This window comes from Thalia democratica, chromosome 6 (genome assembly GCF_965202585.1).
Source record: "Thalia democratica chromosome 6, ktThaDemo2.hap1.1, whole genome shotgun sequence".
Lineage (NCBI taxonomy): Eukaryota > Metazoa > Chordata > Thaliacea > Salpida > Salpidae > Thalia > Thalia democratica.
Genome location: NC_139170.1, coordinates 49,282,247 through 49,426,425, shown reverse-complemented (window position 1 = coordinate 49,426,425; position 144,179 = coordinate 49,282,247). Strand labels below are relative to the sequence as shown.

At 26.0% G+C, this 144,179-nt stretch overlaps 5 protein-coding genes and 7 non-coding genes across 12 annotated transcripts; 6 read left to right on the top strand and 6 right to left on the bottom strand.

Moving 5' to 3' along the window:
- Nucleotides 1–25,544: 25,544 nt before the first annotated feature.
- On the bottom strand, nt 25,545–62,868 carry LOC145839538 (putative phospholipid-transporting ATPase IM). Its single transcript, XM_082947137.1, has 31 exons — nt 62,690–62,868; nt 61,948–62,009; nt 61,553–61,666; nt 59,326–59,424; nt 58,054–58,130; nt 56,553–56,625; nt 55,591–55,661; nt 52,007–52,089; nt 49,809–50,000; nt 47,099–47,157; nt 46,231–46,305; nt 44,372–44,599; nt 40,777–40,926; nt 39,842–40,007; nt 38,124–38,249; nt 37,368–37,454; nt 36,975–37,087; nt 36,028–36,097; nt 33,595–33,725; nt 33,051–33,215; nt 32,152–32,223; nt 31,637–31,762; nt 30,664–30,847; nt 30,298–30,379; nt 29,372–29,513; nt 28,768–28,943; nt 28,309–28,465; nt 27,736–27,874; nt 27,075–27,205; nt 26,388–26,589; nt 25,545–26,063 (listed from the first exon to the last, which is right to left on the bottom strand). The coding sequence occupies exons 1-31, from the start codon at nt 62,799–62,801 to the stop codon at nt 25,852–25,854; spliced, it is 3,876 nt and encodes a 1,291-aa protein (XP_082803263.1). The 5' UTR covers nt 62,802–62,868; the 3' UTR covers nt 25,545–25,851.
- A 25-nt stretch (nt 62,869–62,893) lies between these two features.
- Nucleotides 62,894–66,175, bottom strand: LOC145839537 (BTB/POZ domain-containing protein 9-like). Its single transcript, XM_082947136.1, has one exon. The coding sequence runs from the start codon at nt 66,135–66,137 to the stop codon at nt 64,257–64,259; it is 1,881 nt and encodes a 626-aa protein (XP_082803262.1). The 5' UTR covers nt 66,138–66,175; the 3' UTR covers nt 62,894–64,256.
- A 15,588-nt stretch (nt 66,176–81,763) lies between these two features.
- Nucleotides 81,764–100,109, top strand: LOC145837753 (phospholipid-transporting ATPase ID-like). The gene is made up of 31 exons (XM_082945190.1): nt 81,764–81,881; nt 82,127–82,185; nt 82,607–82,720; nt 83,566–83,664; nt 84,264–84,325; nt 84,563–84,635; nt 84,937–85,007; nt 85,363–85,445; nt 85,762–85,950; nt 86,823–86,881; nt 87,299–87,373; nt 87,629–87,750; nt 88,158–88,266; nt 88,660–88,800; nt 89,173–89,341; nt 89,632–89,748; nt 90,021–90,211; nt 90,452–90,521; nt 90,795–90,925; nt 91,444–91,605; nt 91,895–91,981; nt 93,384–93,476; nt 94,390–94,570; nt 95,198–95,279; nt 95,594–95,735; nt 95,978–96,061; nt 96,452–96,543; nt 97,093–97,246; nt 97,352–97,490; nt 97,871–98,001; nt 99,523–100,109. Exons 1-31 carry the CDS (start codon nt 81,839–81,841, stop codon nt 99,625–99,627), a joined length of 3,429 nt encoding a protein of 1,142 aa, XP_082801316.1. The 5' UTR covers nt 81,764–81,838; the 3' UTR covers nt 99,628–100,109.
- A 2,829-nt stretch (nt 100,110–102,938) lies between these two features.
- On the bottom strand, nt 102,939–104,759 carry LOC145837754 (uncharacterized). Its single transcript, XM_082945191.1, has 3 exons — nt 104,570–104,759; nt 103,914–104,060; nt 102,939–103,613 (listed from the first exon to the last, which is right to left on the bottom strand). Exons 1-3 carry the CDS (start codon nt 104,732–104,734, stop codon nt 103,266–103,268), a joined length of 660 nt encoding a protein of 219 aa, XP_082801317.1. The 5' UTR covers nt 104,735–104,759; the 3' UTR covers nt 102,939–103,265.
- Nucleotides 104,760–113,014: 8,255 nt separating this feature from the next.
- Nucleotides 113,015–113,086, top strand: Trnac-gca (transfer RNA cysteine (anticodon GCA)). Its single transcript has one exon. It is a non-coding gene; the product is annotated as a tRNA-Cys (tRNA).
- Nucleotides 113,087–118,690: 5,604 nt separating this feature from the next.
- LOC145839204 (RING finger protein 145-like) lies at nt 118,691–119,313 on the top strand. Its single transcript, XM_082946811.1, has 2 exons — nt 118,691–118,772; nt 118,946–119,313. The coding sequence occupies exons 1-2, from the start codon at nt 118,691–118,693 to the stop codon at nt 119,311–119,313; spliced, it is 450 nt and encodes a 149-aa protein (XP_082802937.1).
- Nucleotides 119,314–122,973: 3,660 nt separating this feature from the next.
- Nucleotides 122,974–123,045, top strand: Trnac-gca (transfer RNA cysteine (anticodon GCA)). The gene has a single exon. It is a non-coding gene; the product is annotated as a tRNA-Cys (tRNA).
- Nucleotides 123,046–123,774: 729 nt separating this feature from the next.
- On the top strand, nt 123,775–123,847 carry Trnak-cuu (transfer RNA lysine (anticodon CUU)). The gene has a single exon. It is a non-coding gene; the product is annotated as a tRNA-Lys (tRNA).
- Nucleotides 123,848–124,484: 637 nt separating this feature from the next.
- Trnag-gcc (transfer RNA glycine (anticodon GCC)) lies at nt 124,485–124,555 on the bottom strand. The gene has a single exon. It is a non-coding gene; the product is annotated as a tRNA-Gly (tRNA).
- A 2,981-nt stretch (nt 124,556–127,536) lies between these two features.
- On the top strand, nt 127,537–127,607 carry Trnag-gcc (transfer RNA glycine (anticodon GCC)). The gene has a single exon. It is a non-coding gene; the product is annotated as a tRNA-Gly (tRNA).
- A 637-nt stretch (nt 127,608–128,244) lies between these two features.
- Trnak-cuu (transfer RNA lysine (anticodon CUU)) lies at nt 128,245–128,317 on the bottom strand. Its single transcript has one exon. It is a non-coding gene; the product is annotated as a tRNA-Lys (tRNA).
- A 730-nt stretch (nt 128,318–129,047) lies between these two features.
- On the bottom strand, nt 129,048–129,119 carry Trnac-gca (transfer RNA cysteine (anticodon GCA)). Its single transcript has one exon. It is a non-coding gene; the product is annotated as a tRNA-Cys (tRNA).
- Between the last annotated feature and the right edge of the window lie 15,060 nt (nt 129,120–144,179).

Here is a 144,179-nt window from a genome sequence, read left to right as displayed (position 1 = left end):
AAAAATAATCTAAATTTAATTTGAATATATGCAAGTTTTTACAAAAATCAACAGTCTTATTACTTTGATATGACGAATTTACATAACAAATTTAAACAAAAATTATTAATCTGTACAATGTAAAGTAATTTAATTTTAAAAGATGACTTTTCCTACGCGATTTTTTTTTAAATAAGACAATTAGATTCGATCATTAAACAATAAACATTGTTATGTTTTTAGATTCTTATATATATCAATACAGTTGCCTTATAGGCTAAAGTTTTATTCAAGTATTTTTCATTGTCCGAGCTTATTGCAAAAAACAAAAGTTTGTTCCCATGTTTGGCTTATCAAGGTATTTATTGCATTATATAACAACTACTTAAACAAATTTAAACTCAATAAAAGAAAAACATTTTATTAGTATTTTTTAACTGTTTCCACTTAATAAGTTTAACAAATAAAGCTTGTTTTGATTATGCTTGTACGATCAAACACTATAACGTCTTTGAACAAAATTATGTAGGTTTAAAACAATTAAATATGTTTTTTTTTTCAAACTTTCTCTTAAGTTTACTACTTTTTTAAACTATATTTCTTTGATCAATAAAAAATCTAAAGATGTTTAAGCATTAAAAATACTTTGTTAAATACTCAAAATTAAGTATTTTAGGTCAAATTCAATTAACTAATCTTTTCTGAAAGATTGCAAAATTATATTTTTTATTCAAAAATATTAAATATAAACTTAAATTAAAAGTTAGTAATTACTATTGTATTGTTTTAAATTTGATTTATATTTATAAGTAAGAAAAGCAATATCAATGTATGTGAGAGTTTATTACTAAAAGAATAGCACTTTGTTTAAAGAAGGTAATAAACATATCAAAAGAATTTAGTTTTAAAAAAATTTTTTTCTTTAAACTTATACAGTACGCAAAGATTAAATAACTAAATTCATTAATTACATATACACGGTATAAAGGTAGTTATAAGCAAGCAACATAAGTTGTTTTAGTTATTTTATTCTAAATTAAATGTTTACTTTAAATACATTAACAAAAATATGTTTCATACTTTTAGTTATTAAGTAGTTTTTAATTTTCGATTACGACTATTTAGTACAATAAATTTTTACAAATTTGCTAACTTTTTGTTCTTGATCTAACAAGCTTTTTTTCGAGAATCTTGTTTAATCTACCAACAAAATGAATAATTTGGAGTGTGCGCGGTATATAATTAGTTAAGTAAACTAGCTAAAGGTTAATGCAAGTTGATAAAAGTTTAAACTACAGTAAAAATGTTTTATTGTAACAAGCAGATTGATTATGTTAGAGATAAAAAAATTTAATAAATTTTCTTCATATAATTTGAGATACATGTTTAATTGTTAAAAAGATTTAAGCCGAATTTTTGAACTTGACACTCTTCAGCTGCTTCTTGTCTGAGTAAAACTGGAAAGCTTTGAGCCATTCGTTAGCTTCTGATGCAGATTTGAATTTAAACCTGAAATTAATTTTAGTTTTAAAAGTTTGCATAAGTAAGACTGTTTTAGAAACACATTTTATGTATTAGGGTATTTATTTTATTCATAAGTTTTTATCAGTACATACAATCTTTTTTTTTCTTAAAATTTTAGGCTTCTATCTAGTGTTAAATTTTATAAATATCAATTTCGTGTAGAAAATAAGATTTTATAGAGTTCTTGAAGGTATTAGTATTAACAGTTTGCTACATATTTGTAAGTTTATTTAGAATTTATGTAACTATAAGTTTCATTAGTTTAAATTATAAATCTTTGAAACGAGTCTGAATTTTAATCTAAAACGTTTTCACCTTACATGTTGATAAAATGATACTTAAGTTAACATTATTAACTCAGAAAACATTACTATAATAAAAAGCAATGAGTATTTAATGTAATTAAGATATTAAAATATTAAATAAACATTTTGTTTTTAAAAACGCTCACTTTAATACACTAATTAGTGTACTGGTTTAAGTAGTTTAAGAAGCATTACATTTTTAACTTTTTTACTTTATACATAATTTTAAGTAATAAAATAAAAATGCTAAGTTTAAAAAGATTTGGTTTTGTATATATACTTTAAATCTTTGAAGTTTAAATATACAGAATCTGTAAACTAATTAAATACATTTACCTTTTGATTGTATATAAGCGTCTAATATTCAAAAAATATATAATTTCCGACTTTTTAAGTATTTTTTCAAGTGGAGTATAAAGGTTTAGTGTGAATTTCAATAAAATTTCCGCCAAGTAGCACGTCAAACAAAACAATATATATTTAATTAAAACTTTGAGTATAAAAAGCATTAAAATATATTCATATAAATGCATTTATTGGTATCAAGCTGCTATTTCAACGTTGTAAAATGAATATTTCACTCTAACTTACGTAGCCTGTGTTTTAAGATGATGTGAAATCGCGCCTTATTTAAAAAACTTATTTTGTTATTTTAGTTAGTGTTCTTTTTAAGATTTTGCCTAGCACAGACACAGCTACATAACACATGTTACTTTAACCTAACTAACAAACAGGCAATAAACACAAACTTGTAATTTTTCTTGCCAGCTGCAATTGTGACCACTTTTGGCGCATCGGAGTCAATGTGCGACTTGGTTCCCCTGACTTGAATGCAACCTTCGGCTAAAATGGTGGACTCGGCTTCGAAATGGTCAGCGAACCAATCCAGCGAGCTATTGGTTTTCAAGCGGAGGAAATATCTTTTGTATTTTCCCTTGCTGTGCAGAAATTTTTCAACGTATCCTGAAAAAAAACACTTGTCAAAATCCTTTTTTGTTAAAGCTCAAAGAAAACTTGAAAGTTTTTTAAAGAATTTGTATGTTCAGTTGATAGTTTATAAGACATTTACCATTTATTGTTTCAGTAACTGTTGATAAATATACACATGCTTAAGTTAATACGTCGCTCAAGTTCGTATTACGTTTAGTTATAAAATACTATATAAATTAATGGTTACTTTTGAAATAAATAAAACAGTATTTGTATCTTGTATCCAGTATACAACTCTGTAATTTTTCTAACTTTTTTATAAGTTTGTTTTCATTTTGTTAATTTAAATTTGGTTCTACACGTGTAGATTATTCTTCTTTGTTTGATTGTTCCAGAGTAAAAGTAAATTGTTTTCGACGTAAAACTATGGCAATTCGTAAGATATTAAATCATGCTTTTTTTTATCAATTTAATACACCAGTTGTTACCAAACAGCTTATATGTATTTGCTAGTCGCATTTTTAACCTGAAGGCTATGTTTTTTTACAAATTCAATTTCGATCAAACATGTTTAGCTAGCAAGCTATTATTGTGCTTTCAAGTATCAAAATACTCAACAAAATAGTTTTTTTAATAATAAAAAATTATATCTTTCTTATTATACTAAAATTGTTATTTTGTTAATAAATTGTTTTTATTTATTTATGAGCCAACTATACTTGCACAAGTGTTTTAGCAATAAAATTGATTTTTGGTGTTAATATATAAAATTTGTTTAGTGTCACATGGTTTTATGACACCATTAGCAGTTAGATCATATGACAACTTGCTTTGTCAATTTTTTTTTACAACAACAGTCATAAAATATTTTAGTCGAAAAAATGCTAAATATACTTCAATACTTCTGTTTAGGAACAGTTAAAATTTTTTAAGTAGTTATACAAAACAGATGACTAATAGAAACAGTATAAAACAAACCGCTCATAGCTGGGCCAGCAGTTGCATAATCACTCAAGACATGCAACCATTTTTCACATAGAAGCTCGCTTTTTGGTTTTAAAATATGCAAAATTTCTGAAAAGCAAATATAAGAACAGCTAAATTTTGAAATATAGAAACACGGAGTAATAAAGCGTCTTTAAAACTGGATAACCTTGTTTTTTATTCAAGGAACCGAAGTTTTTTTGCAATCAATTATAATAACATATGAAAGTTTTATACTTTATTCACGCTAAAATATCTAAAATTCTTAATTTGTATCTAATAATATAATTTCAAAGCTACAAAACAAATAATTTACCTTTATATTGTAGACACACGTACTTCTTATTTTGCACACAAACATACCAATCTTTGTCAATTTTCAAAAAACTTTCTGGTATTATCTCTTCAGTATCTTTACAATAAGTGGACAGTTTCAATTTACCATCGTGGCATAACTCAACAAAGTAGTTGAACCAAGAACCACAATCTCCAGCCATGGCAGTATAAGCTGTTGAAAATTGAAGTTTGAAAAGTAATACAAAATCTCTTTTTTGAGGTTTTAGTGGTTTAAATTTGGACTGTATTTGCTTTATTTTTTTAGAAATTATTGAAAAAAAGTAAATTTTTTGTGTAAAAATTGTTGAAGAGTATAAATAACTTGATAAGTAATTATTTGGGCATTTGGTGATCTATAGTTAAATTATAAGTGCTTTATTTGTCTTAATATTTGTCTTCAATTATTTTAACTATTTGTAAAAATTACAAACTTTTAAATTAAAAATATGTCTTAACTAACATTTTCCATATTCAACCTGTCCAGACTTCAAAGACTTATATGTAACTTCTGGCTTCTGAAAAGGTTTATATTTTGTTATTTAGCAGCTTTATATAGCTTTTTTATAAGGATTATACTTAAAATATTTTATATTGAAACAATATGCATTTTTTTAAATCTACTAAATTTATCTAAGCGCAGCTTTCGTTTTGAACCAAATATTAAATTTAAATTTTTACAGATAAATGTTTCATCGAATAAAACTCATATTGAAAAAAACTTAATCTGTTACTGCGTTAAATACTAAAAAAAATTACATTCTCTTTCTTTGTCTTTTTGGCCTTATTCGTTTTCTTTGATTTCTCCGTTTCTTTCTTTTCAGAAACTTCCAGGTTTTGCATCTCAGGCGTCAATTTACCCTTCGCCTGACCCGAAGACTGGGAGAGAGAGTTCTGACGGGGTGGTACAGCTGGTGGTTGCGTGTTTGGGAAATACCCTGGTTGTTGCGGGTAAGGAAAGTTGGGCTGGTGAGGCGGTTGCTGGGGGTAGGGAGCATTTTGTTGCGGGTGAGGCTGTTGTTGGTAGGGAAAGTTTTGTTGCTGTTGTTGGGGAGGCTGTTGGTATGTCAACTGTTGCTGAGGAGGGCTAGCTGGGTACAGAGGTGCTTGGTATTGGTTTTGGGGAACCACCGGGTTTTGCTGGGGGTATGGCGGCGCTTGATAGTTGGGGTGTGGAGGGATAGTCGGGTAGATGTTCGGAGGGGCTGAGGGGTTCATTCTGAAATAATTTTTTCAATATCATGAGAAAAAAGTTTATAAGTTGTTAAGATTTATCAAATTAAGTTTTTGTCTCTTAATTTTTTATAACAGTTATTGTCTGTAACTCACTAGCTATGTTTAAAAAAAGTTTAAACAAAGTTTTTATACTATGTATGATACATTGATTTAAAAAACACATTTGCTTTCTTTGGACTTGAAATTTATGGTAAAGTTTTGCGTTTGCTTTATTGATTTAAATAGATTTGTTAAATATATGTACTCAGTTTACTTTGTTTTAAAATTACTTTATTTTAAACTCCATAAACATCAACGTAGAATTTTTTAAATAGTATTATAAAAAAAAAAGAATTTTTTATCTTGCGTCAGCTTTAGTTTAGTTTTAAAAACTTGTTTTAATATAAAATAAATAAAACTAAGTGTTTACAAATAGTGTTTGATTATAAAAATTTTCTTACCAGATAAAAGGCTCTTTTTCAGCTTCAATGAATATTATAAAATGCTGAAAAAAGAGGTCAATTGTTTATTTACAAAATTTTTATGCACATACAAAGGATTTAAGAAATTAAATTTCTTTTTATAAAGCAGAATAAGCAGCTATACTAAGCTTTATTTTTAAATCCAAGATAAAAAAAATTAAAACAAACTTTTAATACCACTGAAAAATTAGTTGTAGTTTTTGTATATTAAAAACTCTAATTATAATCACATGAATGAGTACCAGAAATGTTTTGATGGCCATGCGGTGTAAGTTTGTTAGTTTATAAACTATTTAGTTGCACATATACCTTAAGATACATATACTCTAAAACAAGAATCTAAACTATACAAAAAAAAAAACATGTATCGCAACTTTTAAAGTTTAATACCAATGTTAACTAAAAGCTTTCAACAGAGCTAGTAAAAACTTTAATCATTACTTTATGAATGTGTTTTTTTATAAAAGTATTTGTTTTGAAAACAGTCATTTGAAGATTTTTTTGTTAACTTTTATTATTATAAAATTAAGTTTGCGTTTAAAACTGTAGCAGTAAAGGCAAACAGAAAAACTTTCTTCAAAATTATTAATTTAAGCTAAACATTACATCAATTATTATAAGCAAGTTTAGTTTTCTTTTGTATCAAAGTTTTTGTTTATTATAAAACATATTTCTAGTCACTTTTTAATTATTTTAAAGAAAATTATATATACTAAAAAGAATAATTTTAACTTATTTTTAACCAAAAAAAAAAAAGCTGTCATTTGTTAATTAAAAACAAAATTTATGTGCAATTGTATAACAGCTTTGTTTGATCATTAATAGTAGTAACTCTTACACTTTAATAATTTAGTTTCAAGTTCTTCATTAAAATTAAAATTAAACGTCATAACTTATACGTTTATGAGCAAGCACAATAATACTTATTTTTTAGCCAGCAAATATTTTTGATAAAACAATTGTAAAAAATTAAATCTATCCTATAAGTCAATTAAGAATAACGTCAGTTGAATTATAGCTTAAACAAATATAATTTAGAATTAATAATTAATTATTTAGTCTTCTTACAAACACATACCTCAAAGTACTTTGTCTGACTGAGTGTATTATTATTTTTCTTTTTGTTAAATATAACTTTTTTATTGCATCACACGAGAAAAAGGTCGTTAAACAGCTGTAAAATATGTTTAAAAATAATTTGTGAAGTACTTTCTTAGAATTAAAGATAAAATTACTTCAATACCTTATGACTGATGCATACAAATTAGTTTTCTCATGATAAGAGGTTTCATTTTGGCAGCGTTAAGTATTTTGTTTAAACAATTTTCAAAAAAATACAAAAAAATAATAGTATGATTAATTATTAAAAACATAGCTGGTTTGTATGTTGTAGTTACTCTTTTACTTGTAATACAGTTTAAATCAAGCTCAGCACAAAAACTTTGTTGACTATCTTATGTTTATAGGAAACTTTTTCAATTTGAAAAGTGTGTGAATAAATTGCAATAAAACAATATAAAGTCATTTTTGTTTTACGATAAGAAAACAACTGTCGTTTATTTGTTAACACAAGTTAAAAAGGAACGGAAGTAATAATTAAAGTTTAACTAAATGCTGTGTTTTTCATTTAGGTACGATGCTTTTAAACATTAGCTCATTACTTAATAATTACTCGTTACAAAGACCCTCTTAAACTAATTACAAGTTTACTGTTAAAGCTATTATTCATACTTTTTTTATTATTATAATATAACTAAGGATTTTGAAATTTAATTACTAGTTTTAAAACGCCGGAACGCCATAATTTTTGATGTACACAATTAAGTGCGAAAACATACCTTTATACTTTATCACTAACAAAACAAATAGATCTAAAAATAGCTATTACAAGAATGACTAACAGTAAAAAAGCAATTATTGTTAAAAAACAAATACTTGTTGTTGTAAAAAGTGAAAATGTATTTTTTTCTGCAACGAGAGAATGGAAAACTACCAAACGAATTTATAAACTTCTGTAAAATTACAGTAAAATTACAAAACCATCAAAATTAAATAGTACATTTTTTAATAGAAATACGACTAACATATTTATTATAACAAGAGATACATAACGTATATATTGTATATTCACATGAATATCACATGTTAAAATCTTAACAAAACACAACAGCAAATCAGAAAAAGAAAATATAAACAATAAAATGTTAACATATGAATTTAAAAACTTTAAAACAAAACAGAACAATTTTTATTTAGATTATGATGCTCTTTAGTAAAATTGGTTTTAGTAAAGTTTTAACTAAACTTGTGGTTTTAATTTTCATTTTAAAACTTATTTAAATAACACTCATTAAAAGTTTTAAACATATATCAATATTAAATACGATTAACTTTAGAAAACATTTTTTTAAGGTAGTCATTTGTTCGTATTAATATAATTAATAATTATGTTTATACCTTGATAAGATAACTTGTACTGGTAACTCCTGTACTAAACTAAATATTTGTAAACACTAAAATAAAAATATACTAAAATTCATCTCATCTTAAACTTTCGTTAAAACTTTAATAAATATAATAAATATAAGTAACTAGGGTAATTAATTATTAATCCTACAAACACTCAGCTTACAGTACTCTGTCTGAATATTTTTTTATTTTTTTTCAAAAGTTTTTCTGCTGATACTTTTCTAATTACATCTCATGCGAAAAAAGATTGTTAAATAGCTGCTATTGTCGTTATAAAGCAATTAGGTATGTGTTTTCTTAGAAGTCAATGATAAGCTTACTAGAACTTCGTGTGACTGACGTATATGAAAAAATTTATACGAGATAAGAAACTTTATTTTTACAGTGTTTAGTTTTTTACATTATAATATTTTCAATACAGCAGCAAAAAAGTACATAGAGTAAGTTAAAGTATTTACGTTTTTCACCAAAAAAAAGTAACTTGTTTTCGGGTCGACTAAAATATAAACGGTCTTATAAACGTTTTACTTAATAAATTTTAAACAAAATAACTATTTTTATATTTTTCTAGAAGGAGTTATATAATTTTTTAGAAAACAAACGCTTTTCAACAAATCATGATAAGCTTCTATGAAGCGTTTTAAAATTAAAATATGTTTGTCGTAAAATAAAGGCTTTTAGATTAAATAAGTAGTTAGAAATTATATTGTTTTTTAATTCGTTGAGGCAACAACAAAAAGTCTTTAGCTAGATTATTTATCTTATTACTAACTTATTGATAACTCTTGTTCGTAATATTATTTGTTGTGTTTTAGATAGTTTTGTCTACTTGATGCTTATAAGATATAACATATTTTACGAGTTGTACTCTACTTACATAATTAAATCTATAGTTTAATTTTAAGAATTGTATTCTTATACTTATTTTTTCTATATATAAGTATAATTCGCTTATAAATTTTGGTACTTTTTTCAAGGTATTGTTTTTAAAGTTATACTTAATACAGGTTTTACTATCTGTAACTAATGTTTTTAAGCTCTAAATGTTTTTAAAAGTAAGGGAATAGCCTTTAGTTAGAAAATACAAACATATTAGCTAAAGAAGTATCTTAGTAACAAAATTAAATTTATGTTACTTTTGTAACTTAGAAAAAAAGTGTTTATCGAAAACCTCAACTGATAAAAACATACAAACCTTTTTGCCAGCAAATTACTTTTGTATGCTTTATTATAACCTACGATTTACTAAGTTTTAAGCTTATCAAAACTTTTATGTAAAACAGTTGGTTTATTTTTGATGATTAAAATTTATAAATACAAAAGTAAGAACACTACAACACCTCAATAATCTTCGTTAAAATCTGAAAAAACAGAGTGTTTTCCATAGTTTTTTTTAATGAATTTTGTCTAAGCATTAACACGTCTTGATATTTTAATTTAAAAACATTTTTTACAACACTTTACTGTAACTGTCGTTTAAATAAATTACATACTCAAAAAAATCCCGAATCAAAACAAGTCATACATTTTCTTACATAATTAACTAATTTGATCATCTTTTTTTAACTTATGGTCTTTTTGTATTATTTTTTTATGCTTATATCGGTCCAAGGTACTTTGAAATATTTAAAAATAACTTACAATAAAACAATTACAGTTACATATAGTTTTAGCTATTTAAAATACTTAAAACCTAATTCCAAAAATCTTTTATCATTACTTAATCATTTTCTGTTTCATGTAACTTTTAAATTTAGCGTTTTTCAAAGTTTTGTTAAAGTAAACAAATATAATAAGATTGTTCTAATGTAAAACAGCATAGTTTATTGAAATGTACAAAAAAATATTTTTTTTCAACCTTTTATAATACCAAAATACTAGCAAATAAAAAAGTATATGAAATAAGAAAATTAGAAAAGTTCAAAGACAGTTATAGGGTATAAAAGTATTTTTTAAAGCAAGAATATATAGTAAACAAACTTTTATTTTATTCTAAGATAAGCATCTGCTGCAAAAAAAAAACATGTTCCTTATTTTAATTACTTATTCAGGTCGTTTCTTATATTTCTCTACGTTTATCTTCTATTACAAAATGTTTTACGATCATGTTTAATATAATTTTAAGTTTTTAAGTTCATGTATAGTTTATATATAAATTCATGTAAATTGAAATATATTAACATTATTTTTACTATACCAACAAGCTTACTAGTGTTTAGGGTAAAACTTTAGTTAAAGTTCATTAACTATAGAAAATATAAAGACATAGATCAGCTTGTAACTTAAGTAAAACTGTATTATTATGCTAAAAAAAGTTAAGATTTATTGGATTTTATAATTTATCTTCATTCAATTTAAAAATTAAATAAAGGTTTTTTAAATAATTTTGAGTCGTATTAGAAATGAAAAACATTTTAGTTATTTTTGTTATATTATATTATATATTAAAGTTTTATATTTCAACATTTTTTTACTACATCAATAAAATCACTACTATGTACAGAAAAACTTTAATTAAAAAAAATTAATATCGATAAATTAAAGTCGTAGAACATTTTTTAAATTGAGTAAAAAATTATGATTATGCTAAAAAAATTAAAGATTGATTGGCATTTATGACTTATTTTCATTTAACTTTAAATGAACTAAAGATTTTAAAAATGATTTCGAGTCGTTTCAGAAATGAAAAATAGTTTAGGTATTTTTGAGTTTGCTTTTCTTCAATTGCCTTTTGTCAGAGTAAAATTGGAAAGCTTGGAGCCAGGCATTGGCTTCAGATGCATCTCTGAATTTGAACCTGAAATTATTGTTTTAAGTTACGTAATTTTTTGAATTTGATCTTTAAAAAAATATTTCTTACAATATTAACATAATTAAGAATATTATTATAATATATTATAATATTATATATTAAGAAATATTTTTTTAAATAACTTAGTAATTAAAAATAACTAGTTAATTATACCTATTTGTTACCAAAAAAAAAAAAATTTAAACAGCTGACTAGCTAAAACATTTAAACAGTTTAAAAATCATTATAATTTTAATATTTAGGTTTATTTATAATTTAAATTAACAGTAACTACGCAAAGTTAAGATTTAACAACTTTCGCATACAAACTTTGAAACATTAATGTTTAAAAGAATGCATGCTTGTAAACTAAGCAAAAAATTGCACATATACTTGTTTAGTTTAAAACGAACCTTAAAACCTTAAATTTCAATTGTTATAGTGTTTTAGTAAGTTTGAATATATAAGTTTCGTGCAAATGCTAAAAAACATAAAAATGCTTTTATTAAAAAATATTTTATTATGTACACCAATGTACTACATTAGTAATAGAAAGTTTTTTTATTAGGATCTTGCTGTATTAGCGCATTCTAGTTAAGAAATGTCTTTTACCCTAGCTTACATAGACTACGTATCAAAAATGTTCGGATCTGTTTTAATTTTCCTTAATATCGTTTTGTTCATAAAAATGTTGAAGATGCGGTATCTCAAAAAAAAAATCATTACTGTTAAAAATCTTTTATAACCTTATTAATTTTCTACAAACGCGTTGTTTTGAAATTTTTTTGATGTTTTTTAAGATAAGGGTAAGCTAAGTTTTAAAACCTAGTAATTTTAAGTAATTTTGAAAATTCTCTTTTTTTATTTTTTTTTTCTTCAATTCTTTTACTATCATAATCTTAATAACTATACCTACCAAAGAGTTTTTTGGTTTTTAAAATACATTACTTTTTGAGATATGGCCTCTAAAACTTTTTTCAAGACTTTGAGTTGTCTAAACTTGAATTGCCATGTAACCATTTATATAATATCTTTTACCTAGATTAACCGTGAACAAACAAACTTGAAACTACTTTTGCAATCTTCTATCGTCACCACTTGTGGCTCTTCGGAGTAAATTTTTGATGTGGTTCCCCTAACTTGAATGCAACCAGCGTATAAAACTTGGAAATGGTCATCGAACCAATCAAGTGAACCGTTTGTCTTCAGACGGAGAAAATATTTGTGGTACGCACATTTGCTGTCTCTGAATTTGTCACAGTAGCCTGAAGAAACTGATTCGTGTTAATCCTTGTTTTATGTTAAATGTTTTTTTTAACTTAGTTGATTAGGAGTAGTTTACTAACGCTCAACATTATAACGTTTTTTATCATTAACTATAAAGTTCTAAGTTTACGTATTTTAAATAGCTGTGCTAGTCGAATTCGTAACACATTTTAATACAAATATTTTAAATATTTTAAAGTTTGTGACGCCTAGCTGTTAGAGAAAAGTAATATTTTTCTTGTAGAAGTAATAAGTAAATAATTTGGAAGTTTTTATTTTAATCTTTTTAAATTTATACTTCTTTTATAAAATTTAATTATTTAGTTCTTATAACTGACGTGTTGTTTTAAAACTTTGTTTGATTGCTTTAAAATAAAAAGAAACTGATTTAGACATGCTAAAATAATGCAAAGTTAGTTACAATCAAAATAATATTTTGAACAAGTTTTTAGCAAAAAATTCTGCATCTTCCGTAGTTATATTACATATTCAAAGTTTTAATGTATTAAGAAAAAAAAATCAATGGCACTACTTTTTTTTAGAAAACAGATATTAGATACTAAAAAGTTTTAAATGTTTTTTCAAAGCAAAAGAAGTAATTGTTTATTGTTATTCAAAATTAGTCATAAAGTTGGTTTAGTTTTAAGGTTACGGTAAACAAAAACTAATTAATGATATTTTTTGTTATCTATGACAACAACTATCCGTGCTACAAAATTTTAGAAATGTAAAAAAAAATATGTGCAAAAGTTATTTTTTCGTCACATGGTGTTATGACGTAATAAAGCAATATATTTTGTGTTAAGTAAGCTTTTCCAAACTTTGTCACAATTTAATATTTTAAAAAATCAAACATAAACTACTCGACACTTTTGGTAGAAAATAACTTGAACCTCTTTTTTATTCTTTAACTTATTTAACGGTTTTTATCTATGTAAAACGTTTTGTTTGAAATAAGAGACACGTCTAACTTAAATTAGTTAATGACTCATCAATTCTGTAAGCGAATAACAAAGTTGATAAACAATAGAAACAGTATAAAACAAACCGCTCATAGTAGGTCCGGCAGTTGCATGGTCACTAAGAGCGTAGAGCCATTTCTCACATAAAAGTTCGCTTTTCGGTTTTAATACATGCAAAATATCTAAATAGCAAATATTAGTAAAAATTAATGTCCAAAGAAGTAGATTTACAAGAACACAAAAACATTAAACACTCTGCTAAAATGCATTAAATAGGAAAAAAAAACTTTAGTTTAAAACTGTCTTAACAGTTAGTTATGTTCTATTTTTTTTGTTTTTATTGAAAAATGTAATCAGTTACAGTATCAAATAACTGCACGTGAAAAGCTTTAGATTTTTACTACACTATAATCGTTTAAAAGCTCATAAAATCTGAAAAAAAGATTAAAAAAAAACTCTTGTTTAACCTTTATATTGTAGACAAACGTATTTCTTCTTTTGTATGCAAACATACCAATCTTTGTCAATATTTAAAGTTTCCTCTAACTTAAATGCTACAGTACCTTTGTAAAAAGTGGACAGCTGTAGCTGACCATCGTGGCAAATTTCAGCAAAATAGTTGAACCATGATTTGCATCCTGAAGCCATTGCAGTATAAGCTGTTTAAAAAAAGTAAACATTTTTTTTTTGTGAATTTAGCTTGAACTGTGTTTGCCTAGTTAATATAAAAAAAATCAATCAAATTATTTTTTGTAGTTGTAAATTGAAGTAACAGCTGCTTTAATTTATATTTAGAACTTTTAAGATTTAAACTTTGATTATGCTTGTCTGATCTACTCCAAAAAATACTACAAAACCTTTTTTAACTAATTAAAAACTGCTAATTTCTTCTTTGTTATTTACAACTAACTTATTCCATATTCAACCGGACCAGACTTTGAAGACTTGTGTTTAGGTTTTTGCTTCTGAAAATTTTATAATTTTAAATTAAAACATGTTTGGCTTATTAATATTGTGCAGCCATATATGATTCTAGTTTATTTATAAGTACAATCATAGAGTGTTTTTAAATAAAAATATAACCATTTCTAAATATGACTACGTCTATATAATCTTTTAAAAACAGTAAGTCAAATCTATACGGCGATTTTAATATGTAAAATAAAACAAACGGTATTAATGTTTGACCAAAACTCATATCTGTATTAGAATAAACATTAACCAAAAAGAAGTCTATATTTTTAAAATCAAGCTTACATTTTCAAAGACAAACTTTTACCGTATATAAAACTTTGTTTTATTTTGATGAGAAAAATAATCAGTAATTACGTTAAAAGTTATCAAAAACTTACTTGCTATAGTTTTTGGTTACTCAAACTTTCTAAGATTTTTTGTATAATGAAGTAAAAAAAGTCATTATTACTTGAGCATAAATTCTAAAGGCAAACTTTTAAAAATAAAAAGTGGTGCATGTAGCCCGGTTGAGGGGGGATCGTTGGGTTTTGGTACTCATTCGGGGGAATAACCGGGTTTCGGTACAGTGGAAAGTGAGTGTTTTGGATATTTGAGAAACTACCCGGATGTACATAGGAAGTGCTTGGGGAAATACCCGGATAAGGAGGCGCTGAAGGTTCCATTCTAATTGAATGAGCTGTTGATGTGATGCAGGATAGTACTTGTAGTTTTTAGATACTCGGTTGTAAACGTTAATACTCAGTTAAATTCATACCTAAAAAGGTTTAATCGAAAACCAACTAAAAAACTTTAAATCACAACTTATAAAGTATTATACATATAAAAACTAATAAAAAGGTTTAAGATAAAAAACACATAAACATAACTTAAATCCCTTTGATTTTTCGTTTTATAAAATTTATTTTATCTAAAACCTTTTTAAGTAAAAACATTTTGTTGGTAACTTTATTTATAAATTATGGAAAAAAAAAGTAATCAGTAACTAAAAGCTACCCTAACGATAATTAAAACTTATTTTTTAATTTTAATAGCTAGTCATAAATAATATTTATAGTCAACTTTTATCTAGCAAATCATTTTGAAAATCATAAAAACTAAATTCAACTTGTAAATCAATTAAAATCAACGTTAAATAAAGGTATTACTTTAACAAATACTACATATACAGTAGACTAAAGTTAATTTGTAGCTTTTCTAAAAACCTTTAGCTTAAAGTACTTTTTCAGTGAGATTTTCTTACTTTATATTTTATAACTGTATTACATAAAAAAAAGTTGTTTAAAGCTGTTAATATCATTGAAAATGATTTGATAAGTATTTTCTTAGAATGTTAAGATAAAATTCTTATAATATCATGTGTCTGACGTCTATATAAGTTATTTATGAGATAAGAAAGTTTTTTTTTTTTTCAATGTTCTATTTTTATATATTATAATCTTTTCAATAGTTCATTGTATTCATTTTATTTATTTAATTTTGTTATTACATAAGTTTTTTTTTTATAAAATTACATATTTAAAAAGATATATAGCTATCTGTATATATAAAATTTTAGTATGTTTGTTGCTTCATTTAAATAGCTACAAAAAAATCACCTTTCAACACATCATGATTAGGTTTATCGAAGTATGCTAAAGTTGAAATTCATAATTCTCCAATTCAACGATTTCCGATTTAATAAATTGCTAAAATATAATAATATTAGATTAAAAATACAAAATACTCAGAAAGCTTCACAAAAAACTTCAATAAAAAACTATGTTACTAGTTGAAAACAGAAAAACATAAGCCTGTTTAATAAAGATAAAACTGTAAAAGTTGTTGTATTCCAAAAGCTTGTTTTGTTTGGATATAATTCATCAAACATCTTAGCAATCTAACATTTTTTAGCCTTTGAAATGTTTTATCAGTTTTGTTTTTAATTTATGCTTTTTTTTTTTAATCGTATAAACGAAGTCAGTATAGTAGTTATGACTAATTGTAACTTTTTTGACGTAATGTTTTCTCTGTTGTAGTTAATAACAACTTTATCTTTTGTAGCTAAATATTTAGTTTTTAAAATAACTTAAAACTAATGAAATGGTTTTTAACTATATGTTACATATGTTAAGCATGCATCTTATTTTAAAACTTTTAGGCTAGGCTACTCTTATAACTTAGAACAGGGTTTCCCAAAGTGGGCGATATCGCCCCCCTGGGGGCGATTTTAGTAATTCGGGGGGCGATAATTTGTAAGGGGGCGAAAGGGTGGGCGATAACTAGTAAGGGGGCGAAAAGGGGGCGATTTTAAAATTTTGGGTTGTCATAAAGTTTTACTTAATATCTTGCTATTTTACTAATTTTAAATTGCTATTAAATGTTTGACCCTGAGGTAAAACTTAAACAAAAAAGTTTATTGTGTTTATGTAAAATATAGAGAAAAAATCAAGTACTTATGGCTCCTACTTTCATGTTAATTACATATATTTTCTTATTTAACAATTACATAGATTATAGACGATCGGAATTCCTCTCCCTATTTTTTAACCTGAAATATATGTTATTTAGGATCATAAATGGTTTGTAAAAATATATGTTTTCTATATTAACTAAACCTCATGATACTTCCAATTGTTTTTTGAAAAGTCATTAAGTTAGACTAAGAAATAAAAATATACAGGGTTGCCAATTTACCTAGAAACCTGGAATTTGACAATTTAAGCAAAAAAAAAAATTAAAAAATCTGGAATTTTTAACAATTTCAACATATTAAGTAGTAAAATTTCGATTTGACACAAAAAAGCTATCATGTAGATAAAAATATAGATCCTTTTCGTGGCAGATCTTTTTGAAGTAAACGACTCACAGGAAACCTTCTCAGACTTACAAACTGGCCTTGAACTTAAAGTAATTTTTTCCAAAGAACGATATGAAAGCTTTTGGACTCAACAAAAACTAAGGCAAAAGTATCCAATCATTTGAGAGGAATTTAGATTGTTGTGAATAGTTTTTCCTTCTAGCTATGTTGTTGAGAAAGCTTTTAGTTTAGTTATCAACGTCTTGAGAAAAATATCTAATCTAGATATTTGTAAAGGAGGTGACTTGAGGCTTTATTTGACTGATTTAGAATCAGATTAGAAAAATTTGCAAGCATTCATGAACCTCATCATTCGCATTATATTAGAATTCAGTAGCAGACATTATTTTATGAAAGTTTTATTTATTTATTTGATCTTTTAAAATACTTCTTATTTAACCTAGTTTGTATTGTATTTAAGTAGTCTTTTTATATTAAAAATTATTCTAAGTTATTTATTCTATAACAGGTTTGCATAATTCCTAATAAATATTAATTACGGTAGACTTCCTCTTGAGTTCGCACTTTTTAACCAAAAAAAAAGTGCAAATTTATATTTTCTTAAATTTAACTTAAATAAAGTCTATTACTAACTAAGTATTACTAAAACAAAAAATACACAATATTTAATAGCTTATATAGATCATTTTTTATGAATGTTTGTTTTATGTTTTAGTTGATTTCATGTTTATTCATAACGTTATTGCATATAACATATTTAAATTTATCATTTTGTATAAAAAATGGTAACAATTTTTGAGTTTAAACTTTTTGATTTTGTTCAAAGTGCGAACTGAAGAGGAAGTCTACTGTATTTATAAAATGGTTTATGTTTTAAATATGTTAATAGCTTTGTTTTGACCTGGTTAATTTTGTAGTTTATATTTGTCGATTTACATTACACTAAAATTTTTATAGTATAGTGGTTAAAGTATTTGTTTGAAAGAAATTTATTTGACATATTTTGTCATTACTTCTTTAATCTGTATAAAAAAAAATTGATAACCATAAAAGTTTTTATTTCAAAAATTATTTTTTGGTTTCAAAAGAGTATAGATTTGATGTCTCTATTTGAAATGACTTCAAATTTTTTATTTAAAAGATTGTTAAACTCAAATTTATTTTCTAACCTGATTTATTATTGTTAGAAAATCTATATATTAAATAATTTTAAACTATTAATACAACTTTTTTTGTTTTATCTTATTTTTTAGTATATTAGCAATTAGAATATGTTGTTTAATTTAATATTTCAACAATAGCTTTTAGCTTTTCACTATTTTCTTCTGGTAAACTATTATAGGCTAATAACTAAAGAAAAAATAAAATTAAACAGTTTTAAATAAGTCATCAAAAAGACTGCTACAGTTACAAAACAAAGTTTTAACATAATTAAAAGATTTTTTTAGTTGATTACTTTCTGTTCCCAGAACTAACTGTAAAACATTTGATTTTTTTGAATTTAAATTAAGAAAAAAATTGTTAAAATTTAGGTTTAGTTTCCTAAAGGTTATTCAAAGTCAAATACTATTTAATGGTATTCTACTACAAAAAATATAGTTTAAAATGTTTAAAATTAAATTTTTAATTTTACAACTAACTTGCTTATAACATATCTTAGCATTGAAATTAATAATTTTACTGCATTAATAGAAGCTATTGATAAAACCACTTTTCATAAGATAATAAGCCAGTCGGTCAAATTTCCTAAAACTAGATCAGCAATGGTGTTTTAATATTTATTTTACTATGTGTAAAATAATCTGTTCATTCTTTTATAGTTTTTTAATCTCTGGTATTTAATTTTAGAACATGCCTATTTATAAAATAATTTAAGTATTTTGTGCGGCTTAAATTAGTTACTTAGTATTCACTTCTAAATGTCCGAAATTCGCTAAATGAGAGATAGTTATAATGTCAGGTTTTAGTTAAGATTTCAGATGGGTAGCGTACGGTCCAGATCCAATCGAATTTCGACCCGCTAAGTAACTTGAAAACTACTTGTGCAAAATAAACAAAATTTAGTTTTTTGATGCTTATGATTTTGAAATACACTTTCAATTTGGTTTTCAGTTACTTTAGTATTTCCTAGATCACAATAATAGTAAATCATTTTATTACAATTATGCTCGAGCTTTTTAATTTTCTCTATGTTGTTTTTTTAAATTATGCAGCCTGCAATTACATTTTTTTAACGAGTTGAAACGAGAAAAGATTTTTTAGTAAACATGAAATGCTGACTACAAAAGTTGTCCACCACAACCCTAAAAGTTTCATTAGTTTCAAAACAGTTCATATTTAATCAGGATTGATTACTGATTAAACAAGGCTTTTTAAAATTTAAGTAATTTAACACACTTTACTGGGCTTATAAGGAAACAACTGTAACTTAATATCCCAAGCCCTTTAAACTACTTTAAACACAGCCCAAAAGTGCGTGCATAAGAAATACCAGACTAAATTACATATCGAACACAAATTTTTAGGCTCAAAAGTTTGTACTCAAGAGAAAAACTACTTTTTAAAATCGTGGGGGGCGATTATTTTTCAAATTTCTGAAAAGGGGGCGATATAGTAATTGAGCTTGGGAAACCCTGACTTAGAATTACGAAAACAGCTGGAAAAATAACTGATAGTTTCATATAACCTTTGTTTGGAAAATTATTTAATTATGTTATGTACATGTACTTTGGATCTGTATTTTATTTAGTTCTGTGCTTACCAAAGCTCAAATCTATAAATGAAAAAAGAAAACACTACATTACCTAAATATTCAATCAAAAAAAAATTTTATATCGAAGTTTCGAATTTTTTAAAAAACTTGATCAGAAGAAATAACACTTTTTTATGTTTAGTTTTGTTTTAATAATATTTTAAATACTCTTGAAATTTCAAATGTGTGTCGTTACTGTAAAAATAAGATAATTTAAAAAATTTAATTGAAACAATATAAAAATAATTAGTGCTATTTAAATTTAAAAAAAAAGATTTTTTAAGTTCAAAAAGTGCTTGGTTTTTAATTATTGATTTACAACTTTTTTTAAAATACTTACAACCTAAAATAAAGAACTTTAACAACTCTATTATTTTTTTTTGTTTTAAGAACTAAAAGCAACTAAAAGATTTTCAGACATTGTATCTTAAAAAACCCTTAAAAATACTTTTGTGCTAAAAAACAGCTTTTGTTAATATATAGGAAATTATTAAAAAACTAAAAATAGCACCCATACAATTTTTTTTTGATTGGATTCACTTTTAAATATATATAAAATTGTAGAAGTTATTTTATTTTACCACTGTTAAACTTTTTTTTACATTTCCCTAAAAATCTGTTTGAATATATTCTATTTTTTTAAATCAAGCAAATTTTGTTATTGGTTTTAACTTTTGATCTTTATTTTTGCAGTACTTTTGAAGACTATTATGCCTAGATAACACCTTCTTATTATAGATTACAAGTAAATAAATAAGAACATTTTGAAATAATCTGAAAACATTTAATTTATAATTAAAGATTTTATTGAATTAGATGAAAATTAAAATTTAATTTTAAAAACAAAGTTTTTTAAATACCTTGAAGTCTTAAACTTACATACCTAAAACTTTTATGCTTAGTTAATTTCAAACAGTTTAATCAAGTTTCTGATAACTAGATTAAATGTAAAACAAAACAAAAAAAAATGTTTTTCAAGCTTAAAAGAAACAAAAAAGCCTTAAAAGTTAGGATTTACATGAATATAAAAGTTATTGTACTAAAGATTTATATATAAATATTGGCTGGGTACTCGATTATAGAAAAGACAAAAAAATCCTTCAACTTTTAATACTAAAGATTTTTATTTTTCCTTTGTTTTGTTTAATACTGAAACTCCTTTGTTTATTTTGTTATAAACTTCAAAGTTAAATAGTTATATTGTACTTAAAAACCTATTAAGGTTAATTTATTTTGGTGCAAATAATTTTCAATGAAAAAAAATATATTTTACAAATATAAGTTTTTCATACTTTTATGACTTTTTTTTTTATAAAACAAAGATTAGTAACTTTCTTGAAGCTCTTTAATTATCTACCTTATTGTATTGACAAATTACGGAATTAAAACTGTCAATGTATAAGTTGGTTTATAAAAAGTACGTTTTAGCTATTACTGACTTTCAAACAGTATATAGTTTGTATGAATTATTAATTTTATTCAATGATGTAACCTCAGCTTATATCTTTAGAAAAACTAACTAGTATGAATTTTGTTAAGAACTAGCAATGACGCTTGTTTGTATGTTATAGACAATCATATAACCTTGTAAAGCAGTAAAACAGTTAAAGCTAAATTTGTCACATAAACTCAGTTAACTGTATGAAATATAAAATTGCATGTTTTTCTATAGTGTATCTTTTTCTTTATAGTAAAACTAAATTTAAAGAATTTTTAGCCTTGTCATAAGTAAGAAAAGAATCTTCTATAAAAATTACGGAAAACCGAAAAACTGATTGCAGTAACACAGGACTACTTCATCTGACACAAATCCACAAAATGAAACATCATCTCAACTACTGAAAAGAAACTTTCTGAAATTGAAAAAGTCCTTCACTCTTCTGAGTTAGATGCCAAAAGCAAAGTTTTCCAAATTTAAAAGATTTTTGCAACTTTGAACCCAGGTGTACTAGATGAAACAGCTAACACAGGTTCAATTCAAAGTAAAAGTCCTGCAAACTCTTCATTATCGAATACTGTCAATGTCGCTAATAGTAGCAGTATAAGTTTGCTCAAAAAATTGATTAACAGTATTTTTCACTACTTACTTGATAAATTAATTGGTTTTATCAAAAGATACATTATTAAGAAGTTCATTGTTTGTAAAACTCCAGTAGAACAAGCGAAAAATGCCAAAGTATGTCTTGTAATTAATTTAAACATAATAATTATAGTTGTTTTGTAAGTTGTTTATGTAAAATGGGCGTCTGTTGATTTTGATAAATTTTCTTAAAATGACCTGCATTTTGTTATTTATCATCTTTTTATTCAACCACTTTCTAAAACGACCGATTGATTTTTTAGCTATTTAATTTGCAAGTGTAGCGTCCGCAAAATATTAATTTTTGCCAAATTAAATACGGTGATTTTATTCTATCTTAGACTTCGAAATGGTATATTTTAAAAAATGTTCAATAAATTTTAAGAATGTTTTACTGTTGTTGTTGATTTAAAAGTGTTCTATCAAAAGTGCTTGGTTTATATCAAGGCAAAAATTTTTAAAAATTTGAAGTAGAATGTTAATGCAATGTTTACATAAACTTTCCATGGATACTATGTTCATTCGAGTACAAAGAACAGTAACTACTGAAAAAGTACACTAATCCGATAAACGCTTAGCAAACTATGTAATATATTCTGTAATATTATTACACACAAGAGTTTTTAGATTTAAAAATATAGTAAAATAACTGTGAAAGTTCAGATAATGCAAACACACTATGGTTGATGTCTTTTTGAAGATATACTAACTTGTTGGATTGTTACCAAGTGAAAATAATGTTTTGCTTTCTAAATAGTACGTTGTTAGTATATAAATTTATATTTTTCTAAATATCTTCAATTTTATAAAACAACTAATATAATTAAGCAGTTTGTGAAAAGTACAGATTTAGTGATAACTATTTAAAGCAACGAGCGACTAGTTAAAAAGTTAGTTTTATGAGGAGAACTTCTATGTAAAATACATTAAAGTAATAATGTTAAATTACAGAAACAAATTTGTATTCCTAAAATACTTTACAAGTTTTCAAAATTTTTTACAAAGCGATAAGTAAGATAGTTATTAAAAAAATTGTAATGTTTCTCATAAAATGTACATAAGTTTTCTGTGTTTAAGGTTTTATTGTTGCTTGAATAACTTCCTATTTATTAATTGTAATGTATAAATTTAAAGTACTAAAATCCAAAAGTCTTTTTTCTTTGTATTATTACTAATTTACTGCAGTTTCAAAAGTCTATCGACTGGTAAACAGTATAGCTAACATTTAATGACGAGCATAAAGTTAATTTTATAGGCAAATTTATAAATTTTTCAAAAAACAAAACATTAATGTCAATTATTTTCCTTATCTTAAAAGCTATCTAAAATTTTTCTTTTTATATTAGAGAACGCACCTTTGTCTTTAATTTAAGAAAAAAAAATTTGGTTTGGGGTTTGAATTATTTCATGGGGTCTCTCCAAAAATAAAGTTTTTTTTTTGTTTTTTCTATTGAAATTGCTTAATAACCATAAATAATTTTTTTTTTTGATTTCCCTTAGTTTGCATGTTATTAAAACTCTTAAATAGTTATTTTATAAATAATGTTAATATCTTTTACGATTTGGCCCCAAAACAAAATGATGTATATTACACTATCATTTGCCTTGGCCATTTCCTAGACAAAAAATTGATATAAGGAAAAAAACAATTAATAAGAATGTAAATTACAATAAATTTAATTAAACTATAATAATTTAAGTATTTAAGATAAGGAAAATAATTGACATTAAAGTTTTATGTTTTTTGAAAAATTTATAAGTTTGCCTATAAAATTAACTTTATGCTCGTCATTTAATGATATAGTTGAATGTTTTTTGACAAGCTGAACAATTTTTTTATTGAAGACTAATTCTGAGAATTGTCAGTAATAAAACGAACGAAGCATTTTAATTTAAGCCAAAACGAACAATACTAGTAGCCAAAGAAACTTGTTTAGCTTTTTTTTTAACTAAACTACATACTTACAAGAAAATTTCTTATTTTAAGTAAATTTATCTATCTTTCATATTACTTTTTGAGTTGAGACCCTTTAAACATTTTCTATGAATTTGAAAGGCTCAAAATGAAGTGTAAGAAAAACTAAGGAAAAATGTTTTAAATTAAACTAAATTGTTTATTCTAATCAAGAGCATATTTTATTAGATTTCTTTTAATTTAACTTCAAGTTATAATGAGTTACTTATGACCAGGTTTCTTTGCTACAGACTTTAACAATTATTTCAACTTAAAAAAAATAATTGATCGAACAAATTCGTGTCAATGCTAATCTAAGGAAAACTTTAATTTATATATTTCAGCTTGTTTTAAGTTTTATAGAAACAAAAGGAATTATATAAACAAAGTTTTCTCTTTTGAAAACTAAAATTAAGTAATTATTGTTATACTAAAACAGTTCACTAGATTAAAATTATCAACAAAACAGTCGTTTAAGTTAAGAACTCGAATCTATTAGTAGGTCTAACTAGTAATTTGTAAAAATATATTTGTACAAATAATATTCGTTAGAGCAGGGGTCGGCAAATTACGGCCTGCAGCCCTCAAAGTCGAAAACAAAGGCCCGCGAGCTCCTTTTCAGCCAAAAATATACATTTAAAAGACAACAAAAATTATATTTTTGTAATAAAAACTTACAGTTAGGCTCTTAATTCAATAAATTCTCGTTAATAGTGCTCTAATATTGCTTAATTTATTGTATTTTTAATCTTAAATAATATTTTTCTACTGATTACTTCAAGTTTTTTTGAATAAATGCGGCCCTCAAAGGTTTTTATCTAAATAATACGGCCGGCGAGCAATTTTTTCTAAGGAAATTACATTAGGCTGCCGACCCCTGGTTTAGAGCTTACAGCCATAAACATTTAATATCTTGATAACAAGTTATAAAACTGTTTCTATATTTATATAAGCTTTATGCACAAATTACAACTTCATATTTTAATAATTTTTATTACAAAGTTTAAAAAATTTTCGGAAAGGAAATAAATAAAGAAGTATTATATTAAATATAAAAAATATTAAGATTTAACTAAGATATCAAATGCATAAAAACAGATCATTAAGAAAGGCACATAATTAAGTTTACCAAATTTTAGTTTCACATTATCAAAAAAAAAAATCAAAACACAATGCAAAGTCATTATTTTGTCTTCGAAAGAAAATAAAAAAGAATAGTGCTTGCCTACGACATCAAAAGAGTACAATATAAACATAGAAAGCAGTGTATCATGATGTCATAACAAGGAGTATTATGATGTCATACTGAAGCGTTGGACGGCAAGACGACAACCAATCAAAAAGCTCCAAAATAAAAATGAAGCACTCTGGTTGGTTGAAAGTTAAGTCACGTGTGTACGAGAAAAAACTGTTAATTTTTCATTTTTCAATTGTTTGTGTAATGTTTTATGAAATTGTGTATTACTTGTCAGGACGTTTTACTCATTTGCACATTTATACTTAATAAAAATAAAATAAAATCTATCTAAAATCAAAAACTATTTTTTGGTTTTGTGTAAAATTCAAGCAATATATTTCGATTTAGACGGTCGAATGCAATGTGCTCAAACTTGAAATTGATGTAAAAAAAGCCATGTTAAAATAACTCATTGAAACCTAATTTGTAGAAAAAAAAAACATAATTGAAACAAAGAGAAGAAGGCAAAACAAAAAGAAGACAATTCCAAGAAAACTTTGCATATTTCGGAGGGGGAAAACGTACCTCAACAATGTGTAGGCACAATAGTGCAAAATCTACGTGAAAGCTGGTTTTTCTGTGTTAATCATCAAGTTGTTATATAAGCGCAAACATGTTATTGGTAAATTAATTTAGATTTTTTTTGTGTAATTCAACGGTGATAAAAACGAGGCAAAACTTGTGGACTGTTTCGTGTGCAAGAGATAAAAAATATAAAAAAATAACTTAAAATCTTAATCACTCTCAACCCTCAAATATTTTACCCTAAAAACCCCCGCGAACAAAACTTGCAACTTTTTCAACTTTCTCCTCACATCACAGATCGTCGTTCGAGGGGAATTCCCTCAGTTGGTCTTCCCTCGATGACGCCACCACGGTGGCGACGGGGAGGCACCGCTGGAGGGCCGTGGTGGTGGTCGTCATGGAAACGGGAACGACCTTCAGATCAGATTCGCCCCCTAAGACTTCCTGAACCGGGGAATTTTTAGGGGATTTTTTCTGCTTCCGCCTACCGCTTCTCATCCTCCCTGAAAAATTAAATTGAATTTTTATATACTTTTTTTAAATAGACAATTTTATTAGAACAATTTTGTTTTTAAGTTTCTACATTTATGTACTTTTTTAAATATTATTTTTATATATAAATGTATTTGCTTTCAATTAAACGTTTTATTTCAATCTCATGTTTTTCTAAAGTTTCAATGTTTTTTTTTTATTAAATTTTTGTTTTAAATTCAAAGAAATCTCTTGAGCCAGCTTTAAAATGACTAGGATTTTTTTTTTCTTTGATAAAACTCTGCCTTACAAGTACCAATACCAACAAACATATATTTACAATATTTAAAACGAACCTGACAGTATGAGGTTACCGAATCCCGATTCGTGGCTGAACGCGTACCCGGTTGATTTGAAGGTGGGCGGCTTGAAGTTCAGCCTCAGTTTGGGTCGCTGCTGCAGGTAGATGTGGTGGATCCTGCTTGTCACCTTCTGCACGAAGTTCTTGTTGCGAGCTTGCTTCCTGTGCTTCCTCTCACATAGCTGGATGACTAACACCTGAGATTTTTTAGTATTATTTTTGAGTGATGATATAAGGTATGAATTTACAATTAAATGCTATATTGCTTAATGTGCAATAGCCTCTCACATAATTGGATGACTAACACCTGAGATTGATATGTTTATATGCTTAAAGAATAATGTTGATGTTTCTTTTGATCACATTAATAAATTGCTCAAAGTTCGATGAATTACATCTGAATTGTTTAAGCAATAATAAAATATCATTGATAACTTTAGTGTAATTAAAAAAACTATTATCTCTAACGTTTTATTTAAGCTTATCAAAAACTGCTCTTTAAAAGGTAACAACGACATACCATTAAAAGTAGTGTTATTTCAAAATTAATTTTTACACACTACATGTTTTAAATATTCTACATAATGTTCTGATGTAACGTGTTAAACGTTGAAACTTTAGTGAACAATACGAACATTACTTGTTTCTTGTATTAAAAATATATAACAACTATCAAACAAACTTCATCGGCGTAGGAGGGTCTGTATATTTTCTGCAGGTAGTTGGTGAGTATTGAGGGAAGAAGGCACACAACAACGGTGCAGAATATACACAACCACAAGGTTGGGAAAGTGTAACTCGACTCAGCAGTCCCTGTTTATTATATTATGTGTTTGTATTATTGTTTGAAGGTTATTATACATAACGTAGAACTAGTTTAAATAAAACATTGTATTAAATTAGAGATATTTTTAGATACAACGTTTACACAGATTTATCTTATATATAAAATAAAGCCAAGTTTGTCAATTTATTGAAGTATATTATATTATAATTCTAAATAAGAAAATAGGTAAAAACCTGGCTACATTTTTAACCTGAAAACTATTTTAAGGAAACTTTAATTTTTCTTAAGAAGTTATAAAGATCCACTTATAATAATTCATAATATCTACAACAAACAATAAATAATGTTTTTCCAAACTTATTTACATAATCACCTATTCAGCATATATTTAAAAATAATTACACCCCATTTCAGATATTATTCCTTTACTAAATAGCAACACATTATTTTACCCCTTTACTAGCTATTACAACCTGATAGCCAAAGTCTTTAATAAGAGTCAATATCGTTCTCTTTAAGAAACACTGCAACAAGCAAATGTAACGGACATACTAACCAACGAAACCGAATGAGGATGGACTGAAGAGAAACAAGCCGGGACTGTAGAAAGCATAAGAGAATATGAAGAACACTCCGATGCTTCCGAAGGTGAAGAACGCGTTCAAAAACGTCCAGAACCCCGTCTCTAGCGCCACCTAGTGCATAATTGTACAATTTTCAAAATTCTTTTAAATAAAAAGAATGCATACATATAGTTAATTTATTTATGATAACAAGTTTTCGAATCCCATAAAATAAAAGAGTTGTAAGTGTTTATGTTAACAACAGTTTATTAATTTTAGAGTAATATTAAGGTAGATAAATAATACACAATGTTTTAGCTTTTAGCATAACAAATTCAAGAAACTAAGTTATACTGTTAAAGTAACTAACTAAGTAACATATAGCTAATGTAGCATATGATAATTTCAAAATTTCAAACATTATTAGCTGATTTATTTAATTGCATAACAGATATATAAAACACTCTCCCGAGTTTTTCTGTGATAGTTTAAAACTTGGGAGAGTGTTTTACAATCTGTTATGTATTTAAATTTCAAAATTATCAATGTTTATCAACTATACTCACTTGCAAGTTGACGATGATGATCAGACTGGCAGCTAGTGTTTGCGCCAAAGTCTGATAGTCCATTCTGTCCAGACCATCGTAAGTTACCGCGCCAGTGTGGTAAAACCCGTATGTGATGAAGAATATTGTGAACGAGGTTGCCACTCCACGTAGTAAGCTGTACAGTGAATGTTATTAATATTAACGAAAGTATGTAATGAAAAACATTAATATTTATAGAAGTATAACATGAAAAATCGCAATATTAACAAAAGTATGATAAAAAAATATTAATATTATTAAAGGTATGTTATGAAGCTTAAACAATATGTTTACCAAAACATTTTATGTACATATTTAGAATCAACTTATGAGTAGTTAATACATTAACAACATCAAAAAAACAACTTAACCTCCGGAGATACAGAGCTTACAAATAACACATTAAATCATGCCAACTTCTAAATCAAAACTACTCACTCCCACAGAAATATTTTGGTGTTGAACAGCTTGTCTATCTGTCCGACGTGGTACAGCTTGGGAAACCTGACGCAGAACTCAGGATTCAGGTCTTGCTCCAAAACTGCCAGCCACAATATGGGTTGCGAAGTGTAGAATATGTTGTAGCAAGTTACGAACCACGAATCGTATGCTGACTGTTTGAAATATTTAATTATTAATTATTATCAATTTAACTATAAAATATTGCTGACTGTTATTAATGTTATCTTTTTTTATTGATAATTTATTTATTCTATATTAGTTTAGAATATGTTGTAGCAAGTTACAAACCACGAATCGTATGCTGACTGTTTAGAATCAATACTTGATAATTATTTTTTGTTATTTTTTTATATGTATCAATTTAGAACACTTTGTAGCAAGTCAATATGCTGGCGGCTGAATAATTATTTTATCATTTTTTAACTCTTAAACTTTTTTCTAAAAAATTGCTATAATATGCTGTAGCATGTCAAAAACTATGAATTGTATGCAGAGTGTTCGTAAGAAACTTAATTTTTACAGTAAAATTTAATTATTTTTAAACAAAATGATATATCTACATGTATAAAACAGTTCAAACCTGAGCAGTGAATCCACAGAAGAACCCGTACCACAGGTGAATGAGTGTGAACGCGAAGTTCTTGTAGAAGAAGTAGTGCAGGAATTTGCATATTCTCATGTATGACCATCTACCGTGCACTAACAACAACCTCTCCAAGTATCTGTTTGTAATATGATGGTTAAAACATAAATGTTTCTACTTAATGAAGTAGAGGGAATTGAAAAATAAGAAACATACAGCTAGTATTTAAAATTATGAGAGAAATTCACTATTTGTGATTTGTAGAGGAAGTTGTTAATTTTGTTGTTTTCCTAATTGAGTCAATTTAAGAAACCTGAACTGGTTCATAATTTTTAGTAAACATAAAGGCTATCAAAGTTGAAATATCTCATTTAAGGTTACAACTATATAGCAGTAATATATAACTATATACAGGGTTGCCACTCGTTTTTTCCAAGGTTTTTCCGGGTTTTCCAAATTTCTACCAGGTTTTTAAAAGTACCCATTTTTGGGTCTACTTTTAGTTTAAAGTTTAGTTTAAGGTAAGAAACTGTGTTAAATAGTATAAAAACATTGAAAGGATACTGTATAACTAATTTAAATTTGTTTTTTAATAAAATAATTTTTGATGATGACAAAAATTTTTTATTTATATGATAGAAGTTTTGAACCAAATCGAAATTTTACTACTAAACATGTGAATGTTGTTAAAATTCCAAGTTTTTTAGTGATTTTTGTTCAAAATTTCAGGTTTTACAGGATTCCAGGTAAAGTGGCAACACTGTATATAGTCTGTTATAAAATTTTTTTTTGAAGCTTATTCAACTTAAACATAAATGTATGAACAATCTGTATTATATAATAAAAATTAACTATACAGCTTTATGTTAAAAGTACAAACTTAAGAGAGTAATGTATAAAGTAATCATTATATTTTTACACACCTGAACTGTCCAAAAGAATAGTCAGAAGATAGAACAGCTTGGGTTCCCTCTTCACCACTTATTCCTACTCCTATATGTGCAGCTAAAATAATAATAAATATCAAGAGTATCAAAAAATAATTCAAACTCCTATACGTGCACTTAAAATAATAAAGTACTAAAAATAATAATAAAGTATTAGTAATTAATGTCACTCTTATGTGTGCAGCTAAAATAAATAACAAAAACAATAAAAATTTATTCGTCCTCCTATGCGTGCGGCTAAAATAAAAAATAAAGAAATAATTCCAACTCATCTTCCTATTATGCTTTAAATTATTTTTTACAACTCAACTATAAAATTAAGTACAAAAAACACTTAAAAACCTTTAATCATGGAAACATCGTTAGCGCCATCCCCGATAGCCAGTGTTATCGCGTTCCTCTTATTTTTGACCAACGTGACAACTTTAGCTTTCTGCAGGGGAGTCACTCTGCAGCATATTATTCCCTTGCACTGAGTCGCAAGTTCCAGGAATTTGTCGTTTAAAGTATCGTCCAATGCGTATTCCTGATTGTTTTAATTATCTACTTTAAAAAAATTTATAAGTTGTATAAGACTGAAAAAAAAGAAAGTAAGGAATATAAAGTTTTATTCCTCTTGTACTGGTTAGAAAATATTTTAACTACTTTTAATTTAATTTGTAAAATTTTTCAATTAAATAAAGTTCCGTTGTAAAAAATGGGAATGGGTTTGTTTTGCACGAACAGTCACTTTTACACAGATTAACATTTTTGTACAAGTAGTCAATTATGCACGCAGTAACTTTTGCACAAGGTTAGAGTCAAGTTTAGAATCAATCTTACAGTTAGAGTCAGGGCTAAGGTCAGTGTTTAGAAAGAAAAGAGTTAGCTCGAATTAGCTGAAACAAATTTTATACCCGTGCAAAACTGTCAATTCGTGAAAAAATGACCCTTCATGCAAAAGTGTCCCATCAAAAGTGTAAATGTGACTCCGACCCGTAAAAAAAGAAGAATAGCATCAAATGCTTATAAAAACAAACTATTGAGCAATTAGGTAAAAAAAAATTACATTTTTCAAAGAATAAAAAAGAACATTTTCTAAAATATAAATCTATAAAGCTATATAAAGATCGAAATAATTTTCAAACATTATTTTTTTGTTTTTTTTAGTAACTCCAACAAACTTGTAAGTATTAATTAAAAACCAACCAAACTGTTCCGTTGATGACAAGCCAAACAAACTATTGAGTAATAAGATCAAAAAAATAACATTTTACAAAGAATTATGTAGTAATTATAATGGTAATTAATAATGTAGATACTGAATAAAACCAACCAAACTGTTCCCATTGATGACAAGCCCGTATCTTTCACCGGAGTCGTCTTGCTCCGAGTTGGTGAAGTTGGAAGTTGAGGGATCCGAATCGCTCCTCGATTGCTGAGATTTCGTTGACACGCAGTGCTGTTATTGAAGTTTATTTTAAATTTATAAATTTATTATGTAAAACAAAGGCTGATTTACACACATCTGTTGACACACATTTCTAAGAGGTATTGAATGATGAAGTTTTATTTAAAAACATTGTTTTTGAGCTCTATTGTTGGTTAAGCCATAAATAAAAGACATAGAAATTAATTTTTTAAACATTAACAAAACTAAAGCTTAACATATAAAACATACTTATATAAAAGAAACATTGATTCAGATACCTTCTTAGAATATTTCAATTTTTTTTATTAAAACTTCATAAAGTGTAAAACAACTTAACCAAATTTTACAAAACATAAAATAATAAGATACTTTCAAGTTGCCAATATTATAAAGTTATAAACAACAAAACTTGCACCAACCACACTTTCAAGATTGTTTCCGTTGGTAACTTGTTTGATCGTTCTGATTGCATCGTCCAATTCACCTTCAACCTATCAAATAAGTTTAATTAAATTTTTAAACACTCTGTTGTTTGACTTCAACATATGTGTGATTTTTTTATAAAACTGAAATATTTACAAAACTAGTTTATCGTTTTTTATCCAACTTCAAGTATGAAAACTTTAAAAAAGCCTTATAAACGTTAATAGAAAAATTAGTAAAAGCTCATAACTAGTTTGAAAAACTTAAGAAGTTTGGAGCATAAGCAAAAGTTAAAAGGACAGCTTTTTTAATTTATACAAAGTTAAAACTATGAGAAATTGAACCAAAAATAAATTTACAATTAATTAAATTACGGTTTCGTTTGGACAGAGTTAAACACAACTAAGTTTAAAACTTATTTCAAAACTGAACTTTGTTATAATAAAGGTTAATAAGGATTATAATATATTCATTAATTAACTTTTGTGAAATTATGACACTTATTATTTAATGCTTAAACTAAAAGAAGTGTTGAAATGTTTAGTTATCAATTAGCTCCTAATTACCTATTTGAATGTATATTACATTACAAGCTATTTAATAAAATTTTAATTGAGTAGTTTGATGTATAATAATTCGAGAAATATTCTCTTAAAAAGGTAGTTTAAATACTTATTAACTACAATAAAAACAATCCATTATAACTTATAAATAAACAATATTAGCACCTTAAAAAAATCACCAACGAAAACACTTTTAAACTAGAAAAATTATTACAATAAACAAACAACTACCCGATCGATGGAATCACCGGATATAAGGAACACGTATTTCATAAAAATATATTATATAAATTAAATAAATAACATATAACAATAATGTTTATCAAATTAACCTGTTCAATGGAATCGCCGGAAATAAGGAACACGTGTTTCATGTCTTCGGTAAGCATGTTACAAGAATAACCAATATTAATGGCTGTTTCCTGTTTGTCCCCCGTCAACACCCAAATCTTTATATTCGCTTTCGTTAAATTCTTTATCGTCTCCGGTACGCCATCCTGCGGATAAAAAATGTTTTGTTATAAAAAGGCGCCAAAAATGAACTAGTACTGCAGTTTAGTGTTGGATGTTTTAAAATGCACTTTCCTCTGAAAGTAAATGAGAAAGTTAAAATTACGTGTAGATCAAAAGTCGTTTGTGTGTAATAGAACGAGTTTTAACGACATTACTTCAATTTTTGAAAGTTTTACTGTTAACTGTAAAAAACAAAAATAAATTTGGTAATTGTTTACCAAATAGGCAAGTAAAAATTAAAGTATATAATTACCCAGTCTGTTAAAATTTTAGCAGAAAGCTTATACTTTATACTGGAAGTGTACAAAAAAATCAAAAGCGATTTAAATGTTTTTTTTTACAATTAAAACATCAACAACTCACCTGAAGTTTATCCTCAATGGCGGTGGCACCGATCAACTGCAGATCTTTCTCAATTTCTTCGTAAACATCGGCAACTTTTTCTTCCCTGTTTGCCAGCGACGCGTTCGCCTCATCCAGCGACTTCTTCCATGCTGTACGGTTAAATATAATCTTAATTATTATTTTAATAATTCTAGTGTGAAAATACAGCTTTTTATATAGTTTTTATGAATTACCAATACTATACATGTTGATCTTATTTTTATAATAAAATGCTGTGTGGTGAAATATATTCTTAATAAGCATATTTTGATTTTTTTGAAACGATTTGTATTTGCATGTGTAAATCAATATTGATACGTAAACAACTAAAAATTGACATGAACAATACTTGTGTAAAAGTTTGAAAATGCTGTGGTGAAACATGCTTATAAAATAAAACTGCTAGTAAATGTAGCTTATGCAAAGAGTTTTTTAATTAGTTTTAATGGTGTCTTCGAGTGTCATATTTGAATGAAAAATAATAAAAAAACTATTTGTTTTTAAATATTAAATGTTTTCTGTTAACTGATTTTGGAAAATTATTCTTTATATCTATAAATTTAGTTTAAATGTTTAACTTGGTATCAAAACGAGCATTTTTATTTAAACATAATTTATGCACAAATCATCCAAATAACATAACAAATATAATTAATCACTATGGGTCATCGAAAACTACATTTTATATAACAAACAAATAAAAGACATTAAAATTTTATTAAACGAAACTATATTTAACTTTTTTATAAACTTGTGTGTTGCTTTTATTATACACAAGTTTACTTCTAAATGTAAAACTTGGTATTCAAACAACATGTTTGAGCCGTTTCCAAATTAAAACAAATATAAATAATAAATCAGTATTGACAAAAGTTTTGTATCTCTTGAGAGTAAATCAAATACTCACGAATGAAAGACCGCTATTTCGTTACTACACTAACGAGAATATGTTTCATATAATACAAAAAGTTAAATTTTATTATTAGCTCACAGTGTAACGTATTAAAACAGCTAGTTAAAAGCTTATAAATAACTTCGAATTTATTTTTTTTTAATTAGCTAACTAATAAGTGTCACTATTTGACAAAAGTTAATCAATGTATATACTATAATCTTCGTTAACCTTTATTCAAGCAAAGTTCACTATCGAGATAATTATTTAATCAGATTATCTCTGTGCAAAAATAATACAATTATTCATAATTGTATTTTTTAGCTAAGTAAGTCATACTGTAAAAGTTTCAACTTTGTACAGACTCATAAATATAATGATTTTATTGTACCATAATATCAATCATTTATGATAATAAATAAGATATAAGCCAAAAAAAATATAATTTGCATGCATTTCTTTTCATAATACCCTTTAAAGGAACTTTATACATACATCATAAAAATACTAAAACAGAATATATACAGTGAAACTGCTAAAGGAACAAACTTTAATACAACTTATGTTTCCTTTTGTTAGTATAATAAAACATATATCAAACATAATATGATATATATAAAAAAAATATCAAGACTTTGTTCCTGTATTTTTTACAGATTTAATTCTATAAAATAATAATCTATTTAATTTAAGAGAAAAAACTTTAAGTTACCAAAGGCATAACCATAAAACCAGTAATAACTTTGCAGGCATATTTTAGTGAGTAGTAACAATAAAAATAGTTTATAACTGCTGATGCAAATCTTATTAATATCGGCACCCAATAAAAAATTGGCTCAATCAATAACATCTTCAATAGAGACATTTCAATAGAAGCTATTTTAAAGTTCATTTAACACATCTGATATCATATATGTTTCGTATTACAGTGCTCGATAAATCATAAAAAAGCTAACTATGTATAAAATAAAGTCGATCACTGTTTTACTTATGCTTCTAGTAATTTATAATTGAATTTAAGTCATTAAACTTAAAATATTATTTCTTACATACTTATTTTTATAGTTTAACTTTAAAAAAATTATTTGAAAACTATTCTTGTATTTCAAAAGTTACTTTGAGTTATTTTTATTTTTAAGTATTAATATAATAAATAAGTATTGACTTAAGAGAAAAGCTTTTGTTACACAGACGTAGTAATAAAAAAGCATGACTATTCATTCATCAGTATTTGATTTGTTCTCTAGAGATTTGAAATTTCATGTTCTTATATTAAATTGGAAAAAAAATACATTTATAACTCAACCTTTCGCATAACTATTTTATTATAATATAAGCAAACATCTTACATCGCCTAACCTACATTTAATACAAAGTTTGAAATTGTTGTATATTGACAAAGCTGTCTTCAAATTTTACTGAATTACATTTTTTGAAATTTGTAAAAAACTACTTCAAAAATTTCTACAGATATATGAATCAAAATATTATATCATACTGAATTATTAATTAAAACAAACTTGTAAATTCTTCTCTAGTGAGCGGTTTCTTAGCAACCACCAGTGTTCTCAACCCTTCTCGTGCGAAAGCCTGAAAAATAATAAAAATAATTATGATGTTAGGTATAAGTTTATTTTTAAACACTTAGCTTTGGTGTGGTCAAATTTAAAAACACATACTTTTAAATGTTTAAAAAAATAAAATTCATCAAAATAAAAAGTCAATATTATAACTTAGCTTTGTTTTTCAGAAAAAACTTTAAACTCTTTGTTACAAATGTTAAAATACATAAAGACAATATTTTACTGATTAACCAGATAAACAAGCTCAATTAAATGACAATTTCTAAATTAATAATAAAACGAACATCTTAATGTTGACTCGTGTTGCTTCTAACATGTTTTTTATGATCATTTCAAGTAACATATTCATAAATATAATAAACTGACTATTAAATAACTTTGTCAAAATAATTGCTTAAATCAAATGGTTTTAAACTACAGAATTTATAAATAAAATAAAAAACATCGAGATACATAACAACATAATAAACAAAATTGAGTAAACAACTACTAAACAACCTTGACTAACTTTTAGCACACATAAAATTGTTTTAAAACTACTTATACAAAAATTTAAACTTTGATTAGTGCTGTTCCTAACGTGAACAAATTAACTAAAACATATTAATTTATTATAAAATAACAAACATCTAAATGTTGAGTGGGTTTCTGAAGTGTTTTAAGATATATAACAACATAATAAACAAAATTAAGTAAACAACTACTAAACAACCTTATCTAACTTTTAGCATAAATAAAATGGTTTTAAAACTACTTTTTGTTTTAATTTAATAAAACAAACACTTAAATTTGAGTAGTGCTGTCCCTAACTTGTTTTCCTGTAAACTAATATATTTTATTTAAAATACTTAATAGGCTTCAACTTAATATTTAACAAAACAAACATCTAAATGTTGAGTTGTTGAGTTTCTGACATAACTTTCATGATCATTCTCATCCGACTTCAATCTTTCATATATCATTGAATCTGCTCCTTTGCAGTACAATGTTATTTCACCTGTTATGATAAATAATGTAATTTAACCTTTTATGGTATAATATGTTTTTATTTCACCTATAAACCTGTATTTTTGTATTATCATTATAAAAAAAACTATTGAATAACAACTTAAATACGTGTGTTTCTAAAATTTATTAAAAATTTACTTATCTTTAGAGTAAATAAATCCAGTTCTATAATATAGAATGCTCAATTAAATTAAACTTATAAAATTATTCATGTAACAAATTTAAATCATAGATAAAGTTAAACATTTTAAATATAAAAATATTATCACCTTCTTCGTTTTCGACTATGACACTCATCCTTTTACGAACATTGTCAAAATCAAGAATGTGAAGAACCTTGTATTTGCATTTTAGACCTACAAAGTTGATATAATTTAGCTAAATAATACTTTTATGTTGTTATTGCCGAACACTAACAAGTGTTCATTTCAAACCAGCTTTTATTTTAAGCTCTAAACCTGTATTTATCTAAATTTAGTTGTATTTAGTTGTTTTATAATTTTTTTTTATAACTAATCATTTATTAGTTTAAACGTAAAGTTCACATTCGAGTGATATTTTATGCTTGAAATAACACGAAATTAAAATGCTTAAAAACACAGTGGTAATGTAATAAATGTAGCAATAATGAAATAGGTTTGTATTATAGAATTGTTTTAAGAAAATACAAGGTTGTAACTAGCTTACAGACCGTGCGAAAGTTGTAAAGTAATTAGTTGTAGTTACACTAAGTGAAAACTAATAGACTGGAAACAGTTAAAATGTTATTACCTTGGCAGATTACTACTTTATGAACTTACCATTATAGTAAGAAAATGTTAAACTAAATATCTAACTATTTTTTGTTTTTCTTCTTAAAGCTAAATCAAAATTATGATGACATAATACTGCAGTTCTCTATAACATTATTAGAAAGTGGTTAACGAAAATAGAAGTTTTAAATTAATATTTTTACATACATACTAACTTTTGACCAAAAACCTAAGAAACCTTCATGAAATATAATTGTATAACTCTAAACGAACCGTTCTCAATGACGGTAATGTACAGATGGTCTTTCATCTGCCTGTCTTTGAACACAAAACAGAAGTTTCTAGCTGCCGACACTAGAGCTGCTTCGTCGGGCGATTGCGCTTGGTATACTAGGTTACCTGTGATAAATATTTAGTTATCATTTTGTTTTATCAAATATTCAAATATATAAAACAAAAGATACATTATAATACATTGTGCTTGTGAGAAATTATACTTTGTTCAGTAAAAAAATATTAAAAAGCAAACTATGTCTAAATGATTGTAGTTTTGTGCATGTTAAAACAATAAGATAGACATTTTTTTAATAAAACAACTTTATAATCATCTAATTTTAAACTTAAGATTACTTGAAAAAAATCATTAAGAAACATAAGTTTACAAAATTGACTAAATTTACAAAATTCTATAAATAATACTATATCAACTCTACAAGCGTTACGAAATCTGATGTTACTGGTTAAAATAACTAGTTTACCTGTGAGGAATATAATACTTGGTGAATAAAAAACTTGCTATTTTTCAAAAAAAAAACACTGTGATAAAACACAGACTTGCTAAAATAAAACTCATGGTAAGTTCTAGCACCAATAATGAAAAATTAAATTTTAATAAACATAGGTTAATAAGGGTTTAATACTAGGTTGAAAGTTAAAATAAAATTTAAGGTTTTGTAAAAGAGGTGCTTTAAAAATCTGAACAAGAAATTAAGCTGAGGTTATAACTTAATGCAACAAAAATTATATTTAGTTCTACGCGGCTTTCTAGAAAACCAATTTTTTACAGGGAAAAACTTTAATTTTATATGAATTCAAGACATTATAAGCTTAAATAAATGTAAAAACTTTATATTAAATCCAATATCTTTTATCCTAAAGTATTCTTGAAAACTTCTTAAAACGTTTTTAGGTTAGAGTTACAGTAGTAACTTGTTAGATTCAAAGGGTGTACAAAAAAACTTAAGAGTATTAAACTTCTTATACTTATTATTTTAAATACTTTCCTTCGCAAAGTTTAGGTTTAAAAAAGTTCTTTGTTAAACCGTACTTTTTCTCAAATATGTTCATACGAAAGCCGAATTTAACTGATGCTTATGTCAGTAGCTTTGTTATCAATATAAACATCTTTATGAAATATCGCTCACAAAAAAGAGAAATTACGAAACACATGGGGAGAATACATATAACAGGAAGTTGAAACTTCTTTCATGTTTATTTGATAACTACTGACGTTATCATAAATTACAGAAATAAATATTAAAATTTTCAAACTTTCACACAAATTATGCTAGTTTTTTAAACTAAAAATTTGAAGCAAGTAATTTAACTTGTTATCAACTTATCAAAAAAAAAAACAAGTTATATTTATTTTGTGTTTTTATTACTGTTTTAGGTTATACTTAAATAATTTTAATTTTTTCATGTATTCTGTATAAAATTTTTCAATTACTAATTAAGCTTATAAAAACGCTTAAATTTGTTAGTTTATTTTATAAGAAAGTTATGCATACTCAAAAAACAGTTAACTATTAAGTACCTAAGCTAATTATTTGTGCAATTTAATTAAAATCCAAATATAAAATACTTAGTTAAATACCAACTGTATATTTATTATATTTAAACAATTCTTATTAAATAGTCTAATACACTATTATATATCTTAATTTATATGTAATTAAATTTAAAAATTTACAAAAAATAAAAAAACTGACCACTGTCGTCTTCATCGGGCATGACGGTGTGGCAGAGGGCGAGCAACCTGAAAAATTCCGCCACCTTGTGGTTGCCCCTATTAGCCTCCCTCAGCAGCCGGTTGTCATAGAAACTGAAGTTGGGCTCGTGGAAGCAGTTGCCGCTGAAATCGACCTCAACCGCGTTCTGCCATTGGTTGAAATAAATTAAATAAGTAAAAGCGATTGGTTGAAATAAATAAGTGAAAGTGATTGGTAGACAAAAAGTTTTAAAGTTTGTGATTGGTTAATACAAATTGGTTGGTAAACTTGTATCTAATTAACGCTGAAATGAAGAAATAAAATATAATTATTTTGTCGGTTTTTATTTATGATTGTTTAGAAAATTTACAACCATTATAATATAATAACATACTTAAAACATTTTAAAAGTCATTACAAAGCACAGTAAAAGTTATTTTTAAGTTAAAATTATTAAATTAAATACAGAAATAATTTTTTTCCTCCTTCCGCAATTACTTTTGCACGTGTCAGTTATAAGAATTGACAATTATAGTTTAAATACAAGAAAAATTTTAGTTTTCAGGTCTTAAAATAAAAAATATATTTATTATAGCAAAATTCTAAACAATGACAAATTAAATTATAAATTCCAAAGGGTAAAAAAAATTAAACTTACTTAAAAACTTTTAAAAATATCTACACATAAATTATAATTGAATAAACTTGTCCTTGAAATACTAATGAAACATTTTGTTAAGAAAATAAAAATTTTAAGGCTGTTGAAACAATAGTCATTTCAAAAATATAATATATCAAATATATATAATATAAATAGTTGAATATTAAATACCTTAATATTCAACTTATTTTATACCTTAACATCTTCCTATGGTGCTAATTTTTCGTCAACATCCTAAATGAAAAAAAATATTAAAAAAAAAACAATAAAATACCTCAACTTCTTCTTGGGGAACTAGTTGTTCGTGAACATCGTAAGGGTCTCCGTAAGGAACACCGTCGATCGAACACCTGAGGAACACCATTATGTTCTGAGTCAACGTTCCTGTCTTGTCGCTGAATACATATTGCACCTGGCCTAGTTCCTGTAAGAATTATTATAATAAATAATATTAATTGCCTAATAACTATTATCACTATTTTCTGGGTGAGTATTTCTTTTTGTAGCTGAACACATACTGAACCTAGCCTAGTTCTTGATGAATGTTTATTTAATAATTAAATTATTGCACAACTACAAATTATATTCTATGTTCTTGTTTTATCACTGTGAACATATTGCTCTTGCCCCAGTTCCAGTGTAAACAGTTTTTCTTAAGTAAATAAATGATTAAATGATAAATAATAACTTATATTATGTTCTGCGTTATATATATGAACTGTGCCTGGCACAGTTCCTGTTTTCAATATTTATCAATTAATCTTCCAACTAGTTTCTGTGATGTATTTAGAAATTTAATTGTTTGTTCTTATGCATATTCAGATGTCGTTTAATCTCAATTTAATTATTAGAATAGTTAGTATAGTTTAGTTAAATATATATTTAAAATTTTGAGAAGTTTAATAACTTTAAGTCTAATTACAGCAAGTATAATTGTATGCATTTACATGGCCTGATTCCTAGAAAAAAATTGATTGTTTTATCGAGGTTTCAATTCAATGAATTAAACTGGGTATATGATGGTCTATCAAAAATAAACATATATATCAACTTGATCAAGAAAATATATAACAAGATATAATATAACAAGAAAAAGTAATATAATAATATGAGAAACTCAAAAAGCAGCTGTAATATTTACAGTTAAATAAATTACTTCCACTAAAACTAGTTTTCTTTTAATATATGGCTCTTTATTGTTAACTTTATAATAAAAATAACATGAAAATAATATTTCAAACAACGCTCATTTTATTTTTCCTTCAAAAACCGCCTTCAGAAGAAAGTAAACTTAACTTGATTAAATAACAATGACAGTAGTTAGTAACAGCATTGTGACATTTATATTTTATTTTCTCTATAGTCGTATAAATTGAAAATGTTAGTTACTAAGAATTAATTATAATTAGCATTAAGCAAGAGTAATAAAATTAATCTTTTTAGTTGCACAAAAGAAAAAAAAAGTAAACTTTTAGTTTGAACAAGTTTAAAAAGTAAGACGATCAAAGTATATAAACCTTAATATCTAATATACAAACTATTTTCATTGTAGCTTCAAATGATATACTACTTTGTAAAATCTCATACACTCTAACCAACAAGATTTAAAATACCTCATTTTAAATTATTAGTCTGATTAAAATGTTACATTAACTCAAAAATGTCGCTTAAAGCAAAACTTTGGCTCACATTAAAAACCAAAATCTTTTTAAACGGCACCAATTTAAATATCCATACTGGGAAAAACGCACTTGTAGTATAAAAAATTCAATTTAAATTCCAGCGGCTCAGATAACTTTTGTAGGCAATTTGAATTCATGTGAGCAATAGAGCCTTCAGCGCTTTGTTGAAAGTGTGTGGGAGAATTTGCGGGAAGTACCGATTGGTTTGCATGCAAAAGTTCACAAAACTATTGTTTGGGTCAAAAATAGTTCAGGCTTAATTACAATGACAGACTTCTTTGAACTGCTTTTTTAAATAAGGAACTTTAGGTTATAATACTGTGATAAATTTGAACATCAAATTACTTAAAACAAGCGTTGTTTTTGTTTTTTTCTTAAACTCAATGCACAAGTTTACTTGTTGTTTGAAAATCTACAAAAGTTTTATAGTTTATTTAATTTAAAACTATTTAAAAAATAATAATTTAATCTAATTCTACTAATGCAGGTCATTTAAAACTAATTTTCACATAACTAAATTCTCTACATTTATTTCACTTTTCTGTGAACTTTTCAATGTCTACAAAATGTATATATAAAACGCTTTTTTTCTCTGGTTATTTTTTAAATTTTTGAGTGAATTCTTGGAGATAATCATGCACTGCATTTAAACCTGTCTGATAATCTGAATAATTAGAAGTTGTTTTCACGACAAGCAGTTGAGACTAATAAGGCGAGAAAACACTTTTGCTTTTGCAAACAAAAGATTTAAATCTGCAGAATAATTTTAACTCTAAACCTTTTAGTGGAACGAAATCAAGTCTGAAGTTCTGTGTTTATTACGTCATAGTAAGTCTGCGTGCACGACAACTAACATAAACCAGTTATCGAAAAGTGTAGCTATAATTAGCAGCAATCTATGTCAAGTGAGTAATACAAACTTTCCACATAGCTATTTTCTGGGTGCTTTTTATGAGCTGCTATCTAATTTTAACTCTATGCTGTAAATTTAAAAAATAGCTTATTTTACTTTTCTTAAACTATGTCTTAATTTTGATGTTCAGCTATCTTTTTACAGGAGATATGACTAACAATAAAGTACACAGTATAATATAAACGGTCGAATAAAAGTTTACCCGTAATAAAGATACACATACTTTTAATTAATTGAAACTGTGTACATTTATTTATAACTTTGACCTTATTCGCAACATTTTATAATAATCTTTTAAAAATTAACAACTTAATTTTTTTTTGTTTATAAAGTAAAAACAAAAACTTTCTTGACACCGGCTTTCAACAACTGCCAATATAATTTTTTTTATTTTCAAGTGTGTTCTATATTCGTAAAATGATCGTAAAAATCAATAAAAAAATAAACAATTATGGTAGTAAAGATAAGAAGTAAGTGAGCAACCAAAATAAATCTAAAAAAACAAAACATTAAAAACAATTGCTAAAACAAGTCGTTTTAGGTTCCCTTATTTTAATCATTAGTCAGTAAAACTAATCTAATAGGATAAACTAATACTAAACTACGAAAGTTAATCAATTAACGTTCTGAATTTCCAGTTTAGTTATTATCTTTAATTATAAAACCCGAAGTATTTGTAAAACTTTTGATTACACAAATATTGAAAAGAGTTTTTATTTGATAGCTTTAATTACTACGATAAAATATTCTGCAAACACCAATTCATTGACTATTAAGGTACATTAAGGCTTCTGGAAATAAGCTTTAACAGGCAAAAGCAAGTTTTTTAAAATAGGAAATGTAGCCCTAACTATCGTTTAATAACAGCCAAAAAGCAACTCTATAAAACTCTCATTCAAAACCAAAGATTACTATTGCCCCCTATCCGTTGTTTAAATGTAGTAAACCTAAATACCCACTAACTAAATGAACCTCATATAAATGTGGTAGTTCTTGTTTCAACAAGTATCTAACTTATTACCAAGTTTACTAAATAATTATGAAACTAATATTTCATAAAATAAACCTCATTCAATGTGGTAGTCCTCGCTTTGGCAGGTATTAAACTTATTACCAAGTTTACTAAATAATAAAAAAACTAACATTTTATTTTACTAAGACTAAACAGACCTCATTCAATGTAGTAGTCCTCGCTTTCGCAGGTATTAAACTTATTACCAAGTTTACTAAATAATAAAAAAACTAACATTTTATTTTACTAAGACTAAACAGACCTCATTCAATGTAGTAGTCCTCGCTTTGGCAGGTATGCCCTTCTTCTCATAGTACATGTGCATGTCCTGGTTGATGAAGTAGGACTGACCCAGCCTGATGAACTCAATGCTGACGTACAGCGATATGGGCACCACCGTGTTGAGGATTATGACGTAAGAGAAGAACATCTTGAACCCCTTCCACAGGGTGGACTCGTCGTTGTCAAGCAGGATGAGTCCTGAGAAAATCTGTTGATAAATTAGACAAGTTTAAATTAGTTAATTATAACTTCATGTTTTGAGTTTTTTATTCTGTTTTTGTTTTATTTTGAGTACTTGTTTTTTTTTTTGTTAGAAAAAACAGTGTGAAAAAATTTTGGAACTGTTTTTAATTTAGTTAAATTTTGTAAGTTAGCAATAAGGAAGATATTTTTATATTTTGATTTGTTTTTTAATCATGAACTTGAGTGTTCTACCATGTTATAACACAAAAATAACTATTTAATTTGACTATTTAACTCAATATAATACAACAAACTTCTAGTTCATAAAGAGCTAAAACATTGATAAAATTTTATTGTTATATAAAAGCATCTTAGAAAAACTTATTTTCGTTCAGATAATACTTTTCTTTTGACAGGATAAACTCAAAATTATGACGGATATATAAATTATTTATATAAAGCGCAAACTAACTTAACTCTATTGACGATTAAAAATTCATTATACAACAAACTTCAAGTATATGATAAAAGTTTTTATTTTTATATAAAAGCATCTTAAAAAAATTATTTTTGTTCATATAATACCTTTCATTTGACAGAATAAACTCAAAATTATGACGAATATATAAATTATTTATATAAAGCGCAAACTGATGTAATCTTTTTTAAATTTATCTACATTTGACGGAACCATTTAAATTAAACCTGTTTGCATGCTTTAAAAATGTAATGACCTAAAAATAGATTTTACCCTTGTTTTTTATGAAAACATTATTTTGTTTACACTTTTTATTTTTTTGACAGAGGTTTTATTGTCTATTGTAAACAGTGTTTGCTTTTACTATTAACTTCAAAGTTTTAAAATTTTAGCAACAAAACAAATGTAACAAGAATATTATCTAAAATGTTAAAGTTTTTGTAAATCAATACGTACACATATTAAACAAAAAGTTAAGATTTTACACGCTAATTCAACCCATGTAGAACTTTAATGTTCTACATGTATTGTTAAATAAAATTTAGCCAGAGGTTTCAATTCAAAGCGTGTAATTAAACACGTCACGGTATGATCTATTAATATACGAGCGCACCTGATAACACACATGTACACCTTGATTTTTAACTTGGAAATAAAAAACATTTAATAAATATCTGTTGTGACTAGTTACTAGTAAAAAAAATAATAATCTATAATAATAACTGATCTGAATCCTAACTTTTTGTTTTAATAGTTTATAATAAAAAGTTTTTTTTTTCAAATAGTTAACGTCTAATATAATGGACCTCATAATACTTTAAAGCCGAATTTAAAAGTTATATATATTACTACTTTTGCGTTTTTGTAATCCGATTATATAAAACAATTTTATACGGAATTGTTAAGGAAAATTCCTTTGAAGTTGAAGCTCAAAACTGAGTAGACAAATAAAAGACAAAAATTTACTTAATATTTCATACTTTTCAAATTCTACTTAAAATACTAAACACTAAAAAAAATTAAACTAAGAACTCTACTAATAGAGTATATAAAATTAATACTAAAAAAGCAAGAATGAAAATAAAAATAATGTAATAGTAAAACTACAAAAATGAAATCAAAAGAAACAATAATAAATTTAGTATTATATAAACAAGAAAATAATAAATAAAACTAACGCTTCCATTCATAGATTCCCAGGTCACGTTTGCGACTGCCGCCACCAACGATAGAATCACCAGCAAAAGAAATATCTGTAATAATATTTTTATATATATACAAGAAACTTAATCAAAGAAAGAGGTAATAAAAAACAAGCATTTAATTTTGATAACTCTTTTAGGTGCAACTGTTTAATGTAATTGATAATTCAAATTTAAAAACTCGTTGTTTATATTTAACTAACGACATGAATCTTTATAAATGCTGAAATCATATTTTGAAAATGGTTAGCTTATTATTAGGAAAGACTATATTCAAATTAAATTATCTGTGATTTAAATGTTTTATGTTTTTTAGTTTTAAACTCAGTATAAAAAGTAAACAAGAAAAGTTTTTTGTCAGGTAAAATTTGCATACTGGTTTGGTTATTTTTATTATTATTTAGTAGTATGCAGATACTACGACGCATATTAAAAATCAATAAGTTTGTGTGTGCGCCCTACGAGAAAGTTAAGTTTATATCTTTAAAATTAATCCCAGTTTCTTTTTCTATGTTTTGTTTTGGGTAAGTTCAAAATTGTTTTAAAAACATGGTATAAAAATGATTAGATTTACATTTTTTAATAACTGTTAGATAATACATCAAAATCAACTTCATTTATTTTTTGGAATTTTTCATAATAAAAAATCGCCAAGAAAAAGTTTAAAGAAAATATGGTTTCATAACTAGTAAATTAAACTTGTTTTCTTATGTATACAAGTCAGAACTACAGGTGTTCGATTTAAGACTTAAAGATTTAGGTCAAAAATAAGTAAACAAAGACATAAAAATAACATCTGTTTTAAATAATCAATTTAGAAAAGAAATATTAAAATCAAACTTACAATCACAACGAAATCGTTCAGAAGCTTGTCAATCTTTGTTCTCTTGACTTTAGTGGCACCTAAAAAAATAAAAATCTGATGAAAAATAACTTCTATACACAACAACCTTTAATTTAACTCAACAATGTGCATGTGTTAAATGCTGAGGTCAAGTTGCCATTGTTAGGAATAAAAACTGAAACTTGCTTAAATGTCAGGTCAATATTGTCAATTACAAGTCAATTGAACGAATGATATGATGTATGTTAAATTTTGTAGAATAAAGTAATGTTTATTGTTGCGTATGGGTCTTTTAAATTTTGCAAAACTTATTTAGCTTCGCTTAAATTACACATATGTAACATACTACTTTAGTTATTTTAATGGAACCACTTATAGATGTTTTGGTAATTGAATTCACAACAACATTGAATTTCTAAAATTGTACATTTTTTTTTATAATACAAAGTATAAATTCTAAAAACAGTGTAAGTTTTGTGCTTCAGGTTTTATGCTTAAAATATGTATTTTTAATGTCAAATAAAAAAAACTTTTAAACGATCATTTTAACTCAAGCGTATTTCTCATTCGAACAAATTTATTTATTGCCAAATTGTTAAATTCACACGCATTTAATTCAACTCAATTAAGAGAAGAAAAACAAGTTTCTGGCAATTAGTTTGCGGGAAACCTATCAGCTTGCAGACTAAACAACTGAAGCAATTGAAACATGTGGAATTTAACACTACTGTGCATTTTCAATATAATTTGAAGCAATTGTCGCGTATGCTACAGTATGTTAGATTAATAAAAATAGCATTTTACATGATTTATATAAAGTATTTATAAGCAAACCTAGTGTTAACTATGTGTATATATTGAAAGACCTAAAAATTTTACAAAAATTTTTCATTGAAAAAAGATTTATACCAACATCACATTAAACAACTGAAGCATATGGAATTTAAATGTTGTTTTCAATTTGATTTAATGCAATTGTCACATATGGTACAGTCTGCAGTCTAATTAAAACAGATTGTTTTGAATTTTATTTTTGCTTTATTTGTGTTTGATGGACATTTTTTTAAACATTGTGTTAACCTTTAAACTAGTGATATTCTAAATGTTTGAATCAGTTAAATTGAGTTTTGGAGAAAATAGTTTTCGTATAATTACTCTTATGCAACTTTTAATTCTAACAGATTGTTTTAAATTTCAAAGTTGTTTTATTGACACATTTTTAAATTATGTCTTAGTTTTTTAGTCTTTGAAACAATTAAATTGGGTTTTGGAGAAACTAATTTTAAGGTAATTACTATCATGCAACTTTTGCTATTTTATTTTTAACTTGACTAATATATAACGAACTATACATGCTGCTTTATTTTAAATTTATCCTTATATTTTGTTAAATTTATACATTACTTTAAAAAAATTACATTAACTTTATACTCACTTACTAAATGTGCTAATTTTTCTTTACTCTTATTACTGTTCAGACAAAATATAGTTAATTGAAAAAAAGCACATGACTTTACAAGTATTTAAAACAAGTGTTTTATTTTGATTAACTAGTATTGTCATGTTTTAGTTTCATTTACTATAAGTATTAATGTTATTTTGTATATAAAGCAGCAATTTTTTTTTTCAAATTGGTACAAGGTATTATGACTGAAAATATTCCTTAAATATCACATATTTTGATGCTAATTTTTTAATGTTTAGTGATTTAGTTTATACAAGAAATAAAAAAATATCGTATAAACTATCAAGCTTCTAATTTAAACTATATAAAAGAGTAAAGAAAAGTGTAAACTAAACATACACAATAAAATTCTACTATTTTAGAATATGAAAAGTTTAAGTTTTCTATGAAATTCCTAACAAAAAAGCAGAGATATTTTTTTTATCAATCAAAACACATACATTAATTGAAATTTATTTCGTAACTAATCAGTAACTTAAGTAGGTTAATAGTTTAAATAACAACTAATGTTAATACTGTGAAAGAATTATTCAATTAAAACTGATAACGAACACTTCTAGATTATAAGCTAGTTAAGTTACAATAGTACTAATTAAATCCGCATGCTTTATTGTAATTTAACTCATATACATATCAGATAACATTTACAACCAAATCAAACAGTTTATTTAAGTAAATTAAAAAAAAATACGTTAAGCTGCCATTAAATAAATAAAAAACTTAAAAATATATTATAAAAACTACTATGAATAATTTAACAACTTAAATTTGTGAGCAGAAAAACTTGAATTATAAGTTTTGAATATTCAAGTATTTTGTGAATATAAAAATGTTGTTCTGTAAATAGTTTTAAAACAACCTAAACCAAAAATAGGCACTACTTTTTTTTTGATATGTATAAAATCAGACAAAATTGTGTTACTCTATTAGACCCCATCAAACAGAAGTGCTTCAATTGAATTTTAAAAAAATGCATGTTGTAATGTCTTTAAAAAAAAGATAAACATATTAAAGTTTAACTTCGATGGATCGATGGTTATATTAACTATTAAAATATTTGTTTTGTTTAATCGAAAAATGTTAAATAAACCAAATAAACTCTAATGGTATCATAAGCTTTTTTATTCAACCTATATAACAAGTTGTAAGATAAGACATACATACTTTAATGTAGTTATAATAAAATTTGTACCATCTCTTTACAAAATTGTTATATATACGTGTTTTAATCAACAAAAAACAAACCAGTGTTCTGCATCAGCTTGGTATCGGGCCCAGCAAATATGACGAGCCCGTACAAGTAATCGACGTTTCTGATGGTGCACCCCCTCAACAACACGTTCTGGTTGTCAACTGGCAAGCTCGCTTGTTCGCTCAAGTGCAGGTTCCCTTGGAACTTGTGCAACACGTTGTTCGGTGCCTCGCACACTACTTTACCTGGAACAAAATAATTTGTATAAAAGTTTTTGCAAGCTAGAGATTATATTATTGTTTGTGTTGACTGTGAAATGTTAGCCAGTTTACTGTTTTGTTAATAGTTTGACAACGTCAGGTTTTTCTAACCGGAAATTGAATAACTAGTAATGTCGTTTGTTTTATTTTTGTATTTTAACTAAATTTTGAAACTTGTGCAAAACATTGTTGGGTGCGTCGCATACTATTTTTCCTGTGAAATATGTTGTTTATTTTATTTTATGTGCAAATACTGTTTTTGAGGGTTAATATAAATATATGAACTTTAGTAAATATTTCAAAGTTCATCGTATTTTATTGGTTTCATTTTAATTTATATCTAATTATATTATATTTGACCATAAACAGAAAAATTTTGTAGAAAAAAAATTTTTAGCTACTGTTAATTCATGAGGAGAAAGTTTGAATTGAAAAATAAAACAATAGACTTTAAAAAAAGTTTAGTTAGTTGATACAATTATTACAATTACACAGAACTCTTCACTTTTAATGAAATACATTTATGTATATTATTTTTATTTTTGTTTAAATAAAATATTTAGTTATACAATTTTATTGTTTTACTAAAACCTAATAAATTTTTATAGATTTTTGAATTTTTAACACAATAAACTATTCTAATCAAAAAAATTACTAAAAAATCAAAATATTAGTTTATCCATATATTTACTATTTTAGAGACAATTACTATCTAACCTAGTTAAACTGGTTTTAATATGTTTTACACCTATGCTTATTTGTTAGCATTTTAAACCTTGATTAGTTATTTTTTTTTAATAATGACACGTTACAAATTAAATAAAGCGTAAAATTTATTTTTTAACATTGAAAAGGTTTAGAAAAAGTTTGTTGTTTTAAACAAGTTAACATTAATTTTCTTGATGAAAAACATAAGGAAAACTAATAACTAAACACATTTAATGCACTGAGTTTTCTACTAAATGTTTGGATAATTATTTAAAAGCTACCAAAATAAACTTCCGTTTTTTTTTAACTTTGTATAACTGTTATCTAATTAACAAATATATCGTGAACAATTAAATGTGTTACTTTTTTATCATTTAAGAAAACAAACGGTTTATAAACACTGACAACTGTGAGAAAAATTGTCTGTGTAAAATAAAAAAAAATAAAACGAAATAACCCGAGTAAAACTTCATCACTTTAATTTATTGCAGAAAGGCTAAAACGCGTGAAAAATTGCTTTAACCGATGAACAATTTATTTTTGAATAATTAATCAACTCTAGTGAATAAAAAAACTTGATGAATAAATTTTTGACATTTGAAAAAGTCGTAAAACACAGCGTGGCATAAATAAAAAAAAATTCAAATTTTTATTTCAGACCGTAAAACATTTAAACAGCTGAGAAATGAGCTTAAAGTTGTTTTTAACGGCAAGTTGTTTTGTATAAAAACCTGCTTGTTAAAAACCTTTTTTAAACCTTACTAACATCGTGAAAAAATTAACTTGCGGAGAAAGGCTTACTTCAAGTTATTTTTAAAAAGTTCGTAAAAATTTGCAATGCGGAAAAAGATCCTTTACAAGTTATTTTTCATGGCGTGTTATTTTTATGCAGAGAATAATTTTAAAAGACTTGAAAAACTGCTTCGTACGAAAAAAACATCAAATTTTTTTATTCTAAATAATTTAACTTTTTCATCACGAAAAAGTTACCCAGCTGAAAAATTTGCTTTTCGTCAAGTTATTTTTCATTTCAAATTATCATGTAAAAAAATAACTTAAATTCTTGCGACAGTAATTTCATCATACGAGCGTCGCTATTCTATTTTAATGTTTTTTTAATGAATTTTTCCGAATTTTTTCATACATGTTCTCACAAGTACGTAATAATATTGATGTTAATTTTTGATTTTTAGCTTGATAATCGTAACACAGTTTGCACACATCATAAAAAAGCTCACTTAAAATGTATAAAAAAACAATTTGAAAAAAACTTGAAATATTACCTTTGAAATCAGCAAAGTTGTTGGTACTGTTCTGCAATTCACCGATGCCCGGCAATGTCTGGCGAACTTTCAAGTTTGTTTCTCTGTTAATTATGCATAAGTTATAATAGCTGAACATAAAAACTAATTTTGGAATAATTCAACTAATTAAGTTTTAAAACGTGTATTTTGTAGTTTGTATTGTAAAATTTAAAAAGATAGTAGTTTTATGTTGAACAAAGTTTAATGAAAATGATTTTTTGCAATTTCCTTCACGTAAAAAAAAATAAAATAAACACATTCCAAAACATATTCTGGTTTTTTCTCAAGATGTCTGTACATTCAAACGCACTTAAATGCAAAAAAAAAGTTTCATATATAAACAATAAACACAAAACACAAAAGTGTAAGAGTACAAATTCAACAATGTATATGTGTCTCTTTCAAAAACTAAGCGCAGACGAAAGTATAAATTTTATTTGGCAGCCAAAGATTGAACCAGATAAAAATTCTCAATAAAAAAAGTAGAAATACCGCAGCGCTATTCGGTACGTGCTTGCATTTTGGAACAACTTGGCTACTAGAGGTCGTTGACCTTTCGTAATTCCAAGGTCGTTGACCTCCGGCGTGTCGCTGCACATAGTGGTGTGATGCCACTTGAAAGAGAGATCAAAGCAGCTTGCCGCCAAGATTTCGGTTTCAAATTGGTCTTGTTATATTGAGAATTGAGTCACGACAGAAATTTAAATTAAAACTTTTGAACTTTTTTTTTATTTATATACATCGGACGTGTTTTACTTGAGAAACTTTAGTAAATTTTCGGATTGAGTTGTAACTAAAATCAAAACCCAACAACTAAAAGTAAAATAAATAAGGTTTAAATACAATTTTTTTTACCAATTAAAGTTTACGCAAACAAAAACAAAATATTTGAATGTAAAGTTGTCAGAAAGCCAAAGTGTCTAGTACTTTGAATAAATTGAAACAGGCTGCACACCAACTTGTTCACTTAATAAGTTCTAGTGTTACAAGAATTTAATCAAACAACAAGCTATTTTATTACAAGTGCCTAGAGAATTTCTTCCGCATAACTTGAATTCACTAATTTGATTATAAAATTGAACAGCAGACAATTTCAATGCACAATTATGTGATTGAACACATGCTGTGTTTGAAACGAAAGCACTCAACTTTTACAATACTACAGTGTTATGAACTACTCACAATATCAAGCTTTTTTTGTTTTATTTAGAACTTATACTTCTTTTTTAAATTAAACTTTTCATTATAACGTATTTATTTTAATGCTGAAACTTATTTACATTTTTTTTTAATGATCTTAATATTATTTTTTATTTATTTCGTTGTAATACATAGTTATAAGATCTGCTTTATTGACTTAATATACTATTACCATTTAAAAACGGAATTCTCTACAACCAATTTGACTATAAATTTATGACCCCAGTTTTCTGAGTTTAAATGAGATTTAAATAATTAACTACAAATTCTAAACTTTTTAACAGGTTTTGCTGGCTCACCTCACTAAATAAAGTATAGTAATTTTAAATTAATATTTTATAGTTACTTTTATTTTAAAAAGCTAAATCGCTGTCTAAAATGATTTTATGTACCGAAATTATACTACTTTAACATTAATTTACTATCAGTCAAAACTATAAACAGTTTTCAATGGGCTTACTTTCACTATTCAAATGCAAGCACACATATGAACATGATTGAAAACACAGAAAATGTGTAAACACTCGAGTTGAAACCACACAACTTATCGTTCAATTTATTATTTGATGTGCACTCAACAACAGTGGTGTGATTGACCACAATTTTACAAATCAAAAATTTTATGCCTTTCATGCAAAATAGCTATTTTTAGATTGCCGTGTTATACAATTTTATGATTAAATAAATTTAAGTTTCAAATTTAATTTTTAATTAAATCATATATGTTTCATAAAATTTTTATACTTGAAACTTCAAGTTCAAGAAACTTAACATCTCTTTTAATAATATAAGTATATGTTACAATGCTATAGCAGTTTATGTAAACTTTCTTTTAAGGTTAAATTTACATTTAATCATCAATCACCAATGTTACTTTTAAAATTTTTATGTATAGCTGCTAAAAGCTTTAACATTTGTTATATTATAGTAACACTATTACAAAATAAATTTAAGTGAAAAAAATAACTAAATAAGTACTTTAAAAATATATTTTAATAGTAACATAACTAAATAATCTCATTTTATTGTTTTCTACAAGCACTTTTATAAAAAACACTCAAACACCCTACAACTTCTTACTAATCTACAATGAAAACATCAAAATGTTAAGTACTTGAAACGCAGCATACAATTAAATCACCGGATAAAGAGAACAATGATGTTAAAGGTTACAATTGTGTTTTAATATTAAACAAAATCTAAAAGTTTGAACTACTATTTAAAACTAATATATTCAATGATCGTTTTAAAAAATATTGTTATGTACACGATTATTTTTACATTTTTTAAAATGCTGTTTACATTTAATCATTTAATTAATGGTTTAACATTAACTTCAAACTTAAAACTTGAGTTGCTGTTAAAAACCAATTTTAAATTATTTTATTTGTTTACTTAACTGTATTTTTTGTAGAAAATTAATTAAAAAACTAAATTGTACCTAATAAAAAAGAAATACAAATAAATTTATTGTGATATCTATTTTATCATAGCAATAAAGAACTGATTGATCAACTGAGTACATATGTATTTATATTCATACAACTAAGATTAACCTTTTTACAACAAATACACAAAGTTTAAACGAGTGCGCAAGTAATGTTTATTGTTTGTTGCAATTATTTTATTTAGTTGTGATAAAGTGTCAATTAAATTAATCATCATAAAACCTTGTAAACTAAATACCTACATTATCACAAGTCAAAATAATTAGACAAATCAAAGGCTAATTAGAATTTACACCTTTTTCAGAAGTTCAAAAGTCACTAGTGTTAATCAGCAATTAAAAACTAATATATTAAGTAATTATTTATTTAAAGAACATATGAATATAGCTGTGAGTTACTGTTTTTTAAATAAATTCTCACCTATAAAGAAGACCATTTAAAAAGTATACAGATGTATGTTTATACCAACAAATTAAACATATTTTTATTAGTATAAAATTAATTGTACAAAGTCCTGAATTAAAAATACGACCGAATAAAAATGTACATATGGTGTTGTGTAGTGTGTGCATGTATACTAATAAATTAGTATAAATATATAATATAAATAATAAATTAAACTTTTATTTATTTAAAGTACATACGTGTATGTACAAAGTTGACAGTTATAATTAATTAAAAATTGTAGTTGTAGTTAATTACAAAAAAACAAACCCGTCAAGTTCGGCAGTTTCCAGATAAACAATTAAAAATTATTATAAAAAAAACAGTAATTAAATAAAAACATATATAAAAAAAAACTATATGAAGTAATATAAAAAGCTTAACTATTAAATATAATTTATTCAACAATTGTCAATTCAAGCTTGCGCCGTTTCACCTAGAAGTAATTAAATAAATACTAATAAAACAAACCCGTCAAGTTCGGCAGTTTCCACATATACAAGTCCGTTTTCATCTGAACTGCTCAACAACAACATGTCGCACTGTGATAATTATACTAAATAAATAAAAAATATTGAAAATATATATATATTTAATATAATCACATATTAAAAAAACATATACTAAATAAAATTATATTTTGAAAAATATATATATACTTAATTAAATCACATATTAATAGAATATAAAACTAAATCACATACTTTAAAAATATACATAATAAACAAAATCAAATTGTAAATTTTATGTGTATATATTAAACGTTTTATTGTACACAGAGTGAATTGTTAAATAAACTTGTTTGTATTGCAATGTACGTTTGTTACCTGCTTAACTTTTGTGTTGCTTTTCAAATGAAGTTTTAATTTAAACTTAGAGTTTTCGAAAACAATGTGACTTATAATACTGTTTTTCTTTACTTTAGCCTTTATAAAAGGAGGAAAAACTGGTAGAACACCATAAAACAATAAAATTAAGTTAAACAGAAACATATTAGAAAAGTGAAGTTGCAAATTACCAGTTCATGCAAACTCATGTCTGGTATTTTTTTATTAATAAAACTTAATTGACTATGCTTTATTAGTAGCTTATGTTCGTCTACTATCTCTAATTTTAAATTTACACAAATATGCTACTTAAAAAAATACCTAATTCTACAAACGCACACACAAAACTAAAATATATTTTATATAAAATATGTTCAACTTACTAAAAAGCTGCAAAAATACCAGTTCATACAAACTCAAATTTCTAAACTATTAACTGTGTATTACTATTAATACTTAATATTTAGTAGCTAATAATGTAAACAGACACAAAAATTCTTCTAAAAGCAAAACATATATGTATAATTTATGTACACATATATGTATAAATCTATTTAATTTTTAAAATCTATTTAATTTAAATGTTTATAAATTAATTAAACTAACTGGAACAGGCTGGTTGTTTTCCACGCACAGAATGTCACCCACTTTCAAATTGGCCCAATTTTCTTCCACGTACCTACATGCACATTAACAATAATCCCATGTGAATTACATTATATTTGGGGTATTTACACTCAGTTGGCTTTAATAGTATACTAAGTAAGTTCTACATGCACCAAAAACATTCATTAATACATACCCTACAATTATTATAATAATTCATTTAATGAGAAAGCCTGTATTTAACATTTTATTTATTTTTTTAATGCAAATTAATAAGCAGTATCCCATGTGAATCAACTAATACTTATTTGCGTATTGGATTTATTAATTCAGTAAAACTAAGTTTTGAGACAACTTTTTATGAATACTTTACAAACATTATAATTTTTTTAACAAGAAAGACTCAATTAATAAAACATTTTTTTCTGTGAACTTGTTAATTTATTTTTATGTTGGATCAATAAACTCAATTGGCCTTTTCTAAATATATATATATTTTTGAAAAAAAATACTCATCTAAAGCGAATTTCTCTTATACGTATGTCATGGCTCATTAATTTGTTAAAATTATGGAAAAAAAGACTTGTTTTTGTTTAAAATTTTTATGGATACTTGTTGTATTTATAAATATATGACTGCATCGCACCATTTAAATATAATTTTGAAAAACATTTTATTTTTTTCTAAAAATACAAATCGGCTGTCATTTGTGCAGATAAACTGAATAACAATTAATAAAAGTTGTTTTACAGGAAAAGTTAACTTTTTAAAGATAACTTAATACTTTATAATGGAGAAATAAATGCAATTTAGTTTTTTAGGAACACTTTTTATAGTCTAAAAGAAAATTTGAGAAGCTGTTTAAAGCAAGTCATAAGTAAAAATACTTTCAAAGTTATTTTAAAACTTTTTAACTAATTAAATTAATTTTCGTCTCTTTGTTTGTGAAAACAGTAAAATGCTTAAGTAATTATTTTTTATTGATCTAATACTGTTCAATCAATTTTAAACCCAAAGGAATAGTGTTGTGTACAATACAATAAGCTACCAATAAATTGTTTGAATACACAAATTAATTTATTAATCCCACGAATCAATCACTAGTGACTTGTTAGCTGAAATTAAATTTACTGATTACTAAAAGTAATGTAATAACTTTTTAACTTCGTCTTATTACAAAATATATTTACAAGGTACATGCTACACAATATCAATATTTGAAATTTATGTTTTGTCAATAATTAGATGGATAAGTATTTTATTTTTTATAAATACATTTTAATATATGTTTTATGCAAATTTTAAAAACAACTTTTTAAAAAGTTGATAATACACACTATGTTTTAAAATTTTGAAACCACAATTAAACAAAGTTCTAATTAAAAGGTTTAAAAAGTATTATATCGAATAAGGTATTATGAATACACAAGTTGTTTAGATTTATCTAAGCTAAATTCTCAAAACGTAAACAACAAGTTAATGAAAAATAACAAAATCTAACTTGTAATTTCCCTGGTCGTCTCTGCGTAGGGTCTTCACTTTTCTACTGTTCACTTGACGGTCGTTTTTGTGGCGGTACTATAGAAAAATTACTTGTTTATATGAGTAATTTAAAAAATTGTTTTATTTAACTAATTATAAAAATAAAAACTCTAGATGTTAAAAAGCTTTTTTTATTAGTAAAGAAATATGTCTAAATTGTAAAAAGCTATATAGTTTTTTTTTGATGCAAACCGTTAAAATAAAACTATGAAGTTATCTACTGAAAACAATTTTTAAAATCTCTTTAATTAAGAGAATTAAGTAAATGTGTAACTTTATATCAAAATTTATTGTTTACAACTACCTGTTATACCTAATTTTATTTATGATCTTTTTTTTTAATTTATCTTACAGAGGACTTTTCTTGCAAGTTGTGACACACTGAGCCCAGATTGTACAAGTCGCAAAAAAACTACTCGGGCTACTTTTCACAGATTAATAATGAATGAAAAACAACAACGACCAAGGTCAAGTGGAAAAACAACAATTGGAAATAACAAAAAAAAAAAAAATAAAATGTTAATGAGCTGGCACGAGTGTTGTATAGTATATATATAGTGGGAAGGTGAATGCATTTGAGTGAATTTTTCATGAAGTTGGTCATTTATGAGCGAGCTCAAAAAGGGAGAAAAATATGATATTCCACAATTGGTGTTAAATAGAAAAACTATTTTCATTGCTTAATACAGTTTAAATTCTTTACTGAAAGTTTTTTTCTAATATTGCGAAAACAATTCCTAGAAAATTTAAATCATTTCCTTCGAAAACGTAGAAAGAGATAGACTTTTAGTGAACTTTAAAATTCAGGAAAACCTATATTCAGCAAAAACTTTCTCCTATATACGTTTGTATCTGAAACTTTTACAAAACTGAATATATCAAAAAGTTGGTTACGTTTTTTCTCCAACATAAGTATTATATAGTATACATTTAAAGCGTTTAATTACAGGTAAAAGTTTGGAAATTACTGAAAACTATCTATATTTAAGTCATCAGAAAATTTTCACTTTTTTTTATAACCTTTATATAGTATGTTTTTTTTTTAATTTTAATATTCAAACAATTATAGTTTTGTCAAGCATTTGTATCACTTAAATGTAATCAAACTTGGTAAAACAAAAAAATAGTATAATAAAACAAACTAACTACATTGACATAATCGTCTTTGACCAATATAATAATGAATAAAATACATAAAACAACTAATTTTTTTATAACAAATCAAACTAACCAAATCGTCATGACCGTCTTTCACCATTGTGATTAATAACACGAATAATACAGGAATAAGGGTAGATGTTGGGTTGAGAGAGGATATTTCAGGAATAAACTGTAAAAATACAAACGTTTTTTTAAATTCTTGTATTTAATTTAAAGCCGTTTTTTTTTTCAAATATTTAGTATATTAAGTACAACCTACTATATTTTTATTTTCAATGTTGATAACTATACAAATTATATTATATACATTATAACTTTGGGTTAAAACATTTTTTTATGAAAATTAATTTACATTTAAAACAATATATATAATAACAAAACTTAAGCTATTACAACACCATACAGAATTTCTACATATAATTCATCAACACAAATTCAATTTCTCATAGAGCGCTTTATACATCATATAACTTAATCTTTTAGATTAGGCATATATTTTCAACATATGATGCATCAAAATAAATTGTGATGCAAATTGTTTATACAAGACAATTTTTAAAACTAACTAATCAGCAACTTACGTATCACTAGAAATTGATTGTATTTTTAGAGTTATACAAAACACAAGCTTTATACCTATTTTATGGTGAAAAACATCATACAATTATGCGTATTAAAAATAAATAGTTTTGAAAAAAAAAGTGATTCTAAGAAACAATTAAACTAATAAAATACATACGTAATGTACCAAAGCTTGAGTAATTACTTGAATAAAGTAAAGACAAGTAGATTTGTTGCATTATTGACAACCAATTAACCATTATACATTCATATTTGCTAGCTTTTTTCATGTAACTTTTTGTAAATTTTTTTTTGTAAATTAACTTACAATTTTAAAACAAATTTAAGGTTAAAAAAGTTATCTTCAATCGCTTAGAATATATTATGCAATTCAGATCATAAAAGTAAGCGGTTATTGTGTAATCATTATAGTTGACAGGATAATTGCAAAACTGTTCATCTTACAGGTGTATTTCAAGGAAAAAATTATTATATATTTAATTTCTTTCAACTTAATGCAAAACGATTTGAACAACCGTAACGAATGGCTTTAATGTCAAAACTTTTACCAAATTAATTATTTAAATACGACAATGGGATAAGAACCCATTGTTTAAGGAGATAAAAAGTATTCGTCGCTTAATTTCAATTCATTTGGTAAGGCAAATTAAATAAAAATAAATTTTGTACATATTTATAGGAGATGATCAAAAGACTTGTTTGAGCTTTACCGTAAAAACATAAAACAAGTCATTCATATTCATTAATTTACAAAAGAAACTTCCAGTACAATTAATTCACACTTTCGAAAAAATTCTAAATGCCAGTAAAATAAACTACTTTCCAAAACTTCACAAAAACAGTCAATTTATTTCAAAATTAATTGATTTTCAGATACTAATTGCTATTCAGTCTGAAAAGCAGCAAATATCTATTTTCCTTAATTAACGGTATATCGACAATGAAGCTAATTATAACACTTTTTAGAAACCAAGTGCACATCTTAAGTGGGCTGGGTGTAATCACATCGATCTGCAAGCAGCGCCTGGATGGCTGCAGCTTGCAATCGTTATTTGAGTTCACCGCAACGAAGCAGTTGAAAATAAAGGTGCCAAAGCAACTTGGCAATCGAAGAAGGAATTGTTTGCAGTAAAATTAGATATAAATGGCAATAAATAAACTCAATCGCATCACTAACTTATACTATAACCTGACACTTGTTTTAAACATGCAAGTGTTTTAAACATGCAAGTTTTAAACATGCAAATATAGCATACATAGCAATGATACAATAACAATTTGTTGATGTATCACAACAACTGAATCAGCGGTTCTTAAAGTTGCACCCGTGTACAATAACGTGCGTAAAACTTATAATATTTTGTTAGAACAGGGGTCGGCAGCCTTATTTAACTCGCAGGCCAATTTTCCTAGAAAAAATTGCTCGTTGGCCGCACTATTTAGAAAAAAAGACCTTCAAGGGCCACATTAATTTTAAAAAAAGTTCTAGTAGTCAATAGAAAAACAGTAATTAGGATCAAAAATATGATAAATTAAGCAATAATTTATTGAATTAAGAGCCTAACTGTAAGTTTTTAATAAAAAATATTTAAATTTTATTGTTTTTAAAATGCACAATTCTTGCTGAAAAGGAGCTCGCAGGCCGCACATTTTGAATTTGAGGGCCGCATTTGACCCGCGGGCCGCAGTTTGCCGACCCCTGTTTTGGAACGCACCTGTAGGATGGTGAGGCCAACAAAGTACAAGTTCACCCTCCTGTGAAACTGTTCGAACAGGTTCTTCAGCAAAAAGTTGTACCACGTGTACTTTGAAGTCTTTATCTTGTTCACCTGGAATAACATTTATTTGATAAATATTTTGTTGTGATTCGAATTTTTTAAATACTGTTACAGAGTCTTACACAATTTTATAAGCAAAGTAAATTATAAGCAATAGTTTTCACTAACCAATCAAATAAATTTTACATTTAAAAAAGCTCAGTTTCTTTGTTAACAACGATAAGTTTAACCTAAAGTGCAATTAAATACATAAGTTTTTAACGAAATTGGACATTTTGCAAAATAAAAGTAAAATAATTACAAAACTAATTAAAATACAAACAAACACTGACAGAGTACTTGAATTGTAAATTATATTCTGCATCATTAGCCACGAGTTCCCTCTGTTGCTCGACTGTAAAAATGTTTTAACTTTTAGATTACATGTAACTTATTCATACTTGTAGTATATTTTTTTTAGTTTTATAACTTCTTTATTATTTATAAAGTGTACAGCTTTGCTTTAAAAAATATTTCAAAACTAATTTTAACTCATTACGTCTTTACAGGGTTGCCAAGTGTTTTTGGCAAATTGTCTTCAGGTTTTCAAAATTTCCTCTGGGTCTTTAAAGGTACACATTTTTGGGTCTATTTTTAGTTTAAAGTTAAGTTTAAGGTAAGAAACTGTGTTAAATAGTATAAAAAAAAATTAAATAATACTTTAAAGCTACTTTAAATGTGTTCTTAATTTAAAAACAATTTGATGATGATAAAATTTTTTGATCTATATGATAGATTTTTGTATCAAATCGAAATTTTATTACTGAACATGTAAAAATTGCTTAAATCCCAGGTTTTTTTTAGTGATTTTTGTTCAAAATTCCAGGTTTTTTAGCCTAAAATGTCAAATTCCAGGTTTTTACAGGTTATTCCAGGTTTTCATGTTTTTTGGCAACCCTGTGTTTAGCTAAAAGTTTTATAGCTAAGTTGTTTTATAAAAATTTTATTAATTTGTTTTTTTGAAACTTCCGTCTGGTAGCTTTACAAATAAAACAAACTATAACTACTAAACTAAATCATATCAATGAAACAAACCGTGCTTTTGTTTTCTGAAGCACGAGAAAAGGTTCGATATGAAACTTTTGCCAGTTTCCTCCACACCATTCGAACCATTTTTCACCGCTTGAACACCATTTCCTGCGCTCATTTCACTATACTTGCTCACTATTGGTCCGTGCGCAAGGGAAATTAGCCAATTAAATTACGTCTATTTAGCCTCTGTTGGGTTTTTAAGTTTGATGTTTTATTAAGCGTTTATAATATGAATTTGTGTTCATATTGAAAAATTGTATTTAGTCTTCGTTTTTGTTTGTTTTAATTTTTTAAAACAATGTTGATAACAAAAACAAAATTTTCTAATAAGTTTGAGTTTTTTATTAAATTACATATAACATTTCATTGACGATTTTTATTAGAGATGTTCAGTTGTTGAAAGCATTTACACTTTTTAGTTTGCTACAAACAACACAAACAGACACTAAAAACTATTTATTCTAAGTGTGTATCAAAAAAACATGGTCAATGTGAACTTAAACATTTACAAGAAAAAATTAAAGAAAAAAAATATCAAAGTCAAATTATTTTCACAAAGTTTACATGTAAACATTTAAAAAAGTAGTTATACACAATAAAGTATCTTTTCTAAACAAAAAACCTTTTGTCTACGGTTATCTTAAAAAAATGATTATTTAGAATTATGTAGTTAAATAAATGACTTGTTATAAGTTTAACTTATGACTTTTTTAATTTTAATCTAAAATGTAAAAATGGTTTATTAAAAAAATAGTTTGTTTAATCTCAATAGTCACTTATTTTTTTACATTAAACCAAGTTATAGGTAAAAATCTTTCTAAATTCAAGAATATAAGCAGAGATATCTAAAACAAAACCTTTGGTCATAATATTTTAAAACAAGATCCTAAACTAGCTGATTAATATTGAATCTGATGCTTGAGAAAAAACACATAAGAACATTAATAAGCAAGTGTGCTACAAACTGCATAATAATGGCTATCTCAAAAAGGTAAAAGTTGAAAATTAAAAAAAAACTTACATTTTTAAATAGTGGGATTTCTTTAACTTAATAACTTTTTAGAGGTATAAAAACACATGTACTTACTTAAGTTTTTTAACTAAGAAGGTCCTAAGCTTGGAACTTTTTAAAAATATTTTATAAAACTTTTTTTGATAGACTTTCTAAACAATGTTTTCTCAAGTTAAAAATTTAAATTAAACCAGAAAAATACTTATTAATTATATTCAAATAAGTATCTTAAAATTTAATTCGAAGCAATTTATACTTGTAGCCTAGTACGCAGATTTAAACACATAACTTAGTTGCACAATAACATATTATAACTGACAAATTATTTAAGGCATGGCATATTTTGAATAAATACATTAAGTGCTTAACTTGAGTATGTTATAAAATACAGTTGTTTCTATTAACTTAAATGTGGAAACGTTTTAGAAACAGTCAAACTTCTACAGAGAAAAAGTACATAAAAAATTGCATATACAACAAAGTCATAAACAGTTTGGTGCCCAATCTCAATATAAGGCAAGATAATTCAAAACTCACAAAGAAACCAACACAGAAAAGCTACACTTGGACGTTCAGACAGTCCTCAAACTGTTCACTTAATTCAGCCTCAATATCTTTGTTTTCAACAGAACTTTCTTCATCATCTTCCAAATCTCCACTGCACTCAAAGTGGACACAGTGGAACACCTCATTGGCCGTGTTGTTGGTCCCCACGATCCTTATGAACACCGCGGGCGTCCGCTCAACCTTCAAATGCTGCCAGGACTGACAGTTCTTGTCACGGTTGTCCACAACGGTTGTCCAATTGCTGTTGTCCAATGAGAACTCGATGTAGTAGCTGTAGGCGCGGTTGTCCAAGTCCCACAGCAACAACTTCATGTTTGATATCAGGTAGGGTTGGGCCAATTGTATGGTGATGAAGCCTGAGTTGAGCTGGTGGCAAGTGTAGCCAGAGTCCCAGTCAAAGTTCTTGTAGTGGCCGTTTATCAGGGCGTTGTGCTCGTGGCTGACTCCATCAATCAAGCAAGCTCCCTTCTCCTCTGTTGCAACGTTGTAGGAAGGGCACAAGTAACCATCTATCACTTCCACTTCTTCGGTGTTGAAGCAGGCTTTCAGTGTGACCAGCTGGAATATTGAGTTGCACACTCCGGTGTTCCTTGTACCTACAACCCTCATGTATCTCACTACCCTCCTGTCAAACCGTATCTCCTGCCAGCCTTTGCACAAAGAAGAAGTGTAATCTGCCACCGTCTGCCAGTCTTTGTCGTTGTTTGAAAGCTGCACTGTGTAGCTGAAAGCCCTGATGTCATGATTAAAAAGAAGCATGTTGATGCAGTTTATGATGGAAGGCAGTCCAAGCTTCACTTTTATTCCTTTTTCATCTTTCAGTACCCCTTCATGTATGTCATGAAAGGTGTAGCGGTGGTCAGCGTCGTAGTCTGTTGTGTGGGTGCTATCAAGCAACACTGACGGATGGTTGCCGTTTATGACGTGGGCATTGTAGTTCATTGTTGCAATGTTTTCATTCAGTCTCAGCATGCCCCTTGATAGTAATGTTCCATCTGTTATCTCAGACTGGAGCCTGACAGTGTCAAGGATAACATCGGCAGAGATAAACCCAGTTGGTCTCACGGTGTCAAATAGATCTTGGAACGATATCAGTGGGAGCCTTATTGTCTCAAGCACTTTCTCCTTCTGTTCTATGTAAGATTCATCACTGGGGTCTAGATTGGCTTCAACCCAGTTTTTGGCACAGTTGAAAATAACTTTCTCAGGTACATAGAAAGAGTCACGCTTGAGTATGCTGTGAAAAGCTCCCAAGGTGAGAGTCAAAAAGCTGGGATGATCAGCTATCTTTGAGCTGTTGCGGTCAATGAAGTCAATGCAGCTGTTGATCAAGCTGTCCTGGCTGTAAAAGAGAGCAACGTCATACAGCCTGCAGCAATTTTCAACAGTCAGTGAGCTTTCAAGGTGAAATGAAAGCGCTTTTTCCAGCAGCTGGTACCCGTATTGATTGGACAGACCCAGTATTTCAATGCAAGTTTCAAGCTTAGCACCGTTGAAATCCAAGCAGCCAGTGTAGGCGTACTGGAGCAGTGCTTCAAAAGCATCCGCGTTGACATTGTCTAGTTTAATTTCAAGATCAGAACTGGTCTCCCTCATGCCATTGAACAGCAACGCTCTGAAATACTCACACCTGCAAGCAAGAACAGCCTTGTGGGCACAGAACCTCCTGCCTTCCACAACAAATGTCACGTCTTGAAACTCGTCCCTGTGGAAGAGGCTGACTATGTCTTTGTAGTGGGCTTCCTTGTGATCCACGTAGCCAGTTTCAGTGCTGGTTTCTGTCTTTTCAGCTGAGTCTTTGATGCTTTCAGCTGTGCCAGCCTTCGAGGATGGACCGGGCTTTTCTTTCTTGTAGATTGATTTGGTTGACATTACGAATTCATGTGACTTTTTAACAAAACAGTTTTTACTATACTGGAATGAAATTAATAAATTAAAAATCACATACATAAATTTTGAAGTTTTATTAAGGTTTTTGCTTACACTTTTACAACATTTTTATCAATACAAATACTTTACTACATAAAATTGTTCAACAACTTAATGGTCTTATTTAATATACTATTTTTTAATAGTAAAGACACCTAAAGTAAAGATGTTTACATGATTGTAAAAACAAAGCTTTAACATTATTAGTGTTTAAATTGTATCAAAAATTTAAGCTAGGATAGTTTTTAAAAATACAATTTCAACAGATAATGAATTAACACTGTAGTATAATCAGTATTTTTTTTACCTCATCAACAAAGTTGAGATGCTTTGCACCATCAAAGTTTGGTAACATATAAGAAAGAATACAATGTATAGGTATCGAGATCTAACTATGGCATTGTTCCACAATTTGTAATCAAGTAAACAAAGTTAATAGGGGAAAGTGGGTAAACATCTTTTCTTTTACATTACTAACTTTGCTATCCAATCAGTTGATTTTTTAAAATTTCAAAGTAACTTTGAGAAAATATCAATCTAAATCGAAAAGTTTAATAGGTTTCTAACAAAAGGTGTAAATTAAAAGAATAAAAAAGAATATAAATAAATATATCTCAGTTGTATAATAGTTGAATATCTATAAAATAATAAACATTAAGTAACTAAAAATAACATAATTTCCACATAAAAATTAAAAACTTTTTTTTTTAATGAAATAACTTTTTGTTCTTTTTTTTCAAACATGACAAAGAATATTTGCTAAACAATTGAGGAAGTTGTTTTAAAAACTTAGGAGGAAATATATTTTTAGTTTTTTTTTTAATTGAATAACTTTTGTTCTAATAAAATTATTTTGGAAAAATTATTGAGTAATACTTCGTTTTATAAAAAGTTTATAATCAAACAGACTACATCTGAGAATTGAATAAAGTTCTAATATTTGGAAAAAAGTATTTTATAGCATACAATTAAATTTTACTTAAGGGCTGGTGTTAGTTGTTTTTGTAAAATAAATTTAACTTCCCATGGCCACTGTTCTAAATATTTAAAAAAATAAAGTTTAAATGTTATGGTAGATAAAAGAAGTAATGTTGTAACTAGTTTTTGGTAAACTTTTTTAATTGAGAACTTAATAATACTAGAATTTATAAAAAAATTAAAATATATATATCTCAGTTATATAACAGTTGAATATATATATATATATAAAACAATAAACATTAAGTCACTAAAAATGACCTATTTTCCCCATAACTATTTTTCAATTATGAAATTATTTTTTGTTCATAATTTTTTTTTTTTACTTTTTTTCAAATATGGCAAGAATGTTTGCTAAACAATTGAGGAAGTTGTTTTAAAAACTTAAAGGGAAATAAATATTTAGTAATTTTTCAAGTTGAATAATGTTTGTTTAAATAAATTAGTTTGGAAAAATTATTCCATAATACTTTGTTTTATTATAAACTTTTTGTAAAACAGACTGTATATCAGAAAATAATAAAACTTTATAATTTGGTAAAAGGTATTTTAAAGCATACACTTTAGTTTTTTTAAAATTTAGTTGTTTTTGTATAAGTTGTTGTTAAATAAAATTGAATTCCCATGGCCACTATAATAAAAAATAAAAAACTAATAAAAGTTTAAATGTTATGGTAGATAAAATAAGTAATGTTATAATTAGTTTTTGGTGAACTTTTTAAAATGAGAACTTAATATATACTGGAAATCATAAAAATCAATCTCAAAATGAAAAGTAGATATACTGGTAAGTGTGAAAGTTAGTTTTCATTACTGTAAGTGATAAAATTTATAAATTAAGTATATTTTTAGGAAATTAATGTAGAGTTAATTTTCTTAACCGAAAAATTTTGCTTATCTTACTGAAATGTATAGAGCTTATTTTATTAAAAATGTGCAAATTAATTATTGATCAGCAACATTGTTAAATGCAGTTTACTATTTTATTATTCTTAAAAGATTGTATTTTTTTGTTTTACCACCGAAACCTGGTAGTAAATAAAATATTCAATTGTTGCAGATTATTATTTAGAAAATTCTATGAACTCTAATTCTACTTCTACAACTAAACAAATTAAGGTTATAGTGGGTACACCTAGTTTTTTAAACTTGGTATTATTTTGTAATTTCTATCTTAGCTAACAGCCTTTTTTTTAACATTTTCATAGCAATGTAAATTTTTTATTAAAAATATATATCCTTTTACCAATTTTTGTCAAAGTTTTCCAGTTTTTTTAAGTTTAAAATTAATATTATATAGGAGAATATCTTTGGTTTTAAAAGAAGGGTTGCCACTACATAATTGCCAAAAAAAAATAATAAATCTTTTCAGGTTTTCTAAATCTCTTCCAGGTTTTTTAAGTATAAGTTTTTTAAGTTCATTTTTAGTATAAAACTAAATTTAAGGAAAAACAATCTTGAATAGTATAACAACATTGAAAAGACATTGTGAGGCTACTTTAAATATGTTTTTAAATTAAAGAATTTTAATGATAAACTTAAACATTTTTTTTAAATGTGATATATTTATTGTATCTAATCAAAACCTCATTACTTTACATGAAATATTCTTTAAAATTCCACCTTTTTTCAAGTTTTTTATTGAATTTGTTTAAAAATCCAAGTTTTTCCAGATTTTTTCCAAATTTCTAAAATTCCAGGCTTTTCCTGGATTTCTCAAGTTCTTAAAAAAAAGTTGTGGCCTTATAATATTCTTTAAGGTATCACAAAAGTTGTCTTGGTTTCTTTTTATTAAAACAATAAGTTTTTTTTACAACCTAAATTCCATTAATTTAAATAGTTTTATTTAAAAGGGTTGCCACTTTTTAACACAAACAAGCCAGACTGATTAAGCAAAAATATCCTGATTTACATCAAACTAGTCTCTATTTGTCTTAGTTTTTTTACAAAATTTAAAAAAACTTACTCTTGAGAAAAAACTTGAAAAAAATATTAGTCAAAAAACATTTTAAAATAACTAAAAAAAAGAAAAGGAATTTTACAAAAATTTCAAAAAGAAGGTTTAAAGTTATAAAAATACATTGAATTCACAAAATAATAAAGCTATCCTATTTTAGTTTGAGCTGTTAGAAAACTAGCAAAGTAGCCTGAGTTTTATTAAAATACCAAAACTAGTTAAAGTTTGTCTGATTTAGCATGAGTTTTTTGAAAAAATCAAACTATTAAAATTATCATGAGTGTGAGGCAAAACCCTATTCCAGGTTTTTCAAAGTTTTTTTTTTCAAAAATTATTAATTTCTTTGGTTTTACAGGTTTTTGTCAAAACTTTAAAAATCCAAGTTATTCTGTTTTTTTTTCTTTTGAATGGCTACCCAATTTTTGACTTTTTGTTTTTTAAAACTTAACACCAAACTGTCAAAAACTGTTCAAGGAATATCGGACTCTGCCAATAAAAAACTGAAAGAGATAAACTTTTAGGGAAATTTTAAGTTTTTGAGTAAACTTACAACAAAAAAAATATTATACAGATATTCTATATTTAAAAAATTGTAAATGCTTCAAGCATTTAAATTAGAGCTAAAGAATTTTTATTTAAGTAAAATAGCAATAATATAAATAATAACAGATTATTAGAAAAAAATTCATTCTCTCATAGTTTAAATCAATTTCCTTACTTGTATGAAACTTTGATAGAAAAAATACTAAACTTAAACTTATAGAAACAGTTGAAACTAGTTATTGGATTTTTTTTTGTATATGTGTTGACCATTGGGTTTTGATCTTGTGACATTCTAATTAAAGATATTTTAAAGCCATTTCCAGGACCCCTACCCCATCAGGCCACATATGTGTAAATCAGGGTTTCCCAATTTTTTTTCAAAAGGCCCCCTTAAAATATTAAAAAGCTATTGTCCCCTAGGACAATATTCCTAGAAAAACTACCTTTAAAAACGCTTAAAACTTTTATATTTTCCCATAATTATCAATTCCTGTATATCTAGCGTAAGTTTCAAATTATAGCCTTGTGGCTCCCAAATTACAGCTTCTGACCTCCTGAATTTTTCCATAATATCTAGTATAGGTTTAAACTACCATTAAAAAAGCCTATGATTTTTTTGCTCTTTATCATCAACTACAGAATATTCAGTAGAATAACTTCAGTACAGAATAAGCTTCATATTATGACCTCATGGCCCTATAAACTTATGTAATGATCCCGAATGGGTTCACTTTCAGTAACTTTGTGTAGATCAATAACAACAGTTACATATTCCAAAAGTATAAAGGTCTCTTTTAAACGACAAAAAAATATTCCCAAAAAGTTTGGTCTAAGGACCTGGTTTACAAAAAACTTTTTGGTTATCAAGTCATACACCAGAACAGTTTATGGTCATGCCCAGGGCCAAAATGTTTACAAAATATTTTACAATATGTTAACTAACTTTTTTTTAAATTAATTCAAGGTTTTCAAAAATACAAGTTTTCTTGTTTTTTTTACAATAAAATTTAACATAAGATAAAAAAAAGGTAATTTCCTAGGATGATGTTGCACCAATATCAAATATAAATTATTTTACACTTTCATTTTTACACTCTGATAAGATAAGTATACTCTATACTTATCTTATTAAAGTGTAATATCGAAAGTGTAAAATATTTTCACTCACTTTCTAATTTTACATTCTGATAGGACAAGTATAGAGTTGAAAAGCTCTAAATCTGAACTATACCTTAATCATTGAGACCTTAAGGTAAATAAAATGAATTTTTGATTAAAAAAGCTACCAATCGATGGTAAGGGTTAGGTGTAACAGTGATAGTGAAGATAAAAATAACTAATAGAAATTATTTTTTAAAATAAAACTGAAAGGTAAACTAATTAAAAATCAAAACAATCTACCAATCAAGAATAAGGGTTAGGGGTAGCAGTGATAGTAAAATAATAAACTAATAAAAAATATTATAAAAAAAATATAAAATAAAATTAAAAAATAAATTAATAAAAAAAAAAAGGTACCAATCACGAGTAAGGGTTAAGGGTAACAGTGATAATAAAAAAAAAACTGATAAAATCTATTAAACAAAACTTTATTGTCCAAATTTGAGTAATCGTGTTCCCTATATTTCAATTTTATACTTGTCTTATCAGAATGTAAAATTAGAAAGTGTAAAATAATTTTGCTTATTGGTGCGAAATATTGGTGCGAAGTCATCTTAGGAAATTACCAAAAAATGTATATACTTCTATATATATACTACATATATATATATATATACTACATATATATATATATATATATATATATATATATATATACTACATATATATATATATATGTATATATATACTATATATATACTACAGCCTGAAATTCTTTCATATGTTAAGTTTTTTTTTATTAAGTTTCAAAAAATAAAAAAGTTTTAAAAATAACTTGTAAACTTGTAGTTTTCATAACTGATTAATGCAATTAATTGTTTTAAAACATCGGTTTCTTTAACTAACAGTAGAATTATAGTTGACTTAATGACAGTGTTGTTAAGTCTTGCTGGATCCTTCTAGCTCTATTTTGAATAATTTACTATGGGCTGAATAACCTAATACACTTACTATTTAGAATGTTCAACATTTATGCACAAAATGAAGCTAGGACGAAAACTATAGACTGAAAACCATAACTGAAGCTATTTCTAAAATTTAGCAAAACATAAAGATAGCCTTCTTTAAGTAATTCTTAAACTTTATTTGAGCTTTTTTTATTTAAGATGTTAGTAAGAAAATTTTTTTTAGATAATACTTATTCAGTTCCTCCACTCGATAATTTTTTAAAGATGTATGACGGTACACTTCTTTCTTAAAATATAAAAACTTATAAAAATTTGGTTTTATTAAACTATATAAAAACTTTAACATTAGAATTAATATTTTTGGGCGTATGTCTTTTTTGTGTTCAATAAACAACTAGATTATAAAATATTGTTTGATTAGTTTTATAGTTTTGTTCAAGACTTTGTAATATATTTAAAATTATAATTGTTTAATATTATAAAAAATGTTTACAAAATAAGGTCTTATTTTGCTCCTAGAAATAAAAAAAATTGAAAATAAGTATTTTAAATGTTTTTAATCATAACTATTTTTACAAAACGTGTTGAATATAGATTAACAAAATAAAAAGCGCTAAAAACAAATAGTTTTTAGACATGATGTACAAAAAAAATCTTTAAATTATCGGTTCTTACTTAACTTGGATACAGATTTAGGTCTTATCGTATCTAGGAACAATTAATAATATTTCTAAAAAATCTTATAAAGGATAAAATAACTAAAATTATTTTATAAATTTAAATTTGTATAAACTTAAATTTTCTTAAGTTTTTTATTAACTTTTGTTTTTTATTATTATTTATTGTGGCTAAGCTTTTGAAACTTTAAATTTATTTTTTAACGTTAAAATACGACTTTACCTATTTAATTAAAGTTGCTTTTGTTTCTAAACAACGATAAATTTATTAAAAGACAATTTTTTTTTTTGTGATGTATTAGATTAGTTTTTATTTTTTAAAAAAACATGTATAATTTAATAAAATTTTTAATAAAAAGTTTTAAATAGTTTTTTTCTTACAATTGTTTCATGCTTTCGCATTAATGATAAGTAAATAAACTATTTAATAATTAACTCTTTAATAATCTACTTTTATAACTATTTTTTTATAATATATAAGTAAGACCAACAAAAAAAAAATTTACGCCGCTCCGATATTTATTAATTTGTTTTATAGAACTTAAACTGTGAGTAGCTTTTCTTTTGAGTTAGAAAAAGTAAGTTATTAAGTTGTTTTAAAACTAAGAATTTAATAATGTTTTCATGGCGTAAACAGAATTTAAATACTATTTATAAAACTTTTTATTTTGTTTCAAATATTGAAAAATAGAACATAACGTGTTTATAATGGTGAAGAAAACTTTACTTTTGTTTGTTGTTTTTAAACAATAAAAGCTTAATTTTGTTTAAAAAAATTACAAACCGTGAAAATAACATAGTAACAAATAGATCTTATAGATTCTTAAAACTTCTTTAAACAGTTGTTTTTATAAACTTTGTGCTAACAAATTTTTCGTTGTCACCATCTGAAGGTAAATGAAGATTTGTTATACGACAAAGAAAACGGCTCGCTTCTAAAAAAAGCTAATGCCGTAACTTTTAACCTAAAGAAGTTATAATAATATAAAAAAATTTTTAACTACTTATAACCAACAAAAAAAAAAGTTATCTGTCATTACGTTTTAATTATAATTTTTCTTTAAGTGTGTTTTATTTAAATTTAACTTAACTGAATATATAAAAATTTAAAATAGGCTATTATACCATTATTAGCGGAAAAAGTGTTTGTATTTTAAATTTTTTCTAATGTAAACAAACTAATACTTATTATGACCGAAGTTAAAGAGAAGTAACAAAAATTAATAAGTCAGAAAACTAGTTTTGTAAATTAATATATACTAAGTGGTAATAAAATTCTTTAAAAGAGTTCAAATACTGTCAAAAATCAAACATACTTTTGTTAAAGGTTTCATGATAGACATTGTGGAGTAATGTATACAATTAAATTTTTAATGAAATTAATTATTTGAATTGTAAAATACTATCTATTAAGAACAAGAATTATTAAAAAGTCAAGACTGTATATTAAAAAAGAGTTTCAAAAACGAACTAATTCATAAAACGATGGAACTTCTACTGGTCAAATAAAAAAAAAGACAGTATTATTACACGTAATATTGTGCCTTATATAATTTTAACTAATTTTGAACTAAAAACACTATTTTCTAAAAAAAAAAACAAAATATTGTTTAAAGCTTTTTATTTTACAGACAACTATGAAGTGTTTAAAGTTAATGACTAAAGTTTTAAAGACAAACGCAGAAACTTATACATTTAAAATTATATACTTTTTTCTAACAAACGCAATATTTGTTTATAACAAAGTATAAATAAAATTTAAAAAAAGGTTTTACCATAAAAAAAGATAAAAAATAAGAAATAAAAAACAGTTTTACTGTAATTTGTGTCATCATAACTATTGTCATAAACACAATTAGTCTTATTCGTGTAATTAAACCGGGTAAGTTACAAAGAAAACTAAAAATTTATAAATAAATTTACACATACAGTTATTTTAACGATGTTTCAGTTATGTTAGTAGTTAAACATTGTAAATAACTAAAACACATAAAATTTTAAGTTTTTTAGTTGGTTTTTCGAAACTTATTAACACTAACAATAACAAAGAGTAAATATTGTTTATATAAGCTTAGTAGCTTAATACTAAACTTTTAGATCCTACTTTTAAAATTAGGTACTGTCAATTTGTTAGCATAGAGAGCAACCTTATTAGTTAAAACTTTAACTAAGATTAATATAATTTTGATTTTTTTTATTGAAAACTTTCTATACTTGATACAAAACAAAAACTTCCATGATTATTTTAAATGATCAAACAAGGTTAAGTGAACTAGTACATACTGAGTGCCAAGTGGTGTTAGTACTCTAAACAGTTTAAATACTGTTAAAAAACAAAATTAACTTTCGTTAAGGATTTTAATGTAGACAATGTGGAGTAACGTTTACAATCTAGTTTTTAAAGAAGTTTGTTATCTAGATTGTTCGAAATACATTACGAAAAGATCAAAAGTCAACTGTATCGAGTCAACAAGTAAAATCCAAAGGTACAGCAAAAGATGAACCAGTTGCAACTTCAACTGAAGACAAAACTACAGATGCTAAACAACGATTGAAGGAGATTAAAGGGCATCCAGATTATTGGTTTGGTGAAGATCACGTTTCTAGAAGTCTTTACTTCAGGAAGCTTTAGAAACTTTTGTAAAGTTTGGTAAAATGATCAAGTTTTACTCTTTAAAAGGGAAAAACTTGGAGTTGAGCAACTTGTTGGTGTATTTAAAACAATTCAAGATGAGTTTGGATTTTACAATGAAAAGCAATCAATAAGAAAAATACCTGATGAAGGTAAATTACTAGGTGAATCGTAAATAATTTCACAACGCCTTTTTATCAGTTTTAAAAATTTGTATGTTTCTTAAATGGTTTCGACAACTCAACTTGAAAGATTCCGCTGTGTTTTCTTATAATGCTGTTTATCAATATAACCCTACAGTGTGTTCTTACTTGAGATGTTGTGATTTTTCTATGTACAAAGTTGATTATTTTATGTCATTGTATTATATTCATTTAATTATATTTTTGTATATTATAAGTTAAAGTATCATGTGTCTTTTTAGAATTTTCTTTTCGTACTGTTACTCCATATATGTACTTTGCTAAAGTGGCTCTGATTAAAATGCCTGAGTCCACAATTGCACGTTAAACCATATATAAAGTTTATTGAGTTTTTACTTATAGTGAATACAAAAAAAAGATTTTTTTTGCTAAAAAAATACTTGATGAAAAAGACATGATGAAAAGCTGTAAAGCAAAAGATCAACATTGTTTTTATTAAAGTCATAGTAGAATTAATTTAAGGGATACTGCTTTAACTTGTTTGTAACACCTAAAAAATATTGTTTCATTTACCTATTTGGGATTGATATAAAAGTTTAGATTATATGTTGTATTGGTACAGTTTTTAAAAACATTACTAATGGTTATCTACTAACAACATTTATTAAGCGAAAGTAAATAAATTAAAAATTCTTCAGAAGGAAAACTTAAGCGATTTTTAGAATGTAACAACGACATCAAAGTTTTATTAGAAAAGTAAATTTTTAATCGTAAATACTTTCCAAACTTCAATAATTTTGAAACTATTCGTGATTTTAAAAAGTTTTTGCTAAAAGAAATAATTAAGAAATAAAAACAACACAATCAGATTTTTTTATGAGCCAATACAATCGGCAGTAACTGTTAATAGTCAAGTTTTAAAACTTTCAAGGTTTATAATAGTACTCTATTAAGTTTACCAAGTTTATTTAAAATAAACACTTTAGTGAAAGTTATTGAATTATTTCTGACCGTTTTAATTGCATTGCTACGAGCCAGGTAAGCGGTTGCGTGTTATTTTTGTTTGGGGGTGCAAACAGTTTAGAAGTATCAATGTCTCTTAGTTTGACTGTTTTTAAACAGTTAAGTAAGATAAAGTTACTGAAAATACATCAAATCGTTTGTAAACAAAAGCTTAGTTGGAAACATTAACTTTAACATTATTTTAGTGTAGTAGTATTTATTTGTGACGGAGCATTAGCTCAAACGCTCCACCCACACGTTACCCCTACAAACATTTATTGTATAGTTCAATACAAAGTGCAATGCAGATCAAGATAAAGCTTATTTCTACAATCAATAGCAAAGATGTAAAACTAAATAAATCAATAGTATTTTATTCTTTGTTTTTTATATTAAAATGAGTTGTTGAAAACTACAAGAATTACAGGTTTATGGGTTACAGGTTCACTGAAAAAAATTGATAAGCATAAAATAATGTTTTTTCGGCTTGTTTAAGTATAAGCATAAAAGCACCAGTATTAAATTTCTTTAGTAATCCTTTGTTGAAGCAATTAGCATGAGTACCAAAAAGATTAAGTGATTTACTAACAAAAATGCCATTCTTGATTTTAAAGTCAATACTTACTATACAGAAAATAAACTATATATATATTATATTCAAGTATATAAAGTTTTGATTTTTTAAGTAAAACTTACTTTATATAGATCAAATTTTCACTTAACATGTTTTATAAACTGTTGCAATATAAAGTTTATCAAATCAATGAACATTGTACAATCGTATAATCTAATAAACACATAATAGTAAATAATAAAACATTTATAATCACTTTATTAAACTAAAAAACGTTTAGAGTTACCGAAGTATAAATTATATTATATTTACTAGTTATATATTTTTGATCAAAATTTAATTTACAGTCTTATAAAATCAAATTTTCCTATATTAATGTAGTTTCTAATGTATATTTTCTAAACTAAACTATAATATAAAACAAAAAACACGTATTTACAACTCTTAACACGTAATGAGTTATGACAAAATTATTTATTTATAGTTATACATATTTACATTTTTGTTCATTTGAAAAAGTTTAAAGTTTACATGCATATTTTTAGTATGTTTGAAAGAATATTAGTTGAATTGAAAAAAATTAGATGTGTTAACATATTTATTTGTTATTTTCTTAATTATTTAAAAAACATTGTAGCATGTGATCGTAGTAAAAAAAAAAATTTATAAATAAACTTAAAGAGTTTAGCTGCAAAATTAAATTCTAAATACGTTTTATTGTTTTATAGAAAAATAAAACACTTTATCAATCTTACTAATTAAACATTTATAAGAGTTAATATTTTCAAAAGTAAATTTTTAATTAAAATAATTTATAAAACTCGCGATAGAACTATGAATTTGTTCACTTTTACTTTTTTAGATTTCCGATTTTTTTTTTAATTTCAACGGCTAAACACTTTTATTGTTATTTTTCAAATTAATTGTCATTTTACACCCTGAGCATGATAAGCCGTAATCTTTTAAATATGTTCAGCTTTCAACGTTTTAAACAAGTAATTTTTTCTATTAACCACTGAAATAATACATTTTAAATGTTAGATTATTTTCAACAAGTAGAATGAAAAAACAAGCAATTTGGTTTGTTTACGCAGTGACACAAGTCAAATATAAAAACCAAACCTATATACAGAACGCTTTGTAAAAGCTTTTAAGTTTATTTACTATTGCAAATTGAAAGTTCTGTCAGAATTGTTTCTTTTTTAATCGATAGTTTTTAAATTTATAGCTTTTAATAAAAAAAATTGTACCATTCTTTCTGCAATGCGTTGTAAAACATAAAATTTAAGTTAAGTTTTACATAACACTATACACTTGTTTGTAAAGTTTGTTCTATTTGCTCAATGACTCAAATCAAGTTTAGCAAAAACATGCTTTTAAAATCTTGTATGTTTCGATTCGAAAACTAAAAGTTTTTTTATAGAGTTTGTCCAACCTTATACTTTAGCTTGACAAACAGTCCCCTGTACCTGTTTTATCACTAATTTATTACTTTACATACTAATTAGATCACATTTCAAGTTCAAGTGCAAACAGGCAACAAAAATTACGCCGTCCCACGTTAATGATTAACCGGGGTAAACAAATTCTTTGGAATGGATTATTTTTAGCATTTTTATTATCTAACAAGCCCTTGTTTAATAAACACGGCTCATTTTTTTATGTGTATGGTTTATTTTAGTTTTTGTTTTACTCTAATTCATTCGACATTTCAGAAAGATTAGCAGAGAGATATTTTTCTTTACACTGATCTTGTCATTCAAAACTGATTTAAGTTATTTAAACAAGTATATTTCAAGAAAAAAGACCCTAGAAGTTTTTATTGCTAAAAAGTTTTTAGTATTATTGATCATTATGTTTGCAGCATTAAGCATTTTGTCTTATTTTGTTTATAGAATTTTGTTTGAAAACGGTATACTTTAAAATGAAAAATTAATCCACAGATTTTACCAGCTCTTTTTTAATGTCAGAAGTCTTTAAAGTTTAGTTACAAACGAAACTCTTTTTTATTTTTTTAAAATGTTTACATCTTTTGTTCAAACTTTTTAGTTATTGAGCTTAACATTTATTTGATGTTTTACTCGAAGTACAAAACTTAGCTAACATCTTTACTAAATCCATAAGGTAATCACAGCTGTTTTTGATAATGTGAAAGTAAGTAAACTTTGAATATTAAATGCTTATCACAGACTAGAACCCAATCAGAAAAAGTCAATCTCACTGCAGTTTTAGTAATCTACCTACAGCAGTTTTTACATTATGATTTTTATTATCATTACAAAGCAAACGGGAACGCACAACTTGTTCAACCGTAAAAAGACTTACAAACAAGGTGCTTTTAAAGTTATATTCCTTTATTTGTTTGTTAGACCCAACATTACTTGAGCTTTTATAAGAAGTATGGTACAAACTATATAGATTACAGAAACTTGTTTTAGCTTAAATAGTTGCTTGATTAAAAACTTTTTTTTAAATTTGATTAAAATACTGCATTCAAATCTTTTTGCAAGTTTTCTTAAAGCTTGGTAAGATCAAAACCTACACTAAATTCTTTGTTTTTAGAATAAAAATAAGGGTGATAGCTATTACTTTTTAATACAAACAAATTTACAGCTTTTATAGTGTGTAACAGCCCATACTGTAGTGCAATTACTTTATGACATAAATTCTTTTGTTCAAAAAGAGGAAGCTAATCGAATTTATTTTTAAAGTTTAAGTGTTCAAGTTTTGAAGTAATTCTTTTTTTAGTGTTTGTTGTTGTAAAATTTCACTACATTTTAATTTTAACTGCTGTATTTGTTTTATAATTTACGGCGCTAGTATTTAATAAGTTTGTATTTAATCGTTTTTTAACTTACCCAAACAAAAACAAACATAGAAAATATACAAAATGACTGTCTTTGATAATTAAAAGCAAATTAATAACTACTATACAGTTTAAACTAGCTAATTTAAAATTATCATAAATTTTAATTATAAAACCGTAAAACTTAACGAATTAGCAAGATTAAAACATTTTTTGATATTTTTTTCATGTGTTTTCTGAGGTTAACCATACAAAATACAGTGTATAGTTTCTATTAGTTAATTCTTTATTTTTTTTTTAAGTATTTAAACTAATCGAAATATTAAAATCAGATAAACAAAAAAAAACATAATTAAGCTTAATTTCATTACTGTATCGCATGAATACTGTCTTTTATACTGCAAAAAGCATGTCACTTTTTCATTCACCGGCTCCTAGTACTAACGTCACGTTGTTCCATTGTTGTTCTTCTTACGCACTTGTACGTTACAATTGTTGAAAAAAAAAAGTGGCACCTACTCACAAATCCTCTCCCACCTATATATAAAAAACATTTGTGTTTGTAGTGATATTCTTGTCTGTTGAGATGATAGTGCAGAAAATATGTATTTTGATAAGTAGTTTTTTGAATTTGATATAAATAGCTAAAAAGACATTAGTTTCGTTATTTTTAGATATTTTTTTAAGTTTTTTTTATAGAAAATTTGTAGTGATACTTTTGCATTTGTCTATGTTAAATATTAGTGCGTAAATTAAGTATTTTTTTGATTGTTTTTAAACAAAAATATCTATTTAAAATTAAATTTGTTTCTTTTTCTTTAAATACTTTTTAGAAATTATAAAACCGATAGTCGAGCTTTCTTAAGAACTTAAAATATTTGTTTTTACTTTAGTTCATACAATTAAGTTGAAATATTGAGTTTTGCAAATATAAGAAACAAAAAAGAAACTAACCATTGAAAACATAAAAAGTTAATAGTTTTTGATATTGTTGAAGAACTGTTTTAAGTATTTTAACAATGTTTCATTTGATACACTTTTTAATTAATATGAAAATTAGTTTTGAAAAGGTTTCAATTTCATTATTTCCGCATAGAATAAGTATTTTTATATAGTCTATGCTAGCTAATTTGTGTTGTAGATTTTTGTTAGAAGTAAAATATTTTTTATTTTGACTTATTTTTCTATGACGTAGTTTTTTTTCTGTATCAATTTTTGTAGACTTATTAAACAAAAGTACGACAAAGCTCATGCGGTTTAAAATGAAACTAGTATAACTATTAAGTTTAAAACATAAACAATTTTTTTTTAGTTTTACTTTTTAACTTTTTAATTAAAAATTACGTAACTTTATTAGCTTAAAATGATGTTTTAGTATTTTTAATCTAATTGATTAACAATTATCAGATTTGATAAAAACAGATTTATATACCAGCTAGTTCGTTTTACAAATTCTATTACTTTGTAATCTTAAGAGCTTTTATCTAGGCTTGTTCGTAGAAAAAGAAATTAGTAAGAAACTAAGCTGAGTTTAATTAATTTTAAAACAACAGTTTAAAAAATGTATGTATACCATTTTTTTGAAAGTGATTAAAAAACTATTAAAGTATTTTAGTTAGAACTGTTTTTTAAATAATCTAAAATATTTTTATAGAGTTATTGACTATTTGTAACTAAGCGTGTGAATTTAACAGAAACATATTTTTATTGTTAAAGTTTAATTTCCTTTTGTGAATGTTGTATAATCTTTCTATTGAAAAATAGGTCACGCACTTAGTAAAGTGAAAAGATGTTATCATAAACATATTTTATATTTTCTGTTAATAAAACTTTATACTACTCATTAAGTTAATTTTAAGAAATTAATAAAAATATTTAGAATATTTTAGTTTGACTGACAAAAAACTTGGTAAACTTTTTAAAGTTTTGTTTTTACATTTTAAATTTATAAATTTTCAAATGAAAAACACTCAATTTTAAAAACACGTGTTCAAGTAATTCATAACTTTCTTTTGGACTGTTATGTATAATACATATTCATATCTACGCTATTTTGTTTTTAAAAAATAGTAAAATGTTCAAATATATCTTATAATACTTTAGTAATACATTAAAAAACTTTGATTAGGTTTTAAAAATATTTTTAGAATTTTGTTGTTTTTAAAAACTACTATGATACTCTTTACACAGACATTAAAAATAGAAACAAAATTTATTGTCGATCGGGTTTTGTAAAAGAAAGCCGAAATAAAACTTATATTTGATGGGAAATATTATCAGGAAATGCATATCTCCAAAGCCTCCTGGTTAGACATTTTGACATTTGTTTATCTTTTTAAGGACAAATTTATTAAACTTTTTTCAGTATACATTATAAATGTTTAAGTAAAGTTTTCAAAAAAAATAAAAAAACTAATTTGTTAGATTTTAAACCATAGTTTTTCAAAAGTGTACGTTTCTTAAGTATTATTTAGTTTAAAATCGAACAAAATGTGTTGATCTAACTAAATAATTGTCTAATCTGATAATAAATGAAAAAATTGTTCTGCAGAAGAACAGCGAGAATTAACAGCAAATGAAGAAGAATTCAACTCACAATTCCAATACACTGTTTGTTTTCTACATTTCATAAACTTGTGTTTTATTTTAAATTAATTAATTTTAAAGTTGTTGTAGCTTATGTCGATAAAAGTTTTAAAGAAAAAGTAGATTTTTTTGCAATAGTTAGTTTTTGAAACAAGTAATTTTGTTTATTTTTAACAAAACAGTTTTGAGCTAAGTTATTCATAAAATTTAGTTATACAGGACAATGCGAATTAAACTCACAATTCAAATACACTGTTTGTTTTTTATATTTTAGAAACTTGTATTGTATTTTTATTTGTAATTTTTAGTAGTTTATATCAATAAAAGTATTTGAAAAAAGTAATACTTCTATACAACAATTATTTTAGGAACAAGTAATTTTTGTTTATCTTTAACAAAGTAAATCTTAAGCAAACTTATTTATAAAATTAATTTAATTATACAGGACAATGCCATCAAAACTTCCTATTACACTTGGTGGAACTTCATATTTAAAAATTTATTTGAGCAATTCCACAGAGTTGTTAATATTTATTTCATCATCACACTCATACTGACAGTAAGTTGTTAAAGCTATGAACTATTTTTATTTTAAATGTTAAGCACGTTTTTAAAGTCATAACAATAACAATTTATAAACTCTTTTTCAAAACAAAAAAATATATGTATAAAACAAATTTAGTATTTATTTGTTGTAAAATAGTCAATTGATAACTGAATGTATTTAACATAAAGCAGCTATGTTAAAAAAATTGTACTGACTAAAGCTTTTTGAGTTGAAAATACGCAATTTAATTAGTCAGTAGTAGTCATTGGATGTTGCTTTAAAATTTTCACACTTTAATAAAACAAATCCAATTCTTAAGCGGAAATTTTTACCGCGAACTTTTTAGTTGTTGTTCCGTTGTCAAAACAGAATGACTTGCATATTATTCAAATAAAAAAACATGTGGAATTTTCATTTAAATGCTTTTATTTATTCGCAAGTAAACTTCTTGCTGCTCCATTATTCCTGAAATAATAAACTTTTAAATCGAACAAAACAACTTGACTGTTACTTATATCTGCCTTTTCATGTTAAGTTTTTCGAAAAGAGTTTCACCGTTTTTTTTCAAAAATTTTTATGGTCTTATTAAAAAGTTAAAAATTATAATGATTTATTAGCATATTTATAACTGTCAATGGTTTATAACAGCTTATTTTAATTATATTTTAGTAAGTGTATACATACGTAGTTATGATTATATATTTTTGTAAAAAATAGTATTCTAATTACTCATCCATGTTTTAACGATTTACAATAAATACTAATGAATTTAAAGTAGTTTTACGTTTTCTTTTAATTTTACACCATAACATTAAAAGTTTTGAATTTTTTATATTTAAAATAATCAATTTAAACAGTGCATTCCAGTACTGTCCTCGCTGAGTCCAATCACTACGATTCTTCCCATTATTTTCGTGCTTGGCGTCACAGCTATAAAGGATGGTTATGACGATGTTGTAAGTTATTGTTTACCTCAGAATAGTTTTAATTAATTTAAGTTTAATAACAATAACTTTCAAAACTTTTAACTTTCAATACTGATTGTTTATTAACCCCATATTGGATTTGTTGAGCGTTATTTTTCTCACATACTTTAAAAAATAATCACGTACATTCAATGTACGATTCATTAAAAGTTATTTTTCTAGAAACAATTAGAAAGCAATTACTGGGTGTCTTGTTGTTAGTTTGTAATTAAATTCTAAAGGCCGTTAAGTAAATTGTTTTCTGAAACCTTGCATGAATTTTAAACACACTGATTATTAATGATGATTACATACTTGAGTGGTTGTAACCTACTTTAAATTGCTAAAAACAATTAGTAAGCACTGGTTTAAAACTGCAGTTTTAGGTAATCAAAACTTTCTTAATTGCTACACAAGCACTTTATTAAATATGTTCACAACTTGAAACTTGTTATAGATAACTCAAAAGTGAACCAAAACCAATAAAGACAAAAATTAATTAAAAATTTAGTCTATGCTTCATACAAAAACTGTTAAAAATAGAAATCAAAAAGTTTAATGAAGATGATTTTAAGCTTTTTTTTCCACAGAAAAGACACAAAAGTGACAACAGAATAAACAACAGGAAAATTCTAATAGTAAAAGACGGAAAGTAAGTCGTAAAATTGAATTTATTTGAACAAACTTTATGATTTTGATACACATCAATTAGTTTGAACAGAAATGTAAGGTCAAGCCTATTGCTTTGTTACGTCATGCAGTTAAACATTAACTCGATTGAGAAAGCGACGCTTTTTTATCGATGACAGCTATAAGCTTGTAGTTTATTGACCTTTTAACGCTACGCTTTGTTTAATTTGTATGTTTGGTTAAAAGTTACAATTTTCAGGTGGGAAAAAGTCCATTGGAAAGACGTTCAAGTCGGAAATATCGTTCTTGTGAGAAATAATGACGGTTTTGCGGTTAGTTTTTGTAGTTTTTCAAACATTTTAAATAGTTAACTGTAACTTTTGTTAATGGTCAACATTTTCAAAGCATATATTTTTAAACATACTAAAATAAAAAACTAACCAAAAAATAACTTCAATCAATTTACAAGTTTCTGTTTAGAACTGTATAAATAAATAATTTATTATTATTATTTTAAAGTTTAAAGTTTGATAATATAGTTTATAAAAGTATTTACTTAACTTAAAAGTAAACAAACAGTGTTGTTACTGCTTTATAGCTTAGCTACTGCTTATAAGAGCAAATAATAAACAGGCTGATTTGCTTCTGTTGTCCACTAGTGATGACAATAACCAAGTTTATATTGAAACTGCCGAACTTGATGGGTAAATTGCTTTAATCGTAAATTGTAGATTTTTTTACTTTTTTACAAGCATTTTCAATCCTAAAGTTATCTTTAGCTGGTGCAAAAATGTTTCAAAAGAAAGAAGCTTACAAATTATACCGAACTAAAAATCAAGTTTAAATTGAAACTTCCGAACTAGATAGGCAAATTGTTTTTAAATGTAGAATCATTAGTTTGATATTCAGCTTACATTTTGTTTTTGATAGTTTTTTTTTTACTCAACTTCGTCTCAAACTGATATAAAAACAGTTTGAGATTGCATTTACTTAAGTAAAATGTTAAAGTTTACAAAGATGAATGTTAACAATTTTTGTAAACAAAATGACAATAAATAGAGAAACAAACCTAAAAGTGAGGCAGCCTCTTCCAGTAACAAGAGAGTTTGGTGATGACTTGCAACAACTAAGTTCTTTCAAAGGTAAGTTTATAATGTTAGTAATAAACTTGATGTTTGTTTTTAATATAGTTCCAACCATTGGTTAAAATTTATAAAAACGTTTTGGTCAGTTTCTAAAGCGACCTTACTATAGGCTGTTATAAGTTTTCGTAGGTTGAAATAGAAGAACAATCTCATCATTATAAACCCTAAATCCTTCTTACAACTTCTAGTTTTTTTTTTTAAGTACTTTAGTATAAAAAGGTCAAATAACTTTGCATCTAAATCATTCAAGTTTATTTAAAAAATCAGTTATTTATTTTGAAGTTTTTAATATTTATTGTCTAAAAATTTTCAGGAAAAGTAGTGTGTGAGGCGCCTAACAACAGACTGGACAAGTTCTCAGGAAACCTGGAGGTTGCCGGGGAGAAGGTTGCCCTTGACAACGGGAACATACTGTTGAGGGGGTGCGTAATGCGCAACACTGATTGGTGCTACGGTCTAGTGATTTTCGCGGGTCCCGAAACCAAACTCATGAAAAATACAGGTCATTATTTATCTACATTATTTTTCTTAAAATAATAATTTTAATAAACACTCATTGCGGGTTTAAGATTTATAAGCTCACTTTAAAATAGTTTATAATAAAAATTTTCCAAAATCGAATCATTTTTACTTTTTATGTTGATGTGTTAAAATTTCATAACTTTAATTATAATTTCTAATTAGTAAGTAAATATATACATCAATCAAAACTTAAGTACAAATTTAAGCATTAACAATTTATGCCTAAACTTTTTTTTGTAAATATCTTTATACTAATCTCTTATTTTAAAATACATAGTGGCATTAAAGTAGTTTTTTATGTTTTCTAAACTTTTAATAAGTTTTTCTAGCATTTTTTTTTCAAAATTGACACATTTAAAACTAGTTTCACTTAAGTATAAGATTCAAAGCTTATTAAGGCTTAAGACTTGAGTTAGAATGTTAGATCTCTTGAAAAAAGTTACATTAAACTAAAATCATTTTTAGTTTTAAAACTACGTTTTTATACCTGACAGATGTAAATTTTATCGGTATATTTTAACTCCTCTCTTTTACTGATTCTACTTCTAAATGTTCAAAACCAATTTTAAAACGTTGTTCAATCGTTCTTAATGCACCCATTCTAAGCCTATTTAACTCGACTGATAGTTTACAAAAAGTCTTAAGTTCTCCAAACTAAACAAGTTTTAAAAGTTTTTTTAATAGTCATAACACTTATCACCCACACGAAAAGCATTGTAATATATTCAATCCATTTCACGTTGCTCATCTGTCAACGAGAGCGCTTGTGCAAACCTCGTATTGTTTTTGACGCGTGCACAAAAGCAACGGGGAAAATATATCGCGCATTCGCTCATGAATTTTCACGAACAGGTAGGAGGTATTTGAAGAGGACGAGTATTGAGAAACTGATGAACACGCTTGTGTGGTGGGTGAGTACAACTGTTTTTATTATTATAAAGAACAATAAAAAATTATAAAACTTTCCTTAAGAGGTTTTGTTCCTTGAAACATGCTTTATAAGTGGTTTTTCCATTTAGTTTTTTTTTGTTATCTATCCAAAGTAGTTGGGTTCACACGAAAACTCAAATATCAACTTAAAACTTTGGCGCGTTTACGTTTTTTTAAATGAGTTTTTATTCAAAATGAGTTTTTATTTTAAAATAAGTCATGAGCATTATCGTTTAATAAACGATAAGTTTCATCCAAGATCTATTTGAAGTTAAGAAAAAACTTAAGTTTTAACAAAAAATCATATTTTTTCATCTAGTTTTTATAGTTGTCTACAAATTATAAATGGACGTTTCTGTTTAAATGTTTTATAAGCAACGTTTATACATGTTTTACAGATTTTTCTAACTTTGATCGTTTTGTCTGCACTGGCCGCCATCCTCCATTGGAACTTTGAAAGTAAAACTGGCGAGGTTAGTAGATATGTATATATTATTATATATATATATATATATATATATAGTTCTCAAATACAATTGTTTGATATTAGATATGCCAAGTCTTAAACTATATTGAAAAAATATTCATACAAAAAATGTTTTAATTCATTTTTTATTATCAGACATTCCAGGTAGTTCTACCATTGGCGGATAAGATAAAGTAATTCAAAACAGTGCCAAATAACAATAATAAAAAAAAAACTACTTAATATTTTTTTAATTATCCAGACATTCCGAGTGTTTCTACCGAGGGCAGAGGAAGCTCAGAGTGCTGAGATGTCAGGATTCCTCATTTTCTGGTCTTACATCATACTCCTGAACACTTTGGTTCCCATATCACTATTTGTCAGGTACAAATAGATTTTAGTAAAAATTGATTATTACTACTATTTACGTAATACTTTTTTGAATGATAATAGTATCAATAAAAAATTTACACAATCTTTGTCGAAAATTTAATTCCTTTATAACTATTTGTCAGGTTTGCAATAAACTCGCAGTTAATTTTTTATATGTTTGGAAAATATATTTAATGGACATATTGTTATGCTGTAAAAACTGGAAACCTAATAAGCTTTATTTAAAAACTAGTTTAATGTTTCAAACTGCACTTAAAGTGACTAGCTAAAGCTTAAATCGATAATAAATCAAGAAATTTCAACTTTTTAAGGTAAATTTGTTTTGTTTACAGTTTTTATAAAAAAATAATGAGCTTACTTTGTTGTCTTTGATAAGTATTGTTATTCTTTTTTACCAGCGTAGAAATAATAAGACTGATGCAAAGCTACCTGATTGACAATGATATTGAAATGTACTATGAAAAGAAGAACCTCCCTGCCGAGTCAAGAACAACTACATTAAATGAAGTTTGCAAATAATTGATATAAAATCATTTCTTTAAGTATTCGTTTATTGATTTTTTTGTTTTTTGAATTATTTTGAAATGCCAATTTTGTTAAGATGACAAAACAACAGTAAAACTATACCTTCTCTTTTATCAACAATTTTATGTAACTTTGTTGGGTCAAACTTTCCAAGACCATTAAGTCTTCTTTAATATAATTTGATATAAGTGTTTAAACTGATTTCGTTGTAATACTTAAAGTTGTTGAAATTTTAAATAAAAATAAACAAATTCTCAGCTACCATATGCTAAATGAATCATTATAAAGTTTAAACTTTAGTAATGAATGTAATTTTTGCTCATGAATTAGTTATACCAAATATAATGTTCACAATATATTAAATTATTCACACAGGAATTGGGTCAAGTGCAGTACATTTTCTCCGATAAAACCGGAACCCTTACCCAAAACGTCATGTGCTTCAAAAAATGCTCTATTTCCGGTGTCAGATACGGGGACGTCCCTGAAGATATGGAAAAAGCCGTCGCTGATGATGTAATAATTGTTGTTATTCTTATCGTTATTCTTGTAATTAGTTCCAATTTTAATATATATATATACTTAATACGCTAGTATACAATAAGATAAACATTCATAACACAAAACTATCAGGTTAAATAAAGTTTTATTTTCATTTATAATACCTGTAAAACAATGTGTAATAGACTTATTTAAAACTAAATTAATTTATACATTAAAGTAGCTGGTTTCTTATGACATATAAAAGTGGTTACTAAATAACCATTCTATCAAAGATTTTTATTCACTACTAGAACAAACATTAAATCTGAAACTTCAAGTAGTTTTTTTTTTACTTTTTGTTTAAATTTTTAAAGCTTTAGGTTCAACTTTTATTTCTCCACACAGACGGCGGAAACGGTGAACTTGGGGTTCAACAGTTACGCTGAGGACTCGTTTCGTTTCTATGACAACAGCCTGGTGGAGATGATAAGTAAGAGGAAAGATGAGGATGTCTGCTTGTTCTTCACTGCGTTGTCGCTGTGTCACACTTCCCTTGTTGAAACGTCACCTAATGGTTTGATGACATTTTTTTTGTTAATAAGATGACATTTATATAAAATAAATTAAACTAAGGCTAGTCTAAATTCTTCTAAAGAGTTTATTAATGTCTAGGTAAAATTGTATCAAAAAAAAAATTATTTAAGTATTTTTGAAGAAATATAGAGTTTAATCGCGTAAAGAAAAAAATATTAATAAATAAATTACTGAAACCAGAAGTAAACTCAGTAACTTATTTTAAGAATGTCAGAAAAGTGCAACATACATTGCAAACACAAATATAAAAATTTTAATAATTCTACTTAGGAGAAATGAGCTACCGGGCAGAATCACCAGATGAGGGCGCTCTTGTGTCAGCTGCCAGAAATTTCGGATTTGTTTTCAAATCGCGGACGTTCGATACCATGACCATCGATGCCCTTGGTTGGTTTGTGTTAAACTTTAATTTCAAACTTGTTTGGTAATATTTAAAATTTAATTATATCTTTAAAATTTGGACTTAGTTGTCTAATTTTTTAATTTTTTGTTTTAATCTTTTGTATTGAGTATAAATCTTTTTTAATAGAATTAACATCAAATCATTTTTTTGAAACAAGCTTGAAACAAAATTTGTAATATCTTATAAAATCAGTTGATTCATTAGCAACTACAAAGCTAAACTCCATGACTAACTTTAAAACAAAATCCCCCAACAGGAGAGGAGCTTACGTACAAGGTGCTGGCAGTGCTCGAGTTCAACAGCGACCGCAAGCGGATGAGCGTGGTGCTGAGGACACCCGAGGACAAGATCGTGCTGTTCTGCAAGGGAGCTGACAACGTGGTGCTGCAGAGGCTGAAGCAGGATCAGGATCGCGATATCAAGGACAAGACACTGAGCGATCTTGATGTTGGTTTATAATATTTGGAGTTTTGAACTTTAGCTTTTTGGAATCATTTGCAGTTGACGGTTTTAAAACATTATTCTTACTCATTGATGCGTATAGAATGTTCATATATGTTTTCGTAGTTTTTTAAAGTTTAACTTCAGCATTCATGCTTGTACTTAATGTGCACCTTTACCAAACAATCATTTAGTTGTACTGATTTTTTTTTCGTTTGTTAGGTTAATGAAAAATATGTTTTTTAGAATTACGCCAATACTGGTCTACGAACGCTTTGTGTGGCAATGAAAGTTATTAAAGAGGAAACTTTTACAGGTATGCAGTAAACAATTAACTACTTCTAAATGCTTTGCTTGTATGTATAAAAAAAGTTAAGCATCTGAAAAAGTGTTCAAAATAGTTTGAGCTCTACTCAACATAACTAAAGTAGAATCATTTCAAAGTTTATCGCTAGTGTTAAATTTAACAGAAGTCAGTTATTAAAAACTTACAATTATAAAAGGTCGATTTTAATTTATTACTTTTAACTAAACTCATTGAAAACTTATAACTAAGCATATTTTTTTACTTAAACATCATACTAAACAGTATGGAACAAGACATACCAACAGGCGAGACAGGCCGTTGATGACAAGGATGACAAACTTTCTGCAATTTACGAGGAACTTGAAAGAGATATGACATTACTCGGTTCTACTGCCATCGAGGATAAGTTACAGGTGACAAATCTATCGAAAAATGTTATATTAGCAACACTTAATCAACTATAGATAAGTATTGAATGTCAAAAGTATTTCTATTGTGGAACTGTAGTATCATACTTAGTAAATGAAAAATTTAAGCTATGAACAGATATTTACTTACATTCTTCAAAATAAAGTTACATAAAACTATAAAAATAGCTTTGTATGAAGAATAACAAAAATAACAACAAAATAGACTATACTTTTTTTTATAGTTTTTAAAAGATAAGAAATAGTTTACGCTTATCTAAAGCTTTATTAATTTTTAAACCATGAATGAAGTTTAACTACGCGGGAACTATACTTTTGATTAATAATTAAATGTAATTATAAAATAACATATAACTTCTTTTTTATAAAAAAATATATTATGATAAGTAGGTTAAAATTGTTAGTACAGCTAATAAACACAAATGTTGTTAAAGATTTATAACCTTGCTCTTTTTTTTTCTCTCCACAAGCGCCTTTTTTAACACAGTGTTTTATATCCGCAGGATGGTGTACCGGAGACGATAAAGAATTTAACGAAAGCGAATATAAAGATCTGGGTGTTGACGGGTGACAAACAGGAAACAGCCATTAACATCGGATACTCTTGCAACATGCTTACTGAATCAATGGAAAAGATGATCATAAAAGCGTACGAGTCTAATCAAGTTTGTTTAAGATTTGGACAATTTTAATTTAGTTATTTAAAGTCGTTACTCTATTTTTTTTTTTATGACTTAATAAATCTTGAACTTAAATTTAAGAGTTTTAAAAATAGATAATTTGAAAAAATTTAGTTTTGATGCTACCAACTATATTTTAAAATTGACTAAGGAAAATTTTGTAATAATTTATAAGGAAAATGACTAAAGAAAACTACTTACTATCAAAACGATTAATCAATCAATATTTCAAATGTTTTAATTTCATTATGTTAATACTAAAAAAAAATTCAAGGTTGGAGAGGAGATAGAGTCACATTTGAAAAGATGCGCTGATCTGCAGCATGGAGCGGTAAATATGGCGTATGAAGGAACTGGCACGGTAACATTTAATTAATCATTAATTTATACGCTGAGTGGCACTGTTGAGACAATGTTGATTGTGTCGTTTTTAAGCTGCACTTTTATCTATGATACTTAAAATCTTATCACTTTAATTCATATTCACTGTTTTAAACAAAGTTTGGTTTTTTTATCGTTGTAATTTGTACGTTTGGTGTCACTGTTGTGCCACTGATGTTTATTTTTTTTTAGTATAGTGGCTGTTTTGAACTCAATTGACTTTTTGAATATGTTCTTAAACAGTTTATAAGCTGCAATTTGTTTGATGTGTTGTCGTTTTAATTGCTGCTAAATTGTTAAGATACTTATTTTGGACGTTTTTTGGTTTTTGATTTACTCATAACAATGTTTACATTATATAACAAATCTGTAAAATATTCTAAGCTGTTAAAATTATTTTTACTCTGCTAATTTATGCAAAATTAACACATAAGTCTACAGTGTTTTTATTTATTAAACAAATTTAATGTTTATATGTATACTTATCACCATGTTATAAATTTTAGTTTGCACTTTTGCTGGCTCGGCTACTGCAATAAACATGGAAATATTTAATTTTTAAGCTTTGAGTTTACTTATCAAAAAGTTAAGTTTTATATTACATTTTTTACATTAAAAATAATTTTTAAATAAGTAAATACTAGAGTAAGACGAATTTTTACTTACTCAAACTTTAATTTTATTTTGTTAACTTAGCTTTTAGAATAAAACATTACTTAAACAAAAAGGCCTTAATTTTTACTAGAATAATTCTGTGCAAAACTTTAACAAACTGTTAAGCAATTTATAATATAGCTACAGTTGTAGTATATTTAGTTGAAGAGCATAGATAAAAAACAGATGTATAACTTTTCTGAAAGTTAAATAAATTTAGATTCGCTAATCTTTGTGTTAATGTTTTCATTAAACTAAATTTTAATTATATATTTAGATTGATTATTAACAGATTATACAAATTTTATACATTAGACACTTAATCCTAAAACTTAAGTTTGCTTATTAAACAAAAACGGTTTAACTAGTGTTCTGCTTCTAATCATAAATAATCAATGCTTTGTTTTTGTTTATTTACAAAATATTTTAAAGTTGATAATCATATCAATAAAATTCCAATGTTTTGTTTTGTTAGTTTTGCAATTTTTTAATCATAATTTAGTTTTTTATAATTTAAACCTCATAAAATTAAAATCAAGCTAGCATATCAACATAAAATTTCTAATCTATCCTAAAAGTCAAACATGTTACTTTTCATTACAAAGTAACCAAAATCAGAAAGTTTCTGGTAAACTTTTAACTTGTGAAACAATTTTATGCGAAATTAAAGCATGATGTTTTTGTTTAGTAGACTCGCAACAAAATTTAAAAATACCAAACACTTTCAGGAGGCTTCCACATCCACATCTTTCTCGAGAAGAAGCAGGTCGAATCGTTCAAAAGAAGTTAACCTCGGACTCATTGTCAATGGACACAGCTTGGTTAGTTCTTATTATGGATTTTTTTTGGATTGTTAGATATTTTAGTACAAAACTTTATGCAGTTTCGACCTGTAACAGGATATCAAGTTGCACTTGATTACTGTTTAGATTTGGTTGGAAGTTTTGAGCTAAAAGTTCATCCAAGCGTTAAGAGAAAGCTCGCAAGGTCAAGTTTTATACTGATGCAAGTTTAATACAGTTGACAAAAGGAGAAAATAAAGTGCAGACCAGAAACCCTGATGCAACATTGAGTTAGGGAATGTTATATATAAGCTGATACAACAGACAGACGGGAGATTCTAGCCACAGCCTGCTGCAGTAAACGTGATAATGAAGAATAGACATTTATATTGTTTTCTTGTGTTATATAAAGTGTTTTTTGATTAGTATTATTTTTATAAGTATTTCTTATTTACATTCTAAGTAGTTAAATAGTATTTTGTTTCATACATTCTTAAAGTATATTCTTGCTAGATTAAATCTTGTGTAAAGGTTTTGACCACATTTAAAGTGTTTTCTAAATTTGATGTTCTTTATATATTTGTTAGTGTTTGCAATTGTTCTTTATATAAAATATGTTAACTCATGTCATGCCTAGTTTTGTATAGAGTAGCCTAAGTATTATTAGTATCATTGTTTAGTATAAGTTAAGTTTAGTATTAAAGGTACCTACATCTGTAGGTTACAGACCTTTATTCGACCTATGTTAAATTGTACTTTTAATTAAACATTTCCTTTTATAGTAAACAGTTTTTTTTTTCCAGTATAGTTAATGGGTATCATTGTTTTAGCCAGTATACTGGTAAAAAAAAACAAAAATAAGAGATAAAAATGCTTACTGACATTAAAACATTTAATTTAGACGATTATTAACAGATAACTAATAGCTAATAAGTTATTACCTTTTTTGCAGTTTCACGCACTGGAAGACCACAGGGAAAAGTTCTTGGAACTCTCACTTAAGTGCACTGCAGTCATCTGCTGCAGAGCGACACCCCTGCAGAAGGCGAGAGTCGTTGAGCTGATCAAAAAGAGTCAGAAGGCGGTGACGCTGGCAATCGGGGATGGTGCTAACGATGTCAGCATGATAAAAGGTTGGGAAAAAAAGCTTTTAGTTGATTTGAAACCTTTTTTTACAAAGCTGCAGGTTTACAGGGATTTAAACTCGTTAACCATTTAAACCAATAAAAATTTTAAAAATGTTTTTTTTTGATGGAATTTGGATACTGTTGTAAGGAATATTCTGAAAAGACTTCATACAAAGTAGTAAACAAATTCTTTATGTGATTTTACAACTGCTTACCATAGTATACTGTAAAGTGCCTGTGAATAAAGCGGCTTTGTCGTTTGTATTTTGATCTTTAAGAGTCTAACCTTGGCGAACTGAGTGCAAAACAACCTAAGTTTTAGAACTATTACAGGCTTTTTTCTTTGTTAAAGATCATTTTAGCGGCAAATTTGCAACACTGAATACATAGGAGTAGAAGCTAGTTTTTAATATACTTGTTTTTAACTTTAGCTGCAAACATATGAGTAGGAACCTGATTTTATTTTTATTTTTTGTACTGCACACATCAGAGTAGCTTGTTTTCTAATACTTTTATTTTTATAAGTGCACGTTTAGGAGTTTGAATTATTTTTTGATACTCTTGACATTTATTATTATTTTAGCTGCTCACATAGGAGTAGAAATTACTTTCTAGTATTTTATTAATTTTTAGCTGCACACATTGGAGTAGGAATTAGTGGTGAAGAGGGAACTCAAGCTGTTCTTTCTTCTGATTTCTCACTCGGACAATTCAGGTAAAAATAAAGTTTAATCAAATAATACGTTTATTTTATTCAAGTTCCTAAACTGTAAAGTTTTTAATTAGTATCTTTAAACTTTAAACAATCTTAAGTACTATGTTAAACTAGTTATTTGCTAATCTTTTTAAGTTATTTCAACATTTACTACTCCTAGTTTAATTTCTACTAATAATTAATACAAACAACAAAAAGTTTATACTATCAACTTTTAACAATCGTATATCAAAATAACCACTTGTAGTAGTTTGCCTTTATCTTAACTTAGATACTTACAAATTTTTTCACACTAACAACCTTTCACACACTAGATACTTGCAACGATTGTTGTTAGTGCATGGGAAATGGTCCTATGTTAGGATTTGTATTTTTCTCGGTTATTTCTTTTACAAGAACTTCGCGTTCACACTCGTTCATTTCTGGTTCTCCATATTCTCCGGGTTCTCTGCTCAAGTAAGATGGTTCTTAAAAATTTTTTTATTTAAATAAATAACAAGTCTGAAAAGCTTTTGTTTTTTTTGAAAATTATCACTTGAACAACGTTTTAAAACAAACGTGAATTATATATCTTGTTTAAACTTTTTGAAACAAGTTTAAAAATTTAATTGAACTCAAATAAATAGTGTAAGAGTATTTAGAAAAAAAACATAGATATTTAAAAAGATGAAAAACTAACAAAACATAATGTTTTACAGTCAATATATGATGATTGGTTCGTATCTTTATACAATACAATCTACACTTTTCTACCTATAATGATTGTCGGAATATTTGAACAAGTTAGATAGTTTAATTGTTTATACTTTATACAATGAAATTTACACTTTTCTACCTATAATGGTTGTCGGAATATTTGAACAAGTTAGATATTGATTTATAACATTTGAAAATACTGATGATTTATTTTAAAACCTAACAACATTTGTACATGTATAATATCAAAATGTCAGTATGTAAAACTATTATATATTTTAATATATTTTCACTATACTAGCTTATTCTGAATTTAGTTTATAAAGCTAAATTGCAGAACACAGAATTTTTTTGTATATTTTAATTCAAAAGTGCTTAACGAATAATTTAAGGGATCGATTTAGTAAAATAAAAGCAATATATAGTAACAGCATAAAACAATACAAACTAATAATTTCTAATTTCATTGCTAACAGGATGCCAGCGCTGAATTGTGTGTCAAAGTTCCAAAACTCTACATGCCTGGCCAAACTAATGAATACTTCAACAAAAAACTTCTTGTTATCAGGTAGTTATTAATTAAGTTTATATCAACACTTTTTGTTTTGATTGTTTTAATTCTTAAAGTATTTTTGATGATATGTTAATTGTTTATCATTTTAACAATTTTGTATAATATCTAACAACTTTTTTTTCTTCTTTTATTTCGTAGTCATATAAGTAAAGCACATACTCTTTATAAAAAACGTAACTAAAGTTTTGCTAAATAATGCTAATAAATGCTGCATTTATATGAACTTTTGTAAACGTTTTACTTTGCTCCTCTTTCTAAATTTATAAGAAAAAACAATTTAATAGTTTCGACTAAAAATATAGGCTTGTGAAAAAGTTAATAAAAGGCTCAACTTAAAAAATCTTTAATTTTATGTTTAATTCAAAAGTGAAATTTAATCATTAAGTGTTTGAGTTTTAGTTTCAAAACACTTTTTATCCATTGGCGTCTTTCCCAAAGAGTGTACACTCATTTTAATTATTAAATATTTTAATCAAATATACTGAACAATTTAACTGTTTACAGCCTGCTTTAAAAAACATTTCAACTTGTAATTGTTTACAGTCTCCTCCAAGGAGTGTACCACTCCTTATGCATCTACTTCATCGCGTTCGGAGTGTTGTCGTGCGGTCAGGGATCAGACGGAAAGGGAATCACAGACATCCAGTTCTTCAGTTCGGTTGTGCAGGCGTCAGTCATTCTCGTTGTTACGATACAGGTTTGTCGGGTTATTAACATACTGTTGCACCAGTATTTTTTGAAGAAACCATTTTACCTTAAACATGTTTGAAAACTAAATAAAATTAAAGCCTTACACCAACAGGCAGGGTTGGAATCATCGTACTGGACATCACTGTACCACTACGTACTGTGGTTGAGTGTCCTCGGGTACTTCTTGTTAACACTGCTGCTGACCAGTAACGGGCTTTACGTGTTCTCTCCCACCGGGTTCCCATTTGTTGGTCAGTATATGGATTTTATTATCAAGTTTTATTTAATTTGTTAACTATAAAAAAAGTTGAAAAAAAAAAAAGTTTAAACTTAGTAGAGTTACATATTAAAATCAAACTAAAACATTACAGGTTTGGCTTGTTTTTTCTGAGACAAAACTTTTTACGGTTTTTTATTTAAAACTACTTTTTATTTATATAATTATGAAGTAACAACTTAATAATAATTTAAAAGGTTTTTTTTTTCATTTGCTTTATTACCATGCAAAACTAAACAAACAACAAGTGTAGTTACAACGAAACAAAAACCAAACATTATTAAATATTTTTCAAACTGTTTTTAAAAGTGCTAATATTTTTATTTCTTTTATCACCCATCAAGTTTATTACAGGAGCAACGACAACAACATACGCGCAGGGAATATCGTGGGTGACAATTGTCCTCACAATAGTCGTTTGTCTCCTCCCAGTGGTGGCTGTCAGATACGTCAGGAAGTTCTTCTTCGCTTCCAAGTCGGAACAAGTCAGTTTGCATGGATGGTTGATTAGATTTAGCTTAGCATGTGCTTTTGAAGAGTATATTATCAATAAAGTATTAGTTAAATATTCAATATAAATAAATGGAAAATGCAATTTAACCTTTTAACTTACTGACAGTCTTTCGATACTCTTAGATTATTTTTTTAATCAAACAACGCCTTATTCATGCTTTTTAGTAGCTCTAGTAGTAGCTGCATGGCTTAAGTATTTACAATAAATTAGTATTTTTTATTCTACTAAAAAGTAGAAACTTGATTAGGTTAGCTTAGCACGCATTTCAAATAAGCAAGCTATCAATAAAGTGTATATATTGTAAATTTCTTCTAAACACAGAAAAAAAAGACTTGTTGGCACTCTTAGAACACTTAAATAAATAAGAAAGCTACATAAAACAGATCTTGTTTAGTGTAATAGTTTGTAGTTTTTTGTGTAGCAAAATTTGGTTTTATTCTCAAACAAAAACTAAACTTAGTACTTTCTTAGGTGATTAAAAAAAATTCTTTTGATGTTTTTAAAGTTTATTTTCATTTAGCTGTGTAAACTTTTCCAACTTGACCCACAAACGGTCGCTATAGTACTTTGTACTTAAGCCCGCTTGGTAAGATCTCAACAGCGGTTTCTCGCGACTATGCCTGCCTGATGAGTCCTAATTAGGACGAAACCGGTCGTAGGTTGTCTCGGATGCCGTTGTTGTTGATCTTGCCGTAAAGTTTATTTATTATTATTGGTGGCGCGAAGCATCTCAACTTTGTTGATCATGGCCATAATAAATATTGGTTAAAAAATATTTTAAAGCTAAGACTTTAGTGAATTAAATCGAAAGACTAAAGTATTAGTTTTTGCACAAAATAAATATTTTTTTTTGTCAAACATGTTTCCAAAAAGAACACGATACCAACTAATTTGTATAAACTAGAAAATTGTGTTAATATTTTTAAATTGCATGCTTTAAACATTTCTATTTGTAACTGTTTAGGCCGTACGTTCCTACTTGGACAAGGTGGATAAAGGAAAGGTCTAATTATTACACAAATAGCACAATCATATGCAGTGAGTAATTACACTGTTGTTTAAAGTTTATCTTTAATTATTTTAGCTTGTGCTTGGTACAAGGGTAGATATAGAATATATGGACACAATTATTACTGTTATAACGAAATTATATATACTTTTATGCATGTTTATAGTTCAAAAAAGTAGTAGAGCTTCCTAGGTGCATATATCTCAACTTAACTCGAACTTTAACAGATTTATTTATTGTAATCTTATACTTATTTAATAAACTTCAACAATGCTTAAGAAGATCAAATTATGTAGTATACATAGTACATACTTTATAACATTTTAAATTTCTACTTATAAGTTTATACAATAGACTTTTTAAGAACTTTTATCAAAAATTAAATTCTGTTTAATGAAGTTGAATAGACTTTTTTGTTCTTTTTAAACCTTTTTACTAGCTTGAAATACTAACTTTATTTTTGGTAACTTAAAACCATTAAAGGCGCTGAAAACTTACTTGGAAGAAGCAGAAGCTTTAGAAGACTCAGCACTGCTGGAATCCAACATGGAATCCAACCGCCAAAAATACCAGGATTCCGCTTTATGAACATTTCAGGTTTTTCTTTCCAGGGTTCAACTCTCTTAGGATTCTGTTTTGTAAGAGTTTTGGAATTCTTTTTCCATGAACCAAAGGTTTCAACCTCTAAGGATTCCAGCGTTCTCTTTGTTCTTTTTCAGATTTCAGGATTCCTTTCTTTTAAAATGTGCCTTCAAATTCCGTTTTATGACGTCATGCCTTCAAAACTGACGTCATACCCACATAAGCTTTACCACGTGCCCGCAAGTCCCTTTCTGATCTCAACAACATTTTTCAGCTTTTTTTCTTGTAATTTATTCCCAATCAGTTAATTATTTAAGCGCATAGAGCTATCTTGTTTAATTGAGTGCAATTACGTTTTAGAATTTAGAGTTTTAGGGTATTTTTATGCAAACTTTTTTTCATTGTTTTTATGTGCAGTTTAACTTTAACATATCTTGCAGAGTACTTTCAAACGATGATTTTTTGTTACATTCCAATTTAACTAAAACCAAAGTACATAAGCTTTTTAATACAAAAACATCCTTATTATTAACATCATTAATAACTGATATTTTATATAAAAACTAAACTTTTAACTTTGTACTAGAAACTGTGCATTATTTAATTTTTACTTTTATCTCTTTGCTGCCTCAAACGTATAGAAATTTATTTTGGCATATGTCAACAATGTTACTATGCAAATAAGTCATTAGATCAGATGTTATACAATATTGTTTAGTAAAGTCTAAAACTAAACAGTTAAGAAATTTTCTAAAGTTCTTTTTTATTTTTAAAACTTGATAGAACATTTTGAAAAAAATATTGGTTATTTTATTTTTCGTTTTAAAGAATTTTAAACTTTCGTTAATAAATTTATTAAAATAATAAGTTTGTGTAGTAGTTTTAGTTTAAAGAGTATTATTTTTTATTTGTAGTATTTACAGCTGAAGTGATTGTTGTTGTTATTGTTGACTATAGATAGTGTTTAGTAAAATATGTAGTTTAAGCGAAATTGACCTACTTTAAATACTCTAACTATTGGTAAACTTGATCTATGAAGCATTCTAAAAATCTACTTGGTGTTTGCTAAACAATAAAATTTACTTACTTAAAACTAATAAAAACAAAAAATAAAAGATTATGATAACATTTAAAATACTTATCAAGCAACACTCTGTCCTAATTACCGGTTTTAAAGGTTTAGATAATTTAAAAAAGTTATATATATAAAGTATATATATATATAATAAATATTTATATATAAGATAATGTTTAGATATGAGCATTTAGGACTGTGAAATTGTCTGTTTTAAAAAACAGAAGTTTAAAAAATAAAACGTTTGTTACTTAAGTTTTTCAAAAACCAAGATAACAAGTGAAAAACAAGACCATTAGTTAAGTTGTTTTATTTCTTAGATAAACTAGCTTATAATTCTTTATAAACTGTTTAGCCTGTTCTTTAAAGCAAATTAAAACTTTACTTAGTGCTTACCAAAAAAAACTAAATTTAGTTTACTTAAAGCTTATTAATAGTTAACAATACTTAGATTATTCATTAAACTTCATTTCGTCTTAATTACTATTTTTAAGATATCGATGAATTCTAAACAAATTCAATTTTAATATGAGCATCTTGGACTGTAAAATTATTTGCTTAAAAAAAATAAACTTTTAAAATAAAAAGTTTGTTATTTATTTTAGCATGTCAAAAACTACAATAACAATTACAAAACAAGGCTTGTATTTTAGTTGTTTGATTTTTTGTTATTTAAAAAAGAATAACATAAACATGGTATTTTGTTGTACAATCTATTATAATAATCTTCGATGTTGACTATCAACACTTTAAGACAAAATAAGTTTAGAATTTAGTATTGTAAAAATAAAGTAAAACATTCGTAATTATAACTTTCTCCATTTCAAGACTTTAGAAAAATGTGAAAGGGAGTAAACCACAAAAAAAACTAAAGCTTTTATAGATTTTTGTTTCGCTAATACCTTAATATTTTTGCAACTTTGTCGGAAAGTAATAAAGTTTGTTCTAAATATGACACAACAAACTTTGTCACCGTTAACTTTGTTCGTGGATCAGAATAGACGTGCTTTCAAAAAGAAGTTAATTGAGCGTGTTATCTTAATTGCTTCAAGATCAAACCATTGTAAAAAAATAGTATATAACTTTTACTGATGATGGAAATAACGATTGAAGTTTCAGCTGTTTTTATGTTTATAAAAAATAAATAGTCCTGTATTAACTACTTTATCATATATTACTTCCAAACTAACTTTTTGGATAGTTGCAAATTTTTAAAACCTTTCTTTGTCTTTGCCGTATACATTTAGTTAAATATGATATGATAGATATAATAGAAGTTTACAAATGTTATTTAAAGCTAACGTATACTAAAACGGTTAGTAAGTTACTTTATATGCTTTCTTTAAAAACTTTATAGCATATATGTAAGTAATAGTTTTAAATTATCTTAAAAATACAGTTATGTACGTTGTAAAACAACCATATTTTCAAAACCTTTTTCTGCCTCTAATCAAGTTTTAAAACTATTGCGAACAAAATAAATTTCAGAACATACTCATGAATTGGTAATATTACAACATACTTAAAATGTACAAAGGTTATAAACTTTGTAATAACAAAAAAAAAGCTATTTAATCAATCAAATTTCCAACATAAAAAAGCTTTTCGTGTTGAAAATAATTTAATTAAGCGTAAAATATACTTCGTTTTATATTTAAACTTGAAGCATAACTAGTTATGTTTTTAAAGTTTTATCAATTTTACGATGTATCATGAACACAAATCAAACAAGCAGAAAAGTTTACTTTTTTTTTTTATACTGTATAACTTTTAAACAAAGTTGTTATACGAAAAGGTTTTTACTAGATATAAATAAACATTTTTTTAATAACATAAAAGGAAAAGTTAATTTAAAAACTATCTGTAACACAGCTTGTATTGTTTTAAAGTACTATAATAAAACTCTAAGCTTAAAAGTTTTCTACATGACAAAACCTTTATTTTTTAATTATTGTTAGAAGCATAAAGTATATGCTTTTAAACAATGTGAAGCGAAATAATCGTGAATAAAGTTTAAATTATGTGTAATCAAAACGCGCAATATTTTGCTACATTTTACAATTTGTATTAGTTTATAACTACATAAAAAAAAACGATGTTAAGAATGCTTTAATTAAAACACAAAAAAATAAGCTGATACCATACAACTTACTACGATTGAAGCCATATAGTTTATTTTAAATAACAGTTACCTACCGTGTAAACTTGGGTTTTAAATGGTTCATAGGCATGTTTTATAATATATTTTATTTACTTGGTTAACGCAATTTTACTACAAGAATGAAGAGCCTTGGTATTATAAAAATGAAAGCCATTACTAAGAAAAAAAGTAAGATTTACATGATTGCTTTTTAAGTTTTCACATTATTTTTTTAAAAGTTTAAAACATAACAGTTTTTATTTTATTAAACAGATAATTTATAACCTACAGTACTCAAAATAATATATTTTGATTAAGTATTAAAACAGTAATTTTGAAAAGTTGAAAATTACGCGACAAGCTATTTTTTTGAAAAATTTTACAAACAAAAATAAAAAAGCATAAAAGCTAAAAAAAACAATAATTTTATCATTTAACTTCCTTGATTAGCACGCTGTAATGCCCGTGCTTCTCTGCCAACCTCCCGTAAACCTTTTTAATATTTTCACCACCGGGAATTTCCCCCACAACGAAATCTTCGTACTTGTGTTTAACCAGCAACTTGTAACCGGACTTCAGTGCCAATATTTCTGGTACTTTCCAGGAGCAGGTGGCCGTCATGAGGGAAAGTCCCTTTTCAACGGCCTCGCGGTGGCACTGTTGGTTGAGCTGCCTAGCAACGCCCGATTTGAGCGCGTCCCTGGCAACGCACACTATCACGTGACGCATGAAGTTGCTGTGATTGGACAAAGCTGCCTTCTCCACATTGTACATGAACTGGAAAATAAATATAAATAAAGCAAGTTAGTCAAAACTTTTTCTAACCAAAAGTTAATCTGAAAGTATTTAAACATGAATAATCTTTAAATATTCTATAAGTATGTACTTATACTTAAATGTTTCTTTTGAACTTATGTTCAATTTGTAAGACGTAATAAGTCAAAACAGCGTTATAAACCAACTCTAGTATAAATTCGTGTTAAAATTAAGCAAAATATATTTAATTTGGTTCCAAACTTTTTATACTGTTCAATTTTTTTCTAAACTTGATAATTATAAACACCCCTTAAAACTAACAGTAGCAACAGACTGCATCTCCACACCAAACTTGTCAGTGTTCGCGTACTTTCCACATCTGTGTCCGATCCTGTTTATCCTGATTCCTTTTATATCTCCTGTGTCCTCTTCAATCGCAATGAACGAACAGTCGTCTTTCAATGTATCCTGTTTTTTATTGAAGTTTAATCATTTAAGCTTTTAAGATAAACTGAACTGAAATGTTTATAAAGCCAAACTTAAAGACTAATTTTAAGTTTTTTAAATTGATCATTTATTTTTTGTCAGATTCCTTAAAAAAAATATTTTTGACCTATAGTTCAGTTTTGCATACACTTATTGCTATTTTTTTTAAATACGTTTTTACCAGATGTGAAGTCTTAACTTTCTACACTTTGTAATAAAAAACATACAACTATACTTAAATACTACAAGTAAATATATACAATTCATATTATTATAAAATGATCTTTGTAAGATTATAAAAAACTTAAGCACAAACTTACTTACATAACAACTAAAATTATTTTAAAAATGTTGTAGTTTCTTACCAACTTAATATACTTTGCAAGAATAATTTAAAACGTACGTTTGTATTTTTAGCAATAAAAATATCAAATTATGACATCATATTCTTCTTAAAATTGTAAAAATCAAACTCAAACAAGTTCACCAACTTCAAACTGGTCTTCCAAGTAAATTCTTGCTTGTTCAAACACTGTTACGTCATTATCGATATGTTCTGACATCAGGGCCTCGTTGGGCACGAAATTTTTCATGACGAAACCGGACAGTTTTTCCTTGTCTTCCCTTACAATCTTTCTGATTGTGCATTTTGACATGTCGTATTTTTTATATTTGTTACAATTTTTTTCTGAAAACATGGTGATTTTTTAAAACATAGCAAACTTTTTATTGAAAGTACGATTAATCAACGAACGCATGAGCAAATTAATGAAACTATTTTAAACTTGAAACGTGAATGATTTACAAAGTAAGAAAAAGTTATGTAAGGTGCATGTTAGTCATGATACAAATTCAAACCGCAAGCATCATAATATTTGTACGTAATAATCTTTATAAGTTACAAAACATATACTTAAAAAGAGGTGCTTTTAGTTTTGTCACGTTAAAATAAACTGATTGGTTATATTATTAAGGAAATAAAAGTAAAATTTGTTTAAGTTAAACTCGGAGAAATCAACACAAAATATACTTCTACAAAACTAAAACCACCTTGTTTGTTTTCACTTATATACATACTTTACTACAAGTATTTGTTTATGTATGTTTTATAATGAAATATAACTTTGTTGTGCTTCTGTTGTTTACATAAAACTAAAACTAGTACAAAAAAACTAAATTGCAAACTTTTGTTCTTGTTAAGGTTAATTATTTTATAAAAGTTTGTTAAACCCTTTTTCACCCAGTCTAAAAAACACTAAAACTGAAGCAACTTCTACAAGTAATAGCTGCGTATGAAATTTAAAACCGTCAAATTCAAGTCTAAATGCTTTGTGTTACAGTTGAATAACTGCGCATTATCTGTAAAACATTCTAATATATTAAGTTACCATGAAAGTTGATCTCTAAATTCCTGATGTTTGGCAAATTTAATGGTCTGTTAAACTGAAACAATTTTATTGTGTCTGTAGCATTTATCGAATTAAAGATAAATACAAGGTTTTGGCAATGAAATTTGTTTAAGATGGATTATGATTTAAATGCATATTGCTGCAAAATTTATTAAAAACAAACGTCATTGATGACATATAAGTTGGCATTTAAATAGATGGGTAGGTCTTTTTATGGGTAGTATTTTATGGGCACTATTTTATGTGTAGAATTGCTGCAATCAATTCTGCCTATAATTTGGTGTGATGTCATTAACATTATGTGTAGTATTTACATGTTGCTGCAATTAAGTTGCTGCAATTAAATGAAAAGTAAAACACTCTCCAGGCCTTATCTAAATATTATGGATAGTTTTTGAGTTTTAAATTTATTAACAAACAAATAAAAAAAACTTGAATACACATAAACCAATAGTTTGATTTATTTGTACATTTATTTAAGTTGCATTTTGTAAACTAACAGAAGTAGTGGCTAGACTTATTAAAAGATTATGGATAATTTTTCTATCTAAGATTTAATAAAGAAAAAAAAAAGCTTAATTACACTTGAACCAATTGTTTGATTTAAAAGTATATTTGTGTAATTTATATTTTTTATTCTACCAGAAGTAATGGCTTGGCATGTTTTAAATATTTTGGATATTTCTTTATTTAAGATTTTATAAACAAAATTAAAATTGAACACACATAAACCAATTGTTTGATTTATAGTTGTATATATGTAATTTACATTTAGTAAACTTGTAGAAGTAGTGGTTTGGCCTTATGTGTACTATTTTATGGGCACTATTTTATTTGTAGAATTGCTTCAATTAACTTATGTTATTTCATTTAAATTATGGGTAGTATTTAGATGTTGCTGCAATTAAGTAAAAATAAGATACTGTCTACTTTTAAATCAAACAATTGGTTTAAGTGTATTCAAGCTTTTTTTATATTGAATATTACATAAAAAAACTAACCATAATCTTTTAATAAGTCTATCCACTACTTCTCTTAGTTTACAAAATACAATTCAAATAAGTGTACAAATAAATCAAACTATTGGTTTATGTGTATTCAAGTTATTTTTTATGTGTTTGTTTACAAATTTAAAACTACAAAAACTATCCATAATATTTATATAAGGCTTAGAATCATTCTTCTTTATTTTTCATTTAGTTGTAGCAACATCTAAATACTACCCATTGAATATAATTGATTGAAGCAATTCTACACATAAAATAGTGCCCATAAAATAGTACACATAAGAGCAAACCACTACTTTGATAAGTTTACTAAATATAAATTACATATATACAACTATAAATCAAACAATTGGTTTATGTGTGTTCAATTTTAGTTTTTTTATTTTGTTTATAAAATCATAAATAAATAAAAGTCTCAAAATATTTATAATATGCCAAGCCATTGCTTCTGTTAATATAAAAAATATAAATTACATAATTATACTTTTAAATCAAACAATTGGTTTAAGTGTATTCAAGTTTTTTTTCTATATTAAATCTTAAAAAAAAATTATCCATAATCTTTTAATAAGTCTAGTCTATATTTCTGTTAGTTTACTAAATATAAATTACATATATACAACTATAAATCAAACAATTGGTTTATGTGTGTTCAATTTTAGTTTTTTTATTTTGTTTATAAAATCATAAATAAATAAAAGTCTCAAAATATTTATAATATGCCAAGCCATTGCTTCTGTTAATATAAAAAATATAAATTACACAATTATACTTTTAAATCAAACAATTGGTTCAAGTGTAATTAAGCTTTTTTTTTTTCTTTATTAAATCTTAGATAGAAAAATTATCCATAATCTTTTAATAAGTCTAGCCACTACTTCTGTTAGTTTACAAAATGCAACTTAAATAAATGTACAAATAAATCAAACTATTGGTTTATGTGTATTCAAGTTTTTTTTTATTTGTTTGTTAATAAATTTTAAAACTCAAAAACTATCCATAATATTTAGATAAGGCCTGGACAGTGTTTTACTTTTCATTTAATTGCAGCAACTTAATTGCAGCAACATGTAAATACTACACATAATGTTAATGACATCACATCAAATTATAGGCAGAATTGATTGCAGCAATTCTACACATAAAATAGTGCCCATAAAATAGTACACATAAAAAGTCCTACCGTAAATAGATTAAGATGTATTAAGTAAATTTTACAACATTTTGAAGTAAGGTACTGCTTTAATATTTACTTCAATAAACTGCATTAAAAGGTTTTTTACAGAGCTAGTTAAAAACATTCAAGTTTAAATTACCTTTATAACCTAGTTTTTATTGATTTTCTATTAATATTTCAAAAAAAAAAATCGTACATGTTCTTTTCAACACTTAACTTTTCAACTTTTTTATACCTTTTAGTTTTATAGGCTTACCTTTATCACCAAAAGACAAAAGTTAAAAACTATAAGTTATAGTTGTAAATTTTTATTTATGGTGAAACTTAACAAAATAAACCAAACATCCACAACTGTGAAAAAAAAATTATTAGTTCAAACAAACTGTTTTCATTATGCTTTATTCAGTAAACTATAACGAACGGATTCCAATTAGTATTGTTTTTACGATAAAAAATTTAACTTGTTTATCATTTTCAAGTTGTTATACTAAGCTTAAAGCCTTGTTCTGAAAACGAAAGCGAATTATAACAAGAAACTAGGAACAAAGAGAAACATTATGTATGAACAAAATTATATATAGAGAAAATACAAAGAAAAACCACCAACTTACAGCTTCTAAATTAGAAGTACTGCTTAAGGTCATATATATGTAGAGCAACATTTTGTTATAAATTACGCATTGTGCACAAGAGCTAGAATGTATATTTGTTAAATTCTAAACGCAAATTACTATTTAATGATATAAAATGAAAAGTTCATGGCAAAAATGTTTTATATTTAATAAAAATGTTGATTGTTGATGGTTATGCGGTACAGTTATTTGCTAAACTTATTAAAAAATGATGTTACATTTTTTAATGTTTTCGGTGATCTAATTATAGTGTAGATATTTTCTTAAAACTTAAATAATAAGTAGAATACTCGTTAGTTTTTATTACAGTTTACATCAAAGAAACGTTCTTATTACATATAATACAAAGTTAAACTTTTATATAAAGGTATTTATATGTAAAACTTTGTGAAGTTTTATAAAAACTAAATTAAGTACGAAATTTTGGTTTGTGTTTAGATAACTTAGTTAAATAACTATTTTTCATATTTTTTGTTTCAAAATTATAAACAATGACTTATAAGTTTTGTCTAAGAAAACTTTAAAAGCTTGACAAATACTTAAACAAAAGTTATATTTAAACATAAACAGTTTTTAAAAAGTCAATTTTTATTAATTATAATAATATTAAAATTTTATCATTCCCTAGCACTATTTAGTTTATAAATTAACACTTGTTAATTCAAGTTCGAATACACTTAGAATTTTTATAAAACATGATATAATAATTATTATTGATAATAATGCAATAAATAAAATTGTTCGTATACAAATATGTCTCTAGAAAACTTATGAAAATGTAGAAGTTATACCACAAAATTCCTGTAAAAGGAAACTAGTTTTGGAGAAATATTTCCCTAAAACGATTTACAATCAATTAAGCTTATTAAGCACTTATTCAAAAACCGTTCTGAATATAGATACGCAACAGTTGAGATTATAATTTTAGCGTATAACTTAAAACTATAGTTTAAAACTAAATGAATGTTGTATAAACTGGTTTTGTCAGAGTTGATACAGCAAAAAAACTAGTACATTGAAATAAGTACTTTATAAAAGTTTGAACATTTATTAGCTACCATTTTTTACTAGCTTTACTTGCAAGTTTTGTATTATATTTTAAAGATGCTTTTTTTAAACTTAGTTTTGAATCAAGTTCAAGTTAAATATTTTGGCAACAACTTTTTTAATTTGAAATAATTTTAGTCAAACATTATTTCAAACTATGTTGATTGATTAAAGTTAAAAACTTAAACATCGCCGCTAGATAGTATTAAAAAAAAACTTTGTCTTAATAATAAGATAAAATTATAATACAAATAAATATAAACGATTGCAACAATATGCAAACTTATATCATACTTGCCAACGAAGCTAAATTTCTTACATTTTTACTGTTTTTAAAAACCTAGTATATTTGAAATTAAAAAAAGAAATAAAAAATAAATATAATAAAATCCGAAAGTTAAAGATTTTTTCATAATAATCTACTCTTTTATCTTTTTGTAAAATATAAACTAGTAGTTTTTTGTTAGTTAAAGTCAAAAACCAAAAATAATTATAGCTAGCTTGGTTAAACTTATACAAAACCAACTAAACACATTCAACTATAAATATGACATAAATTTAATTGTTAAATAAACTAGTCTTGAATATTTTTGTTCGAAATATTAAGCTAAACAAAAGCTTTACTAAAAAACTTCCTTTTAGTCGAAAACTTTTTTCCAAATCTGCAAATCTCAAAAAGCTTAAACAAATTCTTTTTTACAGTAGTATTGTTTGAAGAAAATAGAACTATTACGTTTTGTAAGTATTGCTTTAGGTCACTGATATGTCATTGATATATAGGGTAAAACAACATGCAAACATTGAACAATGATGTACCATATAAAAAACACGAAATTTGTTTCATTTTTATGTCAGGTTTTGTGCTCTTATAGGAAAGTTTTTTACACTTTAAGATGAAACCTTCGATTAATTGTGTTATTCAGATTTATGGAAAATCTGAAGCTCTATCACATAACATGTTTTTTTTAAATTTTATATCAAAAGCTTTTATAGAAAAATATTGTTTTGCAGACTATACACTAAACAATTTACAACATCTAAATAATTCAACACAATCAATTTAAAAATACTGTTAATTTAAGTTCAAAGAAAGCTTTTTTTTTTAATTTAAAATACTTATATTTGTATACTTTAAACTTATCTCTATCATTAATGAATAAACAACTAAATAAACAATTTTTATTGAAACTAAGACTTTCAGCAGCAAAAACAAATCGAACAAAACAACTCTATGTTTTTGGTGGTACTTAGTATATATATAAATTGTTAGCTTACATGTAAAACAAACAAGACTTAGTTTTAGAAGCTTTTAAAAGTGTTTATTTCAACTTTTATATTATAGCTAACACGATAAAATCAGTATTGAAGCAATTTTAAGTTAAATTCTAAGTTTCGTAAAAAAATTTTTAAGTTTTTAGAATTAAAGCTATTTGACTAGTATGCTAGTTTCAGGAAGCTTTATACAGTAAAATAGCAAGTTCTCATTAAATCTATTAAATCAAGTTTATTGCCACTAAAACATCTTAGCAGGAAACTAGGATTTGAGAAAATGTGCACCAAGTATCTTACGATTGTAAAACATTTGTGTCGGGTGAAAATGTTTTAGATATAGTTACGCAATAATAGTTCAGATTAAAGTTGTACAGATTTTAGTTAAGTTAGGCTTTTATAAGCATAATGCTGATTGTTTTTCATATAACGCCTTCCTTCTAAAATTAGTTTAATCTAATATTATGATTGTTGAAACTTATTGGTTTTACACTTAAATCTTTTAAATGCTGTTTAATGTATTTTATTGTAATTGTTTGTTAGTAGTTAACATAATGATTTATAAGTTAGCTTATTAAATTTTTAATTAGTACTTATTTTAAATATTTATTTGTTTTATTATGTATGCTACTTTGATATACAAAACTTTTTTTTATCTACTAATCCGATATTCCTATGTTTAAAACTCTCAACTTAAAAAGTTTTTATTTAAATTACAAAAATTTTTTTTTTTAATTTTGTTGTCGCAATATTCACGAGATAAATTTATTTAAAAGCGGATGTTGTAAACTGTTTTACGCAGTTTTCGTTACGTGCTTCCAGTATTGAAAAAACAAAAAAAAAATTATTTTTAGGAGTTAATATTCATTTCAATGCGTATATTTTTGCGTTTGTCTTTCAAATACGCGCATAATTGGTGAATTAGTTATTCCGCGCATCAAGTTACGATTAATTCCAACGTTTTATTTTCTACTTTCGAGAATCAAGAAAACGTCTACATCGCGGAGTTGATGTTAGTGTTTTATATAACTTTATGACTATTAATACTTTTTATAGATTTTATTCGTGTCGTGTTTTATTAGTTTCTTTCTTCAGAACTAAGAATTATCATTGAAAATAAAGTAAAATGCATTTATTCAAAGAATGTTTTGTTCATAACTTGGAGATAAGTTTTGTCACTTATTACTGTTAGCATATTATTTACTACTCGTAAGTACAGCAGTCAGTTAGTAAGTTACTGGAGACCACGTAGTTAAGACATAAACATAACCAGTATCGTTAAATACAACCTATTTGGTTAAATTTTCACCAGCTTATGCAACCACTTTTCTTTGAAAAAATTAAAAATTTAGGTCAATTGGAGTTTACTTCTCTCCTATTGTCATTTTTTTACCAAGTTCATTTGTAAAGTGTTATAGTGTTAGAATGAATAAAAATTTATTTTAAAACGCAAAAACATACTGGAATATAGTTGAATACTAAACTGATTGTTACAGTTTTACGTTGACTATTAGCATAGTAACTGCAGTAAGCATGTAGTTTATAGTGTAAGTAAAAACTATAACTTGTCTTGAATTAGTAAAATATTTTAAGTCAAGCTCACAACTTTGCGTTGCTTAAAAGCTTGTTAAAATGTTAAACTTATGTATTAAATTAAACTTTTCTGATTTAAATAGAGAAATTTTAAAGTTATTTACAATTTAAACTATAGAGCGTGAAAAGATAAAAATAATTTAAGATACCTGTCAACTATAAAATTGAGCATATTGTTAAACTTAAATCCCGAGTTTTACATATTCTTAATAATGTGGCAACCAAACTTGTTAGTTTTAATTAATTTAATTAAATTGGTTTTATAATTCAAACTTTACCCTAATCAAAAACCAATCTTATCTTTTCACTAAAAGATGATCACGTTAAAAATGATGTAGTTTTGCTGACAGCAACATAAATATAGTGAAATAAAAATAAAAAATATAATAGAAAAGTTAACACAACACTATAATGTATTTAAATATTTGTGAACAATGATAACTGTAAAGTTACATATAAAAGTCGAAATGTTTTAATATTAAAAGTTTGAAGTCTTTGCCCTCAAATGATATAATAAGTTTATTGTTTTACTACAGTTGAAATGACATAACCAAGTATCAATGATTAATTAATATCAAAACTCTTCTCGATCATAACTAAATAAAATGAATATTAAATACACATTGATAACTGTTCGGGAATCTGCTGTAATACACCCGTAATTAACCTAATAAATTTTCACGATTGAACATAGCAGATTGAATTTTCAAATCAAATTAATAGCTCATTCAAACGCACTTGTATCGTGCTTCAGGCTGTTTACGTTAAATTTATAAACACCAAAATACTTGTGAAGATGTGCGGGGATATAGCTCAGTGGTAGAGCAATCGACTGCAGATCGATAGGTCCTTGGTTCAAATCCGAGTGTCCCCTCCATTTTTAGTTTTGTTTAATCTTGGTTTTTCGACCAAATTTATATTTTAGGGCGCTAAATTAGACATTCTACTACTATCTATCAATATAAATATCCTAATAACATTCAAGCTGCAAATTATAACAATGCTGCTATTTTATTTCTACAAAAAAAGGTCAGCTATTCAGAAACTAAGTACAGAACTCTCTTAAAATGCTTTAGAGTTAGTTTTGAACACCAACGTAGTATTTCTCTAAAATGCTTAACAATGTTTTGTAGTTGTCAACAAGGCAAAAATAAACATTTCTCAATCTTGTAAAAATATGGTGTTATTTGAACTAACTTTTGTATGACTTATGTTTTTAGAAGCAAGCATAAAAAACTTTAGATTACTTATAAAAACTAAATTTAACTACTAAAATAAAAATTAATCCTATTTCACAAAGTCGTGGATTAGCATGTTTGCTTTGATATTAACAAATGAACATAATTGAAAGTAAAGCACTTTGCTAAACTAGATTTTATTTGAACTGTCAGTTAATTTGTAGTAATTTTCTTGATTTGTTGAACATAACTACAAAGCAGGCTGACACCTTTTTTTTAAAGTTATGTCCAATTATAATTTAATGAGTGTCATTCATCAGTAAAAAAGCGCTCGGCTAGTTCAGCAGGTAGAGCGTTGGACTTTTACACCCAATGGTCGTGTGTTTGAGCCCCACGTTGGCCCTGAAATGCTAGTTTTTTATTAAACAAAAAAAAAACGGCTATAACTTTAATTTTTTATAACTGTATTCCTACTAGAAAAACAACTTTAAAGTTTGGTAAAGCTAAGCACAGTAAATCATTGGATGAAACATTAATAACACGAAAAAATAAAAGCTCAAAGTAATGTCGGTATATAAATAGACCTTTTGGTCATCAAGTTATACACCACTTAAAAATCTATGTCCAAACTGTATTGTTAAGCACTTACTTTTAGCATTATAGTACTTCATAATAAGTTTTTTTTTACTTACCCTTTTGAAAAACTTTTGATACTATAAATAAAATTGTGTAACGTTCGATAACCAAGAAGTTTTTTTATGCGCAAAGTTTCTGTCTTTGTATAATATTGATTTTAATCAAAAAAAAAGTTACGTTCTCCGGGAATAGAACCCAGGCGAGAATCATACCAGTGAACTAACAATACTTGCGTTTTAAAAAAAAGTTTTACTGTTTACAAAACTCACGCAACTTAATTATCTCGTGTGCAGCACAACTTATCAAATACTCACACGAAAAATATAACTTTACTTTTCAAGTTTTTTAACTTAGTTTTAAACAGTGTTCAAAACAAATGTTTTTAGCTCTAAATTTTTTTTTTGATGAACTAAAAAACAGTTATAAAAACACAACTGAATCAAAAGAGGAGTCATTGAACAATAGTTCAAAGTAAAAGTTTTTAATAATTTAAAAGGTGTAACTTGCTTCGCAAGTTGATGACTTTTTTAACTCTACTACATTCTTAATTTCTTTAAGGTTATTTAGGCAGAGTGTATGGTAACATACAGTTTTGTTTACAGAGAACAAGACTTATTTGAAAACCACTTTCTCATTTTTGGAGATACCGCGAATGTAGCATATTTTATTAGTAATCCTGCTATAAATTAAGTTGTAACGAAACTGTTGTAATAAGTTTTTTTTTTTGATAGTTCTAAAAAGCCTAACCAAACAATGTGTACAAAGTGTAAATTCGCTTGAGGTGTTTGTACCCATAAATACGCCTAAGACCTTTTTTGCTCTTCATCTTCAGATTATCTAGTGTAAATTTCAAATTAGAGCCTTATAGCCCCCTTGCGGACCCTTTACTACTCACTCCCCCTTTTCACAGCTTATGACCCTTAAATTTCTAAAATGGCCTTCAAGGGGTCCATATCACCCCACTTTAGGAAACCCTGACTTATTTCAATTATTTAGACTTTTTATTTGGTTTGCACCTTAATATTTTATGAACTTAAGTCACTTATATTAAAAACTTACTTGAAACTTTGTTTAATGGTAAGTGTAACACCTGATTGCTCAATAAATTAAGACCAACTTGTAAAAAGCAAATGTTTTTAGTTTAATAAAAAAAGTTTCTTCTGCTGTTTAAATTATAGTTTTTGTAAAACTGTTGTTTAAATTACTAATTTTTTTAACTTGATGTTTTAAATAGGGCAATATGTGAACCAAAATATTGTTATTTTCTTCTATTTTACTGCAAGAAAATAAAGCTTCTTAAAGCTTTAAACGTTAACTTTTAATGAAAACCGTTTTTTTGTAGTTCCAAAATTTATTCAGAAGTTGAAAAAAAAATTTAATTATGGTTACATAAGCTTTGTATTTATCACATGAGTTATCTGAAAACATGCTCATTTTACAGCTACATAATTCATTTTAAGATGTAACACTAAAAGGCGTTAAATCCTAGAGATCCTGATAAGCTAAGCTTATCGGAATATATATCACTGTCAGTGAAACGCCGTTAGTCGGAATTAAGTTTTGACACAAAAAAATTTGTGGAAATTTATTTTAATGTAACTAAGTTACATATCCGTCTTACTCTTTAAACTTATATTGTTTCATAGAAGATATGGAATATTTTAGTTTAATTATAATTTATCGACTACACTTACGTTTTTATTAACTTGAACAGTTTTATGCCTTTACACAATTTTATCCGCTAGTTGCAGTAAAGATCAAACGTGTTTTAATTTTCGGAATTCAATCCGCTTCGAGCTATTTAAGTTGGAAACCTGACAGCTAGCTGAAGTGTGAAGTATTTCTCAAGTGTAATTAAAAGTTAATTTTATCAGTTTTCAGCTTAATTAGAAAGTTTTTTATCAAGGTTGTAAAGTTTTTTTTAGAAATGTCGGTTTAAACAGAATTTAAAAGTTACATTTGTTGTTCGAAGCTTTATTCAGGAAACGATTAAAACTAGCTACACTTTTGTGTTTAGTGCTTGGTTAAACTGTAGACTTTTAACAATAAATGAATGTTTGTTTTTTTTGAACTTCTGTTAGTATTAGTCGAAGACAGATTATAAAATTCGTTTGATATGTGTAAATACAAACTAACTATTTCTAAATAATTGTGTTCAAACTTGAGTTAAAACTAAAACCATTTTGTAATGTTCATGTTGCTTTGATAAAATCCTGCATAAACACTTTATAACACTTTTGAAAACTGTGCATAAATAATAGTTATGTAATTCAAATAAACTGATATCTAAGCAAACTGTTTTTATTATATCTTACATTTATAAAAGCTAAGTAGCAACAAAAGAAATTACTTGTAAAATACAAACTAGTTTGTTTTGTATCAAATAACAAAGCAATGAAAACTATTTAACAATTTGTTTTAATTGTTTTATAAACAAGTTTTTAAGAAGGAAATGTGTAACACATAAAAACCTTATTTCTTAAACTTGTAAACTAAGCGCTAGTTTATTATGATGTACACTCCTTCTAGCGTTTTAAGTTTGAAACTAGAACTAATGATATAAGTGTAAAAATTATTCAGGTTTTATTGAAACTTTTTTCAACTTATCGGTTTTCAGTTCAATCAGAAATTCGTTTTCCAAGATTTTTTGAACTAACTTGAACTAAAACTTATAAACATATTTCAATTTTTTTTTTCAGAAAACAATAGAAATGAGTTTAATTACATTGCTTAGTACTTTGTAAATTATAAACTTTGAAATTAGTAATCTTTTCTGTTTGTTCTAACAGAAGTATTAAAATTATAATTTTCCTAAGATATAACCTGTTTCTAAGAACCAATATGTTATAATTAGACTTGAGTTAAAACTTTATATAGTTTGTCGTATTGTTTACAATGTAATTATTTTTTATAGTGTTTAAAAAAGTAGTTGTGTAAATCAAAAGAGTTTATACTTTCACAAACGTGGTCTTACCATAAAAAAATCTTAGTTGCAACAAAAGAATTCACTTTTAGAGTACAAAAAATTTTGTTTTGTATCAAGCAACAAAGCAATGAAAACTACTTAACATTTTGTCTTGTTAATTTCATAAACAAGTTTTCAAACAAGGAAATATACAAAAAGATAAGAAGCCATTTTTCTTAGAGTTTTAGGTAACTCTAATTTATAATGACGTAATAATTGTATATTTTCATTCAATTTACTCAGAAGCATAAGCTTAGTAATTTCATTTTCATAACCAGCTACACAGGTAAGTAAATATTAATAATTTATTTAAAGTGTTATTCAAGTTTATGTTATTTATGTTTGTAACTTCGTTCATCGCTTTATGTACTTATTCTAAGTGTAAGTAGTTAATTTTTATTTAACTTTTTTATGAACAAAATTAGGTTTTTCAGTGGTAAAACTAAATTAATCTGAGTTTATATTGAAGTTTTGTATAAAAGTTTTCATTTTACTTCTCAACTATAAACCAAGCTCAGCTTGTTTTTAACCCAGAAAAGCCACAAAAACTTATTCATTGTTCAGTTTGTGTTCAAGTAAAAGCACTTTAACTGGTAGTTCAGGAACAATTACACAATGAAAATTGTCAATTTAAACATTCTTCAAAAACTTGAAGTATAAAATTGTATAGAATGCCACAAGTTCATTTAAACAATTTTTCAGTATTTTGTTAAATACTAGCTGTTTTAAAGAACATGTTTTGCATCTTTCTTATTTGTTTAAAAGTTTTTTGACTATTTCCAACTTTATCATAGTAAGCTAATGCATATGAGTAAAACTATTGTAAAAGGTTGTTGTTTGAGTATACATTTTTTATACAAGAAAGTTTTTGTAAACTTCTTTGCTTTTTTGTATTATCAAAACATTTTTTTGAGTTTTATAAAATCTACTAATCATTTTAAGAACTACAGAATTCTATAAAAAAAAGAAAACTTAATACTTCATAAAAACTTTGTTTTGAAGGTTTTTGTTCTATTAATGCTGCTTAAAAAAGTTTTAAAACTTTAACTACCTTAGTTTTTAATATTACAAATTTATAAGTATTTGTTGTGAAATAGCAATCACAAAACATTTTAAAATCTGCTGAGTTCTAAATACTTTGTTTTCGAAAAATTCCCATTAAAAGCATAAGTAATATGCTGCAATTTTTAATTCTGTCTTGTATTATTAATCTGTTTAGAATTTCTTATGAAACTTCTACAACACTTGTGAAGTTTATATGTAATATTAATAGGTTAACGTTTGATTTGTCATTATTGAGATTTTATTTTAATGTTAATATAATTTCATGAAATTCTCAAGTTTTAAATAAAAATCTGTGAAACAATTTTTGTTGGTTTAAGGGTTAAGTTTCAATTTTTTAATGAAGGTTTCAGCACCATTTGTCAATTGAATTGAACTAATTTCGGATTTTTTTTTATTGTAGTTTCAAATTAACAATTCTAAATATATAGCCTTATTTAAGCAACTGTGAATGTCAATAAGATTAATAAGAGTTTATTATACGAACAGTTTTCATAATTCTAAATACAGAAAATTATAAACATTCTTTGACTGTGGAACTTTAAGTTATGATTTATTACGCTAATTAAATAAATTGCGTTTAACAAAACAGCAAATTAATAACAAACTATTTTTTACAGAATTAAATAAATAATAAATGACAATGAACATTCAGAAAAATATTCGTGTCTTCTCTTGCATTGTCATCATGTGCACCATGGCTCAAACAGAAGTTTCCGGCAATTATGATGCAGTGAAACAAATAATCGAAAATCTTACAAATTCCGATTTTGTAGTGAACAACAAAAACTTGATTTTAAATAAAATACTAATATCCTAGCAGACCAAAATAAAAGTTTCAGCGATCGAGTTAAGAGTTCAGAAAAAGCTAACAGAACCTCTATCTCAATAGACAAATTACTGTACTACTTCACGGAAATCTGCAACGTTTTCCTCGCAACAATCGTGCTGGGAGGAGTTCTCGTCTTCTTTCTTGCTTGGGACGAAAGAAAACAGTTCAACAGGGTCAACAAGGTTAAAATTTCCCTGAAAAACTTGAACTTTCGCGCGCAAATTCACTCAGGCGTAACGTCAACAGACGAGTGCTCGATATGTTACGAGAGTTACGAGCAAGGGGAATTTTTCTGCGTGTTGAGAAAATGCAGACACAAGTTTCATCTGGGGTGCTTGCAGAAGTGGGTTTATCATCAGCAGTGTGACGCAATAACGGGGAGAAATGACGTTACTTGCCCGCTATGTAGGGCTTCTATTGTGAGGTAAAAATAAGTTATGGATATAAGGATGTAAAAATCTTATACTTTTTTGTTTTTATTTTCATATCATTCCTAGTGTTTAGTTGCTGCTTAACATTTTTTTTTCTAATATTTTTTATATTTTTGTAGGATAATTTATTTTGCTGTATAATTGCTGTATAACATGAAGCTTTAATAAAAAATGAGGATTTAATTTATTAAAAGTATTTCATTGAGAAAACTAAAACGATCAAAATGAAGAATTTTTAACTGTATAAAATCTACTATCAAAAACTTTATAGAATTTTTTTTTAATCAAAGTAAACATCTAAACAATCATTGATATGTGTGGATATTTGTTCATTTTTAGTTTTATAGTTTTGCTTGTTTTTAACAAGCTAGCAGTATAAATCGCCTTTTCTTTTTTTTTCTTTAATTTAAGTTGCTTTTGACTAAAAAAATGCATATGTTTGTATCAAACAGTACAAAAAACTATAAGAAAATGTTAAAATAGTACACTTTAGAGGCTAATAGGTTTTTCAACAACTTTTTCTTTACAATTTTTTGTTTCGGTTTTGTTAGTTTTATATAAATAGTAATAAAATAAAAGTAATAGTTGCTGACTTTAATCATAATACTATTTCTTCAATATATTCGTTTGTAAAGTTTTCAATAATAAAAAAAGATAAAGTGTTAGTTATTTGAAAAAAAGTAAGTGAATGACAACACTTTTATTTAAATTTTGTTATAAAAATTATATCTGCTTAATTTATCATCATTAAATTTAAACTAGAACTATCTTTAAAAAAAATTTTTAATAGGCTTTGAAAATGTTAAACACGTAAAGTTTATAATGGTTTGAAAGTGTTTCTTATATGTTTCTCTGCTTTACAGTTGAAACAGTTAAATTATCAAAAAAAATTGAGCAAATCACAATTGACCTTTTATGTTTGAACATATTCGTTAAATAGCAACACAAGTTCGTGACCAGTATTATGTGATTGCAATTGTATTTACAACAATAACTTTTCAAATTCAGACAGTTTAAAATTTATAAATAGTTCTGCTAAAAAAATACTTATAGTTATTGTTTAACCAATAAACTTTTTTGTATAATGAACAATCAGCTGTTTTACACGTTATTATTTTCCATAATTTTTCAAAGTTAATTAATGCAAATAAAAATAATATAATTATAACAGAAAATACTTTTGTTTACTTAATTAAACTAGTTACACAAATAAGTTAACTTAATATGTTTGGAAAAAAGGTCAGTTTAGTCCTAAAATAATTTTCAGTTGTGTAAATTTAACGAGATTAAGTTAAAGAAACTATTTCTTGATTGATATATTACATACATTTGTTTTCGATAATTAATAAGGGTGTATATAAAACACAGTTCCAGTAAAATTTTTATTAATTTTAAGTAAACAATTGTATAAGTAATGTTTGTAATCTATTTTTACTAAAAATTTTCAAGTAAAGCATTTAGCTTGCTAAAAAACTAGTTAAGGTTTTAAAGTTTTGTATTAAAACTAAATCATATAGTTTTATATCAAATTTTACTTCAGTTAATATTTAATATTTACAAGCTAGAATGCAAAATTTTAAATTTATGATAAAAGTGTATGGCAACTGGAGGTTAAGAATAGGATTGAAGCTAAACTATGATTTTAAATATTTTTAAAAATATAGAAGTTTTTTATGTAATAGTTTGTCGTCAGCTTACCCATTTAAGTAAATTTTATTAATTTTAAATTAACTAATCAATTTTCATGACTGTTACATTTTTTTAAAGTTTTTTATCTAGTACTGACGAGGTCTTTGGCCGAAACTTTGTTTGCATAATAAGGTCTTGAAAGAGTAAGTATAATTTTCATTAAAACATATAAAATTTTAGGTCAATTGTAATTTACTTTTCTCTTATTGTCATTCCTTTACCAATTTCATTTGTAAAGTATCTTAATGTAGGTATGGGTATGAGTTTATCCTAAACAGTGTAGAAAACTGAAATTATACAATAACTAGATCCGATTAATTTACTTTATTCTTTCAATAATTTCTTGAAATATCATGACCAATTTTTAATTGATATTTGGTATTTAGAGGTCTTTACAGCCAAATTTTAACAAACCATTACAAACTGAAAATCGTGCAGAAATCTACTTTAGCAATGAAATGATAATTTACATAGAAACATTAAAATCGCATTGTAATTTTGCTACAGCCAAAATGACTTGACCAATTTTCAATGGTTATTTGAGATTGTGAAATGGGTTAAAATTAAATGAAAGTTAAGAAAAAAAAAACTAATAGTTTTGCAGAAATCTGGATGAAGATAGGTCCTTAGTACGTTTACATGTTTATTATTTTTTTTCGTATGTCTTCTCTTTAAATGGTTCAATTTTTGATGATAACGTTTAGCAACTCCAAGCCGCAAATTTAAGAATTACCATTGATGTTAATTGTTTTGATAAAATTAGTATATAAACATTTTTACGTTAACTTATAAAACTTTAAATGTTATATTAAAATGTTTTCTTCAAAATAAACAATAGTTTTAACTTCTTAACAATTATAATAAATGAATACTTATGATCTTTTTTATAATTCGGTCATTTGAGTTTATACCAAACAAACTTAAAAGTTTGCATCAAATTCTAAAAATTCTGTTGAAAATTAATTGTACATATTGTTCGAAATATTTTAAACACTAGTTGGACAAATCGTGATCAGCTCATGTAAAAATATTGTTCTATAACGAACAAAAACTTTAAAAACTAGGCAAGTTTTTGTTAACCTTTCTTATATTGGATTTTTATTTAGAAGTTTATCTGTTTGGTACTGTAGTTTGAATGAAATAAGTAAAGTAATAAAATATAATACACAGTTGTACAACTATTGCCTGTAGCTTATCTAGTTTAAGTAAAACATTTCACGTAAACCTTATAACTTTATTTGCCTAAAATATTTTAAAGGTATTGATATTAAGTATTGAAACTAATTTTTATTATTTTGTACTTTTTGTTTAGACTTAGGTACTTTTATTATATACAAACTAGAATGTTAGTATGTAAAGTTTTGTTAAAGGTAACTGGCAACTAGAAGGTTAAGCATAACATCAAAATTAAATTCCTATTTCAAATGAAAATTAAAAGCAAAAAATTAAAATTCAGAGCATATAAAACGTTCGTTGTGTATATTGTCACATACTTAAAAACTTTTTTTTATAAAAATGTATATAAATTAAATGATGTCTGTTTTTTCATATTTTCATTTGGTTAACAAGTTTATTTGTAAGGTATTTTAATAAAAGTTAGAGTAAAAGTAATTTCTACACATATTGCAATTAAAACATATTATACAATATTTAGACCCTATTTGTTTATAAAATTCTTAAAATAATTTCTTGAAATGTCATGATAATTTTTCAATGATTATTTAAGATTAATAACTCTTTACAGTCACATTAAAACATAGATGCATAAAAATTGCACACTAGTAACTGTGCAAAATTATGCTTTAATACAACCGTAATTAAACTTTGAGTATTATTAGTTTGATATATCTTATGAAATAGCAGATTGAACTTTTAAATCAAATTAATAGCTCATTCAAACGCACTTGTATCGTGCTTCAGGCTGTTTACGTTAAATATATAAACACCAAAACACTTGTGTAGATGTGCGGGGATATAGCTCAGTGGTAGAGCAATCGACTGCAGATCGATAGGTCCTTGGTTCAAATCCGAGTGTCCCCTCCATTTTTACTTTTTATTTGAAATTAAGGTTTTTTTGAGTTTAAACTAATTAGGTTAACCTAAACAGATATCCTTCAAAAATTTATGTCTTTAAACTTATTTTTAACCTCAAAATCATAGCAAAGTGACTGTTTTATTAATATAATCACAGGTTAACAACTTTGGAACTGGTCCATTCTTAATTTACTTTAGAGTCAGTTTCTAACACCAGTATCGTATTTATCTACGATGCTCAACAATGGATCTTACTTGGTGACATAACATGGTAAAAATGTCTTAAACTTGTTTGAAACTGTGCATTACAAGAACTAATTTCTTAAAAACAAATTCTTTTCAGAAGCAAACGTAACAAAACTTTAGATTTGTTATAAAATTCTGGATTTAAAAATATGATGAAAATTAATTTCAGTTTATAAAGTAGTCCACTAAGCCGTCTGTATTGATAAATAGTTTATTGAACGACAAAAAAGGTGCTCAAAAACAAATTGGTCTAAGGACCTAGTGTACAATAAAACTTTTATTTGATGCTAGCATATGAGCCTTATTGAAAGTAATGTGCGAGACTTATTCAATTAGCTTATAATTTCATAGTCCTTCTGTATTTTGTTTCTTGATCTGCTTGATATAAAGTAGACAAAGTTGATGACACCAATTGATTATGCCCAATTATGACGTATTAAGTGGAGTACGTAAGCAAATATAAACTGCATAAGACCAGTTTATATAAGCGCCCGGCTAGCTCAGTCGGTAGAGCGTTGGACTCTTAATCCAACGGTCGTGGGTTCGAGCCCCACGTTGGGCGTGCTTTTTGCTCGATAATTAAACAAGCAAATTGCTAACATTTAGTTTAGGTAAGTTATAAGTTGACTTTATATCAAATACTTATTCTAAGTACTAGTGTTACAATTTAGTTGTGCAAATTAGTATGAGATAATTAGAAATAGCTAACAAATTAAAAAACATTAAGATGAAGTAACTTCTATACTTCTTTTTGATTGCTCTTTAAACGTCCTATGCACACTTTGAGAAACATTTGGTTGAGAAATCACGTTTTCATCATCAAAACAGAATTTTTTACCTAGGTTTACTTATTGTTTACTGCAAATCAATTATTCAATCAATTAAGTTGTTGAAACTAAACATTTTGCATTAAAACCAACAAACCAAAGTATAAATTGTGGCTTTAAATTTTATAATTTTTTCAGAATTAATTACTTATAAATCTGTAATTTAATTGACTGGTAACATATTAGTTTTAATGAGTTTTTATCAAATGTAGGGTAGATAGACAACTGACGTAAAAAAAAATAGTAAACTTTAATTTAAGAGGAATTTTTGAAAATTAATCTTTTACCTTTAAAATACTTTATCGTATAATAATATATATGCAAAAAACGCAGACAAAGTTAAAGTTTCTTAAATTGCAACCAACAAAACTTTGCATTGTCCGGGAATCGAACCCGGGCCTCCCGCGTGGCAGGCGAGAATTCTACCACTGAACCAACAATGCTTGTGTTAAAATTGAAGTTTTACCGTATATAAACCAAACGCAACTAAATTATCTCGTGTGCTGTGCAGCATAACTTACCAATTCGTTGTCAAACTCACATAATAGATTAACTTTATTTTTCTCTTACTTTTTCAGAACTTCTTCACTTATAGTTTATTTATTTACTTTTACTTTATTTTACTCCATACAATTTTCAATATCATTTCTAACCTTATCAGTAAAAAATTTTTGGTTTTTTAGATTTATTTTAATCAGTATTTATTTTGAAACCAAACTAATGCTAACAAAATTGTTATTATAATAAAACATAGCTTACTTTTTCTTTACAAAAACTTAATGTTTATATAGCTATAGTTAAAATGACCTTTTAATTATCATTTTACAAATTGCTCTCAAATGCTCTCCAAAAATGCACAAATTACACTAAAGAAATCAGAAAAATCCTGATCGACCTCACAATCTTCTGTCTTGAAAATATTGTAGTAAAAAACGGCAATTCCTTCTAAAAACAATCCAAAGGAATTATAACTGGTGACAACAACTCAGTGTCAATTGCAAATATTGCACTGCACCACGTTATAATGCCAATTGCATCTACAATTAAAACTACTAAACTCTTTAAACGCTACATTGATGATATCGTCTTTTTGTTTGAGACATTAGATGTTACAGATAATGTTAAAAGACAATTGAAATGTGCGTTTGAAGAACACAATCCTTTCGTGTATCAATTGTATTCGGAGAGTCAATAAGACTAAGAAGATTGTGCGAACGTGACAAAAATTATTTAGAAGCAATAAAGTCTTTAAAAGATAAATGTTTAAAATCTTTCTTCTGTAAGGCTTTAGTTGACAATATGATTAATATCACAGCAGAATGGAAAGGTCGGTTTGGACCCCCAATGAAGAAGGCAAGAGAAACTAACGATAATATAAGTGTTTGGACGACAAACTTTCCGAAACTATTAAAACTCACTAAGAAAGAAAGAGAACTAAACCCGAATGTTTTAGTGGCATATAAACGTCCTCAAACAATTGCGGCACTATCAACAAACTATAAGATCCAAGCCCATGAAAATAGTGTAGCAATTGGTGGATCTCACCCTTGTGGAAAATGTCTATTATGCAACCGAGGGGGAGTAGGCGGAATGGTGAAAAAAACTAACTTAATAAAATCAAAAAGTGGTAAAATAATTGAATTAAAAAAGAATTTGAATTGCAAAAATTTTGGGATTTATGCGGCAAAGTGCAATGTCTGTGGTGAGCATTATGTGGGACAGACAATTACGTCTTTTTCCCAAAGATGGTGTTCTCACAGACATAACTGGAAGAACATGACCACCAGCGAGACAAATGATCGAGCTGCACTCAAACTTCACTATGCCAACAAGCATCCAACATCGAACAAAACCTTTGAAGAAGCATATTCAATCACTTTTACAGACTCAACAAGCAACCATACAAACTTATATTATTTAGAGAGTAAATGGGTTAGTTTATTACAAGCAAGTATAAACATAAATAAAACAATACTGTCTTTTTATAGATAAAAGCAAACTTATAAAATCAATAGTTTTACAATAATAGGTTTTTAATAGAATAGTTTCACTAAGGATAATTTTGTTTCAGAATAGTTTTTAACCGTTTGTTTATTTGATAAACAGTTTACTTTAAAAACGATATATTAGAAAAAATAATTTGCTGCTGAAACAAGTTAATTTAATTCCTTATTTAATTTTTGTATTATTATCTTACTTAGATTAAGGTTTTGTTTCAGATAGTTATTTTTATTCATGGATAATACTATTTCTTTAAAGTAAAAAGTTTGTAAGATACAGTTTTTTATTAACATAGGTTTTTGTAATTACTTTAAGTATTGTTTAGGAAAAGTTTTTATTTATATTTTGACGATAGCAGTAATTATTTATTAACAATAACTTACATCAAACATTTATTTACTAAGTAGGTTTTAATTTAGATTTTATATCAGTAAAGTGTTTGTTTTTATACGCATTTCATTTTAATTTACTTTTACATACAAAAATATCATTACAATGTAAAAAATCGTATAGCTTTTAAAATTTGGTTTTATACACAGTTTTGAATTACTACGTCATTATATATTTCTTTAATTTTTATTTACTATGTTGCATGAATGTGTTTAGTTCTACTAGTTTTAAAGTTCACTGATAAAGGACTGTTGTCCGAAATTAATTTGAACAAAATGTTGCAATAAACTGGTAGATTTTTAAACCATCGTTTATTTATTTTTTGTAAATACTGGTGCAGGGAAAAAAAATCACTAGTAACAACAATTGACTTGTGTCCTGGACCGATTTGCGAATTATTTATAAATCTTTAAGAGTTCAAGAAAGCAGAATTTGTAAAATGATAATTAAAAGGTCATTTTAACTATAGCTATATAAACATTAAGTTTTTGTAAAGAAAAAGTAAGCTATGTTTTATTATAATAACAATTTTGTTAGCATTAGTTTGGTTTCAAAATAAATACTGATTAAAATAAATCTAAAAAACCAAAAATTTTTTACTGATAAGGTTAGAAATGATATTAAACCGTTCACCATAAAGACTACAGTTATTTTATTACGATAGAAAAATCATTTTGTAAGCTTTAGTTTCAAAAATATCTAAAAAAATTTAAATAAATACTTAAAGTTACATTAAGTATACTCTTTTGTCAAACAAAAAACATTTATAATAATAAACTGTTGTCTAAGAAATATAAAAGGAAAATTAATAATGACTTATGAAGTTATAATAAAGTCGTGAAATTGTATGGAGTAAAATAAAGTAAAAGTAAATAAATAAACTATAAGTGAAGAAGTTCTGAAAAAGTAAGAGAAAAATAAAGTTAATCTATTATGTGAGTTTGACAACGAATTGGTAAGTTATGCTGCACAGCACACGAGATAATTTAGTTGCGTTTGGTTTATATACGGTAAAACTTCAATTTTAACACAAGCATTGTTGGTTCAGTGGTAGAATTCTCGCCTGCCACGCGGGAGGCCCGGGTTCGATTCCCGGACAATGCAAAGTTTTGTTGGTTGCAATTTAAGAAACTTTAACTTTGTCTGCGTTTTTTGCATATATATTATTATACGATAAAGTATTTTAAAGGTAAAAGATTAATTTTCAAAAATTCCTCTTAAATTAAAGTTTACTATTTTTTTTTACGTCAGTTGTCTATCTACCCTACATTTGATAAAAACTCATTAAAACTAATATGTTACCAGTCAATTAAATTACAGATTTATAAGTAATTAATTCTGAAAAAATTATAAAATTTAAAGCCACAATTTATACTTTGGTTTGTTGGTTTTAATGCAAAATGTTTAGTTTCAACAACTTAATTGATTGAATAATTGATTTGCAGTAAACAATAAGTAAACCTAGGTAAAAAATTCTGTTTTGATGATGAAAACGTGATTTCTCAACCAAATGTTTCTCAAAGTGTGCATAGGACGTTTAAAGAGCAATCAAAAAGAAGTATAGAAGTTACTTCATCTTAATGTTTTTTAATTTGTTAGCTATTTCTAATTATCTCATACTAATTTGCACAACTAAATTGTAACACTAGTACTTAGAATAAGTATTTGATATAAAGTCAACTTATAACTTACCTAAACTAAATGTTAGCAATTTGCTTGTTTAATTATCGAGCAAAAAGCACGCCCAACGTGGGGCTCGAACCCACGACCGTTGGATTAAGAGTCCAACGCTCTACCGACTGAGCTAGCCGGGCGCTTGTATAAACTGGTCTTATGCAGTTTATATTTGCTTACGTACTCCACTTAATACGTCATAATTGGGCATAATCAATTGGTGTCATCAACTTTGTCTACTTTATATCAAGCAGATCAAGAAACAAAATACAGAAGGACTATGAAATTATAAGCTAATTGAATAAGTCTCGCACATTACTTTCAATAAGGCTCATATGCTAGCATCAAATAAAAGTTTTATTGTACACTAGGTCCTTAGACCAATTTGTTTTTGAGCACCTTTTTTGTCGTTCAATAAACTATTTATCAATACAGACGGCTTAGTGGACTACTTTATAAACTGAAATTAATTTTCATCATATTTTTAAATCCAGAATTTTATAACAAATCTAAAGTTTTGTTACGTTTGCTTCTGAAAAGAATTTGTTTTTAAGAAATTAGTTCTTGTAATGCACAGTTTCAAACAAGTTTAAGACATTTTTACCATGTTATGTCACCAAGTAAGATCCATTGTTGAGCATCGTAGATAAATACGATACTGGTGTTAGAAACTGACTCTAAAGTTAATTAAGAATGGACCAGTTCCAAAGTTGTTAACCTATGATTATATTAATAAAACAGTCACTTTGTTATGATTTTGACCTTAAGAATTAGTTTAAAGACATAAATTTTTGAAGGATATCTGTTTAGGTTAACCTAATTAGTTTAAACTCAAAAAACCTTGCTTTAAAAAAAAAAAAGTAAAAGTGGAGGGGACACTCGGATTTGAACCAAGGACCTATCGATCTGCAGTCGATTGCTCTACCACTGAGCTATATCCCCGCACATCTACACAAGTGTTTTGGTGTTTATATATTTAACGTAAACAGCCTGAAGCACGATACAAGTGCGTTTGAATGAGCTATTAATTTGATTTAAAAGTTCAATCTGCTATTTCATAAGATATATCAAACTAATAATAATACTCAAAGTTTAATTACGGTTGTATTTAAGCATAATTTTGCACAGTTACTAGTGTGTAATTTTTATGCATCTATGTTTTAATGTGACTGTAAAGAGTTCTTAAATAATCGTTGAAAAACTATCATTTTACTAAAAAATACTAGGTATTTACTAAAATTGGGTCTAAAAATTATTTTATATGTTTTAATCGCAATATGTGTAGAAATTACTTTTAACCAACTTTTCATTAAAATACCTTACAAATTATCTCTGTAATCAAATTAAAGTGTGAAAAAAACAGACAACATTTAACCTATATACATTTTTATTAAAAAAAAAGTTTTTAAGTATGTGACAATATACACAACGAACGTTTTATATGCTCTGAATTTCAATTTTTTGCTTTTAATTTTTTATTTAAAATAAGAATTTAATTTTGATGTTATGCTTAACCTTCTAGTTGCCAGTTACCTTTAACAAAACTTTACATACTTACATTCTAGCTTGTATATAATAAAAGTACCTAAGTCTAAACAAAAAGTACAAAATAATAGAAATTAGTTTCAATACTTAATATCAATACCTTTAAAATATTTTAGGCAAATAAAGTTAAAAGGTTTACGTGAAATGTTTTATTCAAACTAGATAAGCTACAGGTATTAGTTGTACAACTGTTTATTTTAAACCTTTATCTTCATCCAGATTTACGTAAAATTATAATTGTTTTTTAATAAATTTCATTTAATTTTAACCGATTTCATAATCTCAAATAATCATTTAAAGTTGGTCAAGTCATTTTACCTGTAGCAAAATTACAATGCGATTTTAATTTTTCTATGTAAATTATCATTAAAACACAATTGACCTAAAATTGTATATGTTTTAATGAAAACTACTTAAATAAGTAAGCTGATGACATACTGTTACATGATGAATTTTTTTTTTAATATTATTTAAACTCAGAACTTAATTTTAATCCTATGCTTAACCGTCTAGTTGTCAGATACCTTTATCATAACTTCATGTATTTACATTCTAGCTCGTAAATAATAAAAAAATAATTAAAGTACAACTTACTATAATTTAATACGATATATTTTAGTTAAAATACTAAACTTTAACACCTTAACTAGTTGTTAAGCAAACAAAGCTTAAATCCTTACTTGAAATACTTTATCAAAAATAGATGAATTACAACCATTACTTATAAAACTGTGCACTTAAAACTAATTTAAGTTAAATCATTTATTTTAACCTCCCTTAATAAATATCGAAAACAAACGTATATAACATAACAATAAATAAAACTTTCAAAATTATTTCTATAGAAGTAAATACTACTTTAAATGAGTTTAGGAAAAACTTAAGCTAACAAAATTATATAAATAATTATCAATAAGTATATAAAATCATGTTATATTTCAGTTGAATAGTTTTTCTTTTTTGTATTCTTTATTTTTAAAAAGTTATGGAAAATAATAATGTATAAAACAGTTGATTTTTCATTATAAAAAGATTTATTGATAAAACTATACTATGAGTATTTTTTTAGCAGAACTATTTATAAATGTTAAACTGCCTGAACTTAAAAAGTTATTGTTGTAAACACAAATGCAATCACATAATACTGGTCACGAACTTGTGTTGCTATTTAACGAATAAGTTCAAACATAAAAAGTCAATTGTCTTTTTGTTTCGATAATTTAATTGTTTTAATTTTAAAGCTGAGAAACATAAAAGGAACACTTTTTAATCATTTAAATCTTTGCGAGATCTATAATAATAGTTATAACATTTTAGAAAAAATCTATGCAAAATAAGCATAACCGATTTCGACTAATAGCGGGCCTGTTATTATGCAAAATATTCTCTACTAAATTTTAAGTACAAGGCCGAATGCTTTTTTAACTTGATATTTTTAGTAGTCTTTTTTAAATTTACACAAAAAAAAGAGCATGAAAAGTTTTATTGTTTGTTATATTTTTGAAAAATTAATTTTATTATTATTATGTATTTTGCTTAAAGCTTAAAATGCAAACTAATGTCTATGCCAAATAAACCGTTTGGCGATATAATTTCTAAGTGTTAAATATTTTGCAAGCTGCTCTCACCTTTGTTTTAAAGAAAAGATAATTCAAGTTTTATTTTTCAAAGATAAATAAAGTAGATCTTATTTATTCCAAAAGTTAAATATTAGTATTATCATTTACTTTCTTTTTTTTTTAATTACTATTATTTAGTAGTTTAATGTTGAAAACTTCACAGTAAATATACTTAAGAAATGAAGTTATGAGTAAAACAAACATTTATTACTTCTATTTTATTACTATTTATATAAAATTTGCAAAATCGAAAGGAAAAAATTTAAAAGAAAAAGTTGTAGAAAATCCTATTAGCTTCTAAAGTGTACTATTTGAATATTTTTAAACAGTTTTTTTTACTGCATGATATAAACATATGAATTTTTTCAGTCAAAAGCTACTTAAATAAAAAAAAGGCAATTTCTACTGCTAGTTTCTAAAGAAACAAGCAAAACTATAAAATTAATAATGAATGAAAATTAACACATATCAATGATTGTTTAGACGTTTTCGTTAGACAAAATCATAAAAAAAAATTCTGAAAACAAAGTTTATGGTAGTAGTTCGCATACATTTAAAAATTCTTCATTTTGATCATTTTATATTTCTCAACAAAACACATTTAATAAAATGACTACTTATTTATTAGAGCTATAAAATTATTTACAGCAAAATAACTTATATTACAAACTTATAAAATATATTAGAACAAAGTTAAGCAGCAACTAAACACTATGAATGATATGAAAATTAAAACAAAAAAAGTATAAGTTTTTTACATATTTTACATACAGTTTTTTTTTACCTCACAATAGAAGTCATACATAGCGTGCAAGTTACGTCATTCCTCTCTGTTATTGCGTCACACTGCTGATGATAAACCCACTTCTGCAAGCATCCCAGATGAAACTTGTGTCTGCATTTTCTCAATACGCAGAAAAATTCCCCTTGCTCGTAACTCTCGTAACATATCGAGCACTCGTCTGTTGACGTTACGCCTGAGTGAATTTGCGCGCGAAAGTTCAAGTTTTTCAGGGAAATTTTAACCTTGTTGACCCTGTTGAACTGTTTTCTTTCGTCCCAAGCAAGAAAGAAGACGAGAACTCCTCCCAGAACGATTGTTGCGAGAAAAACGATGCAGATTTCCGTGAAGTAGTACAGTAATTTGTCTATTGAAATAGAGGTTCTGTTAGCTTTCTCTAAACTCTTAACTCGATCACTGGAATTTGTACCTTGGTCTGCCAGGATTTTGGTATTTTCTTTAAAATCAAGTTTTGTGTTGTTCACTACAAAATAGGAATTTGTAAAATTTTCGATTATTTGTTTTACTGCGTCATAATTGCCGGAAACTTCTGTTTGAGCTTTGGTGCACATGATGACGATGCAAAAGAACACAAAAACATTTTTCTGAATGTTCATTGTCATCTATTTAATTCTGTAAAAAATAGTTTGTTGTTAATTTGCTGTTTTGTTTAAACACAATTTGTTTAATTAGCCTAATGTATCATAAGTTAAAGTTCAACAATCAAAGAATGTTTATAATTTTCTGTATTTAGAAATACGAAAACTGCTCGTATAAACTCTTACTATTATTATTGACAATCACAGTTGCTTAAATCAGACTATATGTTTAGAATTGTTAATTTGAAACCACAAAAAAAATAACCCGAAATTAGTACAATTCAATTGACAAACGGTGCTGAAACCTTCATTAATAAGTTGAAACTTAACCCTTAAACGAACAAAAATTGTTTCACAGTTTTTAATTTAAAACTTGAGCATTTCATGAAATTATATTAACTTTAAAATAAAATCTCAATAATGACAAATCAAACATTAAACTATTAATATTACATATAAACTTCATAAGTGTTGTATAAAACATTCTATGTTGTAGAAGTTTTATAAGAAATTCTAAACAGAGTAATAATACAAGACAGAATTAAAAATTGCAGCATACTACTTTTGCTTTTATTGGGAACTTTTCGAAAACAAAGTATTTAGAACTCAGCATTTTTAAGAATAATTTGTGATTGCTATTTCACAACAAAAACTTATAAATTTATAATATTAAAAACTAAGCTAGTTTAAGTTTTAAAACTTTTTTAAGCAGCATTAATAGAACAAAAACTTTCAAAACAAAGTTTTTATGAAGTATTAAGTTTTCTTTTTTTATAGAATTCTGTAGTTCTTAAAATGATTAGTAGATTTTAAAAAACTTAAAAAAAATGTTCTGACAATACAAAAAAGCAAAGAAGTTTACAAAAACTTACTTATATAAAAAATGTATACTCAAACAACAATCTTTTACAATAGTTTTACTCATATGCATTAGCTTACTATGATAAAGTTGGAAATAGTCAAAAAGGCTTTGAACAAATAAGTCAGATGCAAAACATGTTTTTAAACAGCTAGTATTTAACAAAATACTGAAAAATTGTTTAAATTAACTTATGGTATTCTATACAATGTTGTATTTCAAATTTTAAAAGAGTGTTTAAATTGACAATTTTCATTTTGTAATTGTTCCTGATCTACCAGTTAAAGTGTATTTACTTGAACACAAACTAAACAATGAATAAGTTTTTGTGGCTTTTCTGGCTTAAAAACAAGCTGAGCTTGATTTATAGTTGAGAAGTAAAATAAAAACTTTTATACAAAACTTCAGATTAATTTTACTACTGAAAAAACCTAAATTTGTTCATAAAAAACTTAAACCAAAACTAATTACTTACACTTAGAATAAGTATAATAAAGCTATGCACGAAATTACAAACATAAATAACATAAACTTGAATAACACTTTAATCAATTATCAAAAGTCACTTACTTGTGTAGCTGGTTATGAAAATGAACAACTATGTTTATGCTTCTCACTAAATTGTATAAAAATAAACAAATATTACGTCATAATAAACTAGCGCTTAGTGTCCAAATTTTAGAAAAAAGGCTTGTTATCTTTTTTAATATTTCCTTGTTTGAAAACTTGTTTATGAAATTATCAAGACAAAATGTTTAGTAGTTTTTATTGCTTTGTTGTTTGAAACAAAACAATTTTTTTGTACTCTGAAAGTGAATTCTGTTGATGCAACTAAGATTTTATTTATGGTTAGACCACATTTGTAAAAGTATCAACACTTTTGACCTACACAATTACTTTTTAAAGCAGAGTTTAAATAAGTGCTTTTAAACGTAATTTATTTAAAGCTACAAAATTTATTAAAAACTACTTAAAGTTTTAACTAAAGTCTAATTATAACATGTTAGTACTCAGATACAGCAAACTATAGGTTATATCTTTGGAAAAATTATTATTTGAATACTTCTGTTAGAACAAACAGAAAATATTACTAATTTTTAAGCTTATAATTTACGAAGAACTAAGCAATGTAATTAAACTCATTTTTATTGTTTTCTTTGTTTTCTGATAAAAAATTGAAATATGTTTACAAGTTTCACTTTAGTTTAGTCAAAAACTCTTAGAAAACAATTTTCTGATTGCTTAAAAAAATCTCATTAAACTGAAAACCGATAAGTTGAAAAAAATTTCAATTACACCTGAAAAATGTTTACACTTCAGTCATTAGTTCTGGTTTTAAACTTAAAACGCTCAAAGGAGATTACATCATAATAAATTAGCGCTTAGTTTACAAGTTTAAGAAATAAGGCTTTTCATGTTTTATACATTTCCTTCTTAAAAACTTCTTTATAAAATAGTCAAAACAAATTGTTAAATAGTTTTCATTTCTTTGTTATTTGATACAAAACAAACTAGTTTATATTTAATGGGTAAATTCTTTTGTTGCTACTAAGCTTTTATAAATGTAAGATATAATAAAAAATAGTTTGCTTCGAAATCAGTATATTTGATTACATAACTATTATTTTCGCACAGTTTTTAAAAGTTTAAAAAAACTTTTATGCAGAATTTTATAAAAGCAACATGCAAATTACTAAATGGTTATAGTTTTAACTCAAGTTTGAACACAATTACTTAGAAATAGTTAGTTCTTATTTACTCATTTTAAACAAATTTTACTATCTGCCTTAAACTAATACTAACTGAAATTCAAGCAAATATTTATTTAGTGTTAAAAGTCTACAGTTTAACCAAGCACTAAACACCAAAGTGTAGCTAGTTTTAATCGTTTCCTGAATAAAGCTTCGAACAAAAATGTAATTTTTAAATTATGTTAAAACCAACGTTTCTAAAAAAAACTTTCCAATCACACTGAAAACTAATAAAGTGAACTTTCCAATTACACCTGAGAAACATTTCACACTTTACCTAGCTGTCAGGTTTCCAACTTAAATAGCTCGAAGCGAATTGAATTCCGAAAACGAAAATGTTTTTGCTCTTTACTGCTGCTAGCGGATAAAATTATATAAATGATAAAGCTATAAAAGTGTATTGAACAGTAAGTGTAGTTGATAAGTCGTACCTAAATTAAAACAGTTGGTGTTCACGATCCAGTAATATAAGTTTAATTAGTAGCACTTATTTTTGTACCTAAACAAGTGTCAATCTTAACTTATCGCCTTTTACGTCAATCAACTTTAAACTTATTAATGAGTTTTTATAATTTTAAATATGTTTGATGTTTTGTTTATGTTTATTTTTTGTTAAATATAAATGTCTTATTTTAATTTTTCTCATTGTGCGTCCTGTTAAAAGGGCTTACGTTTCGATGCCTGAGTCAAACATTGCACAATAAACAATAATAATAACAAATACATTAAAATACACGATTTAGCTGTAATCTCGAGAATTTGTTTTCAGATAATTTATATGATAAAATCCTCTTATGTAATAATGATTTTAAAAGTAAATGTTAAAACCTTTAAAACGTTAAAAACTATAACAAAAAGAGTTTTCTGTAAAACTTAATGATTAAAACTTTTAGAAATATTTTCTAGTGGTTAAGCAGAGAAAAGTAACAGTATTTTAGTTCATTTCTTACCTCACCTTAATTTAAATAATTAAAGTCAGGGTTTCGTATTGTGGGGCCATATGGCCCCGTTGGAGTCCATTTCAAATATTTAAAGCTATAAGCTGTGAAAGAGGGGGTGTTAGTTGTGAAGGGTCCGCAGGGGGGCCATAAGGCCCTAGTTTTAAACTTACAATAGACAATCTGGAGTTGAAGATGAAGAGCAAAAAAGGTTTTATGCGTATTTATGGGTACAGTCAACTATCGCGAATTTACGATAGTTATCTCTTAATAGTTATCTCTTTTAGTTACGCATTTTATAATTCTCAAACAATCTCTTTGAAATTTTGTTTGGATTTTTACATGATTCTAGGTTTTCTAGCAACAATAGTTAAAAGAAACATTTTTAGTAATCACACTGAAAACATTTTGCACTAAAATTAAAGTAGAAAAAAATCTTTTTAGACAGAATAGTTTGTTTATTGATAAGCTTATCACATTTATTAACATCTTAAATGAAACTATTTTTGTAAAAAGATTAAGTGGAAAAGTCTACATACTGTATTTTATCAAATGTTTAATAAAAAAACAGCCAATAAAGAAAGTACATTTGCTTAGTTTCGTTTAGTTAAGTTCTCTCGTTTATTTTGCTGAGAACAGGAAGTGCGTAGATTCGCGAGAGGTGGCTGTAATTTAAAACTTATAATAGATTAGGGAAATTTTCAGAAATTCAGGGGGCCATAAGCTGTAAATAGGGGGTGGCATAAGGCCATCATTTAAAACTTACATTAGATGGAGTTAATGCAAAAAAGCATATAAATAGTCTTAGGCGTGTTTAAAGGTAGTTTTTAGAAAATCTTGCCGGAGGAGCTATAGCTTTTTTTTCTTTTTCTTTTTTCCTTTAAAAAAGTTGGAAACTCTAATTTAAATAGTTTGTAATTGTACTTTTTTAAATAAAATTTTAAAATACTTTACAGTTAGTATATTATATAAAAACTACTTTTTAGTACTTTTAGACAGCAAACAATACTACAATAAGCTATTTATTTTATGTTAGTACAATACTTAAAAAAGAAACTGATTGAAAACAATTTTTATATAAAAATATTAATGTCTAATAATATTTCCTCCATACTTAAAACTTATACTCTTAAAGAGTCTTTCAATTACTTTATTCTAGTTCAACATATACATTTTCTTAATAAAAGTTAAGATAGAAAGTAAAAATGTGTTTTTTCACTGGCTGCTTATGGACTAATATTTAAGACAAACTTTACATGAAGTTTGAAAAGTTTAATTTTTAGTAAATATATTAGTTTATGGTTATAAAATACTAACTGTTATAAAAGCCTTTGAAAAAACAAATTAAACAAATCATTTGTATAATGTTAATGTGTTATATTTTTGTTAAGAAACTTATACAAATACCTATTAATATGCGTTACATATTAAAACATTTTTTTATTTATACTAAAACGACCACAACTGATTTTAATATAACTTTTGTTTTCTTTTGATTAATACTTGTTGTTTTATTTAATAAATGTATTTTTAAAAATAATTCATATATAAAACTCCAACTAGATTTGTTGTTGGTAAAAGCATTTATTTTTGTTCGTAATTGAAGTAAAGGATTTTACTTTACGAATTCAACCTTGAAAAATTATTTTAAACTTTAAAAAAAGCGTCATCTTTTTTCTAAAGTTATTATTTTTTCTAAACATCTTTTTGTAATATGATATCAAAATTAGTATACACTCGTACCAGTAATAAGTGTTATCTCGAACAACTAAGAGGATTATAAAGACAATAAATCAAGGTAAACGCATGTTGTTGTCAACTTTGAAAATCCTGTACGCGACTGAACGCCCTCAGGTTAACAACATATTAATACACATTTGACAGTTTGACTGTTATAAAGTAATTTTTCATGAAACGCAACGACTTGGTACTAAGCCTAGTTGAAAAAATCATCAATTCACTTAACATACTAAAACTGAGTTCTAAGAACTTAGAAACTTTTCAACTTTTTAAGTAAACTTTTTTTATTTTTCTAATTATGGCATAAAGTTTACTGTGTTTTTAATTTTATTGGGATTAAAGTGTCAATTACTTCTTAGGATTCTTTAACTTGATTAAAATCTTACATCTAAAGTACTGATTTTTTTTTAAGTTAAAACTGCTAAGCTATTTACGTAAAAAGCATAGTTTACATATTAATGAAAGAACATGATGCTATGAAAGAGTAAAAAAAGTATTAAATAAGAATTTATTTAAAAAAGAACAACAAACAAATTGTTTACAAAGTTTTACGTTTTAAAACAAATTTATAAACCTAAAAGATCAGAGAAAACTAAATTTCATCATTTGTTATTATTAACTATTTGAAATATTTTAAACATCTTTAGAATTGAGAATAACAGCAAAAGAGAGCAATCACGAATAAAAATCTTTATTTGAACTCAAACTGGCGTGCTTAAAGATATCTTAAAACGTATGATACGCTTTATGTACCAAATTTTTTTTTTACAGTTTTAATTTATAGTAATACAATGGAAAAATTCATTTGAGGTTATTGACTGGTTTAATAAAATCGAAAACAAAAAGAAGCTATGCTTCTTGAAATTTGATATTGATAAGTTTTATCCCTCAATATCAAAGAACGAATTAACTAAAGCTTTGAAATTTGCTGAGGCATATACTAGTATAACCCCTCAAGATATAAATATTATATTACATTCCTGTATGAGTGTCTTATCAGATTCTAAAGGTGTAGAATGGGTTAAGAAAGACGATACTAACAACTTCGATGTGCCTATGGGCAGCTATATGGGAGCAGAAATTTGTGATCTTATAGGATTATATATCTTGTCCGATTTGTCTTCAATTGACACCTTAGTTTCATTTGGACTATACCGGGACGATGGTCTAACGGTTTTAAAGAAATCCAAATGTGAAAATGAAAGGGCAGCTAAATCAATCAGAAAGATTTTCCAGAATCACGGGTTTAAGATAACTGTAGAAGCAAATTTAATCCAAACTGATTATTTAGACATCACATTGAATTTATCAAATAACACATATGCCCCTTTTCGAAAAGAAAACTCACATATAAGATATGTAAACAACCAATCAAACCACCCTAAACCAATAAGAAAGAGCATAGGTCCAATGGTTAGTAACAGATTAAATAAACTTTCCAGTAGCGAAGAAATTTTCAATAACATCAAAAAAGACTATAATGAAGCCTTGGCTGAAAGCGGACACAACAAACTCATAAACTACAACGAATCTGTCTTAAAGCCCAATAAAAAGACTAGAAAGTCCAGGAAAATTATTTACTTCAACCCTCCATACTGCAATTCTGTAAAAACAAATATTGGCAAAAAATTTTTGGATCTTATACGACTTCATTTTCCAAGAAATAACAAACTCCATAAGATCTTTAACAAGAACACCATCAAAATTTCATATAGTTGCCTTCCAAACCTAAAAAACATTATAAATACCCATAACAAAAGGATTTTAGATGATTCAAACAAAAAAGATAAGACTTGCAACTGCAGGGACGAAACCAACTGCCCTTTTAAAGGAGAATGCTTACTAAAAGGCATCTATAAGGCTTCTATTAGGAATAAGGAATATATAGGATCAACAGGGGTATCCTTCAAAAAAAGATGGCAGCAACACAAATACAGTGTTCTCAAAAAAACCCAAACAACTACACTATCTAAATTTGCCATTATAAACAATATCAATTTTGCCGAAATCAATTGGCAAGTACTATACAAAGTTAAAAGCTCAGTCCCGAAGAAAGCCGACAACTGTTCAATCTGCAATCTGGAAAGAATGGCTATAGCAGAAGCAGATAGAAATAAATCACTAAATATCAGAAAAGAATTAACCGCTATGTGTCCTCACTATAGATTTTGTTATTTTTGATTTATTGTTTGCTTGTTGTGTCTTATTTTTACTATTTTTACTATCTTACATGTTAAACTTAATTTTTAGACTTTTATAAGTTTTATGATAATTTACTAATTAAGCATAATAAGTTTTTTGAAAGGTTTTTTATAAAGTTATTAATTATTTTCACTCAAAAATATCTATAAATTACCTAATTACTAATTTATGTCTAATTAGTGCTGATTAACCTGATTAGTGCCAATTAATTTGATTGTTTTTTTCTATATATATCAGTGTGCTTCATTTTTATTGCTACCTAGCTCTGAAGATCCTTTTTTAGGTGAAACCGGGTTAGCAGGGTAGCAATTTTTGTCAATAAATTATTAATTAACTTAGCTCTCTATTTCTAGATTGAGCACTGTTATTCATTTGGTTTCCAAATTATTTTATAGTAATACAATGTATGATAAAATTTTTGTGATTAAAAATATTTAGTTTTAAGACGTATGTTTTCCCCACAGCTGTGTTGTATTTCTAACGCTTAAACTAAAAAGTTATTAAAGATCTGTTTTTTGTTATATGCTTAGAAAAATTTTCAGACCTTCTGGCTTATAAGCAAATAATTTTAGTCATAAACTCCTAGTGTTTGAAAATGTTTACTTAAAAAAAAGTACAGTTTAAGAAATTTGGAACTAAAATGAAATGTTTTAAAACCTTTACCTAAGTTTTTAGCAAACATTTGAAAACATAACACTATGAAAGTTTATTTAAATTCAAAACTTTTTTTATATAAAAGAAATTCATTAAGCGTATTTAAAACAGTGCATTACAGAAAACACAAACTATATACAAAACAATAACAAAATGATAATGTACCAATTCACTGAAAAACCAAAATATATCTGCAATAAGGTTACAGCGTATTCTGATAACAACTTTCATCTCGAATGATTTATTTAAACTTCAAAAGTTATTTGTACCAAATAGTATATTGAAATTGCAGTAATCTTTTTGTTATCAAAATTTAATCTCATTTTCGATCAACGCCCGATAAAATAAGAGCGAGAATAATTTATACGTTTTTTTTTACAGTGTGTATTGAAAAACTGTTTTTAAATAGGCACGCCTAAACACTGTTGTGGAAACACTTTTTGCTCTACATGTTGAGATTTTCACTGGCTTACTAATTTTCAGTTTAAGTTTGTTTCGTTTTACAGACTAAAAGTAACACCACTATTTAACTTGAAATTGTCTGCTATCATATAAGTTGAAAATTTGATAGTTCAAGAATCCTTTCTTTAAATTTTTAATAATGCACAAAATCTTTACTTGTGAAGAAAAAAAAAAAGTTAAAGATTATTAGTAATGTGAATTTTTGTAAACGTTTGAATGATGTAACTAGAAGGCTTTCCTGTTTTTTATATTCCTATAGTACGTATGAACTATTCTTAATAACGTTTTAATTTTTATATTAAATGAAATTTAATAATCTAAATGAAAATTTTACTTATTCAAAAAATCATTCGCGTTCGTTTTGTCTTACGAAAATAAGAAATTAGTTATAATATAAGATATTTTTTTTAAAAGTTAAACTACAAAGTTTTGGGCATATTAGATGTACTAAAATTTAATTAAAAAACTTTATATAAAACTTTAATAAATTTGTTTTGAACTTTGATAAGAAACAGTAATGTATTTATACATAAAATACGTAAAAATTTCCAAATTGGTATGTTTCCAACTCGATAATGTTTCAAATATCAAATTTTCTTATAAAAGGGGTTGGTGTAAAAAAAGTAATAATATTTAAATTAAAACACAATTTTAAGTATTTAAGTTTGAAATAATGACGCTAATAGAAGGTTGTTAAGTTTTTTGGAGATCATTACTATAACTATAACAGATAACCTGAAGTTTATACTTCAATTAAGTTTACTTTACCAAAAATAGTAAATATAACATTAAAGTAAAATTTATGTTTTTATTTTGACATTTATAATCTGTTCAATTTATAACAAGCTTGCTTTACTATGTGCTACCAAATCTACCTAAAGTTGTAAAGAATTAAAAGAACATAGTGTTATTTTTTTTTGTGACTTAAAAAATTTCAGTGTAACGTTTTTCATTAGGTATAAAATAAAAGAGTAGGTCGTTTAATTGATCAGTTAAAGGCATAAACAAGAAAAAAGTTAAACTTTTTATTTAATTATAATAACCTATAAATGTTTTTTTAACTTCTAAAACTTGTATAGTTTTAATTTGTTTTAATAGTAAGAACAAACGTTTTCAACTTGCATCTAAAAATAATAATTACAAACTCTACTTTTTAAAATTCACAACTAGAATTGAAAAAATGTTATAGTCAAAAACTACAAAAACCGCGGCAAGATGATACAAAACTTAACGTATTTTATAGTTTGAGAGATTCGACACGTTGAATACAGTTTTGAAACTTTAAATTTACGCGTTAAAATTTTTTTTATTTTCATACACACAATACATGAGCTAGAAAGAGTAATACATGTTTATTGAATACATCGCACATTGGTAGCAGATTTAACTAGAGTTCGAGATTTTTTAAAAGTTGTCACTCCTTTAGCTTGTATAAATCTATCTACTTGCATTATTTTCAAAACCAGTTATAGTCAATGTTTGCAGTATACAGGAGCTAATAAGAGTATTACATGTGTATTGTACACCTCAGGCGTGTGCCAAAACCAACGTATTTTTAATTCGAGAGTCTCTACACGTAGGCAAATTTTCAGGTAGTATAAAGCTCTGCAGCTCAGTAGAAAGTTTTATAAGGTGCAGATGCCGTTAGAAGCTGTTTTTTAGTAATTTTTTAAAACTCAACTACTTTTGCATACTAAAATTTTTGCAAAAAAAGTAGTAATGATTAAAATATATGTAGAGTCAAACTGTTTAAATTAATTTGATGCTTAATTTACTGTTTGTATTTAAAGAATTAGTTAAACGTGACAGTAATTAATTAAACTAATTTGTACTAACAGATTTAAGTAATATTGAAATGGAATTGTTTTACACTCTTTGTTTTCTTTCAATGCTTTTCGCAGGTAAGCTTTTAGTAGTTAAACTTGTAAACTTACAAAATATTTTTTAACATAAAGATACTTTAAATTAAGTCGTACAGGCTTATAATCTGATACTGATATACAATTGTAAAAATATTTCAATACTAACTTTTGTTTTTTGTAATAAATTAAAAAATAAGTTGTTATTTTCTCTTCAAAACATAATAGTTTAAGTTTAAAACTAAACAAAAATGTTATGCAGTACGTTATATTTTACTTCATTTAAACAGAAAATAAGTGCATGCCATTTTTACTTAAACAGCAAGTGAGTGCACATTAATTCATTTGTTCAATCAGTAAAAGTACTTAAATATTTTTTTTTAACAGCAAGCAAGAGCATGTCTGTGCACTATCCTGATGATTACCCTGTGATGGGTGGATATGGCAAAGTTAAACCTGCCAATGAAGAAATTCAAAAGATTGCTAACGAGGTATACTTGATTTTGTTGAAGTTGTTTTGATAGATTTTTAAATATTTAAGACAAGTTTATAAGTTGTTTTTCTGTACGAGATGAACTTAATAAGTTAAGAAATATAATGTTTTTAGACGAATGACATTTTGCTCAAATTAACATTCTACTTCTCTTAGTGCATTTTCATTGTCTGGATATAAGCTTAAAATTACTTTGGTGGAATCAAAACCAATTTTAAGTTTTCGTAAAAAAATTGCCAATAGTTTTTGAACACTTTATGACTTTAGAATTTTAACATTTAGAATTTGGGATTAGTAACGATACATTTAGACAACGATGAAAAAATACTAAAACATATACAGATTTATTGAAAAATAATAAACTTACGTCACAGGTGTACGATGACGTCAGCAGGGAGTACAAAAGCACCATGTACAAGGCGATTGAGTATCAGGAAGCCGTGGCTGCCGGCGCTAACTACAGGATCAAGGTTGCTTGCAACAAAGTTAAATTAAAAATT

Bases quoted from the DNA above. Each gene is read 5' to 3' on its own strand.
- LOC145839538 (XM_082947137.1), bottom strand. From the start codon at position 62,801: ATGAGCGCAGGAAATGGTGTTCAAGCGGTGAAAAATGGTTCGAATGGT. The intron at 33,726-36,027 runs GTTTGTTTTAAT...TTAACCGTACAG, and splicing joins CACTAGAGAAGAATTTACAA to CATGGAAGAAGTCGCTGGAT. The intron at 27,875-28,308 runs GTGAGTATAGTT...ATTATGCACTAG, and splicing joins TCATCATCGTCAACTTGCAA to GTGGCGCTAGAGACGGGGTT.
- LOC145839537 (XM_082947136.1), bottom strand. From the start codon at position 66,137: ATGTCAACCAAATCAATCTACAAGAAAGAAAAGCCCGGTCCATCCTCG.
- LOC145837753 (XM_082945190.1), top strand. From the start codon at position 81,839: ATGGGAAATATTATCAGGAAATGCATATCTCCAAAGCCTCCTG. The intron at 85,446-85,761 runs GTAAGTTTATAA...AAAAATTTTCAG, and splicing joins ACAACTAAGTTCTTTCAAAG to GAAAAGTAGTGTGTGAGGCG. The intron at 95,736-95,977 runs GTAAGATGGTTC...AATGTTTTACAG, and splicing joins TCTCCGGGTTCTCTGCTCAA to TCAATATATGATGATTGGTT.
- LOC145837754 (XM_082945191.1), bottom strand. From the start codon at position 104,734: ATGTCAAAATGCACAATCAGAAAGATTGTAAGGGAAGACAAGGAAAAA. The intron at 104,061-104,569 runs GTTGGTGAACTT...AATAAAAAACAG, and splicing joins ACTTGGAAGACCAGTTTGAA to GATACATTGAAAGACGACTG. The intron at 103,614-103,913 runs GTTAGTTTTAAG...TTTATTTTCCAG, and splicing joins AGATGCAGTCTGTTGCTACT to TTCATGTACAATGTGGAGAA.
- LOC145839204 (XM_082946811.1), top strand. From the start codon at position 118,691: ATGACAATGAACATTCAGAAAAATATTCGTGTCTTCTCTTGCATTGTC. The intron at 118,773-118,945 runs GCAATTATGATG...CTATCTCAATAG, and splicing joins GGCTCAAACAGAAGTTTCCG to ACAAATTACTGTACTACTTC.